This window comes from Hylobates moloch, unplaced genomic scaffold, assembly GCF_009828535.3.
Source record: "Hylobates moloch isolate HMO894 unplaced genomic scaffold, HMol_V3 SCAFFOLD_16, whole genome shotgun sequence".
In the NCBI taxonomy this organism is placed as follows: Eukaryota; Metazoa; Chordata; class Mammalia; order Primates; family Hylobatidae; genus Hylobates; species Hylobates moloch.
The window spans coordinates 628,083-767,322 of NW_026652291.1; the positions used below are offsets into that span (position 1 = coordinate 628,083).

General features: G+C 53.2%; 5 protein-coding genes across 8 annotated transcripts in view; 2 read left to right on the forward strand and 3 right to left on the reverse strand.

Annotated features, from left to right (window-relative positions):
- The first annotated feature begins 28,867 nt into the window (after positions 1 to 28,867).
- Positions 28,868 to 39,756, forward strand: CDCA4 (cell division cycle associated 4). The gene is made up of 2 exons (XM_058429805.1): positions 28,868 to 29,183; positions 37,576 to 39,756. Exons 1-2 carry the CDS (start codon positions 28,872 to 28,874, stop codon positions 38,302 to 38,304), a joined length of 1,041 nt encoding a protein of 346 aa, XP_058285788.1. The 5' UTR covers positions 28,868 to 28,871; the 3' UTR covers positions 38,305 to 39,756.
- A 9,510-nt stretch (positions 39,757 to 49,266) lies between these two features.
- On the reverse strand, positions 49,267 to 63,841 carry CLBA1 (clathrin binding box of aftiphilin containing 1). 2 transcript variants are annotated; one of them, XM_058429773.1, is made up of 6 exons: positions 62,743 to 63,841; positions 60,989 to 61,134; positions 58,156 to 58,285; positions 56,571 to 56,687; positions 55,628 to 55,761; positions 54,577 to 54,724 (listed from the first exon to the last, which is right to left on the reverse strand). In XM_058429773.1, exons 1-6 carry the CDS (start codon positions 63,163 to 63,165, stop codon positions 54,688 to 54,690), a joined length of 987 nt encoding a protein of 328 aa, XP_058285756.1. In that variant the 5' UTR covers positions 63,166 to 63,841; the 3' UTR covers positions 54,577 to 54,687. The 2 variants fall into 2 exon arrangements, with proteins under 2 accessions (XP_032036146.1, XP_058285756.1); XM_032180255.2 differs by lacking the exon at positions 55,628 to 55,761 and having other exon boundaries at positions 49,267 to 54,724.
- A 7,333-nt stretch (positions 63,842 to 71,174) lies between these two features.
- Positions 71,175 to 98,442, forward strand: AHNAK2 (AHNAK nucleoprotein 2). Its single transcript, XM_032179662.2, has 7 exons — positions 71,175 to 71,390; positions 88,423 to 88,481; positions 88,587 to 88,685; positions 89,385 to 89,486; positions 90,442 to 90,592; positions 90,933 to 91,117; positions 91,275 to 98,442. The coding sequence occupies exons 1-7, from the start codon at positions 71,336 to 71,338 to the stop codon at positions 97,632 to 97,634; spliced, it is 7,011 nt and encodes a 2,336-aa protein (XP_032035553.1). The 5' UTR covers positions 71,175 to 71,335; the 3' UTR covers positions 97,635 to 98,442.
- Positions 98,443 to 102,162: 3,720 nt separating this feature from the next.
- On the reverse strand, positions 102,163 to 110,483 carry PLD4 (phospholipase D family member 4). 3 transcript variants are annotated; one of them, XM_032179664.2, is made up of 11 exons: positions 110,372 to 110,483; positions 108,190 to 108,279; positions 107,557 to 107,750; positions 106,490 to 106,673; positions 105,991 to 106,111; positions 105,313 to 105,440; positions 104,476 to 104,676; positions 103,534 to 103,673; positions 103,244 to 103,409; positions 103,066 to 103,162; positions 102,163 to 102,656 (listed from the first exon to the last, which is right to left on the reverse strand). In XM_032179664.2, exons 1-11 carry the CDS (start codon positions 110,396 to 110,398, stop codon positions 102,457 to 102,459), a joined length of 1,548 nt encoding a protein of 515 aa, XP_032035555.1. In that variant the 5' UTR covers positions 110,399 to 110,483; the 3' UTR covers positions 102,163 to 102,456. The 3 variants fall into 3 exon arrangements, with proteins under 3 accessions (XP_032035555.1, XP_032035557.1, XP_032035556.1); XM_032179666.2 differs by having other exon boundaries at positions 103,534 to 103,646; positions 110,372 to 110,481; XM_032179665.2 differs by lacking the exon at positions 110,372 to 110,483 and adding an exon at positions 108,425 to 108,586.
- Positions 110,484 to 135,141: 24,658 nt separating this feature from the next.
- The window catches only part of CEP170B (centrosomal protein 170B), a 63,998-nt gene continuing 59,899 nt past the window's right edge, over positions 135,142 to 139,240 (reverse strand). Inside the window, exons 15-20 of the mRNA XM_058429527.1 lie at positions 138,749 to 138,908; positions 138,218 to 138,361; positions 138,034 to 138,122; positions 137,495 to 137,588; positions 137,285 to 137,336; positions 135,142 to 137,162 (exon numbers count right to left, since the gene is read on the reverse strand). Of these exons, the coding sequence (XP_058285510.1) occupies positions 136,915 to 137,162; positions 137,285 to 137,336; positions 137,495 to 137,588; positions 138,034 to 138,122; positions 138,218 to 138,361; positions 138,749 to 138,908 (787 nt within the window). The 3' untranslated portion in view covers positions 135,142 to 136,914. The remainder of the gene's footprint in view (positions 137,163 to 137,284; positions 137,337 to 137,494; positions 137,589 to 138,033; positions 138,123 to 138,217; positions 138,362 to 138,748; positions 138,909 to 139,240) is intronic.

The window sequence follows — 139,240 nt, forward strand, 5'->3', positions numbered from 1 at the left end:
GCTCCTGGGGCACCCCAGGTAGTGAGGAGGCCACAGTGAAGGCCACTGTGACCCACGCAGGGAGGCGGGAATGAGGAGGGGAGCCCCGAGGGCCACCCCTGCTTGCAGCACCATGCCCCGCCCTCCAGGCTCTGGCCACAGTTGCCGCTTCAGGCAGGGTCCAGGAGGGGCAGCACTGCGCTGCTCACTGCCCTGTCATTACCCGAATAACGGTGACACCGAGAGAGGACCACACACCTCCTCGCCAGCTGGAGAGAAGCCCCCGGACCTATGGAACTGTTCTCCCAGGTCCTACTGTGATGAAGACACCTGCACGCCAGGGGAAGGAGCGGTTCAGAAGCAGCACCTCAGGCTCTCCGGAAGGCCCTGTGTCCCGTCCACGCCCGCTCCCCTCCGACCATCCCCACTCTGCCTGGCATGGCAGGGGCTGTGGACGCCTCACAGCGATAGCCCAGGGAGAGGCCGCATAGGCCAGGGAGGCAGGGAGAGTTTTGTTGGGAATTCTGGGATCCTACTGCCTGGAGTTGGGGCAGGGGAGCACAGCCCAAGGAGGTCACATCCTGGTGGCCCTGCAGCCTCCTGGCCTGTGGGAGGGACATGCCTGGAAGGGACAGCATGAGGGGGGACCACATATGGAGGACTCTTTTTTTTTCTTTTGAGACAGAGTCTTGCTTTGTCACCCAGGCTGAAGTGCCGTGGCATGATCTCAGCTCATGGCAGCCTCCACCTCCTCGTCCCCTGAATAGCTGGGACCACAGGCGTGCACTACCACACCCAGCTGTTTTTGTTTGTTTGTTTGTTTGTTTTGTAGAGACACAGTTTCACCACATTGCCCAGGCTGGTCTTGAACTTCTGGACTCAAGCAATCTGCCTGCCTCAGCCTCCCAAAGTGCTGGAAGGGATTACAGGCATAGGCCACCACATCCATCTTTTTTTTTTTTTTTTTTGAGACAAGGTCTTGCTCTGTCACCCAGGCTGGAGTTGAGTGCAGTGGTGCAATCTCAGCTCACTGCAGCCTCTGCCTCCTGGGTTCAAGCAATCCTCACACCTCAGCCTCCTGAGTAGCTGGCATCACAGGCATGTGCCACCATGTCCAGCTGCCCAGCTAATTTTTAAATTTTTTGTAGGGACAGGGTCTCACTAGGTTGCTCAGATTGGTCTTGAACTCCTGGCCTCAAGCAATCCGCCCGCCTTGGCCTCCCAAGGTGCTGGGATCACAGGAGTGAGCCAGCCCCCAGTCCTAGCAGTGCTCTTGGGTAATGAACGTGTGAATGAGAGCATACTGAATGGTCGCGTGGGGCGGCCACCCTCCTCAGGGACAGCTCACTATGGACAGGTGATTCCACCACTTGGTGCCTCCTTTCTTCATCCATAATTTGGGAATGGTGACAGTGAGTGTCCCACAGGCCTGGTGGGGTATTAATTCAGATAATACACGTCCCACACCTAAGATGAGCCTGGCACAAAGCAGCGCTCAAAAACACAGATCTTCATTTAACTTCCTCCTTGGCTCCCCCAGTGGAGAATCTTGCAGGGAAAGACTATCCTTGACGAAAGGTCCGCCTGTTCCCAAGAACGGCCCTAGAGGGCGCCAGGCAGCGGGGCTTGAATGGACAGGGCGGGTTTTGCTTTCTCGCTAGTAGCCGCCCGCGGCCGCCAGGGGGCAGCAGCTGCAAAGGGCGCCCGTGGACAGCCGGGCCGCGCCTGTGGACACGCAGTGCAGAGGCGGCCCCATCAGAGCACTCGGCGGGCGGGAGCGGAGCCCGAGCAGTGTCCCCGCCACCGCGGAGCCTTCACAAGCGGAACATTTTGCACATCCTTCCAGACCTTTCCTAAATCCTTACCTGCCTGTACAGGCACTCGTGGAAAATACTTGATACTGTCTTGTGTGTATGCATTTATCCAGCTTTTTATTTTGAAATAATTCCCAATTTGGGGGCCGGGCGCGGTGGCTCACGCCTGTAATCCCAGCACTTTGGGAGACCGAGGCGGGCGGATCACGAGGTGAGGAGATCAAGACCATCCTGGCCAACATGGTGAAACACAGTCTCTACTAAAAATACAAAAAAATTAGCTGGGCATGGCGGCGTGTGCCTGTAATCCCAGCTACTCGGGAGGCTGAGGCAGGAGAATCGCTTGAACCAGGAAGTCGGAGGTTGCAGTGAGACTCCGTCTCAAAAAAAAAAAAAAAAAATCCCAATTTACAGAAGGTGGCAAACACCGTGCAAAGAGACCTGGATATTCCTGTCCTACAGATTCTCCAGGTGTGAACATTGCCCCGCTATTCTTTCTCCTGCTTATGTGGCATTTGAGAATAAGCTGCAGACTCCAGGCTTGCTCCCCTAAACAGCTCAGAGAGTATTTTGGAAATAAATGAACTCTCTCCCAAGTAATTGCAGTAAACCTTGAAAAATCAGGACGCCACCACTGATCCAATGTCCCCATCGACTCTGCAGAGCCCCTGCCAATTTCTCCGCCGTCTCAATGAGTCTTCGTGGGTCTTATGGGTCTCTGTGGGATGGCCCTTGCTCTAGCCTTGTCTGTTTCCTGTGGCCTCTTCATTTCCAGGAGGAACCCCTCAGAAGTGAGACTGTCCTCTTACAGCATCCTGCCGGAGGCCCACGGGGCCAATCTGGCCATCACTGGTGATGATAACCCTTGTCACTTGGGTACGATGGTGTCTGCCGCCATTCCCCACTGAAAAGTTAATTAGTAAGCATTTTGCATTCATTAATGAATAAGCAATTATTACACCATTTCTGGGGAGAGAATTTGAGGTTTCCACTATGAGGTCAGGCTTACCCTTCTCTCTCATGTATGTATGTGCGGGTCTCTGTCCATTTTGTCTTGCTATAAAAGATTACTTGATATTGCATAATTTATAAGAAAAAAATAGGTTTACTTAGCTCATAGTTCTACAAGCTGAGAAGTTCAAGGGCATGGCCCTGGTGAGGACTTTCATTCTGTGTCACAAAATGGTAGAGAAAGCAGGGCACAGTTGTTCACACCTGTAATAGCACTTTGGGAGGCCGAGGCAGGTGGATCACCTGAGGTCGGGAGTTCAAGACCAGCCCGGCCAACATGGTGAAACCCCGTCTTTACTAATAATACAAAAATTAGCTGGGCATGGTTGCACGTGCCTGTAGTCCCAGCTACTTAGGAGGCTGAGGCAAGAGAATCGCTTGAACCCAGAAGGCAGAAGTTACAGTGAGCCGAGATCGTGCCATTGTACTCCAGCCTGGGTGACAAGAGCAAAACTCCATCTCAAAAATAGTAATAATAATAATCCAAGATCTGGGCACTAGGGGTGCTCACTGTTTCCAGAGCTGTAGAAAATATGTATGCCTATACACACACACATAGATACACACACACATAGATACACACACACATAACACACACATAGATATACACACACATACACACATAGATACACACACATAGGTATACACACACATAGATATATACACACATAGACATACACACACACATAGATACACACACATACATAGATACACACACATAGATATACACACACCTATAGATATACACACAATAGATACACACACATAGATATACACACACCTATAGATATACACACATACATAGATATACACACACACATAGATATACATCTGTATTTCCAGGTATCCTTATTGGAACTGGATTTGTACTGATATCTCCAATTTCAATCCACCCAGCCAGAAGTTGGTCCAGCCTGACCACTTTCCTAATTTGCAACTCCCTTCTCCGAAACGAGAGTCCTCAAATTCTTCATCCTCGATGCTTTTACTTATTTGTGCAATCCCCAGCCCTCTCCACGTCTCTTTCTTGGCTCCCTCAGCAGGTTAAAAGCCGGCCCTCAAGGAGGAGGGAAAGGGGAAGTCGGAAAAAGGAAGAAATGAAGGGTCTGAGAGTTCACTCTGTCTGCAAGTGAACAGTGAGCCTGCCAGTGTTCTGAACATGGGCAAGACATGAGACACCTGGGTCTGAGACAAAGACTTCGTTACTCACAGCACAGCAGGCAGCACGAGCTTCCTATTCCCCCCAGCCCCATGGACAATGAGGAGTGGCCCCGGTGGATGCTATACACACAGCTAAGGAACCCTGGGCTAGGAAACACCAGTCATCGAAAGGGCTGCTAGCAAACCTGCCCAGTTTCTGCCCAGAGGGAGAAGCTATCTTTATTATCTTGGACAGCAAGCACATTTGCCCTCTGCCTGGAGAGAGACACATGCGTGATGCTGAGGATTCACGTGTGGACATTGGGACTCCAGGGCCTGAGCTGAGACCCCAGCACTGCCCTTTACTCTCTGGGACCTTGGACAAGTCACCCAACCTCTCCGTGCCTCGCTGTCCTCATCTGGAAAATGGAGACAATAACCGTATCCAGGTCGCTGCTTTCTTAGGAAGATGAGCAAGACCAGTATGCAGTGTGCCAGGGTCATCTATGCTGGGAAGGGCTGAGTGGGCTGCAGACAGGGCCATGCATGGCCTCGCTGAGCAGGTGCTTTTGAGCCCAGACCAGTGGAAGTGGGGAGCAACCTTGCAGCTGGTCTGGGTCAGGCGCAGGGCAAAAGCCCAGGGCAGGGAGCACTTCAGGTGCTCGAGAAGTGGTGAGAATCCACGGGGAGCAAGAGTCCGGGAAGCCAGGCATCGACAACGGAGTTCCCTCCGAGCACCTGAGACGGATGTGCCGGGGACTCCTGACCAGAGGCCCATGCAGCCAACTTTCATTTCAGGGCCCCCTGGCTGGCGTGGAAGTGCCTGGATACTCAGGAAGAGCTACCAGCGTCTGGAGGCGGCCCCAGGGTGCAGGTGAGCCTCCGAACCAGGCAGCGGCGCGGGCGGTTGCAGGTGGGCAGATCCCGATCTGTGTGAGGGTGGAGCCCAGGACGCTGGCGGGCAGATGGGAGGTGGAGGCGAAAGAAAGAGGCTGCAGGAGGAACCCAACGCTTCGGAGGAGCCTCAGGTAGCTGGTGGCCTTCCTTTCCTGTGACCACAGATTTCGTGGTTTCAAGCAGCCCCCGCTTTCTTAGCTTGCAGTCTGTGGGTCTGGGCTTAGGCTGGAGTCAGGCGGCAGCCGGCCACGCTCTGGTCTGGAGCTCAGGGTCCCCTTCCAAGCTCGCTCCTGTCGCTGGGAAGCCGGGTGTGGGACTGAGGTCCCCGCCTCCTTGTGGTGTCACTGATGGCTGCTCCCTGCTTCTGGGGGTGCTCATATTCCTTCTCACGCCCCCCGCCCCGTCTTCAAACCAGCATCGGCACCTTGAAGCCTTCCCACGCTTGGACCTCCCTGACTCCCCCTCCTGTCACCAGCCACAGAAAACTGTCCTCTTTTCAAGGCTCCCGGGACTAGGTCAGGCCCACTTGGGAATTAGTGTTAAGCTCCACTCTGCCGTGTAAACCGGCCCGACCTTGGGAGTGGAACCTCTGCATAGGCACCAGTTCCAGGGGCTGGCGCAGGGAAATCTGGGAGGGCACATGTTCTTAGAATTCGGCCTAAACTGGGGTGCTTAAAATAAGGGCACGGCTGACACGCAGTGGCCTCCTGGTTCTTTTGGTGCAGGGTGGATGGCGTTTAATCCAGGACTGGAGAGGCACCTGGGGAGTAGGCGGTGACCGAGGGGCAGTGTGAGGGCTGGGCTCCTGGGCCCTGCAACACTGGGAGGCGGCGGAGAGGAGGGATGCACAGAGGCTCACGAGGGGCTGGTGGGAGGGGCAAGTGCAAGGGTTGGGCAGGGCAGGGCAGGGCAGGGCCCACAGAGTTTGGCCCAAAGCCCCCAGTGGCTTGGTGAGGAGAGGAGGGTGGAGGATGGGCTGGCAAGCCCATAGGTACATAAAAGCCTCAGGAGGCCAGCACGGTGACTCATGACTGTAATCCCAGCACTTTGGGAAGCTGCACTGAAAAGATCGCTTGAGTCCAGAAGTTCAAGACTAGCCTGGGCAACATAGGAAAATCCTGCCTCTACCAAAAATACAAAAATCAGCTGGGCATGGTGGTGTGTGCTTGTTGTCCCAGCTGCTTGGGAGGCTGAGGTGGGAGGATGGATTGAGCCCGGGAGGCTGAGGCTGCAGTGAGCCATGATCACGCCACTGGTGGAGAAAGAGTGCACCCCAGGAGTTTGAGACCAAGAACAGCAAAGGAACTGTGGCCACGCAGGTGTGGGAAGGTTTTGGGGTATTTGCTAATGTGAAAGGAAACTATGGGGACCCCAAAATCACTAAGCCAAAGTGAAAAGTCAAACTGGGAACTGCTGGCAGGCAGACCTCCCTCCAATCCTATTCCTAAACAAGACAGCTACAAAGATTAAAAAGCTACATACCTCCCACACAAATTGCCCACAAGGAAATTCCTTGTGGTCTGTTACTGGTGGAAGGTGCTCCCCACTCCCTGCTTCGAGTTCTCCCACCTTTTTGGGCTGAACTAATGTGTTTCTTTTCTTTTTTTTTTTTGAGACAGAGTCTCACTCTATTGCCCAGGCTGGAGCGCAGTGGTGCAATCTCAGATCACCGTAACCTCTGCCTCCCGGGTTCAAGCGATTCTCCTGCCTCAGCCTCCCAAGTGCTGGGATTACAGGCGCCTGCCATCATGCCCAGCTAATTTTTGTATTTTTGTAGAGACAGGGTTTTACCATGTTGGCCAGGCTGGTCTTGAACTCCTGACCTCAGGTGATCCACCCACCTCGGCCTCCCAAAGTGCTGGGATTACAGGTGTGAGCCACCGTGCCCAGCCTTATGTATTTCTTTCTTTTTTTTTTTTTTTTTGAGATGGAGTCTCGCTCTGTTGCCCAGGCTGGAGTGCAGTGGCACGATCTTGGCTCACGGCAAGCTCCGCCTCCCGGGTTCATGCCATTCTCCTGCCTCAGCCTCCCAGTAGATGGGACTACAGGAGCCCACCACCACGCCCGGCTAATTTTTGTATTTTTAGTAGAGACCGGGTTTCACTGTGTTAGCCAGGTTGGTCTCGATCTCCTGACCTCATGATCCGCCCACCTCGGCCTCCCAAAGTGCTGGGATTACAGGCGTGAGCCACCGCGCCCAGCCGGCCTTATGTATTTCTTAAATGTGTTTGATTGATGTCTGTGTCTCCCTAAATTGTATAAAACCAAGCTGCACCCCAGCCACCTGGGGCACATGTTCTTAGGACCTCCTGAGGGCTGTGTCATGGGCCATGGTCACTCATATTTGGCTCAAAATAAATCTCTTCAAATGTTTTACAGAGTTTGATTCTTTCCGTTGACATGTTACTGGTGAAAGGTATCTGAGTTACTGGCAGCGAATCCTTACAGGTCTGCGACAACCTCAAGTCTTGCCTCCTCAGAAGAATTTGACCAAGGGACATAAGCACAAGGAGAAACTGAGGTAAGCTTCAGAGCAGGGATGAATGTTTATTAAAGAGCTTCAGAACAGGAATGAAGGGAAAGAAAGCACACGTGGAAGAGGGCCAGGTGGGCAACTTGAGAAACCAAGTGCACGACAATCTATACAATTTTTCTTTTCTTTTTTTGAGATGGAGTCTCGCTCTGTCACCCAGGCTGGAGTGCAGTGGTGGGATCTCGGCTCACTGCAACCTCTCCCTCCTAGGCTCAAGCGATTCTCCTGCCTCAGCCTCCTAAGTAGCTGGGATTACAGGTGCACACCACCATGCCCAGCTAATTTTTTTGCATTTTTAGTAGAGATGGGGTTTCATCATGTTGGCCAGGATGGTCTTGAACTCCTGACCTCAAGTGATCTGCCCACCTTGGCCCTCCCAAAGTGCTGGGATTACAGGCATGAGCCACTGCACCTAGCCCAATCTATACAATTTTAATCATGTTGACCATAAAATATAATTTCCATAAGCCTTTTATAACCTTTTATTAAGGACTGGGTTAATACTCCAAGAAAATCTTGTTAATTCGACACAGAGGCCCATGTGCTGGTCTTGCATCCGTGTGCCTTCAACATTAATGGTTAACTTATCTCTCAAAATCACCCCTTACAATCTCACACACCCACCTCTTCCGCGATAGTCCCTGGGCCTTCAGGAACTGAACCCTTTTAACTGGTTTTGGTTTGATTTCTGGCCTGTGTCTCAGGAATGCAGTTTATTTTGATTGGCGTCTTCTATCGGGTCTGAGGCTGAGGCTTTAACTGCTGTCAGTGTTTAAGATTTCGCAGGACTTTGGCTAGTGAGGGTGGCTCATGCCTGTAATCCCAACACCTTGGGAGGCCGAGGTGGGTGGTTGGGAACTCCTGAGGTCAGGAGTTTGAGACCAGCCTGGCCAACATGGTGAAACCCTGTCTCTACTAAAAATACAAAATAGCCGGGCATGGTGGTGCGAACCTGTAGTCCCAGCTACTCGGGAAGCTGAGGCAGGAGAATCACTTGAACCCAGGAGGCACAGGTTGCAGTGAGCAGAGATCGCACCACTGCACTCCAGCCTGGGTGACAGAGTGAGACTCTGTCTCAAAAAAAAAAAAAAAAAAAAAAAAAAAAAAAAATTTAGCAGGACTGGGTGTCCTTTTTAGACCCAGGAGTCAAAGCCCTGTAACTTAATGGCATAAGGACTTTAAAAGCACATACAGAAAATTACACAGATGTAATAACTTTAATTTAAAAACATTTTAATCTCAGTTTTTCTAAGCAAATCACAACTTAGGAATTATTTCAATAAAGTGTAAAAAGCCAGTTACCCAAAGGCAAAAGAAAAGACCTTCTGCAATATGAGTGCTGTTCCCTATGGGGAGTCCACTTAGATCACCTGCAAGGCAGAACTCGTGACAAGGTACTTGAATTAGTTACACATAGCGTAGCAGGACGAGTGGCAGACAAAACTCCTCAGACACCGGATTAAAGAAGGAAGAGGTTTTTATTCAGCTGGGAGCGTCGGCAGACTCGCATCTTAAGAGCCGAGCTCCCGGAAAAAGAAATTCCGAGCCCTTTTAAGGGCTTACAACTCTAAGGGGTCCACATGAAAAGGTCATGATAGATCAAGTAAGCGTGAGGAACGTGACTGGGGGCTACATACATCAGCTCACAGAACAAAAAGTTTTACAGTGCCTTCTCATACAATGTCTGGAATTTACAGATAACACCAGTAGTTTTGGTCAGGGGTTATTATTATTATTATTATTATTATTATTATTTTAACCACCAGGGCCAGGTGGTGGCGCCAAGGTCGTCTAGCTATTTATCTTACTTCTGTTTCTTTCCAACTTTTTGCTTTCTCCCTTTTCTCCTGTCTTACAAACTAGGGAAAACGGGAGGTGGGGGAGAAGCTGAGAAGGACAACAGGAGAAGTGGTGGTCTCATTCCATAATAGGAAGAGTGTTTCCCGGGTCATAAGGGAAAACTTTTGGATCCATATAACAATTTAAAGCAAGCACACAGAATATTATGTTGGAAGGAAACATGTCGTTTAGAGCTCTAAGACAAAACATTTTCTAGCATCAGGCCACAATAAACAGAACCTGAAGAATAAAAAACTTACAAGGGTTAAACACTAGTTGAAGGACAGAGTTATTCTTTCAGGCCTATTAAAAGGGGAGAGAAAGCTGAAAACAGAGAGGTGCAATGAAGTTGAACTTTGCATACAAAAATAATAATGTCATGTAACTTTATTAAGAGTAAAGCAATACCTTAGGAAAATTTCATTGTTCAAACCAACTTTTTAGGAAGTTTTTAAATATCAAAACCTAATCTCTAGATAGACCATTATAAACAATTTCCCTTTAATTATGACAACTATAAAAGTTTTTTCCATAAATCCTCTTCTATGATTTACACAGACCATTCATGACATGTTTGGACTTTCTGGTTTGTCCTGAACATCCCTCTTTCATGAACAACCAGTCATTCTATTCTAGGACAAAAATTCACCAAGCAAGATTCTTTCTCACATAAAATTATTTTTCTCTAAGCTTTTTTTTTTTTTTTTTTTTGAGACAGAGTCTTGCTGTGTCACACAGGCTGGAGTGCAGGGGCATGATCTCGACTCACTGCAACCTCCGCTTCCGGGGTTCAAGCAATTCTTCTGCCTCAGCCTCCTGAGTAGCTGGGATTACAGGCATGTGCCATCGTACCTGGCTAATTTTTATATTTTTGTAGAGATGGCATTTCACCATGTTAGCCAGGCTGGTCTCGAACTCTTGACCTCAGGTGACCCAGCTGCCTCGGCCTCCCAAAGTGCTGAAAAGGATTACAGGCATAAGCCACTGCACTGAGCCAACTTTTTTTTTATACTAAAAATGCCTCTTTATTTTTATAACTTTTTTTTTTTGAGACGTAATTTTGCTCCTTGTTGCCTAGGCTGGAGTGCAATGGTGCGATCTCAGCTCACTGCAACCTGTCTCCCAGGTTCAAGCAATCCTCCTGCCTCAGCATCCCAAGTAGCTAGGATTATAGACATGTGCCACCACGCCTGGCTAATTTTGTATTTTTAGTAGAAACAGGGTTTCACCATGTTGGTCAGGCTGGTCTTGAACTCCTGACCTCAGGTGATAACGCCCACCTCAGTCTCTCAAAGTGCTGGATTACAGGCATGAGCCACTGTGCCCAGCCGTTTTTTTTGTTTTTTTTTGTTTTTTTTGAGACGGAGTCTCACTCTATTGCCCAAGCTGGAGGGCGGTGGCACGATCTCGGCTCACCACAACCTCTGCCTCCTGGGTTCAAGCAATTCTCCTGCCTCAGCCTCCCGAGTAGCTGGGATTACAGGCACCTGCCATCAAGCCTAGCTAATTTTTGTATTTTTGTAGAGACAGGGTTTCACCATGTTGGCCAGGCTGGTCTTGAACTCCTGACCTCAGGTGATCTGCCCACCTCAGCCTCCCAAAGTGCCGGGATAACAGGTATAAGCCACCACTCCTGGCCATGGCCTTTTATAACTTTCTTTACATCTCTCTTATTTCCTGGTTCCCTTTACCTTGTTTTATACATAACCTTTAAATAAGCTTTAAATTACACAAAAATTGGCTGGGTGCGGTGACTCACGCCTGTAATCCCAGCACTTTGGGAGGCTGAGGTGGGCAGATCACCTGAGGTCAGGAGTTCGAGACCAGCCTGGCCAAAATGGTGAAACCCCGTCTCTACTAAAAATACAAAAATTAGCTAGGCTTGATGGCCGGTGCCTGTAATCCCAGCTACTCAGGAGGCTGAGGCAGGAGAATTGCTTGAACCCAAGAGGGGGAGGTTGCAGTGAGCCAAGATCACACCACTGCACTCTAGCATGGGCAACAGAGTAACACTCTGTCTCAAAAAAAAAAAAAAGGCAGGAGAATCACTTGAACCCGGGAAGTGGAAGTTGCAGTGAGCTGAGATCGTGCCACCCACTGCACTCCACCTGGGCAATAGAGTGAGACTCAGTCTAAAAAAATATATATAATCATAAAAATTACAATAAATAAATTAGACAAAAATTATTCATCTTTCAACAAGAACACACATTTTTTTAGAAAGAATGTTCTCTTAGTATATTTTTTAATTGAAAAATACCTATTTAATGAAATATCTACTATTTAACTTAATATTAAACTTTAAGTTCTAAATTATGGCATTTGTCTACAAGTGTGTATCCCATTACATATACCTAATTATTTTATATTAATAGTTTACCTGCATTATTTATGAAAACTATGACAGTCATCATTTAAAGTTATTTCCCTATGAACCATTTTATAGCCTGTGAATTTCAGGTATTTAGGTAAGTAGAAACCTTAAGATTAAATATATGGTTATTTTACTAAATAATTCAAGATTTAACTGTTTTCATTAAAACAATATTAACGTCTTATTTATCAAAAATTACACAAGCAGGAAAACTTACCCAAGCCGAGATCATTCTGTTTTGGGCTGGGTTTATAGTTTAATGAGCTTTATGCCAAATGTTGGCACCGTTTATTATTTGGCAGGGATAAGAATGAAATCTCATGATCAATAAATGCAAATAGAAACACATATGCTGGCTGGGCACAGTGACTCACACCTGTAATCCCAGCACTTTGGGAGGTCAAGGCAGGCAGATCACCTGAGGTTGGGAGTTTGAGACCCAGCCTGACCAACATGGAGAAACTCTGTCTCTACTAAAAATACAAAATTAGCTGGACGTGGTGCTGCATGCCTGTAATCCCAGCTACTTGGGAGGCTGAGGCAGGAGAATCGGGTGAACCTGGGAGGTGGAGGTTGCGGTGAGCCAAGATTGCACCATTGCACTCCAGCCTGGGCAACAAGAGCGAAACTCCATCTCGGAAAAAAAAAAAAAGTATGCCCACAATTGATAAGACTGTTCTAATATCACCTTACCAAAATTTTAAGACTAGCTTATTAAAGATTTTGCTTAAGTCACATGAACTTGAAAAGGGTTTCGGTTATTATTAATTTATGAGTACTCTATAACTTTAAGCCAATTTCGTACCTGTGGCCAAAAACACATAACAAAATACATGTATGTACACATAAACACACACATACACACTCATACAAAGCTCCTATAGCTTTTACTTTAGAACCGTAGCCATGCGATATGAATACAAACTCACTGGTTTGCGGGAACAATAACAAAAAGAAATGGTTGGATGCAAACAGTGGATTTTATCTCAGTAGAAAAGTAACAGCAGACTTAAAGCAGAGAAAACATAGCAGAGAGATAGAGAACTTACGAACTTTGGCTGGGTGTGGTGGCTCACGCCTGTAATCCCAGCACTTTGGGAGGCCGAGGCAGGCAGATGACCTGAAGTCAGGAGTTCAAGACCAGCTTTGCCAACATGGTGAAACTCTGTCTCTACTAAAAAATACAAAAATTAGCCTGAGCATGGTGGCGGGTGCCTGTAATCCCAGCTACTCGGGAGGCTAAGGTAGGAGAATCGCTTGAAACTGAGAGATGGAGGTTGTGGTGAGCTGAGATGGTGCCATAGCACTCCAGCCTGGGTGACAGAGCGAGACTCTGTCTCAAAACAAAAGAAAAACCAAAAAAAAAACCCACTTAGGAACTTGACAGTTGCAGGCCGACCCTCAGGCTCTGCATTTTCCTTGATGTAATTGTGCACAGAAAGACCATAATATGTCCATTTTGTACAAACAAGATCGTGTCAGGGAGCGAGCACAGAAACCAAGATTGTGACGGGGAGCAAAGAGGGAAACCAAGAGCGTGACGGGGGAGCAAACACGGAAACCAAGAGCGTGACAGGGAGCAAACAGGGAAACCAAGATTGTGACAGGGAGCGAACACGGAAACCAAGAGCGTGACGGGGGAGCAAACAGGGAAACCGAGAGCATGGTTTTGTTTTGTTTTTCTCTTTTGCATCTGTGAAGAATTTTAGGTAATTCAGAAAGTCCTTGTTCCCCATAATTTGGAATTCTCATTAGGATTTGACCAAGGCAGGTAGAGTGGGTCAAATCTAAATGGGAGAAAGACCGGAAAACATTTTTTTAAAACAGATCCCAACAATATCATTACTGAGACTCTAATGGTAAAGAGAAATTGAGACCAGCTGGTTGTGAATCGTAACTTGAGCCAAGATGAAAACCCAATTAAGCTACTTACCTAGGAATGGGTCTCAGGCCGGAGACCGCCATCTTCCATTCTAGAAGCAGGGGAAAACTCAGATTTGCCTTCTCTGTTGAAAGCGAGCTCAAACTCCGGAAAGGAGTTACCTGCCTTCCATCGTCATGGAAGCAGGAAAACGTGCCTTCCTTGTTGGAAGTAAGTAAAACTCCAAAAAAAGGAGTTGTGTTACAAGAAAGCGGTCCCGATCAAGACCCCAAGAGAGAGTTCTTAGATCTCGCACAAGAAAGAATCAGGGCGAGAACATAAAGGGAAATAAATGTTGTTAGGAAAGTAAAGGAATAAAAGAATGGTTACTCCGTAGACAGAGCAGGCCTGAGGGCTACTGATGGCCCATTTTTATGGTTACTTTTTGATGATATGCTAAACAAGAGTGTATTATTCATGCCTCCCCTTTTTAGACCATATAGGATAACTTCCTGACGTTACCATGGCATTTGTAAACTCTCATGGTGCTGGTGGGAGTGTAGCAGTGAGGACGACCAGAGGTCACTCTTGTGGTCGTCTTGGTTTTGGTGGGTTTTAGCTGGCTTCTTTACTGCAACTTGTTTTTAATCAGCAAGGTCTTTATGACCTGTATCTTGTGCCAACTTCTAGTCTCATTCCGTGACTTAGAATGGCTTAACCGTCTGGGAATGCAGCCCAGTAGGTTTCAGCCTCATTTTACCCAGCCCCTATTCAAGGTGGAGTTGCTGTGGGTCACACACCTCTGACAGTTGTACAGAAAAATAAACTGCAGATCTCAACCAAATTTTGGGAGATCTGGGATTCTCTGGAGGGAGGGAAGCTCCCAGTCTTCAGCAAATGGTCCTATTGGTTTGAGCTGTGAAGAGAGCTCAAGCTGGTACCAAGCACTGATAGATCTGTTGGAGGTCAGGTCACCTCCACTCAGAGTCCTTTCTTTTTTTTTTTTTGAGACAGAGTCTCGCTCTGTCGCCCAGGCTGGAGTGCAGTGGTGCAATCTTGGCTCACTGCAAGCGCCACCTCCCAGGTTCACGCCATTCTCCTGCCTCAGCCTCCCGAGTAGCTGGGACTACAGGCGCCCGCCACCACGCCCGGCTAATTTTTTTGTATTTTTAATAGAGACAGGGTTTCACCGTGTTAGCCAGGATGGTCTCGATCCCCTGACCTCGTGATCCGCCCGTCTCGGCCTCCCAAAGTGCTGGGATTACAGGTGTGAGCCACCGCGCCCGGCCTCAGAGTCCTTTCTGTTGGTTACCAAATTGGTAAACCAAAACGTATCTGAGGCTGGGTGCATGGCTCATACCTGTAATCCCAACACTTTGGGAGGCCGAGGCAGGTGGATCACCTGAGGTCAGGAGTTCCAGACCAGCCTGGCCAACATGGTGAAACCCCGTCTCTACTGAAAATACAAAAATTAGCCGAACATGGTGGTGGGTGCCTGTAGTCCCGGCTACTCAGAAGACTGAGGCAGGAGAATTGTTTCAATGGTCTGGAAAGATGGGACAATTCAAATCGGGAAGGGGGCTTCTAGGTGATAGGTAAATAAGAGACAAATGTTTGCATTCTTTTGAGTTTCTGATTAGCCTTTAATTGAATACACAATTTATAGGAGTAGTCACTTATGCCTTAGTCTGGCTTAGTGGAACAATAGGGCAAAGGAACCATCAGCTGTGCGTTTGTCTCGCCGGAGCAGAGGGAGGACTCTTGAGTTCTGCCTGTCTTTTGTCCACAAGGAATTTTCTTGTGGACAAATTTTGAGGGAAGGACATAGCTTTTTTATGTTTGTAGCTATTTTATTTAGGAATAGGATGGGAGGCAGGTTTGCTGATGGAGTTCCCAGCTTGACTTTTCCCATTGGCTTAGTGATTTTGGGGTCCTGAGATTTATTTTCCTTTCAGTTTCTGTTATTGCAGCCATCCGTTGGCTCTGTTATCCAGGCTGGAGTGCAGTGGCACCATCTCAGCTTAATTGCAGACTCGACCTCCTGGGCTCAAGCGATCCTCCCACTTCAGCCTCTTGAGTAGCTGGAACCACAGGCAGGTGACACCACGTGATGTGCTTAGGCTTTGTGTCCCCGCCCAAATCTCATATTGAATTGTACTCCCCACAATCCCACGTGTCAAGGGAGAGACCAAGTGGAGGTAACTGAGTCATGGGGGTGCAGTGCCCCCATGCTGCTCTCACGTAGTGAATTTGTTCTCAAGAGATCTGATGGTTTGCAAAGGGCTCTTCCCCCTTCGCTCGGCACTTCTTTCTGCCACCTTTTGAAGGTGTCTTGCTTCCCCTTTGACGGCCACCATGATTATAAGTTTCCTGAGGCCTCCCCAGCCGTGTTGAACTGTGAGTCAATTAAATCTCTTTCCTTTATAAATTACCCAGTCTCAGGCAGTACTTTATAGCAGTGTGAAAACAAACCAATACACCACGCCTAGCTAACTCCTTGATTTTTTTGTAGATGGGGTCTCACTATGTTACCCAGGCTGGTCTCAAACTCCTGAACTCAAGTGATCCTCCCACCTTGGCCTCCCAAAATTCGAGGATTACAGGCATGAGCCACCATGCCCAGCCCCAAAAGGGGTACTTTCTACCATTTAAATAGTGACAGCTCTGCCAGTGATCATGGCTCTTTGTGACAAAAATATTAAACAACATAAAGGAAAAGAAAAAGGTGGCTGGGAGTCACAGGCTGAGGGCCTGCCTTAACAGGCGTGTCCTCAGCATCTCCTCACTGTGTCTCTGAGGACTTCCTGGTACATATGGACCTGAGGTCTCCACCCTACCACAGCCCCAACAGCCCACAGCCCCAGGGTTGGCCCCACGAGTCAGGATGAGTGATGAGGGGGTGGGTAGGGCCATAGCAGTGTCCTGCCTGGAATCTCAGCTGTGCACAAATGCACCCAGGCTGCTCCCAAGTGAAGGGGCTCAGCTGCGAGGCAGAAAAGCTGAATGCATTTTTTGTTTTTAATTAAAGAGAAGCTTTTCTTCCTTGACTAGGTAATACATATGTATGGGAGGTAATTCCAAAGGAAAAAAAGATGGACATGGAGTCTTCTAGCCTGGCCTGAGCCCCAGCCACCAGGGCACCACCCAGAAGATAGCCCCTGGGGATCCAGCCATAGATACACTGTACGATACATAGCACTTAATGTCTTTTTTTTTTTTTTTTTTTTTTTTGAGATGGAGTGTTGGTCTGTCGCCAGGCTGGAGTGCAGTGGCTGGCGCTATCTCAGCTCACTGCAGCCTCTGCCTCCCAGGTTCAAGCGATTCTCCTGCCTCAGCCTCCCAAGTAGCTGGGATTACAGACATGTGCCACCACGCCTGGGTCATTTTTGTATTTTTGGTACAGACAGGGTTTCACCATTTTGGCCATGATGGTCTCGATCTCTTGACCTCGTGATCCACCCACCTCGGCCTCCTGAAGTGCTGGGATTACAGGTGTGAGCCACCCTGCCTGGCTTAATGTACTTATTTATTGAAGTCAAAACATAGAATGCCCTGAAAGGGAGCACACAAAACAGATTCAACACCACCATTCAGATCAAGACAGTGATGGTCTGGGAGACTGCCGTGCTGCCCGATGGCCATTCTCTGGCATGGTGCCCCTCTGCCTAATCTGAGCTTTCCATCTGTGGAAGCAGTCGTTACTCCTGTTTGGCTTCTCTCCCAAAACGTTATGCTTGTGGGACCCATCCATTTGTTTGTGTGCAGCAATGTTTGCTCATCTCATCTCACAACAGTGTGCCACTGTTGAATATACCCACCTCCAGTGTCCATTCTCCTAGGGACAGACATTTGGGTTGTTTTCAGGTTGGAGTTTTCACTGGGTGCAGTGGCTTGCACCTGTAATCCCAGCACTTTGGGAGGCTCAGGTGGGTGGATCACAAGGTCAGGAGTTCAAGACCAGCCTGGCCAACATGGTGAAACCCCGTCCCTACTAAAAATACAAAAAATCAGCTGGGCATGGTGTTGGGCACTTGTAATCCCAGCTACTTGGGAGGCTGAGGCAGGAGAATCGCTTAAACCCAGGAGGCGGAGGTTGCAGTGAGCCAAGATCATGCCATTGCACTCTAGCCCAGGTGACAGTGTGAGACTCCATCTCAAAAAAAAAAAAAAAAAAAAGCCAGAAACCATTATAAAATACTTTTTTAGTGATGCCATTTGCAAACCACTAAAAACATCAGCACCTAGGGATAAATCTAACATTGAATATGCAAGACCTCTACACAGAAAACTACACAACATTGCTGAGAGAAATCTAAGTAAATGGAGGAATAAACCACGCATCTGGCTTACTCCTGTAAAGATATCAGAGGTCTCGGAGTTTATCTTCAGATTCAAAGCAATCTCAGTCAAAATACCAACCTTTTATGGGAATACAAAGTGCCAAAAAGAGCCAAAACAACCTAGAAGAACAAGAAAGTGGTGAGCTGGACAATCACTTTGGAGATGTATGTAGCAGGATCTACTAGACCTGGGCACACACCGTTTTCAGCCTGGACAACATGGTGAAACCCCATCTCTACTAAAAATACAAAAAATTAACTGGGTGTGGTCGCGCATGCCTGTAACCCCAGCTACTCAGGAGGCTGAGGCAGGAGAATTGCTTGAACCCGGGAGGTGGAGGTTGCAGTGAGCCGAGATCGCACCATTGCGCTCCACCATGGGCGACATAGCGAGACTCTGTGCCCCAAAAAATAAAAGTTTTAAAAAAAACAGAGAGTTGAATCTCTTAAGTTTAAATAAAAGGTTGTATTTGGGTGTAAGAAGTAGGACTGCAATCTGGGACATACATACAGACCATGGTGGTCTCTGGTATGTCCAGAGAATGAAGGGAAAAGGTTAGGGTTTTATTAGGGAAAGTGTAGGCTACACAAGTTATTTTGAAAGAAAGCATATTGGAGCTGGAAGTGTCTTATAAGAGCTGGTGAGTTTTTATTTTTCATAGTTTTAAATTCTTTTTTATAGAGACAGGGTCTCACTATGTTGCCCTGGCTGGTCTTGAACTCCTGGTCTTAAGTGATCCTCCCACTTCAACCTCTCAGAATGCTGGGATTACTGGCATGAGCCACTGTGCCTGGCCCTGAGCTGGCGAGTTCTGACTGGCAAGTGTTGCTAGTTGCTAGGTAGGACTTGTAATATGGGAGTTAGCTAGGCTCTTGCAGTTTTGGATTGGGCTTGTGAGGCCACGTGTCAGGCAAGTGCTCTTGTATAAACAGCTAGCTGTCCTTGTGTGACTCGTGTAGTGACCTGTGGTTTGGAAACATCTCGTGATAGTTCTTGTAAATCAGGCAAATGGTACATGGGAGACCTCCCTTCATGCCCTTCCCCAGCTCCATTTAGCCAGGGGATTGTCACAAGCGATTCCATTTTGAATCTGACAACTTTCACAAGGCTACTATGAACAACCCTGCTATAAATTTTATTGTATAAATCTTTTTGCGAACATATGCATGCCTTTCTACTGCGCACATCCTGACAGGCAATGCTAAGTCATAGGCTCGGTGTGTGCCCAGGTCTAGTAGATCCTGCTACATACATCTCCAAAGTGATTGTCCAGCTCACCACTTTCTTGTTCTTCTAGGTTGTTTTGGCTCTTTTTGGCACTTTGTATTCCCATAAAAGGTTGGTATTTTGACTGAGATTGCTTTGAATCTGAAGATAAACTCCGAGACCTCTGATATCTTTACAGGAGTAAGCCAGATGCGTGGTTTATTCCTCCATTTACTTAGATTTCTCTCAGCAATGTTGTGTAGTTTTCTGTGTAGAGGTCTTGCATATTCAATGTTAGATTTATCCCTAGGTGCTGATGTTTTTAGTGGTTTGCAAATGGCATCACTAAAAAAGTATTTTATAATGGTTTCTGGCTTTTTTTTTTTTTTTTTTGAGATGGAGTCTCACACTGTCACCTGGGCTAGAGTGCAATGGCATGATCTTGGCTCACTGCAACCTCCGCCTCCTGGGTTTAAGCGATTCTCCTGCCTCAGCCTCCCAAGTAGCTGGGATTACAAGTGCCCAACACCATGCCCAGCTGATTTTTTGTATTTTTAGTAGGGACGGGGTTTCACCATGTTGGCCAGGCTGGTCTTGAACTCCTGACCTCATGATCTGCCTGACTCAGACCCCCAAAGTGCTAGGATTACAGGCGTGAGCCACCACACCTGGCCAATGGTTTCTTATACATACAAATAGAATTGATTTTCCTGTATTGGCTGTACTAAAAAATAAAAATCCAAGACAAGTTAAATGTAACTGAGTTTAATTAAGCAGAGAAAACATTCGTGTACCTGGGAAACAGTCCAGACTGAAAATGGTTTAGAATGCATCACCCAGCAATTTCTGCAGGCTATATTTATAGCCAGAGAAGAGGAAATGACATACAGAAATAACCTGATTGGTTGCATTTGGTGTTTGCCTTATTTGGTCATGTTTTGGCAGCCTTCAGCCTCTGACTGGCTGAACATTCAGCTGCTGTGATTGGCTGAGACTCAGCTGCTTATTACAAACCCATCCATCCTCTTAGGTTAGTATACAGTTTGTTTACACATTAACTTTTTATTAATTTGAACAATTTATCTGGGGATTCCCTCTCTTCTTTTCTTCCTCCCTCCTTTTCTCCTTCCTGCCTCCATCCCTCCCACCTCCCTTCCTCCTTCCTCCCTCCCCCCCCCCCCCCCTCCCTCCCCCTCCCTTCCTCCCTCCCTTCCTCCTTCCTCCCTCCCTTCCTCCTTCCCTTCTTCCCTCCTCCCTCCCTCCTCCTTTCCTCCTTCCTCCCTCCCTTCCTCCTTCCTCCCTCCCTCCCCCCTCCCTCCCCCCTCCCTTCCTCCCTCCCTTCCTCCCTCCTCCCTCCCTCCTCCTTTCCTCCTTCCTCCCTCCCTCCTCCCTCCCCCCTCCCTTCCTCCTTCCTCCCTCCCTTCCTTTCTCTCTTCCAAGACTTTTTCTTGACAGAGTCTTGACAGTGGTACAATCATGACTCACTACAGTCTCAACCTCCCAGGCTTAAGCAATCTTCTTGCTTCAGCCTCCTGAGTAACTGGGACTACAGGTGTGCATCACTACACCTGACTAATTTTATTATTTTATTTTATTTTTCTTTTTTTGAGACGGAGTCTTGCTCTGTCACCTAGGCTAGAGTGCAGTGGCACAATCTCCGCTCACTGCAACCTCCACCTCCCTAGTTCAAGCGATTCTTCTGCCTCAGCCTCCGAAGTAGCTGGGACTACAGTTGCGTGCCACCACACCTGGCTAATTTTTGTATTTTTAGTAGAGACAGGGTTTCACCATATTGGCCAGGCTGGTCTTGAATTCCTGCCCTCATGATCCACTTGCCTTGGCCTCCCAAAGTACTGGGATAACAGTTGTGAGCCACTGCGCCCGGCCCATGTGGCTAATTTTTAAAATTTTTTTGTAGAGACAAGGTCTCACTATGTTGCCTGGTCTGGTGTCAAACTCCTGGCCTCAAGTGAGCCTCCTGCCTTGGTCTCTCAAAGTGCTGGGATTATAGGTGTGAGCCACTGCGCCCAGCATCCTTGGGATTTCCTACATTCAAATTCCAACTTTCTGAAATTAATGGTAATTTTAGTTCATTTTCAAATCTTCATACCTTTTCTTTTTCTTGCCTTCTTACAATAACTAGGTCCTAGAGTACAACGTTGGGTAGAAATGAGTCAGAGCGGAGATGAGTCAGGAGATGAGGAATCTTTGTCTCTTTACCGGTAATAGGAGAAAGCTTTATCATTTTCACCATTTCACTATTCATTTTAGTATTTCCTGTGGATTCTTTTTTTTTTTTTTGAGACGGAGTCTCGCTCTGTCACCCAGGCTGGAGTGCAGTGGCGCGATCTCGGCTCACTGCAAGCTCTGCCTCCTGGGTTCACGCCATTCTCCTGCCTCAGCCTCTCCGAGTAGCTGGGATTACAGGCGTGAGCCACCACGCCCGGCTAATTTTTTGTATTTTTAGTAGAGACGGGGTTTCACCGTGGTCTCGATCTCCTGACCTCGTGATCCGCCCGCCTCGGCCTCCCAAAGTGCTGGGATTACAAGCGTGAGCCACCGCGCCCGGCCTCCTGTGGATTCTTGTAGATACAGATGGTCTCTGACTTATGATTGTTTGACTTACGATTTTTTGACTTTACAATGGTGCAAAAGCAATATGCATTCAGTAGGAAGCATACTTCCAAATACCCATCCGGCCATTCTGTTTTTCACTTTCAATGATGGTGAAAAAATTGAAAGTATTCAATGAATTACATGAGATAGTCAATATTTTATTATAAAATAGGCTTTGCATTGGATGGTTTTACTCAACTGTAGGTTAAGCTAACTGTTTTGAGATGTGTAAGATGGGCTAGGCTTGAGGCATGTTTCGTAGATGTATTAAATGCATTCTCAACTTATTTTTGATATTTTCAAATTACAACGGGGTTTTTGAGACATAATTTCATCCTAAGTGGAGGAGCATCTGTATATGTTTAATTTTACTACAGTATACACCAATATCTGTCATTACTAAGTATATATTTAAGTTTACCTACAGTATGTTCAAGTATGTGGTAAGATGTAGTACACTACGGTAGCGTTTGGTTAGGTGTGGTGGTGTGTGCCGGTGGCCCAGGCTACTTGGGAGGCTGAGGCGAGAGAATCACTTCAGCTGGGGGAGGTCAAGGCTGCAGTGAGCACCACTGCACTTCAGCCTGGGCCACAGAGCAAGACCTTGTCTCAAAATAATAATGATAATAGGCTGGGTGCAGTGGCTCACACCTGTAATCCCAGCACTTTGGCAGGCTAAGGCGGGCGGATAACTTGAGGTCAGCAGTTCGAGACCAGCCTGGCCAACATGGCGAAACCCTGTCTCTACTAAAAATACAAAAATTAGCCAGGTATGGTGGCGGGTGCCTGTAATCCCAGCTACTCACAAGGCTGAGGCAGGAGAATCGCTTGAACTCAGGAGGCGATGTAAGGACCAGCCCCACAGGGTCAGTGGGTCTCTCCCTGTGTGCGGCGACGAGAGAGTGCAGAAATAAAGACACAAGGCAAAGAGATAAAAGAAAAGGCAGCTGGGCCCGGGGGACCACTACCACCAATGCGTGGAGACCGGTAGTGGCCCCGAATGTCTGGCTGCACTGTTATTTATTGTATACAAAGCAAAAGGGGCAGGGTAAAGAATGTGAGTCTTCTCCAATGATAGGTAAGGTCACGTGGGCCACGTGTCCACTGGACAAGGGGCTCTTCCCTGCCTGGCAGCCGAGGCAGAGAGAGAGAGAAGACAAAGAGAAAGACAGCTTACGCCATTATTTCTACATATCAGAGACTTTTAGTACTTTCAGTAATTTACTACTGCTATCTAGAAGGCAGAGCCAGGTGTACAGGATGGAACATGAAGGTGGACTAGGAGCGTGACCACTGAAGCACAGCATCACAGGGAGACGGTTAGGCCTCCGGATAACTGCGGGAAAGCCTGACTGGTGTCAGGCCCTCTACAAGAGGTGGAGGAGCAGAGTCTTCTCTAAACTCCCTCGGGGACAAGGTGACTCCCTTTCCCGGTCTGCCAAGTAGCGGGTGTTGTTCCTTGACACGTTTTGCTACCGCTAGACCACGGTCCGCCTGGCGACGGGCATCTTCCCAGATGCTGGCATCACCGCTAGACCAAGGAGCCCTCTGGTGGCCCTGTCCGGGCATAACAGAAGGCTCGCACTCCTGTCTTCTGGTCACACCTCACTATGTCCCCTCAGCTCCTATCTCTGTATGGCCTGGTTTTTCCTAGGTTATGATTATAGAGCAGGGATTATTATAATATTGGGATAAAGAGTAATTACTACCAACTAATGATTAATGATATTCATATATAATCATATCTAAGATGTATATCTGGTATGACTATTCTTGTTTTATATTTTATTATACTGGAACAGCTCGTGTCCTCGATCTCTTGCCTCGGTGCCTGGGTGGCTTGCCGCCCACAAGGCGGAGGTTGCAGTGAGTTGAGAGCATCACACCATTGCACTCCAGCCTGGGTGACAGAGTGAGATTCTGTCTCAAAATAATAATAATAATGTCCTCCAGGGAATTGTCTTCTCTTGTCCACACTGGCCCTAGGCTTGGCCAGATGTGTCTTGGCCGCCTGGACATTGGCACATGTGAGCAGAGCAGAGGAAAGTATAAAAAGAGCCCCTGTATTGGTGCCGCCGGAAGGTCTCCTGCCTGGGCTGGCCTTCCGGAGGATGACAGAGCAGAGATGAGTCAGTCATCCCTGCCAAGACCCAAACGCTTGAGTGAGCTCAGCTGATGCCTCATGAGACACAGCATGCTGACCCCAGCCGAAACGCCAACTGCAGAAATGCCAGCAAGTAAAAGGCTGCCTTTTGAATCTGCTAAGTTTGGGAAAGTGTGTCACACAGCAAAAGGTCACTGATATAGAGGTGGGTCTCCTCCTTGATACTTTTCTTTTTTCTTACTTTATCTATAGGCTAGCCTTCCACATGTATTCCTCTAGATTTTTATATGTTTATTTACTTATTTTTTGAGACAGAGTCTCACTCTGTCACCCAGGCTGGAATGCAGTGGCGCAAGCTCAGCTCACTGCAACCTCTGCCTCCTGTGTTCAAGCAATTCTCCTGCCTCAGCCTCCCGAGTAGCGGGATTACAGGCACATGCCACCACGCCTGGCTAATTTTTGTATTTTTAGTAGAGACGGGGTTTCGCCATGTTGGCCAGGCTGGTCTCGAACTCCTGACCTCAGGTAATCCGCCCACCTCAGCCTCCCAAAGTGCTGGGATTACAGGCATGAGCCACCGTGCCCGGCCATTTCTCTAGATTTTTAATAGCATTTTGTGAGGTTTCAAAAATATCCTGGGATTTTGACTGGCAATAGAATAAATGTATATATTCATTTGGAAAGTAAATGAACTCTGGACTCAGGCCCAGTGACACATTTTCACCAGCAATACCACTATCTATGACTCCACTAAGAGAACAACTGGAGTCTCTGCATGGCTTCTCCTGGCCCCTGCCCCATGCACCTCTTCCCTTGGTTAATTTTAATGAGCCTTTCCATGGTAATAAACCATAACCACGAGTACAATAGCTTCCAGGGAATTCTCTGGGTCCTTCTAATGAATTTCAAACTTGAGGGTGGTCTTGAGGCTGTCCCTAACTTTGTACTTGTATATTTAGTTCGCTAAAGATTATACCATGAAGGGGTGTTGAATTTTACTAGATGCTTCTACACTGAGATTTTCATACTTTTTTTCTCCTTCATTCTATTATCATGAATCATGTTGACCTTGCAATGTGAAATCAACTGTACTGCAGTTCCTGGAGTACACCCAACTTGGTTGTGATGAGTTACCTTTTTTACATTATCATTGGATCTGATTTGCTAATATGTGGTTTGGAATTTTAAACAATGTTCATGAGAGAGAATAGCCTGTGTGTTTTCTCCCATCATGTCCCTTTCGAGTTTTAGTATCAAATTTGTTAGCCCTGTAGAACAAATTGGTAAGAGTTCCCCTTTATCATTTGGAAGACCGTGTAAGACTGATGCTATTTCTTCAATTTGAGTCTTTTTTTTAATGGATTCTAGTTCTCCTTGTCATCAGTTTTCCTGAATACATCAGTTGTCACTGAAAAATATGACTCCAATCCTGGTGTAACCATAGACCTCTTCTATGTTTTTTCTGGTCCTATGTCCTAGCAAGCCTGTTAATATTTTATGAATACAGTTAACAGTAACTTACTGCATATTTTCTAATAGGTAGAGGAGAGGATTTTGAATGTTCCCAACACAAAAGAAATGCTGTTTGAGGTGATGGATATGCTAATTACCTTGATGGATCATTATACTTTGTATATATATGTCAAAATATCACACCAAATCTCATCTTGAATTGTAGCTCCTATAATTCCCATGTCGTGGGAGGGACCCGGCGGGAGGTAACTGAATCATGGGGCAGGTCTTTCCTGTTCTGTTCTCTGGATAGTGAATCCATTTCCTGAGATCTGATGGTTTTATAAAGGGGAGCTCCCTGCACATGCTCTCTTGCCTGCTGCCGTGCAAGATGTCCCTTCGCTTTTCCTTTGCCTTCTGCCATGATTGTGAGTCCATTAAACCTCTTTTTCTTTATAAATTACCCAGTCTCAGGTATGTCTTTATTAGCAGCATGAGAATAGACTAATACACTCTGGAAGATATTATCTTACTCCAGACATTGTTTTAGATCTTTGCCAATTTGACCTGTGGCAAACAGCACTCCAGCATAGCTTTAATTTCCACTGCTCTTGTTCTGATTGGGGCTGAGCATCTATTCGCCTGTTTAGGAGCATTTGTATTTTCTTTGCTCTGAACTGTGTTTATATTCTACGCCCACTTTTCTTTTTTTCAGAGATGGGGTCTCACTCTGCTGCCCAGGCTGGAGTGCAGTGGTGCAATCATAGTTCACTGCAGCCTCCAACTCCTGGGCTCAAAGGATTCTCTCACCCCAGCCTCCTGAGTAGCTGGGATTACAGGTGGGTGCCACTATTTCCAAACCACTTTTCTTTGGTGATCCAGATTTCATTTGCTGTGGGGAAAAGAAGGAGAGATCAGCCTGTTACTGTGTCTATATAGAAGGAAGTAGACATAAGAGACTCCATTTAGTTCTGTATTTGAGATGCTGTTAATCTGTGACCCTACCCCCAACCTTGTCCTTGCAAGAGACATGTGCTGTGGTGACTTAAGGTTAAAAGGACTTTGGGCGGTGCAGATGTGCTTTGTTAAACAAGTACCTAAAGGCTGCTTATGGTTAAAGGTCATCACCATTCTCTTAAATCTAGAAAAAAAGAAGAACATTCGTCTCCTGCCCGTCCCTGGGCGATGGATGGAGCAATACTGTCAGAAGGTTTATGGAGATGTTCGCATATGCATCTCAAAGGCACAGCATTTTCTTTTGAACTTATTGATGTTGCAAGGCCTATTGCCCAGTCACTCCCTTATCTTTTTGATGGTAAAGATAATTATCAATAAATACTAAGGGAACTCAGAGGCCGGTGCCGGTGTGGGTCCTCTGTAAGCACAGCACCGGTCCCCTGGGCCCCGCTTTTCTTTCTCTACACTTTGTCTCTGTGTCTTATTCCTTTTCTCAAGTCTTTCGTCCCACCTAACGAGAAGCACCCACAGGTGTGGAGGGGCAGGCCACCCCTTCAATTTGCATTTGCAGAATATCTGTATATTAAGGAATTTAACCTTTATGTGGGATACAGCCAGGAAAAACTTCTTTCCCCATTAGTCTTTTCACTTTGACATGCATAAACTTTAAATTCCCAGGTTGTCACCTTTATCAAGTCCCATTTTCTTTTACCTGGGCAGTAACTTAATGGGATTTTCTACTTCCAGCCTTCCTGCCACCTCCTCCAAATCTATTACCAACAGTGATTCTTGGTGGTTGTGGTGACTCATGCCTGTAATCCCAGAACTTTGGGAGGCCAAGGTAGGAGGATCACTTAAGGCCAGGAGTTGGAGACTAGCCTGTGTAACAAGGCAATACCCTGTCTCTACAAAATTACCAAAAAAAAAGTTAGCTTGGTGTGGTGGCACACTTCTGTAGTCCCAGCTACTTGGGAGGCTGAGGCGTGAGAATCACTTGAGCACAAGAGTTCGAGGATACAGTGAGCCATAATGACGCCACTGTTCTCCAGCCTGGGCGAAAGAGACCCTGTTTTTTTTTGTTGTTTTTTTGTTTTTTAAATAAGAACAATGATTCTTTTCAAGCACAATTCAGATCCCAGTTCCTTCTCTGCTGACCATGCCGGCAGTCTCCACCCTACTCCCAGAATAGCCCAAAAGTCCCTCCACCCCTCACACTTAAAACTTTCCCAAGAGATCACAGGGTTCTTTCTCACTGCACTGAGACGTGCTCCTGCCTCCTGCCCCTGCCTTGGGCTTCGTCCCAGCCACTCCTCTCCTGGAATTCTCTTCCACTCTATCTTTTGGTGCTTTAAGACGCCCCTTATCCTAGAGACCTATGTGAGCAGCGCCCCCACGTCACTCCCAGCTTTTCCCGACAGCATTTCAGCATTTACCACTGACCTTGGCGCATCCGCACCTGCGGATTCATCCGAGGATTCCCCCACCACTACCAGCACTTGGTTCTCAGCTGCAACCACGCCTGCTGCAGGCGCTCAGAGTCAATGATTGCAGGTTCTTGTATCCTATTTAAAACCTTTTCCACTAAGACATTTAAAACACGTGTCGCCTGCTTTCTACTTTCACGTTACGTTTCTTACGTGTAAACCTAGGAAGCCTTTGGAGATAACCCCGGTTTCTAGAGAGGCTTGGATAGACCTCGGAGCCCAGGCCGCCCGGGAACTGCCGTGCCCGGCTCCTCCCGACCCCGGCACGGACGCCTCGGCAGGAAAGTTGAGCCAGGCAGAAGCGAGAGAGGACCAACACCTACCAGGCTGCCCCGCCACGCCCGCCCGAGGGCCCCACGTGGTCCCCAGGCGCAGGCGCGTTCAGTTCAGGGCCAGACGCGCAGAGACCTGGGAGCTGATGGGGCGGGGCCGGACTGGGCGCGGGGAGACCTGGGAGCGGGGGGGCGTGGGCGTGGCGGGGCCGGGCGCGGGGGCAGGGGCGGGGCAACCAAGGGCGCGCCCGAGCCCCAACGGCCGTCGCCGCAGCGCGGGAACACGCGCCACAGTTGCCCCGCCCGCGTGGGTTTGAACAAGAGGCCCCGCCCCCGGCCCGCGAGTGGCCAATCAGCGGGCGCAGCGCGCGGAGAGCGCAGCGTCGACCCTTTGTGGACGCCGAGTGGCGGTCGCACGCCCCGCCCCGCGCCGGCGGGCGCTCCTCCCTCAGCGGCGGGAAGCTGGCGGCAGCGGCGGTGGCGGCGGCTGAGCAGAGGACCCGGCGGGCGGTCTCGCGGGTCAGGTGAGCGGGCCCGGCGGACCGCGAGGGCGTCTACGGCGGCGCGCAGTTTTGTGCTGCAGGGCGCGGAGGAGCTTGGGGGCGGTGCGGGGATGTCTGTGGCTCCTGGCTCTGGGTCCGGGGCGGAGGCGGCGCCCGGGACTACCGCTGGGGCTGCCGCGGCGCCCTCGCTGCCCTCCTGGGCGCTGGTTCCCCCGCGGGGTGGCCGCTGCTGAGGGGGCCCGGGGAGCAGAGGGGCCCGGGCCGTCTGCGTTCCTTGCGGAGCGCGGAACTGGGGCTTTGCCGAGGCCTCCGGGCGGCCCCACGCGGGAGCCGTTTCACGAGGGCCCGGCTGGGGTACGCAGCGGCGTTTCCCGTACCTCGGCTCTAGTTGCAGCGGAAGGAACGCCAGGCGCGCCCCGCGACGGCCGCCCCCGCCCTGCCCCGGGCCAACCCGGCTAACCGGGCCAGGGCGCGCCGCAGCCCCCTCAATGGGAACCCGGCCGCCGAGAGGGCCGAGGATGTGGGAGGAGGCCCAGACCCCGGGCGGGTCGGCTAGCGCCGTCTTCCCTGGGCTCCTCCGGCGGTCCGAGGTGGGACTAGGGGAAGTCCCCGAGACACTTGGAGAAGTCAGAGGCAACTTCTCCCCGCGTTTTCCAAATGCTTCTCGTCCCGCAAACAGGATCGTCCTGACAAAGGCTCCGACAGCTTGCTGGAATAGAGGGTCTCCGCTGCCGCGCCTCTCCTGTGGCCTTCGTGTGGGACGCACGAGACGGCAGGACCCAGATAACCGTTCTCTCAAAGTGAGCCACAGAAAAACATTGCCTGTTCACAAAACTTAGGTTTTATAAACTTTGTACGTACAACCACTCTATTTCCAAGTGTCACCATGTTTTATGATTAGGATGGAATTCCAGAATACAAAGTGAGTTACACCCTTTTTCTAGGAAGAGTGGTAGGCTTTATCTTGGAAAAGGGGCTAGGAAGTTTCCCTCAACTTGCCACTGGAACGTTTTCAGGGAAAAGAAGGGGTGTGTATCGTTCCAAGTAACAAAAGTACCTGCAATTGGCTGGGCGCGGTAGCTCACACCTCCCAGCACTTTGAGAGGAGGCCTAGGCGGGTGGATCACCTGAGGTCCCGAGTTCGAGACCAGCTGGCCAACATGGTGAAACCCCGCTCTACTAAAAATACAAAAATTAGCTGGGCCTGATGGCGCATGCCTGTAATCGTAATCCTAGCTACACGGGAGGCTGAGGCAGGGGAATCGCTTGAACCCGAAAGGCAGAGGTCGCAGTGAGCCGAGATCGTGCCATTGCACTCCAGCCTGGGCGACAGAGCGAGACTCCGTCTCAAAAAAAAAAAAAAAAAAAAAAAAACACCTGAAATTAACATAGTAATTGTTCATGAACAGCCTCCAGCAGACTGTAGTGGAAGGTGGAGCTCCCACTCAGGACTCAAGACTGCAGACCTTGCTCCTCTTCTTCCTGTTTTTCCGATAAAGTATTTCAACGCTTATCTGATGTGTGAGAAATGGAAATTGTTGATGATTTGCTTAAAAACCCGAAACTTCGAAGTGGCTGCAAGTCCAGCTGTGAAGGTGACAGGTTAGGTCAGAGTTGAGTCTGTCCCCAACCGTCCCAGCCCTACTGATCAGAATCTGGGAATCTGCGTTTTCAGCCAGCCTCCTGGTATTGCTCAGCCACGAAGGTGTGGCCACTGCTGCTGTAGTGAAGGACCCGTCCCCGAGCTGTACTCTGCTTGCCTGAGCAGCACTGCGGGGCTGCTGCCTGCTGGCCTCTGCCTCGGTGGGCTTAGGTTGCTGTCTCCCTAGTGGCCTGTTGGCTGTTCCACCTGCCATGTCGGACCTGTCCTCAGTCTGTCTGGCCCTCTTCGTTTTTCTCTGTCTGGTCGGTGCTTGGTTTAGAAGCCTGAGGGCAGTGCTGGGAGTTGACTGAGGGCTTGGCTGTCCCGGTGACACCCTGTGGAGTTGGTGGGATTTTAGGCATTTAACTAGATGTGTAGAAAGAGCTTCAGAACTGAGCAAGGGGCCAGGCATGGTGGCTCAGCCTGTAATCCAGCACTTTGGGAGGCCAAGATGGGCAGATTGCCTGAGGTCAGGAGTTCGAGATCAGCCTGGCCAACATGGTGAAACCCCGTCTCTACAAAAAATACAAAAATTAGCCGGGTGTGGTGGTGCGTGCCTGTAGTCCCAGCTACTCAAGAGGCTGAGGCAGGAGAATCGCTTGAACCTGGGAGGTGGAGGTTGCAGTGAACTGAGATTGCATCACTGCACTCCAGCCTGGGGGACAGAGTGAGACTCTGTCTTAAAAAAAAAAAAAAAAAATTGAGCAGGGAGCTAGGCTCCACAGCCCCACCGGTATGGTGTAGGGCCCTTCCTCATTCCATATTAGAAGGAGTTAAGCAGCCTCAGGCCAGAGTCACACAAGAGGCCCTCAGGGAGCCGGGCCCAGCCCAGTCATCCCTCAGGGCTGGTTAAGACCATGCTCTTGCTGACTTTGTCCCAAACACAGATATAACCCAATTCAGGGGTGATCCTCACAGGCCAACTTCTCCAGGCCCAACCTTATCCCTTTCACTCCTGAACACATGTTCTAGGTGACAGCTCTTTGGGGTCACGCGACTGTAAAAAGCACTTGTGAGCTTTACTCTTTTTTGTATTAATAGTAATAAACTTGTCAGCATTTTAAAATGTTGGGTACAATACAGAATTAACAGCTGCTGGAGATTTGGAACATTGGACAGGAATGATTTGAAGTGACTGAACAGGGATATTCTCATGGTACCAGAATGGGATCTGTGCCTGGGATGAGATGCAGTGGAGGATGATGGGGATTCTCTCTCGTCCCTTGTAGGACTCGTGTAACCCAGGCACATCTACGCAGGTCCCTGGGTTGCACAAGTCCTACAAGGGGCGAGAGAGAATCTTCATCATCCTGGAGGATTCTTTCTGGCCCCTTGTAGCATTTCCCACCGCGATGGTGGCTACCCTTCTGTGTTTTCACAACTTAGATTAGCTTTGCCTGTCCTGAAGGTTCATTCAGATCAATAGAATCCTACAGTAAATACTTTTGTGTGTGTCTTGCTGCTTTTATTCAGCATAATGTTTTGAAATTGATCCATGTTGCATAAATCATTGAGGTATGTTGCTGAGTTGCATTCCTTTGTCAGAATACACCAGATCGTATACATTCAACTTGTTTTAAGTGTTTTTTTTGTTTGTTTTTCGAGAGGGAGTCTTGCTGTGTCGCTCAGGCTACCGTGCAGTGGCGCAATCTCTGCTCACTGCAACCTCCGCCTTCCGGGTTCAAGCAATTTTTCTGCCTCAGCCTCCCGAGTAGCTGGGACTACAGGCATGTGCCACCACACCTGGCTAATTTTTTGTATTTTTAGTAGAGACGGGGTTTCATTGTGTTGGCCAGGATGGTCTCAATCTCCTGACTGGGTGATCCACCCGCCTCAGCCTCCCAAAGTGCTGGGATTACAGGCATGAGCCACTGTGCCTGGGCTGTTTAAGTCCTAAAAGAATGCTTGTGGCTGGGTGTGGTGGCTCACTCCTGTAATCCCAGCACTTTGGGAGGCTGAGGTGGGCGAATCACTTGAGGTCAGGAGTTCGAGACCAGCCTGGCCAACATGGTGAAATTCCGTCTCTATTAAAAATACAAAAAATTAGCTGGGCGTGGTCGTGCACGCCTATAATCCCAGCTACTTGGGAAGTTGAGGAAGATGAGGCAGGAGAATCGCTTGAACCTGGGAGGTGGAGGTTGCAGTGAGCCGAGATTGCACCACTGCACTCCAGCCTGGGCGACAGAGCGAGACTTCATCTAAAAAAAGAAAAAAGAATGCTTACAACTGAGAGTGATGAAACTAGGCCAAGGACCGCCCCCCCCCTCCCCCACCCAGGAGCCTCTCTGGAGGCTCACACCTGCTGGTCCTGTCCTTGAATAGACAGAAAAAAGGTTTCCCCTGTTCTCTGAATTTCCTTTCAGTGTGATAGATCTCATTGCCTGTGCATTTAACACTCCTCAATTTTATATTTCTTCGGCATGTATCCAAGAGAAATGAAAAACCAGTGTTCATGCAAAAACATGTTCTAGAACGTCCATAGCAGCTTTACGTGTAGTAACTCCAAACTGGAAACCAGGAAAAAGCCCCCTTCAACTGGGGTGTGGTGACACTCTGCTCCATCTGTGCCTCCAAGTCCTACCCTGTTGTGAACTATTGACACACAAGAGTTTGCAAGGATCTCAAGAGAATTATGCTGAGGGAGAAAAGCCAACCTCAGAAGGGTGCTTGCTGTGGGATCCCATTTATGCCACATTGTTGGGCTGACCCAGAGCTGAAGGTTGGCATGGCCAGAAAAGGGCCTACACAGGGAGGCCAGGGTGTCTGGTCCTGGCAGAAGAGCAGCTGTGGAACAGGATAGGAACACAGACGTGGAGCTCCGTGGAGGAGGGAAGGGATGCTTAGCTGTGGGACCCAGAGACTTGCCAAAGCAAGAGGAAGCTTTACCAGCAAGTGTGCAGAAATTAGTGCAGGAGAAAGTTGCTGGAGAGTTCCACCTTCTTAGGATGCAGTTTGATAATGTTTATCAAGCCTCTTAAAAATGTACCCGCGCATCACCCTAGTAAGTAAAGAGTCGAGGCTAAGGAAGCCAAATGCTAGAAATACCAAAGCACCTAAAGTTAGAAACTGGTATCATTTGTGATTGGGAAAATTGTCAGTAGTGTGAAACTTCCCTCCCTTGTGCAGACAGGAAAGTGCTGGGAGAAACGACTGGAAAGGAGGAACCCAGGTGGTGACTGTGTTTTTCTGAATCGATGGGATCCTGGGAGAAAATCTGTTTTGTGGTTTTTGATGCTCTTCCAGATTGTCTACGGTGAGCTGTGGAAATAAGCAACCAGGTGAGAACAGGCAGAGGCTGTTCATCCAGAGCTTCCCCTAGCAGGGGTGTGGCCCTCCTCCCTCGTGATTGGCAGAAACTCATAGGCAGGCGAGGGAACAGGAGAGCTTTATGGTGGAAACCAGGGAAGCTCAGGAATGGCTGATGGAGGCTGCTGACTTGGGGGACTGGGGTGGCCAGTTAGAAGTGGGGCTCCTGGCCTGGCACGGTGGATCACACCTGTAATCCCAGCACTTTGGCAGGCCAAGGTGAGTGGATCACCCGAAGTCAGGAGTTTGAGACCAGCCTGGCCAACATGGTAAAACCCCGTCTCTACTGAAAATACAAAAATTAGCCCGGCCTGGTGGTACACACTTGTAATCCCAGCTACTCAGGAGGCTGAGGCAGGAGAGTCCCTTCAACTTGGGAGGCGGAGGTTGCAGTGAGCTGAGATCACGCCACTGCACTCCAGCCTGGGTGACACAACAACAACAAAAAAGAAGTGGGGCTCTTGTGAGATGGCTTACAACACGTTTGGCTTTCTCCAGTTGGTCCTAAATTGGAAGCAGGAACAAAAACTGGAGAGGTTGTCAGTTACTAATCATGTCCTGGCCATTTTGGGCTGCTTGCTATGGAAATGATTGTTTAGCTTCCTGGATTGTTCCTAGAGAAAGCAGCCAGGCTTCCTGCAGGTCTGACTAGGGCAACCTGGCTTCCTGGCCGGTTACTGTAGGCAAAGGGCTAGTTTCGGACTGATTGCCGCAGATTATGGCTGAGAGTTCTGTTTTTATGTGTAGTTCCTGGCCGGTTACTGTAGGTAGAGGGCTGGTTTCGGACTGATTGCCGCGGATAATGGCTGAGAGTTCTGTTTCTGTACGTGGTTCCGCAATTGTTTGTTGGTATATTCCCTCGCTCAGAGCAGATGTTATTAGGCTGATTTCCGACGGTCACATATTGCTAGTGCTGCCCTTAGGACTGCTGACAGCACCAGGCCAAGCACTGAATTCATCCTCTTAAGATCCCCAGTGGGAGGCTTCTAGTATCCATATCTGACTTTCAGAAAAGGGTGGGAGGGTCTGTCGTTGGGTTTGGACTCATGACCTGGCATTTCTAAGGACTCTCAGAGGAAAGGAAAGTGGGACCCGGAGGGTCCTAGGAGCTTGGGACAGCTTCTTGAGCTGGTTCCCAGTGTGGTTGTGGGTCTTCTTGGCCTGTCCCATTGGTATTCTCGTTCCTTCTGTGAGTTGCCCTGATTGCCCTGGTCAGTCATGCTGACATCCTGTAGGCCCCACATTATGGGGGTTGTGCTGCTGGGTTTCCAGAGTCAGGGGAGGCAGCCAGGGGTTCTTCTGTCTGTAAACTTGGGCTTAATGCATGCTGTTGAAGAGGGTTTGGTTTGGGTCCTAAATTAATCCATTGTTATGCAGGCTTGGGATTGAGATAGGGTTGAAAGAGAAACTAAAAACCTAAAAGGTATAGTGACTTCCCACAGAGGAGCCCGTGGGACTTAATCTTTTCCCCAGTGCAGGGTGTCCTTTGTAGTTTGACATAGCCTTATGTTAATTCTCTATATACTTAGCAATTTTAAGCCAGTGATTTAAACAATGGATTGGGATGAAAACCTCTGAAAAGGTAAATTTGTGGCTGACACAGAGAACTTGAATATTTACCAGAATTAATAGAAATGTTTAAATGTGTTTTGGTGGTAAAGTGTCCTTCATTTAGAATTAGTTGAGAAGCTGCTGTGTGCCCGTGAGTGGCGGTGCACAGCCTGAGGGTTGTGCCTGTGGTGACACTTGCATGCTGCTCTGGGGAAATGGTTGCTGTAGAGGAGATAAGCTAGGGTTATGTAAGTTTTCTTTTAATTTTAATTTTGAAATAATTGTAGAACCAGGGGAGGTTGCAGAGCAGTGTTCAGGAGGTCCCATGTGCCCTTCCTCTGCTCCCAGGGTTGGCATCCTTGTAGGAGGCACAGCCAGGCCCCAGGTCCATGTGATCACACGGCTGCTGCAGGCGCATGTGTGCGTGTCCGGTGCTGTGCAGTCAGAGTAGAAGCACCCCCACAGCCCAGGAGCAGAAGGGCCTCTCACCCCCAACATCTCCCTGCGCAGGTTCCTTTCTAGCCGTGCCACCCCTCAGCTCTGGGTCAGCCCAACAATGTGGCATAAATGGGATCCCGCACCAAGCACCCTTCTGAGGTTGGCTTTTCTCCCTCAGCCTAATTCCCCTGTAGAAGGATCCGTCCTGTGTATCAACAGTTCATTCCTTTCTATTGCAGAGTAGGATTTGGTGGCATGAATGGAGCAGAGTGTGTGTCACCATGCCCAGGGAAGGGGTACGTTTTCCTTGTTTTCGATTTGGAGTTATTACAAATAAAGCTGCTGTGGACATTCTGGAACACGTTTTTTGCGTGGACATTGGTTTTTTCTCTGGGATAAATGCCCAGGAGGTCACTTAGTTCTATAAAATTTACGTGTGTTAAATGCACAGGGCATGAGATCTATGACACTGAAAGGAAGTTCAGAGAACAGGGGGATCCTTTCTTCTGTTAATTCAAGGGTAGGACCAGCAGGTGGGAGCCTCCAGAGGGGCTCCTGGGAAGGGCTGTGGTTGGCAGCCGGTTCTCCCGCCTGCAAAACTTCTCATCCTTGGTCTCCAGACCCGGAGCAGAGACAGCATGTGCCTCTTATACCCCAGCTTTCCAAAAGCACCTGGTATACCCTGGTCACAGGGAGCCATCAGATTGACTAAGAGAAAAAGAAGTTCCAAAGTTTGCATATTCAAAAGATTGTAACCCTATTTATGCATAACTTGAATTATTTGAAATAATATTTCACTACATTACAAGCATGAGAAGAGAGAAACTTAATCATGTGTGAGATGCTTGTCCTGTCAGACTCTGCCAGCCAGTGTGGCCCTGAGCCAGCTCTCATCCTCCCAGCTCCCCACAGGTGGCACTGGCTCAGAATGGCACCTGTCAAAAGCCAGAGCCCACCCTCTTCTCCGCTCTGCCTTTAATGCCCCAGAGATGTCCAATTTAGAATCAGTTAAAAAAAAAACAAAAAAAAAAACCAGTTTGCACAGACTTGTACTTCTAAGAGCAGACATGGCCAGTGTCCGTCTAGTGCATCTGTGCTGTGCGTCTTAGTGGAACCTGCCCAGCGAGGCTGAGCCTCAGGTGCCAGCCCGGAGTTGCCCGGGTCTGGGGTAAGATCCAGGAATCTGCATCTTCAACCAGCAGCGCCACTGCTGAGGCACACGCTGAGAAACGCTGCCTTGCCCAGCTCTGGGCTGCCACAACACACTGGTGGGGAACCCACCCCCCCTGCCCCGGACACACACACACCCTGCCATGTTTTGGTTCCTTTGAAGAGAAAGGAATTGAGATGAGAGGGGAGGTGGCCCCTGAGGCCATGGTTGTGCGAGCTCCTCAGAGCTCTCAGTGGAGGGCATTGACCTGAGAGATGTCAAGTAGAAAGCAGCCAGGCAGAGCCTCTGCACCTTGGGAGAAATGAACTGGCGGGGGCGGGGAGCCAAGGAATGGGTGTGATCCCTAAGGCAGGCAGCATGGGCAGGTGTGGGAGCAAGGGGCTGCCCAGGGCCACATGGGCTCGGCCAGGGGACCCTATGTGCCTTGGAGAATTGTGCACGAAACACAGCCCACTCGCTGCATGGGACGAGCATACAGCCCCGCGGTCCTTCCCCTGTGCGTTCCTGGTGGCACAGCTTTCCAGCACGGCTGTCTGCGACATACAGAGGCTTTTAGTGAAAGTATCCAGGGAGGAAGGCACTAACTCTTAACGCAGAAGTGACTTTGTCCAAGGCAGGGTCCTGAGGGAAGTCAGAATGGTAGGTGTGTGTGCCCAGCCCTGCGCCCTCTGCAGGCTGGCACGGTTCACATTGATCTCATGTTACCCCAGGGTCTCTTCTTTTGTACACACCACAATTAGATTTTTTGAAACAGATTTTCAGCCAAGCTCCCGAACACTTACATTTCTCTTATATATTTCTCCTATTTTTAGTTCATTTATCTTTTTTGCTGGGGAACACTGTTGTGGTACAGTTTAGAGCTTTGTCGCTTCTAACAACGTGACGGTGCCTGGATTAGGCAGGATGGCAGCTGATCTGGGGGTGGGGGTCTCCCACAGGGCTCCACGTCTCAGCTCTGACTTCCCTGCCAGTTGCGGAGTCGCTGCTCCTTGTGTACAGTCAGGGCGGTCAGACGGAATCCAAGGGGCGTTGTCCGCTGGAGAGTCTGCCGTGTGCTAAGTGGTGTCTTCCTTGGTTTCTGCAGGACACGATGTTTGCACGAGGACTGAAGAGGAAATGTGTTGGCCACGAGGAAGACGTGGAGGGAGCCCTGGCCGGCCTGAAGACCGTGTCCTCGTACAGCCTGCAGCGGCAGTCTCTCCTGGACATGTCTCTGGTGAAGCTGCAGCTTTGCCACATGCTTGTGGAGCCCAACCTGTGCCGCTCAGTCCTCATCGCCAACACGGTCCGGCAGATCCAAGAGGAGATGACGCAGGATGGGACGTGGCGCGCACTGGCACCCCAGGCTGCAGCGCGGGCGCCGCTCGACCGCTTGGTCTCCACGGAGATCCTGTGCCGTGCGGCGTGGGAGCAGGAGGGGGCACATCCTGCCCCTGGCTTGGGAGACGGCCACACACAGGGCCCGGTTTCTGACCTTTGCCCAGTCACAGCACAGGCACCAAGGCACCCGCAAAGCAGTGCCTGGGAGATGGATGGCCCTCGAGAAAACAGAGAAAGCTTTCACAAGTCACTTGATCAGATATTTGAAACGCTGGAGACTAAAAACCCCAGCTGCATGGAGGAGCTGTTCTCAGACGTGGACAGCCCCTACTACGACCTGGACACAGTACTGACAGGCATGATGGGTGGTGCCAGGCCAGGCCCCTGTGAAGGGCTCGAGGGCTTGGCTCCGGCCACCCCGGGCCCCAGCTCCAGCTGCAAGTCTGACCTGGGTGAGCTGGACCACGTGGTGGAGATCCTGGTGGAGACCTGAGCCGGAGCCCTGAGTGCTCGCAGCCGCCTCTGACGCATTGACACGTGAGCGCTGGTTCCCACGGAGGGTGCGCCTGCCGCCAGCGGCCCAGCCTTGCTGCCCTGTCTGCTGATTTTGAGAAATCCCTGAACAGCCCATTACCAGTGGGGTCTGCAGCCGCAGGCCCGTCCCACTCACTTCCCCCCTGTGGAGGGCCAGGCAGAGGCTGTTCTCCTGGAAGGCTTCTCGTCTCTGGGCCAGTTCTGACGTCCCCACAGCCCTGGGCCCCTCGTGTCTCTTTGTGTCCCCCACTGTAGAGGACGGCGAGCCACAGCTGCATCAACCTCCTTTACATTTAGATAGGTGAATTTTTACAATTCAGTTTTATATGTTTTGGGCAGTATTTTGTCTTAAGATATATTTTTTAAACTTTTTATATCTTATCTCTTTAGATTTTTTCAGCTATTTTCTTAAAAGTATATTTTTTCTATAAACATCCTTTGCTGCTACATTAGAACTTTTATAGCCTAAACAATTGTAGTTGGTGTGTTTCATTTTTTTTAAGGTTTAAATAAGGGGTTTTTTTTGTTGTTTTTTTTTTTGCAGTGAGCATCACTACAGTCTGAGTCAACAGTGTGAATGTATCATGTTTTACTTTAAATGTGTGTTTGATACTTCTTATGTTCTGTGTTAGTGAGACCTGGGTGAAAATCAAGGACCACACACAGCTACACTTTTTTTGTCATTAGAAAATCTGTGGGAGCCACATCTTCCTAGACTTAAGCGTAAATTATGGAGGATTTTATTTATGTCTATTTATATGTAAATGTCATTGAAGACAAAGGTCAAGTATTTGTCTGTTTGGAGATCACGGGCACCAGTTGGTCTTCAGGGACCTCAGAGCCCCTCGGTGGTGCCTTGTCAAGGCAGTGTTCTTGGAGGCTGCCGTCAGGGTCAGCCCAGGCACCTGCCCTGGGTGAGAAAATAGCATTGCTGCTGGATGAGAAACGCCTGCGCTGCTGTTAGACTGGTGCCGAAACAAAAGGTTACGGCTAGGTGGAAGTCTAGAATGAAAGAAATCTGAATCCATGTCATTTATAGCCCCTTGATCTGTAGGGTCATGGGTGCTGCCGCAGGCAGGAAGTGAGCTGGGGGTGCCTGCAGCCTTCCACTCCTGCCCCGCCTCACCCCACCTGCTCCCTGTTTCTCATGCTTTCTCTAACTTCCTCACCCCTTAACCAAAAAGGTGTGTTTTTCTTTTGTGCATATAGCCATTCTTAAATATCAGTGATGTAAACCTCACTTTATTAAAAAATTATCCAGCAAACAAAATGGGAATGTGGCGTTAGTTATGACCACGGCCTGACCCTCCAGCAGGTTTCTGCAGGATCAGTTCTGCTGTATTATCTAATGGTGCTTTGTAAGGTGGGGAAAGGAATTTCACTGCATTAAATGGACGCTGGGTTACTTCTATTTTTCCCCACACAGGGTTGTAGAGCAAATTCTTTTTACCTCGTTCAGCACCCGGCTGGGGCTGGGGGTGTCCATGACCTCTGACAGCCCCCGATGTCGAAAGTTAATCCTCATGGACCCTAGTTTAAAGGGTATGTGTTTTACAGCAATCAATCTAAAGCACTATTTTGTTTCTGTATAGCATTTTTGTCTTTTAAAAACATCATTTGTTCAGCATTAGTAGTAGTTGTAGTGCCTGTTTTGGTAGCCTTCAAAATTATAAACTGCTCAGAGAATGTAACTTTTGAGAGCTTTAGGGTGCTTGGTCAGAAAACAGACTGGGTCTGTGGAAGGACCACAGAGACAGGAGAGAACAGCTGCTATGACTTAGAAGTGTAGCCAGAGCCTCATTCCCTGGACTGTCACCGTGTCCACCTGTGACACTATATACCAAAGCCTGTTTCCGCCGTGGTGCCCAGTGGCTGAGTAATCAGCTGTTTTCCAAGCATTTCTCTGCAAGTTTAGTCCCTGTGTGAGGCTTTTTTTTTTTTTTTTTTGATGGAGTCTCACTGTCTCCCAGGCTGGAGTGCAGTGGCGCAATCTTGGCTCACCGCAACCTCTGCCTCCCAGGTTCAAGCGATTCTCCTGCTTCAGCCTCCCGAGTAGCCAGGATTACAGGCGCCCACCACTACACCCAGCTAATTTGTTGTATTTTTAGTAGAGACGGGGTTTCACCATGTTGGCCAGGATGGTCTCGAACTCCTGACCTCGTGATTCACCTGCCTCAGCCTCCCAAAGTGCTAGGATTACAAGCGTGAGCCACTGTGCCTGGCATTTTTGGTCTTTTGACAGAGTTTCACTCTTGTTGCCGAGGCTGGAGTACGATGGCGTGATATTGGCTCACTGCAACCTCCGCCTCCCAGGTTCAAGCGATTCTCCTGCCTCAGCCTCCCGAGTAGCTGGGATTACAGGCATGTGCCACCACGGCTGGCTAATTTTTGTATTTTTAGTAGAGATGGCGTTTCAACATGTTGGTGAGGCTGGTCTCGAACTCCCGACCTCAGGTGATCCACCTGCTTTGGCCTCCCAAAGTGCTGGGAATATAGGCGTGAGCCACCGCACCTGGCTGTGTATGTGGTATTTTTAAGTATGTAGGTACAAAGTAACTTTAATTGGGAACAAATTTTCCAAGTGTTTAATAATTTTGTTTACAAAATGTTTATTCAGAAACAAATACAAATTCCAGTCATGTAAAATTTTAGCACTGTTCTCTGCGGTTTGCTTCTGGCCAAACTGAGGGGAGCGGGCATTTTAGTTGACAGTTTCACAGGGGCGTTTCCTGACGTGTGGTGGGTGCCCCTCACGTGCAGCGTGCCTTGCACACAGCTTCGGAGCCCCTTCTGCCTCAGAAGTTCGGTTTCTAAGGTTATAAAGTAACGCACATTTATTTGAAGACAGTGTGAAGATAGCAGACGCCTCCCAGGGAACTGATCTTCCTTTCGGGGGTGACAGCGCAGCTTGGAGAACGCTGCCTGCTCTGCCCACAGATGCCTGTGCAGGATTTCCTCGGGCACGGGGGGGTGGGGGGCGGGGGGCGGTCTCCACAGGGCTGAGCCTAGCCGTTTGGGCCTGGATCCCTGCTGGGCCACGTCCCGGCCAGGCGCCTTCTCCCAGGTTCACTCCTTAGTGAAGTGGGCATGGTAGTGATGGAAGCAGGACGCAGCAGCAAACTGCAGAACATGTGTCGACGTTGTGCTCACCCTGTGGAGTCCGCGTAGCCGGATGAGCAGGCTGGCGGGGCTGCCAGAAAGGGCCTGGCTGGGGTGGATGGGTGGGTGTCTACCTAAAGACAGAGTGGTGGGATCACATCCCTCATCATCAACTCTCACAGTTGGTTTCTGGGTTGCTAGAAGTTTCTATCTGCAACCAGCGAGCCACGTGCTTAACTGGGATTTTACTGTGACCTGAGCCAAGCTTTCCACGCGGAGTGCTGTGTGTGCTGTGAGTGCTGTGTGTGCTGTGTGTGCTGTGAGTGCTGTGTGTGCTGTGTGTGCTGGGTCGCTGCATTTGCTCACAGGAAGGCTGCTGTCCCTTCTCATGCCCTGTGTGGAGGTGGCTGTGCCCTCAGTGCCTGCTCAGGGTTTGTAGTGGAGCCAAGCAGGGAGGGGAGTTGTGATGTGTGGATGCCTGAGGGTTCGAGGGTGACCTCCCTTTCTCAGTGATGAGCCTTTGCGGTATTCTCAGGAGCGGCGATCGCCCGTCTGGGAAGATGTGACTGCCAAGTGCAGCCCTCAGTTGAGGTCACGTGTTGCTTGGTCGCTCCAGCAGACTTGCTGCAGCTGGACACAGTTGAAGCCCTTGGGGCTGCTTGCTGCCCCTTGCAGGCGTACACTTCATTGGCCCATCCCTCACTCTGCCCTGCCCCTGGGAGATGAGCCCCTGCTGCTCAGATCCGCCCCCCTTGCCTCCCACACTGGGCCTGAATGAGCCTCTGCACTGTGCAGAGGAGGCCGGCGGGCCTTGCAAGAGGAGGCTGGGAGCAGCTCCATGGACTGTTCCTGAAGCTGTCGGAACCAGCTGAATGAACTGGAGGTGCACTGAGGGCCTGCTTCTTGGGTGACAATTTGGTCAATGCCAGAACAAGAGGCTTGGAAAACCTACAGAGAGCTGGAGTGAAGGTCCAGGAAAGCCCTAAAAATGATATGCTCTGAGCAGCCTGTTGGCCACGGCCACTGTGCGGTGGTTCCCATCGGCCTGTAGACGCCAGGCTCGGGTTCACTGCCTGGCCCGGCCCTGCCACCTCTGGGGCCTTCAGGGACCCTTCAGCACCCTCATCTTTTTGTGAAAAGGCCCCAAATGTATAAAGTACCCCCATCCCTGGGTTGGCCCGAGGCCCTGTGACCTTGCTGCCCCCACGTTCCTGCAGACCATCCGACTGGGGGGTGGTTACACTCATCTGCTTGAAAGTTAGCAAGTTGTGTGGGTGGGGGGAGTGGGTGGGTGTCCACAGGCACCTGTTGGGTGGACGCCCAGAGTGGAGTCAAAAACCACCTCAGATTCAAGACAAAGCAACCTGGACGGGACTGTTACGGACACGCAGCCTCTGCCTGATGAAAGCTCCTCTGTCCTGCACTCACACATGTGCCTCCCTGCAAGTGCCTCCATCGCAAGCTGCGGAGAAATCTGGCATGCCAGGCGAACCTGCCCACCAGGCTGCCCGCTGATCCTCTTACTGGAGCTGATGCAGAGCACAGCCAGGCCCGTGGGCTGCATTTGGTTGACAGACAGGACTTTGATTACAGGTAGGTTCATTTCCTACTGGGGTCAGAGAAGGGGCGTTCCGGGACCCTACAAAGAGCTGGGCAGGCCTGGGGACAGAGGGCACTGTGGTGCTGGGCCCCAGGAAGGGCTGCCCCACCATTTACCCCCACCAGTGATGAAGCTGGGCAGCCTGCGGGGCAAGAACCAGGTGGGCTGCTTGCTGCCCACAAGCTGAAGATCTGGTCCCAGGAAGCTCTCCCAGGGGCTCTGCCGTCTTCACCCTGTTCTTCCCACCTAGGCTGGTGGCCTGGCCTGTGACAGCTCCGCTGGACCCAGGCACCCAGCAGGACCAGCCACCACTGAGGGGCAGGAGAACAAGAAGGGACACTACCCAGCTCCGAGAGCTCAGTCGGGGCGGTGCCTCTGCCTCCTGACCCTGGCCAGAGGCTGAGCCCGTCGTGGGGACTAGCTGTACCGAGTCGGCCTAAGCCCAGTCCCACAGTGAGACACAGGCAGAAAGGTGCTGCCTCCATCCTGGCTGCCTGCTGTGGGGACTGGCTGGGTGGCGTAGGAGGATGTGCACGTGTGTGCAACTACATGTATGTGCATGTGCAGCTGGAGGGGTGCTGGGGGTGAGGGCTGGCAAAGTGGTCAGACCCCAGCCCGTTCGAGGATCCTGGTTTGTGACCCTGTCCCTGTGACCATGGGACCACCACTCCTGCAGAGCTGCTCAGCCGTGGTCACACTGGGTGCGGCTGCCAGGAGCACAGGCCGTGCATTTTCCTCCTCGCCCGTGGGCCTGGCCGGCCTGGTGCTGAGGGTCACTGGGGGCTGGGAGGGTCCCCAGGAGGCCACAACCTCTACCACCACCCCAAACACTTGGCCCTCGACTGTGGCCTCATGGTTCCCCATGCTTCGCCTTCTGGATGCAAGTTGAGGCCAGGCAGAGCTCCCAGCCAGAGGTAGAGGTGCTGTCCCGAAGCAGGCAGGCCTGCCTGGAACAGTTCAAACACCTGGAGCCCAGAGCCGGGAAGCAGGACACAGAGCCCCAGGCCTGCTGCCTGGGCTGACCAGGTATTAGCATTGTTCATCCTGTTTTTTTGGTTTTGTTTTTTTAATTTGAGACAGAGTCTCTTACTCTGTCGCCTAGGCTGGAGTGTAGTGGCGCAATCTTGGCTCACTGTGACCTCTACCTCCTAGGTTCAAGCGATTCTCCTGCCTCAGCCTCCCAGTAGCTTGGGTTACAGGCGCCCACCACCACGCCCGGCTAATTATTTTTAGTAGAGACGGGATTTTGCCATGTTGGCCAGGCTGGTCTCAAACTCCTGACCTCAAGCGATCCACCCGCCTTGGCCTCCCAAAGTGCTGGAATTAGAGGCATGAACCACCGCACCCGCACCCGGCCTTTTTGAGTTTCTGAAAGAATTTTAAAACAAATCCCAGATGTTGAGACCTTTTGACCCTAAAAACACGTTAAACTTTTTTCCTTTTTTTTTTTTTTTTTTTTTTGAGATGGAGTCTCCCTCCGTCACCCAGGCTGGAGTGCAGTGGCGCGATCTTGACTCCCTGCAACCTCTGCCTCCCCAGTACGAGCAATTCTCCTGCCTCAGCCTCCCGAGTAGCTGGGACTACAGGCATGTGCCACCACGCCCAGCTAATTTTTGTATTATTAGTACAGACGGGGTTTCACCATGTTGGCCAGGCTGGTCTCGAACTCCTGACCTCGTGATCTGCCCGCCTCGGTCTCCCAAAGTGCTGGGATTACAGGTGTGAGCCACCACGCCCGGCCAGGTTAAACTTTTTTAAAAAGACTTTTATTTATTTATTTTTTGAGGCAGAGTTTCGCTCTTGTCGCCCAGGCTGGAGTGCAATGGTGCGATCTCAGCTCGCTGCAACCTGTCTCCCGGGTTCAAGCAATTCTCCTGCCTCAGCCTCCCAAGTACCTGGGATTACAGGTGCCCGCTACCATGCCTGGCTAATTTTTTGTATTTTTACTAGAGGCGGGGTTTCAACATGTTGGCTAGGCTGATCTCAAACTCCTGACCTCAGGTGATCCGCTGGCTTTGACCTCCCAAAGTGCTGGTATTACAGGTGTGAGCCAATGTGCCCAGCCAAAAAAGACATTTTCTTACACAACCACAATACCGTTGTGAAAGATACACAGTTTCAGGGCCCCCAAATTCACTATGCCAAAGGGAAAAATTAAGCTAGCGACTGACTCATTCAAGAAACCACCTTTCTTTTTGTTTCTGAGCAAACAGCTGCAGGTAGAAGGCCACAGGCCTCCACAGGCAGCTGCGCTTGTCTGCTCATCTTACGAAAGCACAATTTGCTGAGCGAGAGACGGCTGCGTGACGAACCTGGGAGGCAGAGGTTGCTGTGAGCCGAGATCGTGCCACTGCACTCCAGCCTGGGCAACAGGGCAAGACTCCGTCTCAAAAATACATGTATATATTGAAGTCCCCAAATATTGCTCTTTGGAAAAAGCACAGATCACAGGCTGTTCCTGTGGTTTTGTGTTTCTTTTTCCTGGGCGCTGGCAAAATAAACCTCTGACTTGATTGAGAGCTGCCTCAGATGCTTTTTGGTTTACACCATATTGTAACTGGAAAATTAGGGAGAATTCTTTAGTATCTAACACCTGCTTCATAGTCATTTTGAATGACTATGAAGCATTCAAAAATCATAGTGATTTTCTCCTTAAAAGGTCCTTTTTTTTTTGGAGACGGAGCCTTGCTCTGTCGCCCAGGCTGGAGTGCAGTGGCGCGATCTCCGCTCACTGCAAGCTCCGCCTCCTGGGTTCACACCATTCTCCTGCCTCAGCCTCCCACATAGCTGGGACTACAGGCGCCCGCCACCACGCCCAGCTAATTCTTTGTATTTTTAGTAGAGACGGGGTTTCACTGCGTTATCCAGGATGGTCTCGATCTCCTGATCTCGTGATCCACCTGCCTCGGCCACCCAAAGTGTTGGGATTACAGGCATAAGCCACTGCGCCCGGCCCCTTTATTTCCTTTTCAACTTTTAAAAATTGAGGTACATAGTAGAGTCCAGAACATGCCAGAATTGTCAGTGTCCGCTTGGCAACAGTTTACACGGGAAGACACCCTGTAGCTGCTATGGGTTAACGTAGGGGAGGTGTGTCCCCACCGTGCCAACAGGATTTGTGGGCCTGATCTGCTTGTGAATGGGCACCTGCAGGGCCTGGCCTTTACCTGTCGTGAGGTTTGCCCAGGTTGTGTGTGTTGCTGTTCTTTTTTAAAAAATTAATTTTTTTGGTTGGGCGCGGTGGCTCACACCTGTAATCCCAGCACTTTGGGAGGCTGAGGTGGGTGGATCATGAGGTCAGGAGTTCAAGACCAGCCTGGCCAAGATGGTGAAACCCCGTCTTTACTAAAAATACAAAAATTAGCCGGGCATGGTGGTGGGTGCCTGTAATCCCAGCTACTTGGGAAGCTGAAGCAGAGAATTACCTGAACCCGGGAGGCGGAGGCTGCAGTGAGCCGAGATTGTACCACTGCACTCCAGCCTGGGTGACAAAGCGAAACTCCATCTCAAAAAAAAATAACAATTAATTTTTAGGCCGGGCGTGGTGGCTCATGCCTGTAATCCCAGCACTTTGGGAGGCCAAGGTGGGCGGATCACGAGGCCAGGAGTTCGAGACCAGCCTGGCCAATATGGGGAAACTATGTCTTTACTAAAAATACAAAAATTAGCCAGGCATGGTGGCCTGTAGTCACAGCTACTCAGGAGGCTAAGGCAGGAGAATCGCTTGAACCTGGGAGGCGGAGGTTGCAGTGAACCAAGATGGCACCACTGCACTCCAGCCTGGGTGACAGAGTGAGACTCTGTCTCAAAAAAAAAATTAATTTTTAAGTTGACAAAAATTGTATATGTTTATCATGTACAACATGTTTTGAAATATGTGTACACTGTGAAACAGCTAAGTCGAGCTAATTAATATGCACTGCCACACATACTCGTCACTTTTTGGGGTGAGAACACTTAAATCTACTCTCCTAGTGGTTTTATTATTTTTTTTGAGACAGAGTCTTGTTCTGCCACCCAGGCTGGAGTGCAGTGGTACAATCTCTGCTCACTGCAACCTCCGCCTCCCAGGTTCAAGCGATTCTCCTGCCTCGGCCTCCTGAGTAGCTGGGACTACAGGCATGTGCCACCACGCCAGGCTAATTTTTGTATTATTAGTAGAGATGGGGTTTCATCATGTTGGCCAGGCTGGTCTTGAACTCCTGACATCGTGATCCACCCGCCTCAGCCTCCCAAAGTACTGGGATTACAGGCGTGAGCCACTGTACCCAGTCTCTCCTAGTGGTTTTCAAGAATATAATCCATTGTTACTGATTACGATCCCTGTGTACAAGAGATCCCCCGAGCTCATTCCTTCCCACTGAAGTTTTGCATCTTTTGACCACCATCTCCCCGGCCACCCCCCTCAGCCCCTGGCAACCACCACTCTATTCTGCGTCTATGAATTTCCCTTTCTGTTTTGAGACAGGGTCTTGCTCTTACCCATGCTGGAGTGCAGTGGCGCAAACATGGCTCACTGCAGCCTCAACCTCTTGGGTTTTTTTTGTTTTGTTTTGTTTTGAGACGGAGTCTTGCTCTGTCACCCAGCCTGGAGTGCAGTGATTACGATCTTGGCTCAATGCAACCTCCGCCTCCCGGGTCCAAGTGATTCTCCTGCCTCAGCCTCCCGAGTAGTTGGGATTACAGGCACACACCATCACGCCCGGCTAATTTTTGTATTTTAGTAGAGACGGGGTTTCACCATGTTGGTCAGGCTGGTCTCAAACTCCTGACCTCAAGTGATCTGCCCGGCTTGGCCTCCCAAAGTCCTGGGATTACAGCCGTGAGCTACCATGCCCAGCCTTTATTTTTATTTATTTAGAGACAGAGTCTTGCTCTGCTGCCAGGCTGGACTGCAGTGGCCCGATCTTGGCTCACTGCAACCTGTGCCTCCTGGGTTCAGGCAATTCTCCTGCCTCAGCCTCCCGAGTAGCTGGGACTACAGGCACACACCACCATGCCCAGCCAAATTTTGTTCTAATAGAGACAGTTTCACCATGTTGGCCAGGATGGTCTTGATCTATTGACTTGATCCGCCTGCCTCGGCCTCCCAAAGTGCTTGGATTACAGACGTGAGCCACCATGTCAGGCCCCGGCCTTTATTTTATATTTGTGTAGAGATGAGGTATCACTCTGTTGCCCAGGCTGGTTTCGAACTCCTGGACTCACGTGATCCTCTTGCCTTGGCCTCCGAAAGTGCTGGGATTACAGGCATGAGCCACCACGCCTGGCAAGTTTGACTTTTTGGGTTCCATGTATGAGTGAGATCGTGTGGGGTTCGTCTTTCTGTACCAGCTTATTTCGCTTAGCATAAATGCTTCGGGTTCATCTAGATAGTTGCAAATGAGAGGATTTCATTCTTTTTTTTACAGCTGAATAGTATCCCATTGTGCGTATGTACCACATTTTCTTTATCCATTCATCTGTTGTTGGACACCTAGGTTGGTTCCATAGCTTGGCTATGGTGACTAGTGCTGCAATAAACATGGGGGTGCGGGTATCTCTTCAACATACTGATTTCCTTTTATTTGGATAAATACCCAGTAGTGGGACTGCTGGATGATATGGTAGTTCTATTTTTAACTTTTTCAGGCACCTCCATACTGTTTCCCATAATGGCGGTACTACTTTACACTCCCACCAACAGTGCACACGCATCCGCATTTCTCTACACCGTCAGCGACATTTCATCTGTTTAGAATAACCATCCTAACAAACAGAATAACCATCCTAACAGAATAACCATCCTAACAGAATAACCATCCTAACAGAATAACCATCCTAAAACAGAATAACCATCCTAACAGAATAACCATCCTAAAACAGAATAACCATCCTAACAGAATAACCATCCTAACAGAATAACCATCCTAACAGGATAACCATCCTAACAGAATAACCATCCTAACAGGTGGAGGGGGCATCTATTGCAGTCTTGATTTGCATTTCCCTGATGATTACTGATATGGAGCATTGGTTTTGTATAGCTGTTGGCCATTTGTGTGTGTGTGTGTGTATAAATATATAATATATATATTATATATATATAAAATATATGTATTTTGGAAAATGTCTGCTCGGCTGGGCACAGTGGCTCACGCCTGTAATCCCAGCACTTTGGGAGGCCAAGGCGGGTGGATCACCTGAGGTCAGGAGTTCGAGACCACCCTGGCCAACATGGTGAAACCCTGTCTCTACTAAAAATATAAAAATTAGCTGGGCATGGTGGCGGGCGCCTGTAGTCCCAGCTACTCGGGAGGCTGAGGCAGGAGAATCGCTTGAACTCAGGAGGCAGAGTTTGCAGTGAGCTAACACTGCACCACTGCACCCCAGCCTGGGCGACAGAGCAAAAAAAAAGAAAAGAAAAGAAAAGAAAAATGTCTGTTCAGGTCCTTTTCCTATTTTTTCAATCAGGTTATCTGGGTTTTCTTCCTGTTAAGTTGTTTGAGTTCCTTATGTATTTTGGATATTAACCCCTTATCAGATATATGGTTTCCAAATATTTTCTCCGATTTCTGAGGCTGTCTCCTGGCTGTGTTGGGCAGAGGCTGCCTGCTTTTCCTCGCTGTGTGTTATTGCAAGTTGTCTCTACATTTGGTTTGTTTGAATTAGGAGTCAGCGAGAGCCGCACATCACGTGCTCTTACGTCTTCACTTAGGACCATCCCTTTCTCCTAGTGTTCTGCCATTTTCCATTTTGTTGATTTTGGCTCTCAGTTTTATTTCCTTCTTTCTGCTTACTTTTGGTTTAATTTGCTCTTCTTCTTGCACCTTAACATGAAATCTTAGATGGTTTTGTACTTTTCTTACTTTCTAATATAAACATTTAAAGCTATAAATTTCCTTCTAAGCACGGCTTTCACTCAGATTTTGATCAGTGCCACTTTCATTATTCAGTTTCAATTACTAAGTTTCTAGTGACCTCTGTGGACCCACTGGTTATCTGGACATGTGTTGTTCTTGTGATCTCCTGCTGTGTAGCCGCCATCACTAGCTTCACAGCATGCAGCACCTACCATCTGTTACTGCCACGATCTCATGCCAGGGCTTGGCTGGGCTCAGCTGGGTGGTTCTTGCTGGGATCTGACTCAGGCCACTGCTGTCAGGCAGTGGCTGCAGCTGGATGCACCCCACCCTGAAGCCTTCCTTCCTCCCAGGGCTGGCATGCTGGCTGGAAGGCTCCAGCAGCTGGGTCCTTGGGCATCTGTCAGCATCTCTGTGGGATTGCTCCAGACATTTCTCCAGCATGGAGGCTTCAGGGTGGCCAGGTGTTTTGCATGATGGCCAAAGCCTCTGAAGGCCATGTCCCTGGCCTCTGATGTGGCTGATGGCTCAGCATCTCATCTGCTTGGAGAGAGCTCCACGTCCACTAGAAAGAACAAGGGCTTTGCAGTGTCACTCAGGTCAGGTGACGGTCACGTTCCTTCAGGGCCTCTAGGAATCAAAGGCCAGGATAGATTTACACATTCAAGAAGTTTATTTGGAGAAATACTTATGAAAGACAAAAGGGTTAGAAAGCAGGGGCAGGCAGAGGAAAGCTGTCAGCCTCGATGCAAGCCTGGCATGTGTGGAAGAAAGGGCCTTTGCCACACCCATGGGCCCAGGACAGAGTGTCCATCTGAGGCCGAGGTGGGCAGAAACGGCTGGCTCTGCACCGGTCTATACTCAGCACTGACTGGGGACAGGTGGGAAGGGGCAGCCGCTGGCTGGGAGAGGGGGCTTCCCTCTTGGGTCTGGTCCTCTATCAGTATTATTTGGCACAGGAGCCCAGCATGGCACGATGGGCCCCAGCATGCCCCATGTTTGCACTGGCTCTGCTCCTGAGCCACTCCAGTAGGGTGCTCCTGGGGGCACCTGTCCTCCTGCCAGCTGTCCCTGCAGACCAGCTCCAGCTCAGCTCCTTTGCCTAGGCCTGTTCCCATGCAGCCACACTCACTGTGAAAGGCCTGCATCTCAGCCTGGGAGGGCAGGGGGCCTTGGCCAGGTCTTAATTCTTCACTGTACCTCACCGCCAACCCAGAGAAGCTGCTTTCCCGCACCTGCTACTTCAGGGCCTATTAAGTAAGTCTTTATTGAAAAACAAAAAACAAAAAGAGAGGCCAAGGCAGGAGGATTGCTTGAGCTCAGGAGTTCAAAACCAGCATGGGCAACGTCGCAAGACCCTGTCTCTAACCCAAGCCAAACCAAACCAAGACCCTTTTAGTAGTTAACCAACTTTTACTACTTAATTCTTTTTTTTTTTTAAGAGATAGGGTCTTACTCTGTTGCCAGGCTGGAGTACAATGGTGTGATCACAGCTCACTGCAGCCTCCAACTCCTAGGCTCAAGCAATCCTCCCACCTCAGCCTCCTGAGTAGCTGGGACTACAGGTGAGTGCCACCACATCAGGCCAATTCTTTTTTTTTTTTACTTTTTTGTAGAGATAGGGGTCTCACTATGTTGCCCAGCCTGGTCTCAAACTCCCGGCCTCAAGCAATCCTTCCACCTTGGCCTCTCAAAGTGCTGGGATTACAGGGTGAGCCCCTGTGACCAGCCTAAAGAATATTTCAATGTATGTGAACTTCTAAGTTGACCTTCCTTTTCCCTTCAGCACTGCAGATGTGGGTGCGTGCATGGCCTTCTGGTGGGAAGTGAGCCATTGTTCCTATCATTGCTTCTCCATATGAATCTCCTATTTCCACCCTAGCTGCCTTTAAGAACAGCAAATATTCTTGCTGTTCACAGAGATTCTTGGATCTGTGGATTATTTTCTTTCATGAATTTCAGAAAGTTCTTAGCGATTCGGTCTTGGAATATTTCTTCTTTATTCTCTCCTGTTCCTGCTGTGGGACTCCAGTTACACTCAGTTAGGCCATCTGACTTTGGCCCACAGATCTTGGACCCTCTGTTGTTTTCCCTCCCCTCTTTCTGTGTTTGGATCTTCTCTATTGACCAATTTTCAAGTTAACTGATCCATTCCTCTGTGGTGTCCAGTCTGCTGTTAAACCCATCTAAAGATTATTCATTTATATACTATATTTTTCATTACTAGCGTCTTCATTTTGTTCTTTACTGAAGTGTCCCTGTTTCTGCTGAACGTCTCTATCTCTTGGTGAATGTCACCTGTCACTTCCACAGGCCCTCCCCACCTCGCCAGAGTTCCTTCAAAGCCCTTGACTTTAGTTTTGCCACTGGGGCTGCCTCTGCTTCTGCTGCTCACTGTGGTTCACGTTTTCTTGCCTTTTCATGTGTCTTGTAATGTCTTATTGTAGGCTAGACAGTTCATATAAAAGAACAATAGAGGCTGAAGCAAACAATGTTTATTTCCAGAGAGGGGCACGTGCCTTCCGCTGTGAGGCTGCTAGAGTGGGAACACAGTTGTCCTTCCCTGTAGTTGAGCTAGCTCTGGACTTCTCTGCAGCTGTAGTTAGGCCTTCAGACGCCCTGAGGGTGGGGCATCAGGGCACGGCTTCGGTGGGGTCTGAGCTCTGAGCACAGTGATTCTGGACATCAGCCTGTGTGTCGCAGCCAAGCCACCGGCTTTGGGGGCTGCACGATTTCTCCGTTCTTCAGCCGGACTGCCGTCCTTTTCGGCCACTGGAGGCTTCCTTTGCTCTCCATTCCAGCCCCTCGCCTTGTGCCCAGGGCGTCTTGCAGCCCTGCTGCCTCTTCCTCAGCCTTTGGGGGCTTGCCTCCCGCCCACCGTTCCAGCTCCCCTGCTGGGCCTCCAGACTTTGGGAACAAAAATCCCAGCATGTCTGTGAGAGGGGCGTTCTCGGGGGAGTGTCCGTCAGCTCCCTGCCCCCACTCCCAGCTTTTGGCACTTTCTCCTGAGCACTCAGTGTGGACCTGAGGGAGGCCAGGGAGCTTTGGACTTGCCTGTTGCAGGGTCCTCCAGACCCTGGGGCTTGGCAGCCGCACTAGTGGGCAAGTGGTTTGCATGTACGTCGCCTGGTCCCTCCTTACCTGACTCTGTGAGGGGCCTCTTCCTCTCACTCCCCTCTGGGGACGAGAACAGCAGGGCCTCTCTTCTCTACTGGGTGCCACAGAAGTCAGGTTTGGAACCTGTTGCTTCTGAGGTTCCTGTGAGGCCACAGGGAAGTCAGAAGAAAGGTTTGGCCTTCTGAGGTCTGCGGGTCACCAACGTCCAGCCAGGTGAGGAGCAAGGGCCACCACGGGTGACACCGTGATGCCACGGCACAGTCTGAACCCGAATCTTGGAGTGGGAGGAGCAGGATGGAGTATTTTGGCTTGTTAAAGTCTAACTTTTCAAGGTGAGGAAACCAGGGCATCTCCTGGAGGGGCTCTGCTGGCAGGGCCCACAAGACAGTGCCTTTGAAGGAAGCTGCGTGTTAGAAAAACAGTCTCTAAATTCCCACTTTCGCCTGGCTGAAAATGAAAAATAAAGGCAGCTTTCCAAAACAAGTGATACCCAAAATCAAACAAACAAAAAGGAATTATCCTCATCACAGACCTAGAGCCACGTGCAACATGGTGCTGGCTGTGCAGCTGGGTGGCCGAGGCCAGGGTGTGTGCAGGGACATCGCTTCCTCCTCCTTCATGATGGAAACTCCTGCCCATCACTGCGCACATCCCACTGATACCACGGTGACATGGAGGCTACGGTCCCATGTGTGGCCTTGGCTGGAAAAGAGACAGCCAGGGTAGCTGCTTGCTTAGACTTCAGGCCTCCCCTGGGGACAGGATTTCAGGTGTCAGTCCCCCTAGCTGATGAACCAGTGAGAACAGGCTTATCTAGGCAGTTTTATTTAATAAAATTTTACAAAAGTCAGGGCTGACTTCTTGGCTCTGCCCTTCGAAGAGCACAGTTTTCCTTAGCAGATAATTAGGGGAAACCACGGGCCCACCAGAAGCTCTCGCAGGCCAGTGGTGCGACCTCCTGGGTACAACCATGAGGGAGAAAGGCCTGTCCTTGAGGCTGCTGGGCAGGGGCCCAGGCAGTGAGGCACCTGCGAGGCTTTGAGGAAACAGCACATCTGCACACCCTCATGGTGCCCTGACCACACAGCAGCCAGGGCAGAGTGTGACAGACAGAGGGTTTCTGAGCAGTCTCAACAGCTGTCTCTCTGGTGACGTTTCAGTGCCTTCCCCTTTTCCTCTGAACTCATGGATTTGACCATAAGTTATTCCCCCTGGACTAAGCAGCCCAGAAGCCATGCCCAGGGTCCATCCCTGGGCACCCCCACCAGGTGCCAGCAGCATTCACATGAGGCAGGGGGCCCATGGGTGCCACCTGGACCCCGACAGCCTGCCATGGCACCCAGAAACCTCTGTCTCCCCTTGGCTCTGCCAAGGACACATCCTCCATCTCCTGGTCAGACCCGAGACGAGCCCAGAGCACAGGACAGGTCCTGTTGGAGAGACCCCAGGAACGGGCCTGGGGTCCGGAAAACAGCTCCACAGACAGTTCTGCTTTCCACATCCACCCAGCCAGGAAGAAAATGAGAAATTCCTCATAAAGGTACAAAGTACTCCTGATCTCAGCAAACGTCGCTGTTAAACAGTGTCAGTTTGAGCTTGTGCGGAGTGAATATCTTTTTCCTTGGAATAGTGATGTGCTGGCCACCTCCGCATAAGGGGGTCTTCAGGAAGCGGCTGCATGTCATCAGCCTCCCCTGTCTGCTGCCAGGCGGCCCCGAGAGCTGAGATGAGAGGACAGCAGTCAGGTGCGCGCACCCCAGGCAATGAGAAGCGCTAGCTTGGGCGTTTGCCCCTGGCCGCCCCCTGCCTCTCGGCCCCCTAGTGTTCTCTCCTTGGTTCTCCTCTTAGAAACCTTCTCTTCATGGGATGTCACCAGAGAGGTGCACAGGGAAGACATGCTGGGGCTTCCTCATGGTTCAGTCTATGGCTCTGGCCTGCAGCCAGCCCCGAAGACAGCAGTGGGCCCACATCTTAGGCGGGGTCTCTGGCCCTTGTGGTACGTGTCTGGCACTCCTTGGTGGAGGCTGCCACTACCCTCCACACACAGCCCTGCAGTGGCCACTCTTGGACTACACCACAGGCTTCCCCCAAACAGCTGCGGCTGGACGTCTCCCCCATCGGCTGTTGTGAGTAACACAGCCACGAACATTTCTTTATGGCCTGCTGCTCTAGGACAACCCTCCTGTGCTACGGTGTTTTTCAAAAAGATGGACAGCCTGTGAAGATGGCCGATGAGGGCCCTCTCCTGTTGCCCCATGGCACCTGTCGCCTGTCACCTGTGTGCTGACCATCCAGGGCACCCACCCCACGTCAGCTGGGGGCAGTGCCACATTCATGCCAAATTCTTGCCCAGAAGCTGACCCTGGCCGCCTCCTGTGCTATGCAGCCTTCCTGCTGTCCCAGCTCAGTCTCAGGTCCTTGTCACCTCCTACCAGGCCACAGGGCAGTACTTTACCCCTGTGCCTCCCTGCATGTCACTCTTCATGCTGACGGCCGCCCTTGCGCCCCTCCCACCATCTCCTGGGTGTACACAATGAGCCCCGACTGTTCCAGGGTCCCGGGTCTCCAGGGTGAGCAGGAAACCAGGTGAGCTAGGCCTGGCCGTCTCACCCCTCCTGCAATACCTGGTCTGAGGGCGGGCTCCGGACTCCAGCCCAGAAAAGCTTTTCTTCCCCGATAAAAGAGAGAGCTGCAGGAAGAAGTCCCCTTCTCTGTCCATCCCCTCTTCCGCCTTGAGCCTGGCTGTGATGAAGTGACTCTGCGGAAAGAACCGCAGCTCATGGCCGGGCGCGGTGGCTCACGCTTGTAATCCCAGCACTTTGGGAGGCCGAGGCGGGCGGATCACGAGGTCAGGAGATCGAGACCACGGTGAAACCCCGTCTCTACTAAAAATACAAAAAAATTAGCCGGGCGTGGTGGCGGGCGCCTGTAGTCCCAGCTACTCGGAGAGGCTGAGGCAGGAGAATGGCGTGAACCCGGGAGGCGGAGCTTGCAGTGAGCCGAGATTGCGCCACTGCACTCCAGCCTGGGTGACACAGCAAGACTCCGTCTCAAAAAAAAAAAAAAAAAAAAAAAAAAAAAGAACCGCAGCTCATGAGAGAAAAGCTGTGGGCAGACCCTGTGTAAGGTAAGCGCCGTGACTGAAGCCGCCAGTCAGATCTGTTCATGACAGCTGCCCAGGCGGGGGCAACATCCCCTGGCCCAACAGTCACAGCGTGGTCCTGCCTCATCCTTCCAGCCTCGTCATCCACACCTGGCGTCTCAGCTGCCCTGCAGCTCTCTTCCCTGCCTGGCTTCTCCTGCCAGTTCTCCTGTGTGACCCACCCATATCCTGGGTCCTCTGGCCTAAGAGTCTTTCCGGATGATATTTAAATTGTTTGGCACCCTGCAGTGGTGTTAACAATTTGCCTGTCTGCCCTAAATAGCAGAAATGTTTGTTTTCTGGAAGTCCACAAGACTCAAAGGAAGAAAACAAGCAACTGACTCACATCAGAGAACGTGGAGGGCTCCCCATGTGTGGACACCGCCAGCGCGGTTCCCTGAGGCCTCTCCTTGGTGACCACTCACCTTGGTCTGGATCAGGGCTTTGCAATGCTGGAGACAGAAGCTGCTGACAGTGAGGAGTCCTTCAGGCTCTTTGAGGTCACAGTCTTCCATGATGTGGCCCTGGCCTCCAGAAAGGTCCTAAGGAAACAGACCCCATCAGACAGCCAGTGCACTCATCATTTTCTCCTGTTTCCTTTTCCCCTGAGCCCCTCTACTAACTTCATGCTACAACTGCAAAGTTCTCTCAGGCCCCTCTGAAGGTCAGCTCACCAGTTTCCTCTGTGTAGCCCTGCCACTCGCTGCCTCATCCCCGGCTCACAGGCCTCGCTCCCCTTCAGGACCTCAGCACCCCTCAACTGCTCAAAGGGAATAATGTCTTCACGGCCACTTTCAGACACACCCTTCAGGCTGCTGCCACTCGGAGCTGGCCCGCCTCTGAGGCTTCTATTCAGGCCTCCCCCCATTTCCTAGCCTCCTGGTTCTCTGTTTTCCCCTCACAATGACACAGTCAGGGCTGATCTCACTGGGAGCCTCTCTGTTCTTTTCTGCCCTTCACTTCCTTCCTGGCCAGCCCAATGTGGCCCATGGGCCAACAGGGCAACCATTTTCACACCCCTGTCTTCACCAGGGCCAATCTGCCTGCCTGGCTGGCCCTTTTTGAGTTTTCCATGTTTGAAAATTTCCATAATATTTAAGAATGAAGAAAGATCCTTGAAATCTAGATCGCTGAAAGGCGGCCCTCCCTGTGACTGGCGTTTTCTGTGACAGCCCAGGAGCTTGAGCACATGCACGGCAGTCTGTGTGTGGCAGTGGTGCACGTGGCAGTGTATGTGGTGTGTGTCGCGGCAGCAGTATGTGCACGTGGCGGTTGTGCGTGTGGCAGCAGTGGTGTGCGCGTGGCAGCAGTGGTGTGCGCGTGGCTGTGTGTGCGTGGCAGCAGTGGTGTGCGCGTGGCATGTGTGTGCGTGGCAGCAGTGGTGTGTGCGTGGCGTGTGTGCGTGGCAGCAGTGTGTGTGTGGCGGTGTGTGCGTGGCAGCAGTGGTGTGTGCGTGGCGGTGTGTGCATGGCAGCAGTGGTGTGCACGTGGCAGCAGTGGTGTGCGCGTGGCGTGTGTGTGCGTGGCAGCAGTGGTGTGCGCGTGGTGGTGTGCGTGGCAGCAGTGGTGTGTGCGTGGCGGTGTGTGTGCGTGGCAGCAGTGGTGTGTGCGTGGAGGTGTGTGTGCGTGGCAGCAGTGTGCACGCGGCAGCAGTATGTGCACGTGGTGGTGTGTGCGTGCGGCAGTGTGCGCGCGGCAGTGTGTGGCGGGGTGTGTGCATCAGTGTGTGTGCACTGCTGCACATCTCTGTGTGCGTTGTCTGCTGCAGGCTCACGCCCGTTCCTTCCAGAGCCTTTCTCTACCTCCTGCTCTAGGCTTTGCTGGCTCCTGCCTCAAGCATTCGGGATTCATCCAATGACCTTGACATGTTTATGGGGCCACCTAGTGGCTTTAACCCACCTGAACCCACACTTCCGCCTGCACCCACGCCTTGGGCACGGCCAAGGGCCACTGGCTACAGTGAAGTTCAACCATACTCCCAGGAGCCCTGTGTCAACCCAAACCACCTACCTTCTGCGCAGCATCTATTCCAAGAACAAGAAAGAAGTTCTCCTGGCAACAGGACTGGCTCCAGAGGCGCTGAGAAGCAGACGTAGTGTGTATGCTCTGAAGGGCTCTCCAGAGTTTTCTGGATTCATTACTGGAAAACAGATGCAGTTGTTAAAAGGTGACCTTGAAAGCCTTGTGAGGAGATCACCGAGGCACGGCCTGAGGCACACAACGGGGCACCTTTACCCGCAAGCCAAGATGCACACAAGCCAAGAGGCGTATAGCTGTTAAGAGCTCTAAAAACAAGGCCGGGCGCGGTGGCTCACGCTTGTAATCCCAGCACTTTGGGAGGCCGAGGCGGGCGGATCACGAGGTCAGGAGATCGAGACCACGGTGAAACCCCGTCTCTACTAAAAATACAAAAAAAAATTAGCCGGGCGTGGTGGGGGGCGCCTGTAGTCCCAGCTACTCGGAGAGGCTGAGGCAGGAGAATGGCATGAACCCGGGAGGCGGAGCTTGCAGTGAGCGGAGATCGCGCCACTGCACTCCAACCTGGGTGACAGAGCGAGACTCCGTCTCAAAAAAAAAAAAAAAAAAGCTCTAAAAACAGCGTTCCCAGGCTGGGCACGGTGGCTCACGCCTGTAATCCCAGCACTTTGGGAGGCTGAGGTGGACAGATCAGGAGGTCAGGAGTTCAAGATCTGCCTGGCCAACATAGTGAAACCCCATCTCTACTAAAAATACAAAAAATTAGCCGGGTGTGGTGATGGGCGCCTGTAATCCCAGCTACTGGGGAGGTTGAGGCAGGAGAATCGCTTGAACCTGGGAGGTGGAGGTTGCAGGGAACGGAGATTGTGCCACTACACTCCAGCCTGGGCAACAGAGTGAGACTCTGTCTCAAACAAACAAACAAACAAATAAAAACAGCGTTCCCTGCAGGAGCACTGGGCTGTCTCGTTTATTTGTTCATTTATATTTTTATTCAAACAACATGTGCCATCCTGCAACACCCCAACCCACCTCCCGTGCCCCCTCTATGCCTCACAGCACCTGCCCTGGAGTAGCTTACTCACTGCCGTTACTGACTGTCTCCTCCAACGAGTGGAAGCTCCATGAGGCCAGATATTTTGCTGGTTTTGTTCACTCAAGTGCCTAGAACTGTACTGCGTACAAAATAGATGCTCACAAACTAAGAGTACCAGTGCATGCTTAGGAGAACAAATGAACAATCCAACGGTGAATGTCTACTGTGTGCCACACGTCACTGCTACGTACTGTGAGGGACTGAGAAGGTCTGCCTGTAGGAAGTTCACGCTCTAGTAGGGAAGGGAAAATGAGTGCAAGGGCAAGTGCAGCAGCTCACACCTGTAAACCTCGCGCTTTGGGAGACTGAGGAGGGCAAATCACTTGAGCTCAGGAGTTTGAGACCAGCCTGAGCAACATAGCAAAACCCTGTCTCTACAAAAAATACAAAAATTAGCTGGGTGTAGTGGTGGGTGCCTGTAGTCCCAGTACTCAGGAGGCTGAGGCGGGATGATCGCTTAAGCCTAGGAGGCAGAGGTTGTAGTGAGCTGAGATCGTGCCACTGCACTCCAGATAAGTACAGAAGAAGAGCAGATGTGCTAAACACCAAACCATTTCCAAAAATACCCCAGTGTTTCAGAACACACAAACCATGCTCTACTCCACCCCCAAAGTACCATCCAGCCTTCTGTCCCCTGAGTGTCCAGCCCTGCCAAGTCCTGACACCCAGGACTCCCCGTGCCTCTGGGTCCGCGAGTCGTGCTGCTGGTGACAGAGATGTCAATACTGCCAGCACAGTGCACACCCCCACCGTCAGCTTGCTGGGACCACATTCTTGGCAGTTTTTCCCCAGGGATCATGCTTTGCAGAAGCACCACATACAGAGGGCACACTGGCCATCTGGGCAACGCTGGTTGCGGCCTTCTGGGCTCCAGGCCTCTGTCCTCAAGCCCCTGTAGAGGGTACCTGGGGCAGGTGCTGGGTTGGACCCCAGTAGAGGCCACAGTGGGCCAGGGCTGGAGCCCAGAATGGCCTATCTGCAGAGCTCTCTGAAAGTCCAGGCCTGCTCAGAGACACACACATCAGCAGGCTGACCTGGCTCTCCCCTGGCTGCTGGGAGACCCACTCCACAGACCACACCAGGGGACAGGGAAGCTATCTCACCCCAATCTTCACTTCCCTCCTCCCTGTGGGGCCTTGGGCCAACTTACCTCGAGCTTCTCAACCACTGCTGCCTAATCCACTAGAGCACTGTTTGTCTTTGAATGCTCAGTTGAAAGTGTGTCCCTGGAAAGTGGCCATCTGCGAGTGACTGCGGGTGCACTTTCCCCTAGGAGCCCGCGGCCCTGAAGGCAGCTCCGGGAGCACCCCTGGGGCTGGGCCTGGGGCTGACAATGGGGCTCCAGAGTGTAGAATGTTTTCTAGAACTCTGTGGCTGAGGACCATGAGGCAGTCAGTGCCCACTCAGCCAAGTCCCCCAGAAGGCCCCCGTGCCCACTGCCCAGGCTCACCAGCCACTCACACTGAATGCGAGGCCCCCACCCACTCCACCAGCACTGGCACTGAGACCCAAGAGGAGCTGGGCTCGGGTCCAGCTGCTCCAGGTGAGCTGGTTGGGGAGGGGGATGAACAGGGCTCAGAGTGGAAGGCCACAGCTGGAGCATCAATCGTGCTGCCTGCTTCTCATAGGACCCCTATGACCCACAGACGGCAGGGACCTCAGGAGAGATGCTACTCTCTATAAAGGCAAAAACAAAGCCTCACACACCTACTTTTATCAAACAGAAGTATAAATGCAGTTGCTGTAGGAAATATTTCTTAAGTTCATTACCACAATTTATGTATACATTCAAGGCCAGGTTTTTCTTCACTGCTTATTTCTAGGAAATGGCCTATGGCGGAAACGTCTTCAGCTGCCTGCTGGACTGTTATTTCTTGAAAAGCACACTTTAAAATCTTCTCATAGCTGAGAATGGGCTGAAAAGAAAAGCATACCAAAGTTAGGAGAAAGACATACATTACGTTACCTTATTCCAAAGAAATAATTGTGATAGAAATGAAATTTGTAATTGATCATACCATTAGTGTTACTATCACTTGACATATTCATTCCTAAAAATCACCAAGTTAGCAAAATCACACAAAACCAGAGGACTCATGGAAAAGGTGGGGTTAGGGCAAAACATTCAAACTTCATCAGTGACACATGAAAAAAGATGGCCACCCAATAATGTTAGTGCTGTTTTCCATATTTGGTTAAGAAATTGGCCGGGCGCGGTGGCTCACGCTTGTAATCCCAGCACTTTGGGAGGCCGAGGCGGGCGGATCACGAGGTCAGGAGATCAAGACCATGGTGAAACCCTGTCTCTACTAAAAATACAAAAAATTAGCCGGGCGTGGTGGCAGGCGCCTGTAGTCCCGGCTACTCCGAGAGGCTGAGGCAGGAGAATGGCGTGAACCTGGGAGGTGGAGCTTGCAGTGAGCCGAGATCACGCCACTGCACTCCAGCCCCTCAAAAAAAAAAAAAAAAAAAAAAAAATTATACATGGGCCGGCACGGTGGTCACACCTGTAACCACACTTTGGGAGGCCGAGGCGGGTGGATCACCTGAGGTCAGGATTCAAATCACCTGGCCAAATGGTAAAACATCTTTACTATATATATTTATATATATATATAAAACTACGGGGCATCCAGCTACTCGGGAGGCTGAGGCAGAAGAACCGCTTGAACCCAGGAGACAGAGGTTGCAGTGAGCCGACACAGTGCCACTGCACTCCAGCCTCAGCGACAGAGTGAGACTGTCTCAAAAAAAAAAAAAAAAAAAAAAAAGAGAAAAAAAGAAAACAGGCCAGCCCTGAGAACTGCAATATTCTTTATTTCCTTCCTCACTGGTTTTATTTCTTATCTCTCATGATGGTGCTTGGGATGAACCATTTGGGAAGAAGTGGCAGAGAAAGAGGAACAATGGAAGGAAGAAAACAGGAAAAGAGAAGGAGCGGAAGTGTCACCAAACGGCAAACACCTGGCAGTCTGCTCTGAAAGAGGGCAGGAGGCAGGGGGCTGAGGGCTGGGACCCTGGCTCCTAGACAGGTCGGACTGGGCATCACCCAATTCATTACAAGCTCCCGGACACGTTGGATCCGGCGTCACCCAATTCATTACAAGCAAGTTGAACTGTGATCACGTGATTTTACAATCTCTGAGACTTTTGAACTCAGCAGATTCAGAATTCAGACAAAAAGCTCCTCCTCAAATGCCCTGAGCTGGGGCCAGTGCAGCCCCCGCCAATGGGAAGTGGACAGGCTTGGGGAGGAATGGTCAGAGAGAGCGACCCAGTTCAGGTGGCCCCCACCTGGCCTTGGTGTGACCCATATCTGCAGCCTCCTCTGCCAACTCATTCCTTCCCTGGCCTCAGGATGGGACTGCCAACCACACGGCCAGGGACGAAGGCCAGGAGAGAAGCAGACGCTCTGAGGCTGTCAGCCCCCTCCCTGGCCAGCACGCCACAGCATTCGAGGGCCGCAGGCCTCTTGGTGTGTACACGTCCCACTCAACATGGTGACCACAGCACAGTAGAAATACCTCAGAAGGTGGGACGGCAGAAGTTCCTGTCACCCAAGGTCCACCCTGGCATGGTTGGTGAGAACTGCACTCTTTTGGGGCAGAAGTGGTTCTCGGTGGCTGGGATTCTGTGGGTCCCTCCAGGAGTTCAAGGGACCGTGACAATTGTCCAGACTTGGTTGAAGATTCCCGAAAGCCTTCAAACTCCCCCCAAGTGCTGCTGTGTTCCCCAGGGTCAGGACATCGGGTAGTGCAGGTGGAACCGCCCTCACGGGGCATGGAGATGCTGGCTTTCCCGTCGGACAGGAGAAGGTCGGGGCAGGTCCGTCTCCATTCCAAACTGTCATCACTCAGCCTCTCAGGTGCCACTCGGAGGGAAGCGCTGGCTGCTTCCTCCTGGAGGTCACTCAAAGGCTCTCCCCACAGCTCCCGCCGGCCTTGCATCTTGGAGCCGCCAGGCCAGCAGAGGCCCGATGGGCAGCTGCTCAGGAGACATGCACGCCGGGGTGCTGGCTGCCCAGGACTGCCCAACCTTCACCCGCCCTGGAGAGGGCCTGGGGACGCTGCAGGAGTGCCCCGGGCTGCCCAGTGGCTGACGGTGCAAAGTGCTCACGTGCTGCTGTGGAACTGACACAAACCACAGGCACGGCCCGGTCGCCCGGGAGTCCTGGCTTCCTCCCACGCGCGCGAGCGCGGAGTCCCAACACAGGTGCGCGTACCGGACCCACGGCAGGTGTGAGACGGGCGGCCCAAGGTGGGGCTCCTGCTTTGGAGAGAGCCGCGAGGGGGCCTGGGAGGCCCACGCTGGCCAGAGGAACGAGAGCCGGGCGCCCGCGGGAGGCCCAAGTGGGAAGGAGTGGGTGCGGCGCCCCGGGGCCTCCCGAGAGTCCCTCTCGCACGCGGCCCGCAGGGCAGCCCTGGACCGCCTGAGCCTGGACAGGGCCCGAGGTGGCCGGCTAAGCGCCTGGCCCACGGCTCCCGAGAGTCCCCGCGTGTCCTGGGCCCGGGCCTGGGCCCCGCACCCACCTTGGTCGCCGCCTCGGCGGGGCCGCGCGGGGCCAGGACGAGAGAAACCCGCATCCAGCCGTTGCCTCCTGCCTGCGCCGCCCCGTTGCCTGGCAACGGCGTGCGCCAGCCCCGCTTCCGGCGTCCGCCGCCGTGACGTCAGCTCGCATCCGGGGCGAGGCCAGCGCCGGCCCCCGTCCTCCAGGACCCGCCCCGGACCCGCCCTGCCGGCCCCGGGCCGCCTCCGCTGCGGGTGGGATCGGGCTTCCCCACTGGCCGAGCCCTGGGCGCGGGGCCGCTCGAGCTTTCTGTCCGCGCTCAGTTCGCCGCCCGAGTGGTTCTTTCTTTTTTTTTTCTTCTTTTTTTTTGAGACAGAGTCTCGCTCCGTCGCCCAGACTGGAGTGCAGTGGCGCGATCTCGACTCACTGCAAGCTCCGCCTCCCGGGTTCACGCCATTCTCCTGCCTCAGCCTCTCCGAGTAGCTGGGACTACAGGCGCCCGCCACCACGCCCAGCTGATTTTTTGTATTTTAATAGAGACGGGGTTTCACCGTGTTAGCCAGGATGGTCTCGATCTCCTGACCTCGTGATCCGCCCGCCTCGACCTCCCAAATGCTGGGATTACAGGCTTGAGCCACTGTGCCTGGCCCTAGAGTGGTTCTTTCTTCCTCACGACGAGCTCCCCAGGTCCGTCCCAGCGCACCCGTCACCCGCAGCCCCTTCTCCCGGCGCCCCGCAGCCTAACTTGCCGCGCCGCCGACTCCTCTGTGGGTGCAGCTGAGCGACGGCCCCTCAGGACCCCACCTCTCCCTGGCGAGAGCCAAGTCCGTCTTGCTGACTCCTGAATCCCAAAACCTCGCCCGCCCTTAACTCATCCCCATTCCTGGGGGAAGGAGCGGCGGGGAGGCTCCACCCCTCCCTCGCAGGCCCCACGGAGTGCTCCCCTCCTTTGTCACCAGCCAGAGCAGGGCTGGCGGACAGCCCCTCTCCACCCACTGGACGACCAAGGAGCTAGGCTGGCCTCTGCCAGCTCCCCTCCAGGCTTCCAGGCCTTCTGCCATCTGCCCTCACCCCCAGACTCAAGGAGTCAACCTTGACTCCATCTCCTCCGTAGCCTTCCCAGACTGGCCCCCATCACTGCCTCCTCTGGGTAAGGGGAGGGCCTGGCCCTGGTGAAGCCCTGAGCCATGCCATCTGCTGTCCACCCCCTATCTACCTCAGGCTCACATTTCTCCCACCCTGGGGCCTGAGGCCCTGCCTGGAGTCTGTCCTTGCTTGAATCACCCCTTCCCTCCCTGGTCCTTCTCAGCCAAGCTACAGAACAATTTAATTTTACAAATGACAAGATGAGATCATTCTCTGCACCTTAGACCCAGCCTCCTGTCCCCGCTCCTTCCTGAGGGGCAGAGCAGCCGGGCCATGCAGTATGGAAGCTCTTCGGTCAGACTGTCCAGGACTGGACCTTGGCTCGGCCACCCCAGCAGCGCAGTGACCCTAAGGATGGTGATCAGGAGCTGGCTGGGTTTGTAGACCAGGCCTGGGACTGTCTTGCCAGCTTAAGGGCAGTGTCCGTTCCCACTGCTGCCCCTCATCCACTGCACTGTCCTTGCCGTCCTTGAGGCCCAGGGAGCTGGGAGTGGGGCAGGAGGAGTGTTGTCCTTGTGTACAGGTGGGGAAACTGAGGCCCCGCCCCAAAGGCCTGCGTGAGAAGCAGAGCTGGGACAGGAGCTGCTCTCCTGGTTCTCTGCAATTCCCCACCCCGTCTGGGCCTCAGCTTCCACGTGAGGAGCGTGGAGAGCACAGTACCCCCAGGGTGGTTGGAGGATAAAAATGACCCGTATGGGTTGAAGAGCTGGTGTGGCAGCTGAACAGAGCCCCACAGAGATGTCCACATCCTAATCCCTGGAACCTGTGGATATGTGACCTTACAGGGTCAAAGACACTTTATAGATGGGCTTAAATTAAGGCTCTTGAGAGGAGGAGTGGAGCCTGGATGATGCGTGTAATCACAAAGGTCCTGAGAAGGAAGCAGGAAGGTCAGAGTCAGAGAGGAGACGCAAAGATGGAAGCAGAGCCGGAGCGATGAGACTGCAGATGCCTCTGGAGGCTGAAAGGACCAGGAAGCAGATCACCCCTGAAGCCTCCAGAAGGCACACCGTCCTGCCCACACCTAGAACTGGAGCTGATAAATGCGCACGTGCTGTTTTCAACCACTGTGTTGGTGGCATTTTGTTATGGCAGCAGCAGGGAACTAATACGCCTGAGTGACCCCTTATAACCCACTAAGAAGTGCTGCCTCGGGGAAGCCAAGGTGCAGAGGAAATGGCAGCGGCAACCTTGACATCAGGTGCCCGACCCTGGTTGCAGGAGGAGGTGGGGGCAGCTCAGGTGGCTGCTAGGCCGCCGCTGGCTTCTTGGGCCAGCTTCTGGGCAGACCATCCTGCTTCATGGCATAGCCTGAAGGGCATGAGCTGAGGATAAGGCTTCCAGGTTGGCGATCGGAGCAGGCGCTGCTCAAATTGAATTGGCCCAGCTGCTAGGGGAGACTGGGCCAGAGAGGGTGGGTTCCCATTAAAGCCTGGGTGTGGGGGACATTAGCATGACTCCCGAGGGGCATGGAGGGGGCAGGTGGAGTGTGGTGGGGACGAGGAGCCCATGCAGCCGTCCCAGGACCTCTCCAGCCACCTCGGTCCACCCTGAGCCCCAGCCCTGCTCAATGGGTGTGTGGGGAGCACCTTCCCTTCTGCAGAGGAGCCAAGCTCGCCTACCCTAGTCTCAGGAGGAAGGGGCCAGCCTGGGTCCTGGGGCAAGTGCCACCTGCGCACAGAGCCCCACGGTCATCTTGGGATCTCCCAGCATCACCTGATGAGCAAGGACTGGCTGGGGAGGGGTCCCCAGAAGCACCCAGGCATCCTGGTCCTCTGGGATCCTCAGCCCCAAGTCCCTAGGGCAAGTTGGGGAGTGCACCTGTCCTCACCTCTGGCAGCAGGAATGGCAGGGCTTGCAGGCGGCAGCATGGGAACCTGCTGCTGCTCAGATTCCAGGCTAACCCACATGGACTGCTGAGCCAGAGAGCCCGATGAAGACACAGGGTTTGAAAGAAACCCATCCAAGTGGAACGATGGCAGCACCCTGACATGCCCCGCCACTGCCACATTTCCTGATCCCAGCTGTGTGGGTGCAGAGGAAGTGGACCTGGGGACAAGACCCAGGCCTGAAACGGGCACCCAGCTTTGGGGGAGAGTGAGGCAGTTAGAGGTCAGGAGTCAGTGTGGTCAGGCAAGAGTGGGAGGCGGGGTGGACAAGTGTCCCCCACCTGGTCTCGGGGGTCCTCCCCTATCATCACCGTATAAAAGACTGAGCAGGGGCAGGCGGTGGCTGAGACAGTCCTAGATGCTCCCGCCTCACCTCACACCCCTCCATCTGGGCACGAGGCCGGGCTGGATGCAAGGCTGTGGCTGGGGCGGGGCAGGGACCACAGCAGAGCTATTTTTGCTTATGTTGCTGCAGCTGCCGCAGCAAGCATCAATCATTGATGCTGTGGGCATCCCCTCCTGCGGAGGGTGGAGGCAAGCAGCGCCATCAGGCCATGGGGGCAGGGCAGCGGCTCTGCTGATGGTCAGGGCCCGGGGAGCCTCGGCTCCTCACACCAGGGCTTGCACCCCAGGCCCTGGCACCCAGCCTCAGGAAGGCCATGGGCAACCAGTGGGCTGGGCAAGTGTCCCCATCTCAGTGGTCCAGGGAAGAGGTGGAGGCTGCGTGCACAGGAGAGAGCATGTGACGCCCTCTCCCCGGGGTGACACCTACAGCAGATGTGGGGCCTTGTATGTGCCAGGGGTGGCTGTGAGTTGGGCTTGTGTCCAGTGATGCTGTGGGTGGGGGCATGAATTCCTGAGCCCAGGCCCGCTTCTGTGGTCCTCCCTAGCCGGGCATCTGTCCCCAGAGGGGCACATGGGGAGGAGACTGGAGCTGGTCGTGATGACAGGAGCGCAGGCTTCAGCTGGCAGGAAGGGACTGGGATGGGGGCTGGCAGCCACTCTCATCTTCTCCCCTGCTCCCACAGCGGTGACCCTGGAGCCCTCTTTCGGCTGCTGAGGCCCTGGTGGGTGGGAGGAGGGATTCTGGCTGGCCCCTGGGGAGCCAGTCCTCAGCTGCACATAGCCGCAGCCTGCCTGTTTGTGGGGGTACACTGCCCAAGTTGCAGGCCCTCCCAGAGGCATCTGGAGTGAGATAGAGCTCTCAGGACCCCAGGTTCCCTGAGGTGGGGAAGCTCTCTGGACAGACACCCCAAGGTGTCTTAGGACACTGTCAGCTTAACCCTCAAGCTAGGAGAAGACCCCCAGAAGGAGGGTGGGAGGGGCAGTCCTCAGCTCCCCGACAGTCACAACCAGACTGCGGCCCCAGCACTCAGGGCAGTGCAGAGTCAGAGGCCACTGCAGAGAGACAGCGGCCCTCTGTCTCAGAGTGGGCAGGAGAGGGGAGGGACGGCCTCCGGGTGGAGCAGGCCCTGCCCAGACCCCATCCTGAATTCTGGGGCCACAGGGGAGCACGGTGCAGCTGCGTGTGTGTGTCTGTGCCCACCTTGGAATTGGGCAGCCCCGTGCAGGGCAGAGGCGAAGTTCCTGGACCTGGGCAGCCGTGGTTGGTTCTGGGACCATTTCTTAGCCAGGGGTGGACAGGCCCAGTGGACACAGCTAGGGGAAGATCTCAGCCACCCCAGGCTGAGGGGCAGGACCAGGGCAAAGTCCTCCCAAGTGTGGGGTCCCCACACTCCCGTGACGCCACGCTGAACTTGTGCTCTCACTCGGTGCCCACCAAGATGGCCTGGAGGGTTCTCTCATCTTGCTGAAGGAAAACAGAGGCAGGGGCAGCAGGTAGTAGCCCAGGGACAGGGACATGTCGGAGGCAACCCCAGCTTCCCCACCAGGGCTCCATCCTCACCCATCCCGCAAAGCCGAGGGGAGTCCCTATAACCCTGTGCAGATCGTGCCAGACAATCAGGAGAGGGACCAGCTCATTTGGATGGGGACCCAGGAGGCCAAATGACTTTGTCAAGGCACACACCTAACGGGGCTGAGGACACAAAGGTGGGCGAGTGCCCTGAGCTGCCCCTTGTTCCCAGGCCCTGCAGCCAGACTCAGACACAGAGGACTGGCAGGCCAAGCCCCTGGCAGACCAGGCAGAGGCATAGACGCAGCCAGGGACACACAGAGGTGTAGGCACCCGGGCACCCTAGTGGCTCTCTCCCAGTGCCCAGGGAGTGACTGACTCCAGGCGAGCAGAGCAGGATGGGCTCCTGGGGTGGGAGGTAAGTGCAGGGCCTCTGGACCCCAGGCAACACTGCTCAGCCCTGAAAGAAGGACACTGCGAGGGGGTGGGGTAAGACCCGCGCCAGGTCACCGCATGAGAGAGAAGGTTGTGCCCATCATGCCTGGGCTCATGGGCAGGAGGCTGCCAGGGCCTCTTCCCGGCAGTGGCTCTGGCGTCTGTCTGATCTGCTGCTGGATGGCTGCCCGGTGGCTGCAGCGCAGCTAACGGGAACTGTCGAGTGAGTCATCGTGCCCCGGTGGCTCACCTGGGCCCGCTAGCTGTGCGTGGTCTCCAAATGAGCCCAGGAATGTGTGTGCCCCTGTGTGTATGTGCACACGTGCATGGGTCTGTATCCTGGTATGGGTGTTCATGCATGCAGGCCTGAGTGTGTGTGTGCCTGTCTCTGAGTGTATCAAATATCCCAGGTGGCCTGTGTCTGTGTCTTGGTGAGTTTGTGATCTTGTCTATGAGTGTGTGTGTCTGCCTGGCCCTTCCGGTACAGCCTGGCCTCTTCCCACCCCAGGAAAAGGTGTCTGTGTGTGTGTGTGTGTGTGTGTGTGTGTATGACAGAGCATGTGTGTTTGTATGTGTCTCTATGTGTATGTGTCTGTGTGTCTCTGTGTGTGTGTCTGTGTGTGTGTGTGCCTCTGTGTGTACCTGTGTATGTATCAGTGTGTCTGTCTCTGTCCGTGTCTGTGTGTTTCTGTGCCTTTATCTCTGTATGTATGTATGTGTGTGTGTATCTGTATGTGTGTCCGTGTGTGTGTGTGTCCGTGTATGTGTGTGTGTGTGTGTGTCCCCGCATCTGACCCACACCCCTGGACATTGCCAGGCAGCTCCTCATGGAGGTGGCAGTCCTCTTCTGGCTCTCTTCCAGCCCTGCCTCTCCCCACAATCCCTGCAGAACTCCACTCCTTCTGGGGTGTGCCCGGCTCGGGTCTACACCAGGCTAGGCGTCACCAAACTCTTGGAACTCCCTTGGGCCCCTGCCCTCCCTGTCCACACCCCCAGGTGTGCTGCCTTTGTGTGGTGCCCAAGCTAGATCCCAGGGAGGCTCCCACCCTCTGCACTCTGACCCTCACCAAGTCCCCTCTGCCTGAATATCCTTTCACTCCCTCCCATACCATGGCCCTGGTTCCACTGCTCCTGTTTCCAACTGTGCCCCATGCCAACACCCCTAGCCACCTGCACAGTCTTTCCTCAGCTCTCACCATGCTCAGAGACCCTGCTTGGAGCCTTAGGTGGCACCTCCTACCGACAGGAGCCCCCTCAGCCGCCTTGCTGCCCTGCCCCCGCACACTGGACCTGACTTTCAACCCCAGCCCTTTTGCCCCCATTCTCTGCACACACGCTACTCTGTCCCCTCTCTCTAGAACACCCTACACTGCTTGGCACATGCCTCACCCCTAAGGTCCCAGCTTACACTGCCAGGAGCCTTCCAGGACCCCCGTTCCCCCGCCCCCAGGGCAGTGCCGCCCTGCAGAACGCCTCGTCCTTACAGGCTTGCTTGTGTCTACACCAGACCTGGAGCCCCTGGGGCAGGGCCAGTGGGGTGCTGGTTGCCGCTGTGTCCTAGGCCCCAGGCTCTTGACAAGAATCAGCAGAAAGGATGACTCTGGGCGGGGTTCTGGCTCCAGGACGGCCCCCAGCGCTGGGCGCTCCCGCACGCAGCACCCACCCCGCAGCCCTGCCCGGGGCGCCCTGTTCCCGCTGCACTCTCTCAGCCGCGTCCTCGTATCTGCCACCCACCAGCCCCTGCAGAATTCTATCTTGTCCTTATGTTGCCAGATCACCTCCTGCGGTGCCCGCGACCGCTGTTGTCCCCGCAGGCTGCCCCCAACCCCAGCTTGTGACTAAAGTGTCTGTCTCGCCCGGAATGGGAGGTGAAGACAGCGGCAAGCCCAGGAGCCTCGGTGCGGGGATCCAGAGGTCGCTCCCTGGCGGGAGTCCAAAGTTAATTCTGCGGACGCGACAGGCGGGCAGGGGGCGCGGGGTGGGGCGGGGCCCGGCCGGGAGGGGCGAGGCTGCGGCGGCGGCAGCCAATGGGCTGAATGAGGCCGGCGGCACCGCCCGCGAGCGCGCTCCGCAGTGGCCCGGCAGGGCTGGGCGGAGCAGGGCGGGGTCCTCGCTGAGCGGCTGGGTAGCCTGGCGCGCGGTGTCCGCAGTCCGAGGTCGGCCGCCCGCGGCAGCCCAGGGCAGCGGGGCAGAGCGCGGCTCCCGCCCGCCCGCCCGGTGCGCCGGAGCCGGGACCAGAGACTGGACGCGACGGGCCGCCAGGCCCGCACCGCCTGGCCGCCGCGATGTGCGACTGCTTCCACATGGTGCTGCCCACCTGGCCCGGAACCCCCGGCAGCGGTGCGCCCCTCCCCGCCTGCAGCCCGCTCCCCTGGGGCGGGTGGGCTACGCGCGAGAGCGCGCGCCGAGGCGTGTCCAGGGGCGCGCAGTGCGGGCCTTGGGGGCGGGGGACTCGGGGACGCCTGCGGGACTCGCGCGTGGTTCTGGGCCTTCCGGGCCGCTGGAGTCTCTTCTCCCGTGCCTCGCGTTCTACCTGTCCGCGGCTGTCGGTCCCTGCTCCTCTCCTGGCCTCTGAGGCTGTCTCTGCCCTCACTCCCTCCGTCACTCGCGGTCCCTGTCTGTCTCTCCTTCTCGCTCCTGCCCCGCTCCTGGGACGCTGTCTGGTCGCGAGGCGGCCTCCTGGGAGGTGCTACCGCGCTCTGGAGCAGGGCTGGTGTCTGCAGGGGCGTGAAAGCCCGGGCCGCCGGGACCCGGGGCACCTGCACCAGGCTTGCCCTCTCACCTGCTTTGGGGGAGAGCAGCCAGGCTAGTCCAGGAGTCTGGGCTCTCCACTTTGGTCCAGGGCTTCCAGGCAGGGCTGGGCTGCGTCTACTGTGTGGCTGTGTGGTGGGGTCGCTGGCTAGGTGGAGGCTGTGGCAGGGCTAGGCCTGAGGTCTGGGGCCTGGTGAGGGGCCTGAATGGGGTCAAAGTCAGGCCACAGGGTCCCGCAGTGCTGGGCAAGGGAAAGTGGGTGCTACCTACTGGCATGCCCCCAGGGATGTTCAGTAGTAGCCTCTCTCTGAGCCGCAGCCTACGGAATGTGTGCCTGCTGCTCTTTGTGTGTCTGTCCCTGCACTGGGCCTGGTTCCAGGGCCTGGGTGTCTCAGCATCTTGGAGGGCAGGCCTGGGGGGGCCAGTCCCTTGGGCACTGGGTCTATGCTGCTGCAGCTGACCACACCCAGGGCTTTGGCGCCACCGGCCGGGGGGTTGGGCTGGCCGGCACTGGTGCAGGCTGGACCCCACTCCTTGGGGAAAACAGGTCAATGCTAATGGTGCCCACAACGCCGCAGGTGCAGAGGGGTGCCCTTGGCCTGGGCATGCCCCCCAGCTGCAGCAGGCACTACCAAGGCCCCTCCTGTGGCCTGTCTGTCTGGTGCGCACTTAGGGTGGGAGGCTTGTCTGAGGGGCTCCAGAGCAGGGAGGCCCCTACAGCACCTGCCTCACGGTGTTGCAGATGGGAGCCCAAGGTGTTTGGGTACAGCAGCGGGAGGATGATGGCTCCGGTGGGCTGGAGGCCCCCGGCCCCCTCCTCTTTCACTCTGACTGGCCCTGCCCACATGGCTGCAGGTCGACCTCCTCAGAGGGAGAAGGGCAGGGCCCCCAGGCATGGGACCACTACCCTGCCCCCGGCTTCCCTGCACAGCCCTTCTGCTCTGCTTCCTCCTCACTCACGGGCACCCAGAGACTCCCAAGCTGCAGGGTCCAGGACCATCTCACCCACCCCCTGCCTCCACAGAGGCTTGTGCTGGCTTCGTGGTTCCCAGCATGTGTCCAGCCTGAACCATCTGTTTAATAATGGGTCAGTGGTCTCGTGAGTTTGGAGGGATTGAAGTCAGACCTTGGATTGTCACCCAGGCTGGAGTGCAGTGGCCCGATCTCGGCTCACTGCAAGCTCCGCCTCCCGGGTTCACGCCATTCTCCTGCCTCAGCCTCTCCGAGTAGCTGGGACTACAGGCGCCCGCCACCACGCCCGGCTAATTTTTTTGTATTTCTAGTAGAGACGGGGTTTCACCATGGTCTCGATCTCCTGACCTCGTGATCCGCCCGCCTCGGCCTCCCAAAGTGCTGGGATTACAAGCGTGAGCCACCGCGCCCGGCCGGAATGTGCATTCCTGACAAGCACCCTGCCACCTACTGCCTTTCCCAGCCTGGATTTGGTCCAGGCCTTTTCCACCTGCAGTCGCCTCTCAGCAGGCTGGAGATGGGTGGACTCTCCCCTGCTCTCGTCTTCCTGTCCAGTCCAAACCTGCCCTCTGCCAGCCGCACCAGGCACCAGCCCAGCAGGGAGCCATCTCCTGGGCGGCTTTTGTGCCGAGGCTGCCCCCTGGTGGCCGTGCTGGGACCACCCCACGCAGCGCTGCCGACTGTTAACACCAGCCAGTTCACTCCCAGTGGGCTCTGGGTGTCACACCCTTGCCTACTCCAGGGGCAGGTTGCCTCTTTCCCGTGGCAGAGCTGGGCCCCTGATAAATGGGGAGACAGGGAACCCCTCCCCGGCCCTGGCCCCGGCCCTGCACCTGCTGCCCTGGCGTGGCCTGAGCACCTCCCACCACCCCCCAAGAAAGCACCACCGTGTTGGGAAGGCCCCAGGTGGTGACACCATGTGAAGATGTGTGGGTGGTCTCTTCTCTGGGGTGGGGGTCATGAGATGGCTGGGCCCTTTCCCAAGAAGGGTGCAAAGCAGAGCAGCTGTGGAGGTGGCCTCGCTGTTCTGTGCCTCGCTGTCGCTGGTGCCCTCTACAGGGCCTCGGGCTGCAAATGTGGGTCAGGACCTCAAATTCGGGGACAGGAGTGATTGCAGCTGCCTGTGCTGCTAGCTCCATGCAGCCAGGGATGCCGAGTGACAGTGCGGGCGGGCCTGTCGCCACCCTGGTGCCTCCCTGACTGGGTCGTCCACACTGGGGGAGGGCTGTATTCCCATTCCGCAGACAAGGACACTGAGGCTGGGGACAGTGAGGCAGTGACTCCCTGGGCTCTTAGGGGCCAGAGCAGAATGTCGCACGCTTTGGTCAGTGACATGCTGTTCTGACAGGTGATGGCTCTGCCCTGCCCCACCAGGCAGGGTGACTGCAGGCAAAGGAGCCCCTCTGTAGCCGCTAGTGGCAGGAATGGGCCTTGAGGAGGAGGCAGCAGAGGGCATCCTGGAGTGCCCTCCAGTGAGGTGGCCTTTCAGAAGCCACCGACAGCGATGCTGTGTGTTCCTAACAACAACTCCAGCTCTTTCCCTAGTGGGGAAACGGAAGCTGGGCCACCAGGGAGGGAGGCTGGGCTGCCTGCCGGCCTCTCGCTCCTGCCCCAAGCCTCAGGCAGTGCCCACCTCATGCAGCTCAGGGAAGGGAGTGGGGCTCAGAAGTGGACAGGAGGGTCAAGCCGGCAGAGCCTCCAGTTCCAATGCCCCAGGAGCCCGCTCCCTCCCGGCCTTCTCCATGCCCAGGAAGCGGAGTGCCCACTCCCATCTGGGCTCATCGTGGCTGGGCCTGCAGCAGGAATGCCCTCATTGCCTTCTCTCCATTTGGCCAAGCTCTTCTGTCCTGGGCTGGGCTAAGAGCTGCCTCTTCTGGGAAGCCCCCTGGGTTGCTGGGCTCATTCCCAGCTCTCCCCTGGACTCTGGCCCGCTCTGTGTCCTTCCTCTTGTGACACCTATGCAGAAGGCCTCTGTTTCAGGCCCAGCTAGGGGCTGGCTTGGCCAGGTGTGGAGAAGTGTAGGTGCTGGGGAGGAAAGGCCGCCAAGCCCCAGCAAGTGGGAGGCGCTGGCCATCCGGGGGTCCCTGCCACCCACTGCAGGAGTAAAATGCCACACTCTCCCAGCTTGGTCTTCCGGCTGGCAGAGGCAGACCCTGCGCTCAGGGATGGTGTGAGCTGCGGGGGTGCTTCCCTGTCTGTCTGGCTGCCTGTTCACCCATCCTTCTGGGTCTCAAAGCCACCCCGGGAATCCTGGGACCTGGGAGGTCATAGCTCAGCAGAGCAAGGGTCCACCCATTATTCCGTCAACAAATGTGAATCCCATTTTTGTGGCCAGTGCAGCCTTAGGGGGCACAGAAGGGCCAGAGAGGGCTCCCTGGAGGGAAACTGGCCCAGTGGAGACCGGGACTGGTCATGAAAAAGAAGCGGAGGCAGAGCAGGAGGAGCTTGCAGAGGCTGAGGGCGAAGTCAGGGACCTGCAAGGTGTTCAACCCAGTGCGTCTGGGACAGGGTGGGGTGAGGATGGAGAGGTGGCGGCGCCAGCTGCTGGAGGGAGGGCTTTGTCCTGAGGGCACTGGGGAGCCCCATAGGTCTTAGGGAAGTTTTGGCGGGAAGGAAGCTGCTCTGTGGGGGATGTAGGGGCCAGGTTAGCCAAGGGAGCTTAGCGGAGTCCTAACTGGACACACAAGGAGGACGGGGCATGCTCTCTGCTCCCCTCCACCCCCTCTAAGGGTGACGGGATCCCCAGCCACACTGTGAGCTTGAGGGTGTCTCCACCAGGCCCCACCTGCACTTAGCCTGGGCCTCCAGATTTCCCTTTATTTTTCTTTTTTTGGAAGTCATAGGCTGGCCGGGAGTCAAGGCCTTCCTTGCTCGGATAAATATTTAATAGTCAGAAGCACTTTCTAAAATGGAAACATGGAGCTGGGCCCAGGAGGCAGGGGGTGGGGAGGGGCTGGGGCGGGAGGCGGTGCTCCCCCATCCCCGCACCCCACAGAGGCCCGCAGAGGTTTTTGCAGCCACCGCCCTCCCCTCCGGCTGCCGGTCCCTGCTCTGCCAGCTCTGCTGTGCAGACTCGGACTTGCTGACCCAGTGTGTGCTTGCGAGGGTGGGAGTGGCGTTGGGGCCTCCTCTCTGCAGAGCTCTTGGGAGAGCCTCGTTCCTGTGGTAGGAGGCTAGGCAATTGCACAGGCTGTTCCGGGCAGGAGTCCGGAAAGGGATCTCAAGCCACACCCCTGCCTGGACACTGCTGAGGGTATAGCCAAGCAGGGGCAGCTGGGTGGTGCCCGGGACGCGGCAGGGGCGGGACACTTGGGGGAGCCTCACTGGGCTATGTCCGTGTGAGCCCTGCCAGCTGGAGGGGCTGTCGGGTGATGGCGCCTGGGTGGGCAGGAGGCCCCATGACTCAGCCCCACCGGGTGGAGTTAGGGCCCCTTTGTTTAGGGCTCCAGCCTTCGGTCCTCGGCCTGCTCCTGCTGCCTGGCAGGCCTGGCTCCTGGGTGAGCCGGCACCAAGGGCTCCTTGGTGACACATGCCCTGAGAATGCCGAGCTTCACGCCTTGGCCTCCTCCCGGCTGATTCACCATCCGCTGCCCTCAGCGCTGCCTGGCCTCCGCCAGCAGCCGAGTTTCCATGGCGACTCCTAGCTGGTCCTGGGTCCTAGCAGCTCTAAGCCAGGACTAGCTGTGCAGTGCGCATCACAGGGCATGCCGGATGGCCTAGGTCTCAAGGCCTGTGATGTGGTGGCTTAGCAGATGCCCTGCTTGCCGTCCCTCCAGCTGATCAGACACCTGCCTGACCACTGAGGCCCACCACATGGTGCCAGGGGTCCGGTAGGTGGGGCCCCCAGGAACTGAGGCAGGTGAGCAAGGCCCTGCCCAGCACCCGCCTGCTGGTGGTCAAGTGTGCCTCTCTTGGGACTGGGTAGCAACAGGGGCAGGGTATGAAGCGTGGCTCTCCAGCTCTTACCCTTCCCAGTAAGTGGCCCTGAGCCAGAGTCCAGGGCCTCCAGCCTGACCCCATCCCTTGCTGTGTGTCTGCACCATGCTGTGGGCACCCACCGCCAGAGGCTCTGGAGCTGAGGGCTCGGTGCTGACTGCCTGGCGGGGGAGCAAGTCCAGGATCTGAGCTGGGAGGGTGCCCCAGGCAGAACCAGTGGCACGTGCTTAGAGTCTGGAGAGGGCCTGGGGCAGGGTGTGGTGAGTTCCCATGGCAGTCCGTGTTGGGGAGGGTGCACCAGGAGGAGATCTCAGTCATGTGTTGCAGGGCTTGGCGGACCACACTCGCCACACTGCAGTGAGGGTCTGGGAAGGGCTTGCGTGGCCGGCGCTGTGGCCAGCTCTGCAGGGCACCTCCCTCTGGCTGCTGTGAGGTGGGCCTAGCTGGGGTGGGGGCCCCAGCAAAGGCTCTTGCGGGGTCAGTGCTGTGTCTGGCGTGATGGCCCCCCTCTGTGCCAGCGTCTCCTTCCTGTCCCACTCCAGCCGGGCTGGGCCTGTGGGTACGGTGCTGACTCAGCCAGCCCTGCCCTGCCTGGCTGATTGTGGGTGTCAGGTGGTAAACAGGTAAACAGCGTTCCCAGGTGAGAGCTGTCTGGGAGTGTCCCTGGAGCAGACGTGGCCAGCTTTCCTGCCTCTGTGTAAATAGAGTCGTTTTCTATCTTTGTGGCCATTAGGTTTTTGTGTCAGCCTTTTTAGGGCATTGCAATGGGGGGAGGCCAGGAAGGGGCCTGGGATCAGGTCCCTGAGGAGCCCCTGGGGCCTCTCCCACCCCATTTGCCGGCCAGTGTCCCTGCTCTGGGGCTGGGACAGAGCCTTCCCTGCCTTCGAAGTCCTCTGGCCTACTCGGGGACCCCTTCTCTCTGTGCCCACCTCAGGCCACCCTGGCATCCTGTGGCGGGGGCAGCCCTCTCAGCCACACCTTCCCACCTCTTCCCATGCAGCTGGGGCCTGGTGCAGGTACAAGCCGTTCCATCGCTGACCTCCCAGGCCGGGTCTGACCCCTCGCTGCCTGAGGCCTGGGCTAGGCCTCGGCTGTGTGGGCCTGCTCCAGACTGCCTGTTGGAGGCAGGTCCACACCCAGGCTATGGGCACAGGGCTGGCACCCTGGGATCCCAGGGGGGCTACACGTAGCACAGCTGGTTGAGTCCTGCTGGAGCCTCCTGGCTGCCCAGAGCAAAGAGGAGTGGGGGCTGAGGGCCCGGGGTGCAGCAGGGTGAGGTGACCAGGAGGTGGGCCAAGCAGCTGGAGCTCTGGGTAGTGGGGGACTTGGGGTCATGGGACTCGGGTGTTTCTCAGCCACCACTTGTATTGAAATGACTGGGAAGGATGGGAGGCTTGTTAAAAAAAAAGCTAGTCCAGTGCAGAGGCTCACACCTGTGATCCCAGCAGTTTGAGAGGCTGAGGCAGAAGGATCACTTGAGCCCAGGAGTTTGAGACTAGCCTGGGCAATACAGGGAGACCTTGTCTCTACAAAAAATTTAAAGATTAGCCAGGCGTGCTGGTGTGTGCCTGCAGCCCCAGCCACTTGGGAGGCCAAGGCGGGAGGATCACCGGAGCCTATGCGTATGAGATTAGCCTGGACAGTATAGTAGGGTCCCGTCTCTACAAAACATTTTTAAAATTAGCCAGGTATGCTGGCGTCACCTGGAGCCCCAGCCACTTGAGAGGCTGACACGGGAGGATGGTTTGAGTCCAGGAGTTTGAGGCTGCAGTGAGCCACAATCGCACCCCTGCACTCCAGCCTGGGTGAGACAGAGAGACCCTGTTTCAAAAAATGCCAGTTCCTGAGCCCCACCACACCCCGCTTCCCAGATACCCTGGTGCTTCGAGGTGTGGCGGCCGCTGTGAGTTTGGGCTGAGCTGGCTGAAGGGAGGCCAGGGTCGGCTGCCCTGGGGGCTCAGGCAGGTGGCAGATGACCAGGCCCCAAGGTCTCAGCCCTGCCCTTAGGCTATGCCTCTCCTCCCTTCTGGGCCAGCCTCTGTCCTGGCCCCCATAGGGAAACTGAGACACAGGGCTTGTGCAGAGCCTGCCTGGAGGGACCTGCCTCAGGCCTGTGTCTGTCCCCACAGCAGGACCTGGCGCACACTAAGGCACTCACCAGACTGGGCTGGCTGTGTGACTCAGAGCGGTCTGTTCCTCTGCGGTCAGCTGCTCAGGCTGGGGGGGCCCTCAGGGTGGGGTCCCCAGCTCCAAGAAGCTGAGTGAGTGTTGGGGTCTGGCCAGGATCCTGGCCCATCAGGGGACCCGCCTACTCCCTCTGGTGGGACATGGGGGTCCTGGCAGGGTCCAGAGCCAGCCCTAGGAGCAGGCGGAGTCGGGACAATGGGGGGAGGAGCTGTGGAGGGAGGAACCGGGCATGGCAGGGGGAGGTGGCCAGTTGAGATCTTCACTTCTGGGCCAGTTGGGAGAGCGTCTGTAGCTTCCTTGGTAAGTGGCTCCTGTGCCCATGCCCGGACACCTGCTTGCTTCACTCTTCCGCGGGTCTGTGGGGGCCAGCAGGCCACCAGCAAGGGGGGCTGGAGGAACAGAGCTGGGCTGGGCATCCCCCTGACCTGCAGATGATGGACGGGCAGGGGTGTTAGTTCACCGTGGCTCCAGCCAGGGCCAGCGGGCTGGGCAGGGATGTCAGGGAGAAAGCCCCGGAGCCCCTTCTCCTGGCTCCCGGTCCCTGGGGTGCCGGCGGAGCCCAGGCCATACAAGGTGTGTGGCAGGACGCCGAGCTGTGGGTCCTGGGCAGGTAGGGGACAGTGGCTCTTGTTTCCAAGGAGCCTGGGTGTGGGGGGAAGTGAATGCCAAGGGCACCTGCACTCAGGGCAGCCGCAGGTCTGCAAGTCCCCAAGGTGGGCGTGGGGCCTGGGAAAGGGTCCTCAGATGACCCTGTGCTTGCTTGGTGCACAGCGGCCCTGGGTGGCTGTGGAGTGTGGTTGCTTCCAAAGGCCAGGTTTACTCTCCTGGGGGTACCCGAGGTGGGCTGTGGGGGCCTGGGGTGAGGGGTAGCCCCATCACAGGGTCACACTGCCCTGGACGTCTGTGGGGCCGGCCTTTCAGCCCAGGGAAACTGGCTCAGGCTAGCCTGCCTGGGATGGATGGGAGCGTGGGGCTGTTCCTTTTGGCTGCCAGATCCCTCAGAGAGGTGGCTCGTGTGCTACCCTGTGCCTCAGTTTCTCCAGGAGCAGAAGGCGATGAACTGGGCCCACCTGCTGCCCTCCCATCCCCATCAACTGGCTCCCACCCTCAGGCTTAACCAGCCTTTTCCAGGAGATCTGACAAGCTCCCTCCTTTTTGCCATGCACTGCCTGCACTAGCATTTATTGTGCACCTACTGTGTGCCAGGCTCTGAGGGCTTGGTGAGCAAAGTGTTCTGGGGACCAGGGAGCAGGCAGTGTCCAGAAGCCATGGCAGGGTGGCCAAGCTCAGTCTGTGAATTTGCCCAGCAGACAAGACAGCCTGGGAAAGCCCAGAGAGAGAGCCCGTGGCCCAGGCAGGCACAGTGAGGGCTGGAGAGGCTGCAGATGTCAGCTAGGGCTCGAGCAGGCACGGAGAGGCTTCCAGGCCAGTCTGACTGATGGACGGCACCAGGGAGCTACGGAAGGTTGTTTCGGGAGAGGGCGATGTGAATAGCCTCACGGGTGCAGCTGGGCTGCAGTGGGGAATGGCTGCTGATGGGCGAGGAGCCCAGCTCCCAGGTCTAGGGGACTGAGTCTGGCTCCCCGGCCCTCCTGCAGCCTTGGAGGCAGACACAGAGGCAGGAGCAAGAGCCTGAGCTCATCCCGAGAGAGTTATCTCGAGAAGCATCGGGGAGGGGCGGGGGATGTTGCTCGGGAAGTCTGAAGGTCTCATGACAGTCAGCCCGCTTGGCACTTTCTTCATGAAGTTCCACAACTGGGTGAGGCCCAAGTGCGGCCGGCTGTGTGCGCCTGTGTCTGGGTGGGCACCGGGCTTCCAGCCCGAGGGCAGTGACTCCCACAGGGCTCCCGCCTCCATGGCCTCACTCTGGGCTGCCCATGGGTGTTCAGAGGGAGGAGCCCAGGCCAGACACACAAGTGCACACACTCCCTAGCACCTGAGCACGTACATCCCGTGAGCACACATGTGTGCACACACATCTGCAAACCTGGAGTGGGCCATTCATTCCTCCCACCCAGGATGGACTTTTCTGGCCACTGGAGAGCCAGTCTCCTCCCTGCTAGCCCCCAGGGCCCTGGTGACTTGCAAATGCACCCAACCATGCCCTCCCACCTGGAGGCCAGAGATGGGGCCCTGGGGCTGCCAGTTTAGATGCAAACTTGGATTTTGTTTAAGCAAAATCCACCTCCTCCCCCCACGGACCTGTCCTGGACCCTCCAGGAACTCTCACTGAGCTGCTGGCTGGTGAGTCCTCAATTTGGACCCAGCTGAGGAGCAGGGGTGTTGGTGAGCCTCTGCCGCACTCCCCAGCCTGTGTTCCTTCTCCCCTCCCGCTCCGCGCCTCCCCACCCCCGCACCCCGCCTCCAGGCCGGGATCTGCTCCTCCCCCAAACACACTTCCTGAGGCCCCGCCTGCTCAGGCCCTGCCCCAGAATAGTCCAGTTCTCGGGGAGGCAGCTTTTCTGGGCCAGGGTGGGTGTCCTCTGTGGCTTTCACTGTGGTACCACCCCCACCTGCCCTGGCATGCAAGGGACTGACCTGGGTCCTGGGGTCCCTCCCCAAGGTTCAAGTTTTCACCCGCAGGAATGTTAATGGTAGCGTTGAGGCCAGGGCGCTGGGGGGCCCGGGCAGTGGGGGAAGGGCATTGGGGAAGGAGCCAGGTGCCAACAGCCTGACCAGCTGGGCCTGGCTCAGGCAAGCCACCTCCACATTCTCCTCTGTGAAGTGGGGCTTTGGTGACCGTCAACAAGCAGTGTCATGATTCAGGTGATGGGGCCACTTGCAGAGCCTGTCTGGGAGAATCGGAGGCGGGGCGGAGGCGGGGCTTGCTCCGGACCTCGGGTCTGGGAGGCGGTGCTCTTGGTGGGGGACTGGGATACTGGGGTCTTCTCTCTCTCCCCACTGGCGCGGGTCCGAGGCCGGTAGCCTGGCTGGGCAGCCTTATCCCGAGGCGGGCAGGATTTCCCCCTTCCTGTTTGTGTTCCTGGGCCAGGCTCCTGCCAGCCCAGTGACTCGAGGGGTCCCCACTCCGCAGCTCTGTGGCCAGAGGCGGGTCTGCTGCTCGCTGAGCCTCTGCGCTCCATCCCCACCCCAGGCAGTGTAGGAACGGCCGCTCCCAGTGCGGTGGCTGAGGGTGGGGCTGGGGACTGTCCCGCGTGGGCCAGTGGCAGGACCAGGCATGAGGGCCAGCAGGAGCAGGGCTGGTCACGTCTCCTCCTCCTTCCCCCACGCAGGTTCCCAGCACAGGGTGTGCCCAGGGCTTGCTGTCAACACCCTCCCTCACCGGCCCCAACACCCACAAGACTACCCTGGAGAGATTTGGGAGTGCAGCCGGCTGTGCCTAGCTCAGGGGCCCTTGACCGTGGTGCCCACCCCCAGCCCAACAGACCTGTGTTTCCCTGCCTGGCGAGTCCCTTCTCCGAGGAATTGCCCTCCTGACCCTTTCTTGGGCCTCACGGCAGCTGCCCCCCACCCCCAACCCATCCAGGCTCCTGCCTGCTGGGTGGGGCTTTTTGGCTGGGGAGGCTGCGGAGGGAGGGGGAGGCGGCTGGGTTTCTGGGCAGCCTCAGAACACCTGCCCCACCCTGAGTGCTGGGCAGGGCCTGGGACACCTGGTCTTGGAGGCAGTGGAGCCTCTCCCCACTCATGACCCCAGCTCCACCTGCCGGCAGGGGAGCAGCTGTGGGCCAAGTGACCCAGGGACCCTCCTCTGCCCCCAGCCCTGCTAGGTAGTTGCCCCAGCTCCACACCTACTGGCTGGGTCCCCTTGGGTAAGTGGCTCCCCTCCCCCAGCCTCAGTTTTCATGTGTTACCCACCTTGGGGATTGAGGGGCAGGGTCTGGGCAGAGCAGGAAGGGAAACTGAGGCCAGAGAGTGGCTTACCTGCCATTGCCCTTGGCTTAGCGGTGGGCAGGCTCTGGCCAGATTCCTGTCCCTTTCCTTGGCACCGCCCCGTCCCATGAATTTGCTGTGGGTCTGCTGTGGCTGGAGCTCCAGGCAGCTCCAGAGGGACCGGGGTGGCCCCAGCTGGCGGTCCCTCAGGGTTGCGGGGTGCACTGGGGAGCCCTGGCAGGGCCACGTGGAGGGAGTGGGGCCCTGTCAGGTGGTGGGGCAGTGTCTGAATGCCAAGGTGAGTGAGATGGGCCCAGGTGGCCAGGACAGAGTTGTGCAGAAGGGACACAGGGCCTTGCCCCTTCACTGCCTGGCTAGGGAGAAGGGGTCTGTGGAAGAGATCGCGTCGTGAGGTTGCCAGGGGTACAATTCTTGGGCTGACGCTTTGCGCAAGGCTGGTTTGGCAGGTGGGGGAAACGGAGGTTGTGGCTCTGCTGGGGGGTCATGGAGGCCAGGGGTCTGGGCCTGGCCACCTGAGCAGTAGGAAGGTGGCGGGGGCGGGATGATGTGGGGGTGAGTGTTGATGCCTCCTGGCACTGACCCAGGCCTGCCTGCCCTCACCTCCTGCCCTTCTCTTCCTTCGCTTGAGAGAACCTCCTCCAGGAGACACCATCCCCCAGCTCTGCCAGGCCTGAGACCAGAGCCAGAGGGGACCTGGGCTGTGAGCCATCTTGCAGAAGGGCAAGGAAAGGCCCATGAAGCAGCGAGGGAGCGGCAGGGGCCTGTGCAGGCAGAGGTGCTGTTGGGATGCGCAGGCATGGCCCTGGGGGTGCCTCTGCGGGAGCAGTGTCTGTAGCCCAGCAACCTACAGTCAGGGCCAGCAGAGTGGTCCACGTATCCATGAGGGAATGAAAGCTCAGAGAGGGGATGAGCTTGCTCAGGGCCACACAGCACATTGGCCAGAGCAGCAGCCAGACCTAGACTACTGCCGGGACTGGGCCTCCCCATCTCTCTTCATGGGACAGTCCCCGAGGCCAGCACACCACCCCAGAGGATAGGGACATGCTCCTTCCCAATCAGTGTCCTACCAGCAATTGGGTCTGGGGCAGGGATGGGGGCCTTAGGTCTGAGACCCTCCTCGTCACTGCAGGAGGGAGGCCCTGGAGCCCAGGCCAGGGCGCCAGAGTGGGTGTAAGTTTGGTACTGTTTCTTCTTGGAATATTTAGAGTATAATTTGGAGGGGGGTTGAGCCTGGAGTTCTTTTTGTGGGACGGTTTTAAATAAGGGATTTGATTTTTTCTTTTTCTTTTTTTTTTTTTTTTTTTTTGAGACAGAGTTTTGCTTTTGTTGCCCAGGCTGGAGTGCAATGGCGTGATCTCGGCTCACTGCAACCTCTGCCTCCTGGGTTCAAGCGATTCTCCTGCCTAAGCCTTCCGAGTAGGTGGGACTACAGGCACCCGCCACCATGCCCAGCTAATTTTTGTATTTTTAGTAGAGACGGGGTTTCACCATGTTGATTTTTAAATCGTTACAAAACTACTTGGATTATCCATCGGGGCGTCCTATCTTTTGGCCTCCCTGGGCCACATTGGAAGAAGAAGAATTGTCTTGGGTCACACATAAAATACACTAATGATAGCTGATGAGCTAAAAGAAATAATTGCAAAAGAATATAATAAAGTTTTAGGAAGTTTATGAATTTGTGTTAAGCCGTATTCAAAGCTGTCCTGGGCCACATGTGGCCTGTGGGCCGTGGGTTGGACAAGTTTCGTTCTTCTTGTGGGTTTTCTAGGAATATATCCAATTAATCTAAATTTTCAGATTTATTAGTGTAAAGTTTATAATTGTGTTTGATTTTATATAGAATTCTAAAATTTTTTATGGAGAAAGGGTACAAACCATGGCACACCCAAGTAATCAGTCCTCTCCAGTAGACCCTGTCTGCCCGCTCCCCCTGGCGACTTCAGCCCTAGGTGGCCTGAGCCTGACTGTGAGCTGGATGTGATGGGCTCCCCCGGTACGAGTGCTTTTTATATCTAGTTTCTTTATCTCAACCTTGCGTTTGTGAACTTCATCCATGTTGCACGTAGGCATAGTTTATACCATATACTGTTCCATTGGACAAATACCTCACATTTTTTTTTATTCTACTGTTGATGGACATTTGAATCTCTGGTTTCTGGGTGCTGCAAATTATACTGAGATGGACGTTCCCGCACCCATCTTCTGAGGGGCATATGTGCGCATATTTCTTGGCTCTGCCCCTGGCTATGAGTTGCTGGGCCACAGGGTAAGGCGTGTCAGGCTTTGATAGACTCTACCAGGCTGTTTCCACGTGGTCGTGCCAGCTCACCCCCAACCCACACCAGGATGGAGTTCCGGCTGCCCCAGACCTTGTCTCCAGGTGGTCCACCTCGACTTTTCCATTTCAGCCATTCTCCTGGGAGCATATGGCACCTCGTGGTTTTGTTGGCATTGCCCAGATGACTAGAAATGCTGGCCATCTTTCCATATACTAATCGGCTGGTTGAACATCCTCTTCTATGAGCTGCCTTTCCAGTGTTTTCTTGCCATGTTTCTATCGGGTTGTTTGTCTTTTGGTTTGCAAGAGTTCTTTGTGCATTCCGGGTTGGAGGCCTTTGCTTGGTAACTGTATTGCAAGTATCTTCGCCCAATCTGTGTTTTGGGCAAAGATAGCTGCAATTTATCGATTTCATTTCCTTTGGATATATACCCAGTAGTGGGATTGCTGGACCAAATGGTAGTTCTATTTTTAATTTTTTGAGGAACCATCCATATTGTTTCCTATCATGGCTATACTAATTTACATTTCATGCCCCTAGTGGTGTTTTTTGATGAACGGAAGCTCTTAATTCTTTTTTTTTTGAGATGGAGTCTCGCTGTGTTGCCCAGGCTGGAGTTCAGTGGCGCAATCTTGGCTCACTGCAAGTTCCGCTTCCCGGGTTCACACCATTCTCCTGCCTCAGCTTCCTGAGTAGCTGGGACTACAGGCGCCCGCCACCAATCCCGGCTAATTTTTTGTATTTTTAGTAGAGACGGGGTTTCACTGTGTTAGCCAGGATGGTCTTGATCTCCTGACCTCGTGATCCGCCCGCCTCGGCCTCCCAAAGTGTTGAGATTACAGGTGTGAGCCACTGCGCCTGGCCAGAGGCTCTTAATTTTAATATAGACCAATATCTGTCATTTTTTGTGTGTTCTGTTTAATAATTTTTCCCCTACTCCAAAAGAAATTTCTATTTATTTTCTAGAAATTTTATTGTTAAGCCTTTAATTTTGGATCTATAATCCACATGAAATTAATTTTCTGTGGCTGAGGTGGGGCGAAGATTAATGTTTTTCCATATGGATATCCAATGGATCCCAGGCCATTTATTGAACAGATCATCACAGCTTTGTGTATGTGTGTCTGTTCCTGGGATCTCTGTTCTGTTCCATTGGTCTTGACTTGCATTTTCCTGATGACTGAAGATGTTGACAACAACAAGAAGTGTATGAACACTCGTACATCTTCTTTTGTGAAATGTCTGTTCAAATCTTCTGCCCATTTTTAGTTGAGCTTTTTGTCTTCTGTTGAGTTGTACAAGGGCTCCATGCAAGTCCTTTGCCAGATACATTCACTGCTTTTTCATTTTCTGAGGAAAATGAAACCTCTTAAGGCCAGTGTTTTAAATTATGAGAACTTAAATTTATCAGTTTTCGTGCTATGATCCTTACCTTCTGTATCCTAAGAAAACTTTGCTGCCCTCAAGGTAGTAAAGAAGTTCTCCCGTATTTTCTTCTAGAAGTTTTATAGTTTTTGGTTTTACATTTCCCTCTATGATTCATTTCAAATTCATTTTCATGAGTGATGGGATGGAAGGGTCCAGGTTTATTGGTTTCCCAGTAAATACCCAGCTGTTCCAGGACCATTCAGTGAAAAGACTTTGCTTTCTATTGGAATAGCTGGGCTGCTTTGACAAGAATTTGGCCGGGCATGGTGGCTCACGCCTGTACTTTGGGAGGCCAAGGCAGGTGGATCACTTGAGGCCAGGAGTTCAAGACCAGCCTGGGCAACATGGTGAAACCCCATCTCTACTAAAAGTACCAAAAAAAAAAAAAAAATTAGTGAGGCCTGATGGCGCATGCCTGTAATCCCAGCTACTTGGGAGGGTGAGGCACGAGAAACGCTTGAACCCAGGAGGCAGAAGTTGCTATGAGCTGAGATTTGCCACTGCATTCCAGCCTGAGCGACAGAGTGAGACCCTGTCTCAAAACAAAACAAACGAACAAACAAGAATTAATTGGCCATGTAAGTGTGGGGCTATTTTGCCTTTATTTTTGAAGGATAGGTTGCTTGATATCAAATTCTTCATTGACAACAGTTTCTTTCAGCCCTTTGAATATACTGTTCCATGTTCTTGTAGCTTCTATGGTTTTGATGTGATTCAGGTGTTAGTTGTATTTTTGTGCCCTTATTATGTGATGGGGCCCTTTCTCTTAAGCATTTTGACTATGGCGTGTCTAGGTGTGGATCTCTGTGCTTCTCCTGCTTAGGTTTGGTCACGCTTCTTGGATTCTGCAGATTGTTTTCAGCTATCACTTCTTCAACTCCCTCTTCTGCCTCTTTATCTTATGGTTAATGCTCTGAGACTCTGTTTTTCTTCAATCTTCCCCCTGACCCCCGTTCTTCAAATTGGTTAATTTATATTAATCTACAAGTTGATAATTCTTCTGGTATCTCAAATCTGTTGGTGAACCCCAGTAGTAAACTTTCAACTCCAGAATTTTTGCTTGCCTTTTAAAAAATAAGTTTTATTTCTTTATGAGATTCTCTCTTCACTGAGCCATTGTTAACATATTTTCCATTAATTTTTTAAACATGATTTGTTTTTGTGTTTTGAACAAACTTTTTTTTTTCTTTTTGAGATGGAGTTTCACTCTTGTTGCCCAGGCTGGAGTACAATGGCGCAATCTCGGCTCACCACAACCTCCGCCTCCCGGGTTCAAGCGATTCTCCTCCCTCAGCCTCCTGAGTAGCTGGGATTACAGGCATGTGCCACCAAGCCTGGCTAATTTTGTATTTTTAGTAGAGATGGGGTTTCTCCATGTTGGTCAGGCTGGTCTCGAACTCCCGACCTCACGTGATCCACCGCCTTAGCCTCCCACAGTCCTGGGATTACAGGCGTGAGCCACTGTGCCCGGCCTGAACAAACTTGTAATAGTTTCTTTGAAGTCTGTATTAAACCCAGCATTAGTGGACATTTAGAGACACTTTCCATTCACTGCTGTTTCTCAGTATAGACCATACATTCTTGTTTCTTTGTGTAACTTGTAATTTTTTGGTGGCTGCTGGACATTTTAGACAATATATTCTAGCAACTCTGGATTCTGATCCTCCCAGGGTGTGGTTATACAATAACAAACACCTTGTGTTTGTTGAGTAACTTTCTTGGACTAAATCTGTTCCAACTTGGAATAAGTCCAGTCTCAATTCACTGCTACCTGACCTGATGCCACAGCCTCTCAGCTCAGTGGCTATAGATCTTCCCCCAGCCCCTGAATTTGCTCTCAGATCCAGTGTCCAGGAAAGGACTATGACACCTCCACAGTGTACATACACTCCTGGCTCCCTCCCCCGGGCCCCGATCTGCTCCCCCAGCCTGCTTGTCTCCACTGACAGCCACTCTCTCTGCAGTGTCCGGCCGACAGCTGCAGCCCGGGGAGCCAGATGCGGAAACTGAAGATGACCACTCTGTAAGTGAGAGCAGGAGGAAGTGTGTCCTCCTCATATCCTGCCCCCATTCTTCCTGGGCCCCGGGAGAACCGAGTGGCAAAAGTAACTGGATTCTCTCCCGTCAGGTGACTGAAGGGCCTGCGGATGAGGTCATTCGACCACGGCCACAGGGGTCTTCACCTGTCTACGAATACACGACTGAGGCTGCTGACTTTGGACTCCAGGTGAGCCTGCTGGGCAGAGCCCCACAGGCACCCAGGTCTCCTCCTGCATCGCCCTGTGTGGGCAACTCACACATGACTGTGCAGCCTTGCTGCCCTGCCCTGCTGTCCACTGGGCAGTGCCCACTCAGATGTCCTCTCAGACTCCTCTGTGCCCTTGGGTCCCTCCCTGCGGCTGGCCAGGGCACAGTGGGATGGAGGCGCCCTGCAGCTCTTGTGAGCATGCGCATGGGCTGATGGGGACAGGCCTCGTGTTGCTGTGTTTGTGTTTCAGGGGCACAGGGTGTGTGCATCCCTGCACCTGTGTAACACACTCATGCTGTCTTTGGGGACAGGGCCCCATGGCTACCTCTGGAGACAAGGACTCGGGGAAGGGATCAGAAGAGCCATGTCTATGAAAGGATTCATTTTTGTACAATTTGAATTTCTTATCTCCCTCCATACAAAACTCCAGTTGCTGTGGGGCTTCCCTGTGGGCGCTGCGGGCTGTAGGCTGGGCCCTGTCGGGAAGCAGGAAGGCCGAAAGTTGCCTTTTCTCTGTGGATGTGCCTGGAGGAACTCGGCTCCCTCTGCACACAGCTGCATGTTGGAAGTTCTGGGCCCCTCTGAAGGGAGGGCTTCTGGTCTGGCACCAGCCTACCTGTGCCCCTCCCTGTCCCTGAGCTGGGGCATGTGCCTAACTCCCAACACTTGTGGCTGCAGGAAGACGCCCCCGGCAGGCAAGGTTCTGCTGGGAGACGGAGATCCTGGTGGAAGCGAGATTCAGGGGACTCACGGACATTTTTCAAGATGAGTCGTCCAGAGGTGGGTACAGCAGGAGCTGAGGGTCATGGAGGTGTGTCCGTCCTCAAGGGATCCAGCCAGAGAGTGCAAGGTCAGAGCAGGCAGGGGAGGAGCAAAGAGGCTGGCAGTGTGCCCCGTGCCCTGGGGAGGAGGGGTGTTCTTGTCCCCCTTGTCAGGCCTGGGGAAGGGCAGGGGCTCCAGAAGGCTAAATCTGGTCCTGACCATCTCCACCCCTCCCTGGTGTGGAGTTTGATGCATAGCCAAGCTCCTGGCCAGGTAGACCTGGCTGTACAGACCTCAATTTTCTCCTCTGTGCAATGGGGCAGTGCTGGTGTCTGTTGCATGTTCAAGCCGTGGGGCTGAAAGGGCCAGTCAGCACCCAGGCCATGTAACTGTGGAAGGTGCTAGACTCTGCTAGCACCCAATGATGAGGGCACTCTGCCTCTTAAGCAACTGGTTTTTTCCCTTGGAGGCCCCAGCAGTCCAAGAGCTCTGCAGGACACAGGCCTCATCCTGTCCCAGGTCTGGCAGGCTGCACCCAATGTCCCGTATTTTCCTTGGCATTGCTGTTCTTCCTTGTCTTGAGCATCAGGTGCCTTGCACACAACTGGCGCTTCACGTTTTTGCGAAGAATGCATGAAGGAGCTGAAAAAGGGAAACTTTGGCCACAGGGAAAGCAGAATCCATTCTGCACTGCTCCTGGTGCCCTGCTGGGCCTGGTGGCATGGACAGGCTGTGCCTAAGTCCTGGCAGGTTGGGGTGGGGACAAGAGTTCTGGCAGGTTCCAGCTGGCTTCCTCCAGAGCTCAGACACAGCTACCTGAGCCCACCTGGTGGGTACCCTACCCTGCTGTGTGTTGTCTGGGCTGATGGGAAGGATGGTGGGGTGCCCATCCTCTGGAGACACAGGCCCAGCAGGGATGCTTATGGTGGGACTGGCACATGCTCACCACGGCCCTGATGTGCTTCTGCTCCAGGCCGTCCAGGAGGCAACAGAGGTGACGCTGAAGACAGAGGTGGAGGCAGGAGCCAGTGGCTACAGTGTCACAGGTGGTGGGGACCAGGGGATCTTCGTCAAGCAAGTGCTGAAGGACTCCTCAGCCGCCAGGCTTTTCAACTTGAGAGAAGGTGCCATGCGGTTCCATCCCTGGGGTCACCATTCTCCCCACCAGGATGGGAGGGACCTGGAGGGGTTACTGAGGGGGTAGAAGCCACACCTGGCGCTTAGGATGACATCCTCACGTCTCTGCTCAGCTGCTTGAGGCTGGGATCACCCACTGCATCTAGTAAAATGGGGGACCCCATCCACCTTCCCTGTGCCTGAGGCACTCAGTGGGGGACTGGTGGGGCAGACTCAGTGGGATTCCCCCTATTCATGCCCCTGGGGCCCTCCTCGCCAGCCAAGGCAAGACGGCAGACCCCATCTCATTCACACACCCGGCCCTGGGGCTGCTCTTTCTTGGTCTAGGGGATCAGCTGCTCAGTGCAACCGTGTTCTTTGACAACATACAATATGAAGATGCTCTCAAAATCCTTCAATACTCAGAGCCGTACAAGGTTCAGTTCAAAATCAGACGGCAGCTCCCTGCCCCACAGGATGAAGAGTGGGCTTCCAGCGATGCCCAGCATGGCCCACAGGGCAAGGAGAAGGAGGTGAGACCACTAGGCTCGTGAGGCAGGGCCCCAGCCGGCTTCCCTACCCTGCTGGCTGAGCCCGGGAGGGGATAGCACGCCCACTCCATCTGTCCCTGGGCCAGGACCTCAGGCTTCTTGGACTGGCACCAACAGATTCCCTCTCCCTATGTTTCAGGACACGGATGTTGCTGATGGGTGCAGAGAGACCCCCACGAAAACTCTGGAAGGAGATGGGGACCAAGAGAGACTCATCTCCAAACCCAGGGTGGGGAGAGGCAGGCAGACCCAGAGGGAGAGGCTCTCTTGGCCAAAATTTCAATCCATAAAGAGCAAGCGGGGGCCGGGACCCCAGAGGTCACACAGCTCGTCAGAGGCCTACGAGCCCAGGGATGCACATGACGTGTCCCCTACAAGCACAGACACAGAGGCCCAGCTCGCGGTGGAGCGCCAAGAGCAGAAGGCAGGGCCGGGCAGCCAGAGGAGGCGGAAGTTCCTCAACCTGAGATTCAGGACAGGCTCGGGACAGGGCCCTTCATCGACAGGACAGCCAGGCAGGGGGTCCCAGAGTGGGGTGGGCCGTGCTGGGGTCCTGGAAGAGTTGGGGCCCTGGGGTGATAGCCTCAAGGACACTGGGGCTGCCACAGGCAGCAGGAGAGAGGAGAGGGCAGAACAGGATCGAGAAGTGATGCCTGCTCAGAGCATGCAGTTGCCCACAGAGCTCGGTGACCCTAGATTTTGCGAGGGAATCCCTCAGGAAGGGGAACTCAGGGCAGCCAGGCTCCATGGAAAGACCCTGGAGGGGCAGGCAGAGGAGACAGCAGTGGCCCAGAGGAAGCCCAGGGCCCAGCCAACTCCTGGAATGAGCCGGGAGGGTGAAGGCGAGGGACTGCAGAGCCTGGAAATCGGGATCGCCAGGCTGTCCTTGAGAGACACAACCGAAGGAGGCACACAGATCGGCCCACCAGAAATTAGGGTGCGAATACACGATTTAAAGACACCAAAATTTGCATTTTCCACAGAAAAAGAGCCAGAAAGAGAAAGGCGCCTTAGTACCCCACAGCGAGGGAAGAGACAGGATGCGTCCTCAAAAGTGGGTACTGGCCTGAAGGGTGAGGAGGTGGAAGGAGCAGGGTGGGTGCCAGGCAGGGAACCAGCCACACATGCAGAGGCACAGGAGGGTGAAGGAGATGGACAGGAAGGACTACAGAGGACAAGGATCACTGAGGAACAGGACAAGGACGGGGAAGACACAGAAGGACAGATGAGAATACCCAAGTTCAAGATACCCTCCTTAGGATGGTCGCCAAGCAAGCACACAAAGACAGGGAGAGAAAAAGCCACACAAGACACACAGCAGGGAAGGGAAGGAGAGGCCATAGCAACAGCCGATAGAAGAGAACAGAGAGGCACAGAGGAAGGATTAAAAGACAAAGAAGACAGTGACTCAATGACAAACGCAACAAAAATACAACTAACACACGACGAAAAACGCTTAAAAAAGCAACAAATTCTGAAAGAAAAGGACATGGCCGCCAAAGACAGCAAGTTCAAAATGCCCAAGTTCAAGATGCCGTCATTCGGGGTGTCTGTCCCAGGCAAGTCCATCGAGGCCTCAGTGGATGTGTCTGAGCTGAAGGTGGAGGCGGACGTGAGCCTCCCCTCCATGCAGGAGGACCTCAAGACCACTGACCTCAGCATTCAGCCCCCTTCCGCTGACCTGGAGGTCCAGGCTGGCCAAGTGGACGTGAAACTCCCAGAGGGCCCCCTACCCGAGGGAGCCGGCCTCAAAGGGCACCTGCCCAAGGTGCAGATGCCAAGTTTGAAGATGCCCAAAGTAGACCTCAAGGGCCCCCAGGTGGACGTCAAGGGCCCCAAGCTGGACCTGAAAGGCCCCAAGTTGGAAATGACGGCCCCCGATGTCGACGTGTCTCTGCCCAGTGTGGAGGTGGATGTCCAGGCCCCAAAGGCCAAGCTGGATGGTGTGCAGCTGGAGGGAGACCTGTCCCTGGCCGACAAGGACGTGACTGCCAAAGACAGCAAGTTCAAAATGCCCAAGTTCAAGATGCCGTCGTTCGGGGTGTCGGCCCCAGGCAAGTCCATCGAGGCCTCGGTGGATGTGTCTGCACCCAAGGTGGAGGCAGACGTGAGCCTCCCCTCCATGCAGGGGGACCTGAAGACCACTGACCTCAGCATTCAGCCCCCTTCCGCTGACCTGAAGGTCCAGGCTGGCCAGGTGGATGTGAAGCTCCCAGAGGGCCACGTGCCCGAGGAGGCCGACCTCAAAGGGCACCTGCCCAAAGTGGAGACGCCCAGTTTAAAGATGCTCAAAGTGGACCTCAAGGGCCCCCAGGTGGACATCAAGGGCCCCAAGCTGGACCTGAAAGGCCCCAAGGTGGAAGTGACAGCCCCCGATGTCGACGTGTCTCTGCCCAGCGTGGAGGTGGATGTCCAGGCCCCAAAGGTCAAGCTGGATAGTGCGCAGCTGGAGGGAGACCTGTCCCTGGCTGACAAGGACGTGACTGCCAAAGACAGCAAGTTCAAAATGCCCAAGTTCAAGATGCCATCCTTCGGCGTGACCGCCCCAGGCAAGTCCATCAAGGCCTCGGGGGACGTGTCTGCGCTGAAGTTGGAGGCCGACGTGAGCCTCCCCTCCATGCAGGGGGACCTCAAGACCACTGACCTCAGCATTCAGCCCCCTTCCGCTGACCTGGAGGTCCAGGCTGGCCAAGTGGACATGAAGCTCCCGGAGGGCCCCCTGCCCGAGGGAGCCGGCGTCAAAGGGCACCTGCCCAAGGTGCAGATGCCAAGTTTGAAGATGCCCAAAGTAGACCTCAAGGGCCCCCAGGTGGACATCAAGGGCCCCAAGCTGGACCTGAAAGGCCCCAAGACAGAGATGACGGCTCCCCATGTGGAAGTGTCTCTGCCCAGCGTGGAGGTGGACGTCCAGGCCCCGGGAGCCAAGCTGGACGACGTGCGGCTGGAGGGGGAGCTGTCCCTGGCCCATCAGGATGTAGCTGTGAAAGACAGTAAGTTTCAAGGGCCAGAACTGAGCACGTCTGGTTTTGAATGGTCGTCAAAGAAAGTTTCCATGTCTTCCTCTGAAATGGAAGGAAATGTTACATTCCATGAGAAGACTTCCGCATTTCCCATTGTGGAATCTGTTGTTTGTGAAGGTGATCATGATCCATCTCGCGATCGTAACTTGGAGCTTGCTGTTGGAGAAGTTGGAGTGGATTCGAAGTTTAAGAAACTGCATTTTAAAGTGCCCAAAGTTTCATTTTCTTCTGCCAAAACTCCTAAAGATAGTTTAGTCCCAGGTGCAAAGTCTAGCATAGGTCTTTCCGCGATTCCCTTATCATCTTCAGAATCCTCAAGTTTTGAATTACAACAGGTTTCGGCTGGTTCAGAGCCATCCATGCAGATGCCTAAGGTTGGTTTGGCTGGGTTTCCATCATCTCGGCTTGATCTCACTGGTCCTCACTTTGAATCTTCTATTCTCTCTCCCTGTGAGGATGTTACACTTACAAAATACCAGGTGACTGTTCCCAGAGCTGCCTTGGCCCCTGAGCTTGCTCTGGAAATTCCTTCTGAGTCTCAGGCTGATATTCCTCTTCCCCAGACAGAGTGCTCCGCTGACCTGCAGCCTCCAGAGGGAGTTCCAACATCTCAAACTGAGAGTCACTCTGGCCCACTGAATTCCATGATTCCTGTTTCTCTTGGTCAGGTGTCTTTTCCTAAATTCTATAAACCAAAGTTTGTGTTTTCAGTCCCCCAAATGGCAGTTCCTGAGGGAGACCTACATGCAGCAGCGGGTGCCCCAGTCATGTCTCCTCTTAGCCCTGGAGAAGGAGTGCAGTGCCCCTTGCCAAGCACCCAGCTGCCATCCCCAGGCACCTCTGTGTCCCAGGGCCCGGAAGAGCTTGTGGCCTCCTTGCAGACATCAGTAGTGGCCCCTGGAGAAGCCCCTTCTGAAGATGCTGACCACGAAGGGAAAGGGAGTCCCTTGAAAATGCCTAAGATTAAGCTTCCATCATTTAGGTGGTCCCCGAAGAAGGAAGCAGGGCCAAAGGTGGACCCAGAATGTAGCGTGGAGGACTCAAAACTCAGCCTGGTTTTAGACAAGGATGAAGTGGCCCTGCAGTCTGCCATCCACATGGATCTGCCTCCTGAGAGGGATGGAGAGAAGGGGAGGAGCACAAAGCCTGGCTTGGCCATGCCAAAACTTGCACTTCCCAAAATGAAGGCTTCTAAGAGTGGGGTCAGCCTGCCACAGAGAGACATGGATCCTTCTCTTTCTAGTGCCACAGCAGGGGGTAGCTTTGAAGACACAGAAAAGGCCAGCAGTGACGGTGGTAGGGGAGGACTTGGTGCAACAGCAAGTGCCACAGGAGGTGAGGGTGTGAACCTCCACCGGCCACAGGTCCGCATTCCCAGTTTGGGCTTTGCCAAACCTGATCTCAGATCCTCCAAGGCCACGGTGGAGGTGAGCCAGCCTGAAGCTGACCTGCCTCTTCCCAAACATGATCTATCTACTGAAGGTGACAGCAGAGGATGTGGGCTCGGGGATGTCCCAGCAAGCCAGCCTTGTGGGGAGGGGATAGCCCCCACACCTGAAGACCCCCTCCAGCCATCCTGTAGAAAACCAGATGCTGAAGTCCCCACAGTGGAAAACCCAGAGGAGGAAGCCACGACCAGGTACTCGCAGGAAAGCTGGTTTAAAATGCCCAAGTTCCGCATGCCCAGCCTTAGGCGCTCTTCCAGGGACAGAGGTGGGGCTGGAAAGCTGGAAGTGGCTCAGACACAGGCACTGGCAGCAACAGGGGGTGAAGCAGCAGCTAAAGTCAAAGAGTTCCTTGTTTCTGGGTCAAACGTGGAGGCAAGTATGTCCCTACAGCTCCCAGAGGCAGATGCAGAAGTGACAGCTTCTGAGAGCAAATCATCCACAGATATTCTAAGGTGTGATCTTGACAGCACAGGCTTGAAGCTGCACCTCTCCACTGCTGGGATGACTGGGGATGAGCTTTCCACTTCTGAGGTCAGGATCCATCCATCCAAAGGACCTCTCCCTTTTCAGATGCCTGGCATGAGGCTTCCAGAAACCCAGGTTCTTCCAGGAGAAACAGATGAGACTCCTCTTTCCAAGCCAGGACATGACCTTACCAGCATGGAGGATAAAACAGAGAAATGGTCTTCCCAGCCTGAAGGTCCACTTAAATTGAAAGCTTCAAGTACTGATATGCCATCCCAGATTTCTGTGGTTAATGTGGATCAACTGTGGGAAGATTCTGTCCTAACTGTCAAATTCCCCAAATTAATGGTACCAAGGTTCTCCTTCCCTGCCCCCAGCTCAGAGGATGATGTGTTCATCCCCACTGTGAGGGAAGTGCAGTGTCCAGAGGCCAATATTGATATAGCCCTTTGTAAGGGAAGTCCGGGGCTCTGGGGAGCCAGCATCCTGAAGGCAGGTGCTGGGGTCCCCGGGGAGCAGCCTGTGGACCTTAACCTGCCTTTGGAAGCTCCCCCAATTTCAAAGGTCAGAGTGCATATTCAGGGTGCTCAGGTTGAAAGTCAAGAGGTCACTATACACAGCATAGTGACACCAGAATTTGTAGATCTCTCAGCACCCAGGACGACTTCTACTCAGATTGTGCGAGAATCAGAGATCCCCACATCAGAGATTCAAACACCTTCGTATGGATTTTCCTTATTAAAAGTGAAAATCCCAGAGCCCCACACGCAGGCTAAAGTGTACACAACAATGACTCAACACGCTAGGACTCAGGAGGGCGCAGAAGAGGCTCCCATACAAGCCGCCCCAGGAGTAGACTCCATTTCTGGAGATCTCCAGCCTGACACTGGAGAACCATTTGAGATGATCTCTTCCAGCGTCAACGCACTGGGACAGCAAACACTCACATTTGAAGTTCCTTCTGGCCACCAGCTTGCAGACAGCTGTTCAGATGAGGAGCCAGTAGAAATTCTTGAGTTTCCCCCTGATGATAGCCAAGAGGCAACCACACCACTAGCAGATGAAGGCAGGGCTCCAAAGGACAAACCAGAAAGTAAAAAATCTGGTCTGCTCTGGTTTTGGCTTCCAAACATTGGGTTTTCCTCTTCTGTTGATGAGACAGGTGTTGATTCCAAAAATGACGTCCAGAGATCTGCTCCCATTCAAACACAGCCTGAGGCACGACCAGAGGCAGAACTGCCTAAAAAACAGGAGAAGGCAGGCTGGTTCCGATTTCCCAAATTAGGGTTCTCCTCATCTCCTACCAAGAAAAGCAAAAGCACCGAAGATGAGGCAGAGCTGGAAGAACAAAAGCTTCGAGAAGAAACAGTCACCTTTTTTGATGCCCAAGAAAGTTTCTCCCCTGAAGAGAAGGAAGAGGGTGAACTGGTCGGGCCTGTGGGCACTGGGCTGGACTCCAGAGTGATGATGACATCCACGGCAAGAACAGAGTTAATCCTGCTAGAGCAGGACGGAAAAGCTGATGATGAAGGCAAAGGCTCAGACCTGGGACCAAATGAAGGCTGAGAGGTATGGCTCGTCAGTACAAGAGAGATGCAAAATCTAAGTTGGAAAGTCAAGGCTACACACACATGTGGAGCACCCCATCCCACAGCACATTACATCCACCTCACTTCACAGAACTGAGAACAGAGCAAAAATGACCAGAACACCTTTGTCACCATCACACAGCCCTCCTAAAATGGAACCAAAACTTCCCAGCTCCCTCAAAGCTTTGGATGCAAAGAAGGCACCCTGACTTCCACAAGACACCAGAATTCACACGGTACTCTGAGGCACTGCTGGGGAAGTTTGTTGGTCTTTATTAGATAAATTTCCAGAGACCTGTCCATAATACCCTACAGAACATGACTGTTTCTTTGAGGAAAGGGTTATAATGTCTGTGGTGTACAAGTAGTTTTTGGTATAACTTCTTTCCTGCTGCTGCTGCTGCTTCCCGGCAAACATAGTTTTCCTATTTCAGGCAGAGTGCGGTATATTCCAGGAAACACTGTTTCCTACTCACTTAGCTTACTTATTTGTTGAATGCCTCACTAACGGCAAGCTTCAAGATGTTTTGGGTGACAGTGCACACATGCTGGGCAAAAGGGTGATAGCCAGTGGCTGGCAGCCGGGCCAGCAGAAGCTAGGACATCTGTGAGTTGTCATTCTCATCTATCCATGTCCACTGGCCTGCCAGCATCCGCCAGTGCCTTGCCAGCGTGCACGGTCCCACACTGTGGCCCCTGAGTCCCCTAATGTACACGCTGCAGCCAGAATGCAGATAGAGCTGGCTTGGCTGTTCCCTGGATGGGCAATAAAGTGCTGCATCCCATGGTGAAGGCTGCTGAGGTCTCTGTCTCAGGGTCGAAGTTTACCAGTGCTTTCCTCCCACACACTCCCGGTCTCTACTAAGTAGCTCTAGAGAACAGCCAATGAGGAACATTAGAGTGGTTGCCTATGTATCAGCCATTTGTCCAGGTCCTCCTCTGAGCCAGAGGCTTTGAGGAAGACAAGGAAGATAGGGCTGAGTTCACAGTGTGGCAGGGACACAGACTCACAACGCTCCCTCCCTCCATCCCGCTGGAGGCAGTGTGGGATGGGAGATGGAGTTCAGAGTGGGGAAAGCACAGAAAGGTGTCCTTGGCCATCTTTAGTGGCCCATCCTCAGAAGCCTCCTTCACCACAGAGGCTCTCTTGGGCAGCCCACAGGAAGCAAATCCATGTGGGGTAGCAGAGTGAGGTTCAAGGGGTTCCCTACAGTCTTTCAGTGGTCAAATCTCTTCCCAGCTGCCCTCAGATGCCCCTGCCAGGTTCACGGGTATGCAGTGTTCAAGGGGGCAGTTGGAACTTGCCCCCAGCTCCCTCCTGGCCTAGGTGGACTCCTGGTGAGAAGCGCTGATGGCCCCCTGGGGAGGTGGCTGCTCTCATGGCTGTGGGTATGGGAGCAAGAGCTGGGCTGTGAGCCAATCTGGAGGACCGCAGTGCCTGGAGGGTGAAGGCCACGCTGAGGCTACCATTCGTGCTGCCCTGAGAGGTTCCAGAGGGGTGACAGCTATGGGGTGCAGGAGCCTGGGCAGGGGAGAGGCTGGGTTCTTTCCCCATGCCACCATGGGCATATGTTCCCTGTGCTGAGTTGGGGAGGCCCGTGGGTGTCATCCAAGTTAGGGGACATAGAAGCCTCTAGAAAGTGAACTGACACAGGTCCCCTGGGGGCTCATGAGCAGGGGAAGGGGGAAGGGAAATTTGGTGGACACTCATCCCAGTTAAGCAAGGCTGTCACCCTCTCCCTTCTCAGGGCTTCCTGCCTCCTCTACTCCAACTTGTGTGCGCCAGACAAGCTAGATGGGTGCAGTCCAGGGGGAGAAGTCTGCTTGGCTCCATGGGGCTTTTGTCCCTCTCTGATCCAAGAATCAAGGCCTGGGATAGTGGGGACCTTGGTGCTAGAGGGCAGAGAGACAGCTGTCCCAGCATGTGAGGAGTGGCTGAGCAGCAGGGGCCCCCCTCGCGTGGCCCTGGTTCTCTGTGTATGAGTTATCTATGCTGCATAAGAACATCACTACAAATTAGCAACATAAAACAACACACATTTATGATCTCCCAGTTTCTGTGGATCAGGAACCCAAGTGTGGCTTTGTTGGGTTCTCTGCTCAAGGTCCCATTAGGTGACAAGATGTCAGCTGGGGCTGTGGTCTCCCCTTCAGGTATGACCAGGAAAGGAGCCACTTCTGAAGCTCAAGTTGTTGCTAGCCACACTCAACTCCTTGTGAATGGGATGATTGAGGGCCCCAGTTTCTTGCTAGTTGGGGGCTGGAGGCAACCCCAGTACCCTGCTACATGGGCCTCTTCATAGGACAGCTCATAGCCTAGCAGCTCACTTTTTAAAGCTAGCAAGGGATACACTGCTATTCCTTGATAATGTTATAATCTTATGTCACATGATCACAGGGTGTCACAGGAGTGACATCCCATTACCTCTGTATTATGTTGGTTACAACAAGGCACAGGTCCTGCACACACTCAAGGTGAGATCACACAAGGGCATGCATACCAGGAGGTGGGGGTCAAGGGAGCCATTCTAGAGTCTGTCTGCTATAACCCAGAAGGGGCCACATTGTGGTACCCTCCTGGGGGCTCCCAAGCCTTGTCAAGCTGGATTTCCTTTGGAATAGGCGTCTGCCTTGAAGCAGGCCTCTGACAGTCCCACTGAGGTGTGACTGCCAGTCCCCAGGTGTGCGGAAAGAGGCCTTTCACTGGCTGAGGGCCACCAGCCAGTTGTCCAAATCACAGCCTGGAGCACAGAGCCCTCCTAGAACATAGCTGGCAGGCCAAAAGAGCAGGCCAAGTGCTCTGAGACACATTCAGGTATAAGGCCAAGAACCAGGGAGCAAACCCACACGTGCAACCCTGGAGGGCAGAGCTTAGTCTGGGATGATATCAGCCTCCGAGCCAGGTATTGCCACGCAGCTTTTTGGCAGATGGTTGCTGAGGAGATATGGAGCACGAATGAGGGATAGGAAGCCACAGGGAGCAGCCACTGCAACTGCCAGAGCTTGGCTTGGCCAAGTGCAGCTTACATACAAAGCAGCCCCCAGAGGCTCCTGAAGGCCTTGCAGGGCTTTGTGGATCCCCATCCCCCTGCAGCATCTGCAGCAAGCTTTTCACAAGCTTGGGCAGGGAGGCAGGATGGGTGTAGGAGACTTTCTGCACTGACAGAATGCTGAAGTCTAAGGTGTCCTTTAGATGGGGGAAATATGAGGTCACCAATCGAACAGAAAAGTAACTTGTACTGTACCTGAGATGAACTTTGCTAGCTGTCCCCAAAGCAAAGAGGGAAGAGGAAGATACGGCTGAGTTCACAGTGTGGCAGGGACACAAATGTAGGAAAGAAAAAAGTAGAGAAGGGTTGGAAAAGAAGAGAAGTAGAGAAGGGTAGGAAAGTGGTGCCTGAAGACCGGGAGAGCATTCGGGGCACCCTGTGTCTATTCAGCATCCAGGGCTCCTTCATATGGCTGAGGCATCCCTGAACTCCAGCCTAGCGTGGCCCCATGGACCTCCACCAGGGGAGGGTACCCTGTGATCTTGGTCAGGAACCATCAGGTGAGATAAGCCAGGGTGCTTTGAGAAGCCTCCTGACCCAGCATTCATAGCAGAAGAGTGGGAACTGAGTTGCCAAACCTGGGTTCAAATCCTGCATCTGCAGGACAGGTGCCCAGGTGGCTCCCAGGATAGGGTGAGTTCCAGTGGAGCTGCATCCAAGTCCTGGTCTCAGACTGGAGCCACCTTCCTGCCCTCCAGCTCAAATGCTGGTCCTCTCAGCCCCATCCACCAATCCTGGGCACTGCATCCCCAGGACAACCCTGCCCCCAGATTCTTGGACCCGCCCTGCACAACAGCCCACAAACCACACAGCCTTGTGCACCCCTACCCTCGGTCCACCTGTGTCCCCAGCCCACAGGCAGGACCTGTCCCCTCGGCCCTGGGTCCCCTCCCTCTCACCCTCCCCATCAGGGGGGACCCTCCCTGCCACTCTCCTGACCCCCTCAGCCGCGGGTCCCCTCCCGCCCTCCCCGTCCCCTCAGCCCCGGGCCCGCTCCCGCCCTCCCCGTCCCCTCAGCCCCGGGTCCCCTCCCGCCCTCCTCTTCCCTCAGCCCCGGGTCCCCTCCCGCCCTCCCCGTCCCCTCAGCCCAGCTCCTCGCCCGCGCCGCACCTGTCCGGCGCCGTAGGAGCCGCCCCCTGGCGGTGGGTGCGCGGCGCTGCGCCTTGGTCTGCGTTCCCTCCGCGGGAGTCCCAGGCGTGGGCTCCGCGCCTCTCGCTTCCCCCGGCAGCCGCGGGGCGGGAATTTGGGTTCCGGAGCGCGGCAGCCCGGCGCCAGGTGGGAGGTGGAGGGTTCGCTCCGCCTGGGGGGCCCGTCTGGTCCCCGCCCCGCCCCGGGTTCTCGCGGACCCCGGACTAGCTGAGGCGCTGCCACGGCGGTCGCGCGGCGCAGTTTCGCAGGGGCGGGCGCGTAGAGGCGGGCCCTTGGCAAGAGGATGAAGCGCCGCCCGCGCTGGACTCACACAGAGGCAGCAGGAAGCCACGAGTGTTTTTTAGGCCTGGCCTGTGGGCCAGGAGTCAGGGAAGGGGCCTCCTGGAGGGCTCCCTGGAGGAGGTGGGGCTTAGGGGGGCTGGACTCGGAAATCAGAGAGCAGGCGGGCGGTTTGTGGCGCCCGGGCGGTCGCAGGCGGCTCCTGGCGCAGTGCGGACCCGAGCTACTTGCGGCGGGAAGCGGCTGAAGCCCAGGCCGGGGTCAGAGGGGAGGGCGGGTGCGGGGCGGGGCGGGGTCGCCGAGAGAAAAAGGGGGCCCCCCTCAGCCCTGCCAAACGCAGTCCTGGCCCGGAGCCTGTCCGTCCAGGCCGACGGCGTAGCGCGAACTCCAGTCCCGCTCAAAGAGCTGCCGCAGCTGCTCCTGCACCGTGGCCCCCGCGGGCTGCGCGCCAGGGCTCTGGGTGACCACCAGGCCCACCCCCGCCGTGCTGCTGAAGTAATCCTCCGACCAGTTGGAGGTGCCTGCGGGGAGGACGGAGGAGACACTGGGGCGCCGGCTCTCACAGGCCCCTCTGCAGCCCGCTCAGCGCCAGGCCCGGCTACGGGTTTGGGGACGGTTGGCAGCTGGCCCCTCCACTGTCATCAGACTCCAGGCGGGGAAGCCCCTCACTTAGGTGCGGGAGGGACAGCTGGTCGCGGTGGAACTCCACCCTCATCACTCGGGGACAGGCGTCCTGACTCAGTGTTCTGGGGCCCTGTGGGGCCAGGTGACAGGCGGGTGGCCTGGTCCCCGGAACTCCATGGAGACCCCGTCCCTCTTCAGCAGCAGCCCCGCTGTCCTGAGGTGTCCACGCCGGTCACAAAGCCAGTGCCTCCCTCGCCCGTGCCTGGCCACCCTGGGGCCCGCCCGCCGTGATCTATTCCCGCTCACCTATGTAGGCTGCCTTCTCCGTGACCATGAACTTGCTGTGGTTCACCCTGCTGAATGGGATGTTGGAATGATTCCCCACCGGCACGATGAAGACTTTCTTAGGGGAGAAGAGGCAGCGCGTCAGGAAGGGCGGGGGGAGGGCCGCCTTCCCCACGCCCGGCCGGGAACGCGCCCTCACCACGTCCACAGAGACGTTGGCCGCGGGGTTGCTGAGCGCCTGCAGGGACCGCAGGTAGGGGAACATGGTGGGGTCCGTGTTGAGTCCGCAGCCGACCAGCAGGCGCACGCGCACGCCCTTGCTGAAGGCTGCAGCCCGCAGCGCGTTGTCCAGCACCGGCCAGTACCTTGGGGTGGGGAGGGACGGGGCTCTGCCTACAAGCCGGGCCGGGCAGAGGTCCCAGCAGGAGGGGACGTGCCCAGGAGCTGCCCGTCAGCAGAGCAGGCCGCCCGCCTCCCACTCAGACATACCTGGGGGGGTGGCTGAAGCGCGTGGTAGGGAAATACTCCATCACGGAGGCATAGATGAACTCCTGGGCGCTCCCCATCACTGCCAGCAGCGCCTCCAGGTCCCGGGTGCGGCCCTGGGGACAGAGTGCTGGTGGCGACGCCTGTGATGGGAGAGGGATTCCTGAAGGCTCTACCAGTCCAGCCCATTCTGGACTTGTGACCCCACCATGCACCACCCAAGAGGCCCCATTTGGTGGTGGAGGGAGGGGGCCCAGGTGCCTGGAAATGTGAGGAAAGAAGGGGTCGGCTCAACAGGGCTCCTGGGGACTGGCTCTGAGGCCTGGCAGAGAGAGTGGGGAAGCAGCTGGACCGCCCTGGGCTCCAGGCTGGATTAATCTCCCAGAAACAGTTCCTGGCCACAGGGAAGCTTCTCCACTCCCTTCAGGGTGCCACCCCCACCCCCATCTAGGGAGGCTCCCCTTGTTCTGATACAGCCTCTACTACAGACCAGTCCCTCGGCTGGCTGGAGGGCTGTCCGCCCCCACCCCCGTGGGCTGATAAAGGAGGATCTGCCCACTCCTCACTCTTCCCTTCCTTCCCCGAAGAGCAAGTGGGGTTCCCCTCCCTCTCCAGTGCACAGCTAAGCCCCTTGGCCTCGCCCAGCAGTCTGGAGACTCCCAGGGCCCCAGGTCCTCCCACCACCTCCCAGGCGGCCTGTTTCCCAGGGATGGTGCTGACCAGCTGTCCTCCTGGAGCTAAGCCTGCCTCCAGGCACAGCCCAGAGCCTGCTGATGCCAGCCTGCTGCCCACCCCAGGGCCACGGCCCCACCCATGGTGCTGGCTGCCTGAGGACCCAGCTGATGCTGCTGGTGTCTGCAGGGCCAGCCCAGAGGGCTCCCTGTGGGTCTGGCCAGCCAGGGTAGAACAGGGGCCTCTGATGGGCTCCTTCTCAACCCGCCTTACTGAGAAGTAGGCAGTGGTGGGCACCCCGTCAAAGAGGCCGTGGAAGGGCTGGAAACGGTTGATGTGAGATGAGAAGTTCTGAGGCCAGGTTTTGGGGAGGACAGCCTTGGGCACCCCCAGCACCCAGTAGGTCTGGAAGGTCTTCTCCAGGTCTTGGGCCAGGTGGCTGCAGTTATAGATGATAGCGCCAAGCTCCTTCACCTGCAGGGACCAAAGTCAGGCGCTGTGGGAGAAAAACCCCTCTGCGGGGCCTCTACCCCACTCCGCCCAGGCCAGGGATGCTGGGGCAGGTGCAGCCTCTGCCCAACTGGTCCCCACTTGTGGGAAGCATTGCCTGTAGGAATCTGTAATAGAGTGTGCTGGTGGGAGGAGTGCCCAGCGGGTGCCTGTGTTTTTGAACGTTGTATTCCAATGATCAAAGCAATACATGTTTATTACAAAAACAACAGAAAATGCATCAAGGCATTAAGAATGGGATCATTCTTAATCCCACTGTCAAGCGATAACCATGGTTGCCTTTGCCATGACCATTCTGACACATTTTTCATGCATTGCTTTTCCTAAAAAGGCTTGTGTTTTGTAATCTGCATGCTTCCCTGGGTAATGGGACTTGAACATCTTTCCATGTCATTCAGTGTGATTCCACAGCATGAGTTCAGTGGCTGTGTAGAATTCCATCATTTATTAGACCAGTCTCCGATTGTTTCTACCATGGTGAATTGTAAACAGGACTACACGACTTTCTCCAGACACACTGAGATGTCAGGCCAAGTCCCCAGGAGTGCAGGAGGGGAAAAGTTTCAGGCAGGCCTCCTGTGTTAGGGCCCTGGCACTCACCTGCGTCAGAGACCGCCAGTCCATGTTGGCACTGCCCATGTATATGTGCCGTCCATCCACAACCCAGAATTTGGAGTGCAAAACGCCCCTGGTGAGCCGCCCCATGGGCACCTGTCGTACATGGGCACCTGGTGGAGAGTTCAGGCAATGGGATGAACTAGGTCTTGCTAAGTGCCAGCTTCATGGTGAGCCTGACCCCAAGCTCTTGACAGTGGGGTTGACTCAGATGTCCTCACAACAGTCCTACTAAGCTGCTGCTATCCTCATCCCCATTTTATAGGTGAGGACACTGAGGGATAGACTGGCCCAGGATCCCTCTGGGCAGCTCAGCTCCAGAGCCTGCTTTTGTGGTGACTGCCCATGGCCTCTCGCTCCCCAGCCAGAGGTCCCAGCCTGAGCCTCCACCCACAGGTCAGCTGCTGGGCTCAGCAGGGCTCCAAGGCCACCCATGCTCTGCCCTGTGGAAAATGGCACTTTTGGTTCCTTGGAACCAGCCCTGTGCCTAGGTGAAGCTGACTCAAAGGACCTCAGAGCCCTGGGTGCTGCCCTCCTGGGGTGTCCTAGGGAAGTCCAGGACACCTTTCCCACCCCCACTTCTTTTCCTTGTCCCATGGTGCCAGCCAGACAGCCCATGCCTGACGCTAGGGCAGTGGGGCCCAGCATGGTGCAGGTACCCACCTCGGGCAGCCAGGACCTGCAGGTCGGTGGAGTTCCTGGCCAGTGTTGGGCTGCTGGTGGCCACAGCCAGGGAAATGTTCCTGCCCAGCAGCTGCTGCAGCTTCTGCAGAAGGGCCTCTCCCTGCAAGGCCAGGCCAGCCATGAGAGCTGACCTCAGGCGTCCCTCTCCTCCGCACCCCCACTGGGACCCATGCCCTCCTCAGGAGGCCCACCTATGACTGACTGCCCACGGCACAAGGTCAGGTCAAGTATCTGGATGACCCTTGGTGACAGCCAAACTGCACCAGGCACAGTCTGAGTGTTTAATCACCCAGAGGCCCAGCTCCTTGACACCTCTGCCCTTAGAGCCCCCAAAGGAGCGGCCTAATCCCTGTTCCATGCTAGACCCTACCACCGAGCTGAGCCCCCGGGCCTGGTGCCCGAGACGCCTGCATAGATGGGCAGCCTGACTTGCTGTGTTTCCAGCACCAGGATGCGGTGGGGCCAGGGCGGGGCGCACCATCTGGGAAGATGAGTCGTTGACCCCGATGTCGGGCCCTGTGAGGGACCAGTAGTATGAAGCCACATGGACGCTCTCCTGGGCAGTGTCCAGCAGCTGCAGCCAGGCCTGGCCCAGAGGCTGGGCGGAGGGGCTGCCGGCTGCAGATGGCAGGTCTTGGGGGATGCTTTCCACAAGGACGAGCCTGTGGAGAGGGCCACACTGGGCTCAGTATGGGTGCGGGAGCCCCCAGCCTGCCTCACATCACCTGCCCCATCCCGCTGCCAAGCCAGAGCAACTGTTGCTCAGGTGGCCCCTGGGATGAGCCCAGGCCAAGTGTGCAGGGTAAGGGTTTAAGGTATAGGCAACAAAACAGACTGGGCAGGGTGGGCCTGAGCCCAGCATGCTGCTGGGGTGGGGACACCCAGGAGCAAGTTGGGAAGGAGCCTGAGAGGGGCTGCCTGGTCCAGAGCAGGCTAGACTGGGGGGTCCTGGCCCCACCCAGCCCTGAGGCATTGCCTACAGGGAGCAGCTGCTCCTGAAGCCAGGCAGAGTAGAGCAGAGCTGTGGAGTCTGGAGTCTGGGGTGGCCTCCTGGTGTGGAAGCCCTTGGTGGTGGCCAGAGCTGGCCTGGAAGGGAAAGGTTGGGCCAGGGGCAGGTGAGCTCCCGTTTCCAGGGGATGTGTGCAGGATGGCCCAACAGGTTCCTCCAGGGCAGTCCTGGGATTCCAGTACCCCAACCACAGGGAAAGAAGGGTGGGAGGGAAGGCTGAGGGGCGGGAGGAGACAGTGACATTACCCCCCAGGGGTGGAAGGACTGAGGGGGTGAGCCTCAGCACAAGCAGTGTTCTCCAGCCTGTCAGAGCCCCCAGGTGGCAGCCTCTGCTTGCTGCAAAAAGCACCACACGCCTGCCCCGTCCCCAGCCCCCACTCCAGCTCATATGGTTGTGGCCCTCCCTGGTGACCTGCACCTTCCTAGAGCAGCTGGTAGAGGGCCGCCCTTATCTCATGGGCAGATCCAAGGGCAGAAACACAGGCAGCAGCCCCAAACTGAGACCTGCCCCCGCAGGCCTCCATGGGCTCACTTACTGGCAGGAGTCCCTCTGCTGTCTGGCCTCCGCTTCCAGGGGCTCCCAAGCTGGGCTGGAACCATGCCCCCAGGACCTGGGCACGTCCTTGGGCTGCACCTGGCCCCAGGTGGGAGGACGGGGCACTTGCCACAGGAGGTAGATAAGAGCCATGGAGCCCAGACACAGCACAGCCAGCGCTCCCAGGACCTGCAACTGGATGGGGCAGCACCCGCAGGGTAACCAGACAAGTAGGGGCTTGACTTCTGGCTGGGCCAAGATGGCCCCTCCAGTGCTGAGACAGACCGTCTTGACCTCCCGGACCTGGGCTGCCGCTGGGGGGGACTAGGGTGGACAAGGGAGAGGGGAGGGTGATACAGAGAAGACCCCCAGCCCAGGGTGGTGGTGGGGGTCAGGGGGCCTGCAGCCCACTCTGCAATGCTGTGGCTCGTGGTAACTGGCTGTCCCCAGCACCTCCAGCAGGGGGATAAAGGGAAGGTCTGGAGCAGCCCAGGGAGGCTTCCCTTGCCCACCAGTCAGGGCACCTCTGCTTGGAGGCCCCCTCAAGGCTGCTTGTGTCCTCTCCACTCTGGCTCAGAGCTCTTGAAAGGCCGTTGATCCCAGCCGCCTCCTCCCTGGGGCCCCCCAGTCCTACCGTGCCAGCCTCTCTGTCCCACGGGCGGCGGGGCGTCATGGAGCATGGCCACGTGGGGGCCACTGCTGCTCTCTGAAGAGGCTTCAGCATCTGCACAGGGCAACCTGGCATCACCAGCAGCTCCAGCTCTGCCCACAACTGCCCCTCAGTGCCTGGGCAGCTGGGCACTGGGGACACCGTGCACAGACACCCACATAAGCCCCCAAAAGCCCCCCACTCATGCCCGAGGTCACACCCTGGATGTTGGGGGTGTGCTTTCCACAAGGACAAGCCGTGTGGGTGTTGGAGCCCGCAGCCGGCCACATGTCACCTGCCCTGTCCCCCTGGCCAAGCCGGAGGGACTGCTGCTAAGGCGGTCCCCAGGGCTGAGCCTGGGCCAAGCATGAGGGGCGGGGTGGGCGTCTGTGCCTGACCACATGCCCCGGCTTTCTGTGTCTCCCCTTTCAGGGTCTCCTACTCAGTGAGTATCTAGGTTTTTGCATCTCAGTTCCCTGTTTCAACCACAACTGAAACTGCGTCTGAAAGTGCCATTTCTGCTTTTGTTGCTTGGTCCTCTTATTGCTGGCCTATAAATAACTGCTTCCCTCCTGGGCTGGGCTCCCGTCTTGGCCCCACGGCAGCCCCTCCTGAGAGCCACAGGTCAGAGGGGGCAGGTGGGCAGCACCCTGGCTGAAGAGGCTAGGCGTGGAGAGGGCAGAGATGGCGGCGGAGTGGGACCCCTGCACTGCTGGGGGAGGGGGTTGTCCTCTGCTGCAGGGAGTCGCCTTGTCTCCTCAGAGTGGTCACCCCACAAGGAGCTGGGAGCCAGGCCATCTGGGCCCCGTGGGATGTGGGCTCTCACCCCCACTCCTACCCCCAAAGCTAGCAGTCAGGCTGCCCCAGGTGCCACCATGGGGGAAGGGTGCCTCACAAGTACAGAGGCACCCTCCCTGGGTGCAGGGAGGGGTCTGTGCCCAGCATGGTCACCTGGCTGGCCAGCCTCTGACTGAGACATCCACCAAGGCAGGAGCTGGCTGGCTCCTGGCTGGGATGGGGAGGTCTCTGAGGTTTGGGGCCTGGGCCTGGGCAGTGCTGAGTGCCAGTGTCTGCAGCCAGGCTGGGCGCTGGGACCCAGGGGCTCTGTGGGTCATCTATCCACCCAGGAGCAGCCAGCTCAGCCTCCAGGCCTCTGGGGTTCGTCTGGGCTATCCTCCCATGGGTCAGGGCTGAGGGCTTTGAGAACCTGGCCTGCCTCAGCATGGGGTGGAAACGCCAGGGCTGTGTCTGTCCTGGAGACCAAGCGTTATGGGGGATTGGGGGTAGGAGCATAAACCAAGTGTGGGGACAGGGGACTCAGGCCAAGTCACTGCGGCCCAACTCCCCCCACACTGGGGGGTCTGCAGAGGTGGGTCGGGTGCCGCCCCCACCCCAGAGCTGAACTCTGGGGGATGCTCCCCCGACCCCACAGAGGAGACCTCAGGGTGCCCACCGTGTCCCCACTGTCCCTGGGGATTCAGGGCCCAGCATTGGGCCTTTGCCCTCCCCCACTAACTCTCAGGAGAGAAAACATGGAATCCTGGGCTGTGGCTGGGCAACAAGGTGCCAGGGCTGTTCTTGGACAGCTGCTCCGCACCCTCCCTGCCCTCACCAGAGAGAGCCCTTGCTCCCTTAAATGCTCCATGCAGACGGGCAGCTCAGAGCACAGAGGCCCTGCCTCTTGCAGGCCACGTCTCAGACTTGGAGCCTGTCCAAGGCCCCTCCCAGGACTATAGACCCCAGAGCGCCTCGCCCCCTCCTCCTGCAATGGAACCTGGGAGGCCCTCTAGCCAGGTTGGCTCAAGCTGAGAGACCCCTGCAGAGTAGGGCTGTAGCCCCCTGGTCTCATGGTAGATAGTGTAAGACCCTGCAGACATCAGAGGTCATGGCTGAAGGTGCCACATTTCCTGCCCTGCAGGGCATTAGGCACGGCTGCCAGTCCCAGGCTGAGGCAGAGGGCCCAGCTGTCACCTGGCTGGAGAGCCAGGGCCCTGGTTATCCCAGCTGCACGGGCTGGGGAAGGAGCGAGTCATCTACAGGACTAGCTGGAGGCTGCGTGACTCTCTGGACCTGGGGTTGCTGGGAGGTTGAGGCCACAGGGAGGCAGACAGCAGCCCCTTCCCCAGGCCTGGCTTTTCTCAGCTGCCCTGGCCTCATTGGCACATACCTCTGGGGGTCCTGCCTTGGTGTCCATCCTGATTCCAGCCGCAGACTGCAGGCCCTCAGCTCACAGGGCAGGCTTGGTGCTGCCTGTGCTCCACGCCAACCTCCTCTTCTCTGCAGCTCACCTCCTCCTCCCTGCAGCTCACCTCCTCCTCCCTGCAGCTCACCTCCTCCTCCCTGCAGCTCACCTCCTCCTCCCTGCAGCTGGCTCCTTCCCCTTCCAGCTACTTCCTCTTTGTCCTGAGAGGCCGCCTCTCATCCGAGACAGAAACAGACGGCTGGAGCTGGGTGGGCGGGCTAGAGGGTAGGGCTGAAAACCTTCACCTCCAGGCAAAATCTACACCCCACTCCCTCGAGGTAGAGACCCTCCAGTTATGGGCCTACAAATCAGAGTCAAGCTCAGCTACAGGCCACAGAGACCTAAGGAACAGTGGCGTCAGCAAGGCCGTTCATTACTCTCGAACACTAAGCAGGTCCAGGGGCTGGCAGGCTAGAGATGGCCTTGCTAGAGATAATGGCATTGCTCCACTGCCATTGGGAGCCAGGCTCTCAGATCCCAGTCCCTAGGATCCCTGCCTTCAAGGCCCCACAGTGGCTGCTGGAGCTCAGCCATTGCCTCTGTGTTCTTAGCAGAGAATAAGGGACATCCCAGAGGAGACTTCCTGGAAGTCCCACAGGGCACTTCCACTTATCTGTGATCTGGAACTTGATCTAAAACTTAGTCACATGGCTACACTTAGCTGCAAGGGAGGCTGAGCAGTGGAGGTAACTAGGGTCTTTATCCTGGAGAACAAACCTGGGGCCGCTCAGTGGCATATCTGAAAAGGTAGCCCTGGCTAGAAGCTCCCAGCAAGGGGCTCTGCCTCCCACTCCCCACCCCTGACTGGGGTCCCTGAGTAAGGTCTGGGACCTTGAGAACACCCCTGCTTTCAATGAGGTCTGGGTGTCCACCCTGGCTCCTCCTTGTAAGGCCTATGTAGGGCAGGGGTCCAAGGTGCTGGCCTCAGGGTGACTGCAGGACACCAGTCAGGAGGGTGCAGTTCCCGAGGGTGGGGCCTGTAAACTGCACCCCTGGGGCCAGTCTGGGTGGGCCAGGAAGTGAATGAGGAAGAGATCCAGCCTCTCCCTAGCCCTTCCCAGGTCTCCCTTCACCTTCTTGCTGCTCCGATTTGGCCTTGGGGTCAGCCCTTACCTCCCGGCCGTGGTTGGGGAGCCCCTGCCCTCTGGCTGGGTTGCTGGATGCCTGAATGCAGCTGTGCCCCAGGCATGCCCCCGAGGGTTGGGTCCTCCAGGGACTCTGGGTGAGGGTTACTCTGGGTATGGGGAGGGGCAGCTAGGTGGATCCTGCTGTGATATTTGCAGGGCTGGGGCATGAGTATGAAGGGAGGGTGCCTTCCCTGCACTCAAGCTAAAGGCAGTTAGACAGAACAGGTTCTCTTCTGTCTTTTTTTTTCTTTTTCCTTTGAGAGAAGTCTCACTCTTGTACCCCAGGTTTGAGTGCAATGGCTTTATCTCAGCTCACTGCAACCTCTGTCTCCTGGGTTCAAATGATTCTTCTGCCTCTGCCTCCCAAGTAGCTGGGATTAAGGCGCCTGCCACCACGCCTGGCTAATTTTTGTATTTTTTATTAGAGCCGGGGTTTCACCACGTTGGCCAGGCTGGTCTCGAACTCCTGACCTCAGATGATCCACCCGCCTCGCCCTCCCAAAGTGCTGGGATTACAGGCGTGAACCACAGCGCCCAGTCTCTTCTGTCTTGACAACAATGGTGTGTGAGGGCCTGGAAGTCCAGGGGCAAGTGGAGGGCCCCAGGGCTCCTTGGAGCACTCTCAGAAGTCCTTGCCAGCCCCAGCCAGCCCCCTCTCCGATTTCCCCACATTGTGAGGGGCCTCAGTGAGCCCACGTGCTACACCCAGCCCGTGGGTCCAAGCTCATCTGCAGCCCCAGAAAACCACCACGTCGCCTCCACTGGCTGCCCCTCAGGCCAGCAGGACTGGGTGCAGCTCCGGCAGCTCTACCTCGGGAGGACAGATCCAGGTTTGGGGACGTTTAAGCAGGGAGTCCTGGGCCTTGGGCTCAGGGCTCGGTGGACTGTCCTCTTGGCCCCTCAGGCTGCTTACCCTGGAAGAAAGATTGAGGCTGGAAGGGGCCTCTAGACTCGGGGCCCAGGGCAAGCCCCTCAGTGGCTCCGAGGCTGGCTGTGTGGCCAGGACCCACCTGAGGGCAGCTTCTTGCCAGCTCTCCTCCCTGCGCTGCAGGCCCCACCCTGAGGTCTAGGGCCCTTGGGTCCCATGGGGTGTGGGGAGGGACTTTGGGGATTTCCCATGAAGCAAAACATTTTTTTTTTTTTTTTTTTGAGATGGAGTCTCGCTCTGTCGCCCAGGCTGGAGTGCAGTGGTGGCATCTCGGCTCACTGCAAGCTCTGCCTCCCAGGTTCACGCCATTCTCCTGCCTCAGCCTCCCGAGTAGCTGGGACTACAGGTGCCCGCCACTGTGCCCAGCTAATTTTTTGTATTTTTAGTAGAGACGGGGTTTCACGTGTTAGCCAGGATGGTCTTGATCTCCTGACCTCATGATCTGCCCGCCTCGGCCTCCCAAAGTGCTGGGATTACAGGCGTGAGCCACCGCGCCCGGCCAAAACATTTTTTCTTTAATTTCCTTTGTTATTTCAAAAATTATCTTTGTGGGAAAATATGACTTATTATTTGTCAACAGAGCTAAGGTGTTTTTTTTTTTTTTACCCCAAAGCAGTACAGACTGTCAGAGCAGGCTTGTGGGAGCACTTCAACCCCACCGTAAGCACATCAGACACGCCTCACCTCATGGTGGAGCTATGTCCTGATAAGCCCATTGTAAATGGAAGCTGAAAATATTCTAAGTTGATAATGAAGAAAAAAAGAGAGACAACCCAATAACCAAAACCAGAAACAAAAAAAAGACATTACAACTGATATCACAGAAATACAAAAGATCACCAGAGACTACATGAGAAATTATACACTCACAAACTGGAAACCTGGAGGAAATGGAGACATCCCTGGACACACGTGGCTGCCGAGATTGAATCAGGAAGAAACAAAATACCCGAACAGATCAATAAGGAGTGATGAGATTGGAACAGTAATAAAAATCTCCCAACAACAACACAAAACGCCTATAGACCAGATGGCTTTACTAGTAAATTCTACCAAACTTACAAAAAAGAACTAATACCATTTCTCCTTAAACTGTTCCAAAAAACTGAAGAGGAGGGAATTCTCTCTAACCCATTCTATGAGGCCAGCATTACCCTGATACTCAAACCAGGCAGGGACACAACAACAAAAAAGAAAACTACAGGTCAATATTCCTGACGAATAGATACACAAAAATCCTCAACAACATACTAGCAAATTGAATCTAATAGCACATTGAAAGATAATACATTATGACTAAGTGGGATTTATCCTGGGGATGCAAGGATGGTTCAACATATACAAATCAATACATGCAATATGTCAAATCACAGATTAAAGGACAAAAACTGTATGATCATCTCAATAGATGCAGAGAAGGCATGTGATAAAATTCGACACCCCTTCTTCATGATAAAAACTCCCAGCAGGCTGGGCAAGGTGACTCATGCCTGCAATCCCAGAGTTTTGGGAGGCCAAGGTGAGAGAATCACTCCAGACCAGGAGTTTGAGACCAGCCTGCACAATACAGTGAGACCCTGTTGCTAAAAAAAAATTTTTTAAATGTGACCAGGTGCAGTAGCTCATAATCCCAGCATTTTGGAAGGCCGAGGTGGGCAGATCACTTGGGTCTAGGAGTTTGAGACTAGCCTGGCCAACTTGATGAAACCCCATCTCTACTAAAAATACAAAATTAGCTAGGCATGGTGGCACATGCCTGTAGTCCCAGCTACTTGGGAGACTGATGCAGAAGAATCACTTGAACCTGGGAGGCAGAGGTTGCAGTGAGCCAATATGATGCCACTGCACTCCAGTCTGGGTGACAGAGCAAGACACTGTTTAAAAAATAAATAGGCCAGGCACAGTGGCTCACGCCTGTAATCCCAGCACTTTGGGAGGCCAAGGCAGGCAGATCACTTGAGGTCAGGAGTTTGAGAACAGCCTGGCCAACATGGCGAAACCCCGTCTCTACTAAAAATACAAAAAATTAATCGGGCGTGGTGGCAGGCGCCTGTAATCCCAGCTACTGGGGAGGCTGAGGCAGGAGAATCGCTTGAACCCGGGAGGCTGAGGTTGTAGTGAGCCGAGATCGTGCCATTGCACTCCAGCTTGGGCAACAAGAGCGAAACTCAGTCTTGAAAAAACAAATCAGGCAAAAGATCTGAATAGACATTTCTCAAGAGACATACAAATGGCCAACAGGCATATGAGAAAAATCTCAGTAGCACTGGTCATCAGGGAAATGCAGATCAAAACCACAATGAGATATCATCTCGCCCCAGTTAGAACTGGTGTTATCAAGAAGACAAAAAATAAATGCTGGCAAGGGTGCCGAGAAAAGGGAACTCTTATGCTCCGTTGGTGGGAATGTAAATTAGTGAAGCCATTGTGGAGAACTGTATGGAAGTTTCTCAAAAAACTAAAAATAGAACTACCATACGATCCAGCAATCCCACTACTGAGTATTTATCCAAAGGAAAGGAAATCAGCACGTGAAAGGGATTCCTGTACTCCCACGCTTACTGCAGCACTACCCACGGTAGCCAAGATATGGAATCAACCTATCAATGGATGAATGGATAAAGAAAATATGATATATATATACACACACAAAAAAAAATGGAATACTGTTTGGTCATAAAAAGAATGAAATCCTGTCATTGACAGCAACATGGATGGAACTGGAGGTCATTATGTTAAGAGAAATAGGCCAGGCACACAAAGACAAACATCGCATGTTCTCACTCACATGTGGGAGCGAAAAAAGTTGACCTCTGGAGGTAGAGAATAGAACGATAGATCCCAGAGTCTAGGAAGGGTGCGTGGGTGTGTGAGAAACAAACTCACCCATCCAAACCCAAAGAATGGACCTAGAGACCCGGAGAACAGCCAAAGTGAGACTTTTAATGACAGTCTTGCAAGATCGGGTGTCTGGTGGGCAAGCACACCCAGCACAGTTTCAACAAGCAATTTATCCCCTCGTGTGCAGGTCCCTCCCCCGGTTCCTCATAGGCAGAGTACAATGGGGTCACAACCTTCCTGGACATCACCTATTGGTTGTTGGGTAGGGACTTCAGGTGTTTTCTTTAGAGTTGCCTTGCTGCATTTTGTTGCAGCCCACAATGCATTGCAATCCTAGTTAACTCAGGGGCTCTTCAAGTATTTGACTTATGACCTAAGTAGCTGGGCAGGCTGATACAAACAGACAAAGCGAGCTATTTTACAGGCTAGTAAACTTTTATCTTAGACCAAACTTCTTTGGTTTGGGTGAGGGCAACTTAAGTAGGTGGTGGGGGGGTGGGCGACAAGCAGGCATTGGCTATCCAACCAGGGGCCTAGTACATCCTGTTTCTTCTGTAGTTTGCTGACCTAAGCCGATTTAAGGCACTTTGTCTTGAAAATGGACCAACTATGTACATTATTTCCTTCCGGTGGAGGGAGAGGACAAAAGAGGATGCTTAATGAGTACAAATACACGGTGAGATGGAAGGAATAAGTCTAATGTTTGATAGCAGAGTAGGGTAGCTACAGTTGACAACAATGTATTGTTTATTTCAAAATAGCTGGAAGAGAGGACTTGGAATATTCCCAACACATAGAAATGACAAATACTTGAAGTGATGGACACCCTAAATACTGAGTTAATCATTACACATCCTATGCATGCAATAAAATCTTACATGTACCCCGTGAATATGTACAAAAATTATGTATCAATTAAGAATATGTCATGTCAAAAATGCAGGCTGGGTGAGGTGGCTCACGCCTGTAATCCCAACAGTTTGGGGGGCTGAAGTGGGCAGATCACTTGAGCCCAGGAGTTCAAGACCAGCCTGGGCAATATGGCAAAACCCTGTGTCTACAAAAAATACAAAACTTAGCTGGGCACGTTGACGTGTGCCTGTGGTCCCAGCTACTCCGTAGGCTGAGGCATGAGAATCCCTTGAATCCGGGAGGCAGAGGTTGCAGTGAGCCAAGATTGCATCACTGAACTCCAGCCTGGGCAACAGAAAAAGACTCTGTCTCAAAAGAAACTGCATTGTGCATTTAATACCCCTAACTTGCTGAACATCATAGCATAGCCTGACCTTAAACGTGATCAGAACACTTGCAGACATTTCTTTTTGTTGTCGTTGTTGTTGTTGAGACGGAGTCTTGCTCTGTTGCCCAGGGTGGAGCTTGGTGATGCAATCTTGGCTCACTGCAACCTCTGCCTCCCAGATTCAAGGGATTATCATGCCTCAGCCTACAGAGTAGCTGGGACCACAGACACGCGCCACCATGCTGGGCTGAGTTTTGTATTTTTAGTAGAGATGGGGTTTCACCGTGTTTGTCAAGCTGGTCTTGAACTCTGACATTGTGATCTGCCCTCCTCGGCCTCCCAAAGTGCTGGGATTACAGGAGTGAGCCACGGCACCTGGCCAACTTACAGACATTTCTGAAAAGAAGATATACAAAGGCCGGGCTTGGTAGCTCAGGCCTGTAATCCCAGCACTTTGGGAGGCCGAGGCAGATGGATCACCTGAGGTCAGGAGTTTGAGACCAGCCTGACCAATATGGTGTACGCCTGTCTCTACTAAAAATACAAAAATTAGCCAGGCATGGTAGCAGGTGCCTCTAGTCCCAGCTATTCAAGAGGCTGAGGCAGGAGAATCGCTTGAACCCGGGAGGCGGAGGTTGCGTGAGCTGAGATGGCACCACTGCACTCCAGCCTGGGCAACAGAGCAAGACTCCGTCTCAAAAAACAAAAAACAAAAAACATGGCCAACAGGCATATGATTTCACCCTAGAGTTGGGCAAAATCACCTAACACAAAGCCCACTTTATAATAAAGTGTTAATACCTTGTGTAACGTATTGAATACCACACTGAAAGTGAAAACAGAAGGGTTGTGTGGGTGCTCAAAGCATGGTTTCCACTGAAGGCGTATCATTGTGCACCATCATAAAGTTAAAAGATCAGTAAGTCGAATTGTCCTTAGATGGAACCATCTGTACTTGAATCGTGGGGAGTGCAGCTTTCACGAAAGGAAGAGTCCACTGATGCAGCAAACTTCATTGTTGTCTTATTTAAGAAGCTGCCACAGCCACCCCAGCCTTCCACAAACACCACCCTGTCAGTCAGCAGCCGTCAACACTGAGGCGAGAGCCTCGCCGGCAAAAGGATTACAACTCCCCGAAGGCTCGGATGATTCTTAGCATTTTTTAGCAATAAGATCTTTTAAAATTAAGGTACAGGCCGGGCGCGGTGGCTCAAGCCTGTAATCCCAGCACTTTGGGAGGCCGAGGCGGGTGGATCACGAGGTCAGGAGATCGAGACCATCCTGGATAACACAGTGAAACCCCGTCTCTACCAAAACTACAAAAAATTAGCCGGGCGTGGTGGCGGGCGCCTGTAGCCCCAGCTACTCGGGAGGCTGAGGCAGGAGAATGGTGTGAACCCGGGAGGCGGAGCTTGCAGTGAGCCGAGATTGCGCCACTGCACTCCAGCCTGGGAGACAGAACAAGACTCTGTCTCAAAAAAAAAAAAAAAAAAAAAAAATTAAGGTACGTACAGTTTTTTTTCAACTTAATGGTATTGTACACTTACTAGACTACGGTAAAGTGTAAAGATAACTTTTGTACGCACTGGAAAACTAAAACGTTTATGTGACATTGCAGCGGCCTGGAATTGAGTTGGCAATACTTGCAACATATGTGTAGTTCTTGCTGGCGAGGCAGGAGAAAAGCTTGAATCTTTCTCTCTAATTACCAATTTTCAGGGTAAGGGGTTTGTGCAGTGGGCTGTCTCTGATGGTGGCAGATGAGTTTTTGTTTGCTTTTTGCTTTAGCTTTCTTTCTTTGACTTCTTGATGTATCATTGTGGACTCATGGATTATTATGTATTTAATGTGTTTTGATCCACTTCAGTCATCATTCTCTGGTCAGTGGGAGCTCTTTCATCATTTTTGCTGGAAAATTTAAAAGTAATGGGCAGAGATAAATGATATTTTACCTCTAAATACTTGAGTATGCATTTCTAAATAAAGAAGGAAATCTTCCTGCATAATCACAGCTTCATTACCCCACTAACAAAATCCATCATTCTGGCCACTATATTCTTTTTTCATGATTCCAATAATCTATGCATCTTAATTCAGCTGCTTTCTGCCACAACAAGATGTTCCAGCCTTATCTTATTACACATTTCTCGCACCAGACCTGGACTCAGCTACTTACTGAGGAGTCCATGGATCTTTAAAGTGGGGAATTGGCATTTAGAAACCCAGGTTAAATCATGAGTTCCTGTTGATAGTTCCAATTCAAATTTAACATTACAAGTTTTCCTTAGGCTGGGAACAGTGGCTCACACCTGTAATCCCAGCACTTTGGGAGGCCAAGGTTGGTAGATCACTTGAGCTCAGGAGTTTGAGAGCAGCCTGGGAACCATAGGAAAACCTCATTTCTATAAAAAATACAAAAAATTAGCCGAGTGTGGTGGTGCACGCCTGTAGTCCCACCTATGTGGGAGTTTGAGGTAGAAGGATTGCTTGAGCCCAGGAGGTCTAGGCTGCAGTGAGTCGAGATGGCACCACTGCACTCCAGCCTTGGTGGCAGAGCAGAGACCCTGTCTCAAAAAAAAAAAAAAAAAAAAAAAAAGAAAGAGTTTTTCTTAATTTCTTTGGTTTTGTACTTGTATTTCATTTCTCTTATATGGAAAATTTTGGCTCCTAACAACTTTAATGCAATTACTAGCTTTAGCTTACCCTATATTTAACATGTTTTCAAAATAACAATTCCAATATCTCTACAGCCAATAATACTAGTAAGAGAAATTTAAGATTTCTTTGCAAGTATTTTTTTTTCTTTTGCCATTATCTAAGGGTGTAAAGTCAAATACTCTGCTCTAAAGGCCCCCCTTTTTTTTCACACTGAGGTGTTGCCTACACCTGGAACTGATTGTTCTGGAAGGCTGGAGGCAGGGTTCCATTTCACTTCTCTTCCTCGTGGGTATTTAGGACTATTCCATCTTCCTCCAACGGATGTGTCAGGCCAGCTCTGACGAACTCAAGTCGTCACGTGTGCGGGTCTTTGTCCCAGTTCTCTTTCCCATTCCACTGATCCGTTCATCTCTGTGCTGTGTTGTTCTATATTCATTATCACAGCTTTGTTCTGAGGTGCACAGTCTGATAAGCAAGTCTCTCCCTTCTTTAGAAGCACCATGTGTTTTTGGGGCAACTATTGAGATGACAATGTGGTTTTTCTCCTTCAATATGTGAATGGAGTGACTTAGAAATTTTCTAAAATTAAATTAACCTTGGATTCCTGGAATAATCCCAACTGAACCAAAATATCATACACAGTTTGATCCTTGGACAACACAGGTTTGACTTGCATAGGTCCACTTTCATGCAAACTTTCTTCTGCCTCTGCCATTCCTAACATAGCAAGACCAAGCCCTCCTCTTCCTCCTCCTCCTCAGCCTACTCATTGTGAACACAACGAGAATGGAGAACTTTAGGATGATCCACTTCCACTTAATGAAGTGCAAATATATTTTCTCTTTCTTACGATTTTCTTAATAATATTTTCTTTCTTCTAGCTTACTTTATTGTAAGAATATAGCATATAATACAGATAACATATAAAATATGCGTTAATCAACTGTTTGTGTTATCTGTAAGGCTTCTGGTCAACAGTAGGCTATTAGTCATCAAGTTTGGGGGGAGTCAAAAGTTATACATAGATTTTTGACTGTGTGTTGGGGGTGCAGTGGTCAACGGTACTTTTTATACATTTTGAGATTGGATAGGGCAATAATTATATAGGATTTTTCATCTGTGCCCAAGATGTGCTTTTTCTTTTGTGGTACACACTTGTCCCGTCTTTGTATTGAGATTATGATAGAGTCCTACAGTGAACTAGGTCATGTGCCCACTTTTCCCTACATTCTGAAGTTTGTAAAATGGGATAAAATATTCTTTTTAATTTTGGCAGAACATGTAAAACTGTCTTAGATTTTTGACATCTTTGTGGGAAGATTTTAACTTCTTAATTTCTTCTAGGATTATAGGATTCTTCGGGCTTTCTGTTTCTCTATGAATCAAACTTGGCAAATAATATTTTTCTAGAAATGGTCCATTTTGTGTAATTTTCTAAGTTGTCTTGCTGTGAGATCGCTCATGTTGCCCTCTGCTGCATTGTAGAGCAGCCCTCCTCTCGTTTCTCAGTAGGGTTTTGTGCCTCTTGCCGGTCTTTCCCTTCAGAGATCTTGTGGCCATTTTATTAATTTTTTCAAGAAATCAAATTTATATATGTTAGTTCTGTTTTTATTTCTAATTTAGTTTGATATTTTTAGTTCTAGTTTTGTTTTGTTTTTCATTTATTTATGTTTTACCTTTATCTTCATCCTTCTACTTTCTTAGTATATTCCTATTGTCATTTTTAGATTTCCTTCAGTTGGATGCTTAGCATTTTTGTTTGCTTGTTTGTTTTTGAGACAGAGTCTCACTGTGTGGCCCAGGCTGGAGTGAAGTGGCATAACTCAGCTCATTGTAATCTCTGCCTCCTGGGCTCAAGCAATTCTCATGCCTCAGCCTCGTGAGTAGCTGGGACTACAGGTGCACACCACCACGCCTAACTAATTTTTTTGTATTTCAGTAGGGGTGGGGCTTCACCATGTTGCCCAGGGTGGTCTCGAATTCCTGAGCTGAGGCGATCCACCCACCTTGGCCTCTGAAAGTGCTGGGATTACAGGTGTGAGCCACCGTGCCCGGCCACTTTTAGCAATTGCTTTATTCACTATTCCTTCTTTGATTTCAGCCTCTCCCTCTGTGATCACTGTCCTTCTTCCTGAAATATATCCTTTAAAATCTACTTGAATAGTAGTTTAGCTGGGTATAAAAATTTGGGTTGTCAGTTGTTTTCCTTGAGTCGAGGTGTGTTGGTAAACTCTTAGTTGTTACGTAACATAAAAGTATTTCTAATTTTCCTTTATTATTGAAAGATCATTTTTCTGGGTATAGAATTACAGATTGACAATTATTTTCTCTGGAAACTTTGAGGTCTTTAGGGTCCCATTGTTGTTAAGAAATCCACCACCATTCTTTTTTGTTTTGGAGACAGAGTCTCTCTCTGTCGCCCAGGCTGGAGTGCAAATGGCATGATCTTGGCTCATCGCAACCTCCACCTCCCAGGTTCAAGTGATTCTTCCACCTCAGCCTCCCAAATAGCTGGGTTTACAGGTGCACACTACTACACCCAGCTAATTTTTGTATTTTTACTAGAGACAGGGTTTTGCCATGTTGGCCAGGCTGGTCTCAAACTCCTGACCTCAGGTGATCCACCCACCTCTGCCTCCCAAAGTGCTGGGATTACAGGTGTGAGCCACCATGCCTTGCCACCACCATTCTTTTGTAGAGAATCTTTCTTTACTATTGTGGCTGTTTTAAACAAATTTTATTAGCTACAGTATTCCTCAATGTTACTGTGATGTAACTGTGTAGTTTTACTTTCATTTATTCTGTTTGGCATAACTTATGTTTTTGTATCTTCTGTGGATACATGTTGTATTCATTTCTAGGGTTGCTGTAGTGAAGTTCACAAACTGAGTAGTTTATGCAACAGAAATGTATTGTCTCACAGTTCCAGAGGCTGGAAGTCCAAACTCAAGGTGTCGGCAAGGTTAATTCCTTCTGAGGCTGTGAGGGAGGATCCTGTGGCTCTCTCATCATTTCTGGTAGCCCCAGGTGTTCTTTAGCTTATAGATGAAATTCTCCCTGTGTCTTCATGCCTTCCCTCTGTACATGTTTGTCTCTGTGTCCAAATTTCCCCTACCATAAGGCATCAGTCACACTGGATTAGGGTTGTCAATAAAAAGAGTCAAATTCTGTAAAATATTTGAAGAGATTTATTCTGAGCCAAATATGAGTGCCTAATGGCCTGTGACACAGCCCCTGCAGATCCTGAGACATGTTTCCAAGGTGGTCGGGCCACAGCTTGGTTTTATACATTTTAGGGAGGCATAAGACATCAATCAATACATGTAAGATGTACATCGGTTTGGTGTGGAAAGGTGAGACAACTTGAAGTGGGGGCTTCGAGGTCAGAGATGGATTCAAGGACTTTCTGGTTGCCAGTTGGTTGAAAGAGTTATATAGGCCAGGCATGGTGGCTCGCACCTGTAATCCCAGCACTTTTGGAGGCCAAGGTTGGAGAATCACCTGAGGTTAGGAGTTCAAGACCAGCCTGGCCAACATGACGAAACCCCGTTTCTACTAAAAATACAAAAATTAGCCAGGCATGGTGGCACATGCCTGTAATCCCAGCTACTCCAGAGGCTGAGGTGGGAGAATTGCTGGAACCTGGGAGGTGGAGGTTGCAGTGGGCCGAGATTGCACCACTGCATTCCAGGCTGAGCAACAGAGCAAGACTCCGTCTCAAAAAAAAAAGAAAAAGAAAGAGTTATCTAAAGACCTGGAATCAATAGAAGGGGGTGTCTAGGTTAAGATAATGGGTTGTAGAGACCAAGGTTCTTACTATGCAGATGAAGCCTTCCAGGTAGCAGACTTCAGAGAGAATGGATTGCAGATGTTTCTTATCAGACTTCAAGAGTCTGTTCTATCAGTCTTAATTTTAATCTTTCTGTTTAAATGTTAATGCTGGTCAGCTGTGCCAGAATTCCAAAGGGAAGAGGGTATAATGAAGCATCTGACCCCTAATTCCCATCATGGCCTGAGCTAGTCTTTTAGGTTAACTTCGGAATGCCCTTTGCTGAGGGGAGGATCCATCAGTCCATTGGGAGCTTAGATTTTTATTTTTGGTTTACAGGATCTACCCCAATTACTTCATCTTACCTTGATCATCTGTAAAGGCCCTATTTCCAAAAGGCACTGGGCCTCAGGACTTTAACATCTTTTGAGAGACAATTTCACCCATGGCATGTGTCTTTCCCAGTTCTGGAAAATTCTGGCCTGATCTCTTTGAATATTTCCTCTATCTCATCCTTTCTACTCCCTCATTCAGAATCTCCAGATAGATGTATGTTATATGTTGTCACGCAGTCTGCTATGCCTATTAACATGTCTTTCACAATTTTTATTCCCACCATGTTCCTGTGTACTGCATTTTGGGTAATTTCTTCTCACCTTTCTTACAGTTGGCTAATTCCTGTTTTAACTGTGTCTAATCTGCTGTTTTAACTCTTTCATTGAGGTTTTGAAAGATCTTTATTTTCAATCATTATAGTTTTCCATGTGATGCTTTTCTGACTCTGGCTGTATTCCATGCTCTTCTGCTCCTTTCGCATCTTCCAGTACTATGTCCATCTGTCATTTTTTGCTGGTGTTGCTTCTTGATAACTTTTGGGCCAGGCGTGGTGGCTCATGCCTGTAATCCCAGCACTTTGGGAGGCCGAGGCGGGCAGATCACGAGGTCAGGAGATCGAGACCATCCTGGCTAACACGGTGAAACCCTGTCTCTACTAAAAATACAAAAAATTAGCTGGGCGTGGTGGCAGGTGCCTGTAGTCCCAGCTACTCGGGAGGCTGAGGCAGGAAAATGGCGTGAACCTGGGAGGCAGAGCTTGCAGTGAGCCAAGATCGTGCCACTGCACTCCAGCCTGCGTGACACAGCAAGACTCTGTCTCAAAAAAGCAAAAAACAAAAAAAACAACTTTTGATGGAGCTCATATTTGCCAGGCTTTGCTGCATGGGAGCATTGAGGGCCCTGGATAGGAGATGTTTGCCTTTCTGCTTCTGCAGGGGTCACCATCAACCCAAAAAACTTTGAATGAATTTCTCTAATTCTTTACTTAGAGATTCTAAATTTTTTTTTTTGAGACAGGGTCTCACTCTGTCACCCAGACTGGAGTGCAATGGTATGATCACGACTCACTGCAGCCTCAACCTCCCAGGCTCAAGTGATCCTCCTGCCTCAGCCTCCTGTGTCACTGGGGCCGCAGGTGTGTGCCACCACAGCCAGGTAATTTTTATATTTTTTGGTAGAGGCAGGGTTTTGTCATGTCACCCAGGCTGGTCTCAAACTCCTGGGCTCAAGCAATCTGCCTGCTTCAGTCTCCCAAAGTGCTGGTATGACAGGTGTGAGCCACTGCACCCGGCCTACTTAGAGATTCTTTAATGGTCAGCCGTAACATAAATGTCAACCGTGAGACCACGTGAAACAAGGGGAGGCTGAAGAGAGACACACCCAGGTGGGCTGAGGTCTCACTTTCATCTCTGCCTGTAGCTTGGTAAGATGCTGGTTCAACAGTTCCAAATGAGGCTAATAAGAGAACAAGTTGATATTAAGTCCTGAGATCCAGAAGCTCCCCTTGATAATGAGGCCACTGCCTGGCCAGGCAGCACCTGCCGTTCCGGGGTCACCCAGACGTTCGCTTCTCCCTCCCCTCTGAGAGTGCAGAACTTTCAGGGCTGTGGTGCTTCTCCCTGCTTTAGTCATGTCACCTTAGGGAGGCATGGTAGGACCAGGTGCAGATGAGGAGACAGAACAGGAAAGCTTAAAGGTTTTATCATACTTGCTGGTTCCTGGGAACCTACCATACAGCTGACAGAAAAAAACCCATTATCTTCCTATGCTGTTAGTGGCTACGTTTATATTTGTAACATGATACTTGACTTTCAGAAGTCTAGACTTCATCTCTCCACCCTTTTGAACAGCAAAAAGGGCTCAGAATGTTTTGCTCCAACTGCTTCCTGAGGGATTCCGGCTTTTATTCCTTAGTATTTTAGTTTTACCTTTTGGTATAAACTTTCATAGCCATTATAACTTTTTAACATTCAATGATTATTTAGATTTACCACATATTTACCAATTTCTTTACTCACTATTTCTTCTTGCATGCCCCAACTTCCTTCTGAATTCTGAATTAAAGGGTTTTTTCTTCCTAAAGTTTATTATCCTTAAGTGATTCTTTCATCATGGCTCTAACAGTGGTAAATCGTCAGGTTTTATTGTCTGAAAATAGCTATTCCTCCTTCACTTTACTTTTTTTAGGAAACAAGGTCTTACTCTGTTGCCCAAGCTGTAGTACAGTGGTGTGGTCCTGGTTCAGCACAGCTTTGACCTCCAGGCTCAAGCCATCCTTCCACCTCAGCCTCCTGAGTGGCTGGGACTACAGACACACACCACTGTGTTCAGCTAATTTTTTTTATTCTTTGTAGAGACAAGGTCTCACTACGTTGCCCAGGCTGGTTTGGAACTCCTGGGCTCAAGTGATCCTCCCGTCTTGGCCTCCCAAAGTGCTGGGATTATAGGCATGTGTCACTGTGCCCTGCTCCCTCTTTCACTCTTGAATAATACTTAAGTTGGGTATTGGTTGTTATATTTTTATAATTTGAAGATACTGACTTCCGAACCATAATGTGGCTGTGGAGAAATATGCACCAACCTAATTGTTGCTCCTTTGAAAACAGTTTCTCTTATCTCTGTTTGCTTTTAAGGTTTTCTCTTTGTCTTTGGAGTTCTGCAGTTTCAACATGATGTGTCCAGGTTAGATTTATTCTTATGCATTCTGCTTGGGACTTGTGCAGCTTAAACTTAGGGATTTATGCTTTTGGTTATTTCTGTAAGGATCTCAGCCATTGTCTCTTTGAATATCGACTCGTCCTATTTCTTTATCCTCATGCTGTAAAACTCATTAAATATATTTTCATTCTATCCTCCATGCCTCATAATCTCCTTTGACACTTTACATGTCTTCATCCCATTCCTGCATCTGCCTAATTTCTGATGATCAACCTTCCCATTTGCAAGTTGTTTCTTCAGCTCTGTTAATTAGTTGGTCAACTTTCCCTGAGGTTTCAATTTCTCACTGTGGAATTTTCCTTCTCACCCACAGTCAGGGGATAGACAAGTTTCCTTGCCTGTTCACTGGAGCCACAAGTCAAGCTTATCTGGCCCCTTTCCCTGCCCTTTGAACACTCATCTCTGAGCAGGATTCTCAATTTCATCTCTCCCATCTCCTAGCATAAGGCCTCATCCCCTGACTGGGTGGCTGAAACATCTTGGGTGCTTAGCCAATAGGGCTATTTCTGGGCCCATAAACGTCCAAGAGATACTGTAGTGTCAGCTCCCTGTCCCTCCTGGTTTGCAGTTCTCACCTGCAGTGTCAGCTCCCTGCCCATCCTGGCTCGCAGTTCCCACCTGCAGCGTCAGCTCCCTCCCTGCCCACCCTTGCTGGCAGTTCCCACCTGCAGTGTCAGCTCCCTGCCCGTCCTGGCTCATGGTTTCCACCCGCAGCGTCAGCTCCCTGCCCCTCCTGGCTCACGGTTCCCACCTGCAGCGTCAGCTCCCTGCCCGTCCTGGCTCACGGTTCCCACCTGCAGCGTCAGCTCCCTGCCCGTCCTGGCTCGCGGTTCCCACTCCATTTCTGGCATATGAGGATTTCCCTTTCTTGCCTATAACGATATCTAACTTTGATTGTACTGTTAGCTAACAATTCTAGCTGTTTCAAGGGGTAGAGATTAAGCAGTGAGGGTGAGGGGCTGAGAAGTTGGGCAGAGGATGGTTGCTAAGAGGCAGAAAAGACATGCATGATAGATTCTGGCAAACTCACAAGTCTCAGGAGATAGACATTGGCTCTCAGGCCTGCCAGGACCACCAGGTTTGGGGTGGAAATTATTCAGAGAATAGAGGATCTGAGAACAGAGCCGGACTTCCTGTGTTGGTTTTCCTCTTGAGGCAGTGGCTAATTCTTACCTGACAGGACAGTCACGTTCAGCTCAGCTAAGAGGCTGAGCATTGAGTGGCTGAAGAGTTCAGTGAAACTTCACTCTATTATGGCTCGGGGGAAGCAAAACTGAGCCCAGGACTTCCTTCAAAGGAGGAGGGAGGAGGAGCGTGCTGCTAAACTCTCCTGGCTTGCAGTTGAGACCCCAGAGGGGTGTGCCCTAGAAGCACGACAAAGAGGTAAATCAGAGGGCAAACAAGAGGTGGAACCAGTCTTACCATGTCTACAGCCTGTCCTAGACAGCTCAGTCCTGACTTGACTGGTGATCTGTCCCTGCTCTGTGGCAGAGGACAGGGCGGGTCCTCTCTGATGGCCACAATATCATCCAGAGATTGTACTTTTTTTACCTAGTCACAGTGTCTGTCGTTTTAAGTCAAGAGTCACCAGACACATTAAAAAAATATAGACCCAAGTGTAAAAGCAGGGGATGAAACTGTTGGAGCTTTGAAATGACTCTGATGACTGTGCTCTGAGAAATAAGTGACAAGATGGAAATTTTCACTAGAGAAATGAAATCTTGAAAAAAATCAAATAGAAACTCTAGAACTAAGAAAAAATAACCAAGGTAAAGAGTGTGACAGATGGGTTAACAGACTATTAGTGGACAGAACTGAAGAGAGGATTAACGAGCACCGATTGAGGTCAGCAGCCGACAGAAGACTGAAGCACGCAGAGAAAAATGCATGGAACATAGCATCAGAGACACACAGGATGCAGTCAACAGGCCTACCACATCTGTCACTCAAATCCAAGAAGGGAGATCGCAAATGGGGCAGAACAATATCTGAAGAGAAAATGAGTGCAACTTTTCCAAAACCAATGAAAGACACACCAATTGCATATGCAAGAAGTGCTACAAATTTCAAGATAGAGAAGTACAAAGATTCTCCTAAGCACATGGTAGGAAAACCACGGAAAACCCACTAACTAGGAGAAAATCAGCTACAGGAGGCGGGGCACAGCGGCTCACGCCTGTAATCCCAACGCTTTGGGAGGCCGAGGCAGGTGGATCCTGTCTCCACAAAAATAAAAATAAATTAAACAAATAACAGCCAGGAAAAAACAAGATGCAACCTTCAAAGAGGCGACAATGAGGCTCTTGACTTCTCCACGTAAGCACTGAAAGCCAGAGGACAATGGAACAACATTCTCTAAGTACCAAGAGAAAATAACTGCCAACTTGGGATGCTATTTCAAGTGAAAGGGAAAGGCAAAACAAAAACATTTTAAGACACCCTCCCCAGTGCGTTGAGAGAATTCCTCACAGCAAACATACACTAACAAACAGGACAAATCACAATGGAGGCCTTTGGAAAATGGTCCTGGATGAAAACGTGGAAACGCAGGAGGCCAAGAACGAAAGAGCAGCAGAGAAGAAACACGCTGGTGCGTTTCAGTGCACACCGGCTGTAGAAAATGTAAGATGATTTCTTGTGTGGTTTAACATATGTGCAGAATTGAAATGCCTGAGAATGACAGCACAAAAAGTGGGAGAGAGGCCGATGGATTTAAAGCATTAGAAGGGCAGAGCGTGGTGGCTCACACTTGTAATCCCAGCACTTTGGGAGGCCAAGGCGGGTGGATCGTTTGAGGTCAGGAGTTCAAGACTAGCCTGACCAACATGGTGAGATCCCGTCTTTACTAAAAATAAAAAAAAATTAGCTGGGTGTGGTGACACATGCCTGTAGCCCCAGCTCCTCTGGAGGCTGAGGCAGGAGAATCGCTTGAACCCAGGAGGCAGAGGTTGCAGTGAGCCAAGTTCGCACCACTGCACTCCAGCCTGGGTGACAGAGCGAGACTCTGTCTCAAAAAATAAATAAATAAATAAATAAATAAATAAATAAATAAATAAATAAAGCGTTAGAAGGTCTTTACATTGTCCAGGAAGTGATAAAAGTACACATTTATAAACATTAGGCCTTGGTAAGTGAAGAATGAATTTTATAATTACATTTTATAATTATAAATGATTTTATAATTATAATTGTATAATTGCCAGAAGGTGGTAAAAAGAACAATTTACATTAGACCATAATTAGTGAAGGATTAATTTTATAATTGTTTGGGTAATTGCTACTAGTGCAATAAAAGTATGACTAACAAGCAAATCGGAGGATGTAAAATAAAATATTTTAATTAATCCTAAAAAAGGAAAAAAAGGGAGAAAAAAGAACAAATAGCAGATGTAACATGGCAGATTTAAACCTAAGTACATTGATAAATATAATAGATGTATACTAAAAATGCTCCAATTAAAAGAAATATTGTCAGACTGAATATTTTAAAACAAGCCCCACAAAAATTTCGTTAAAAGGATAGAAATTCTTTGAAGTGAGTTGCTTTAAATAAATAAATAAAAGGATGGAAAAAACAAATCATGATAACGTTAACTACAAAAAAAGCTGGCATAACTATAATAATATGAGACAAAAACGACTTCAGATAAAAAAATAACTAGAGATAAAGAAGACTTCGTAATGATAAGAGGGGCTCATCGACCGGGAAGTTAATAATTCTAAATTGTATGCACCTAATAGCATAGCTTCGAAATACATAAAGAAAAACTTATAGGCCGGGCGCAGTGGCTCACATCTGTAATCCCAGCACTTTGGGAGGCCAAGGCAGGAGATCACTTGTGGTCAGGAGTTCGAGACCAGCCTGACCAACATGGTGAAACCCCGTCTCTATTAAAAAAGACAAAAATTAGCCAGGCATGGTGGTGGGAGTCTGTAATCCCAGCTACTCGGGAGGCTGAGGCAGGAAAATGGTTTGAACCCAGGAGGCGGAGGTTGCAGTGAGCCGAGATCACACCACTGCACTCCAGCCTGGGCAACAGAGTGCGGCTCCGCCTCAAAAAATAAAATAAAATAAAACAAAATAAAAACTTACAGAACTGAAAAGAGAAATAGAGAGATCTGCTATCATGGTGGCGACTTTAATACAGTCCTTTCAGTTACTAGTAGAATAAGCGGATGGAAGAAAATTCATATGGATATAGATTATTTGAACATAAATTATGAAGTTGGTCAAATTGATAAAAAATAACACCTCTCCAAAAAAATTGGAAGTTTACATATTCTCTTCAAGGGCATATGTAATAATTATCAAAAGTGTCCATATACTGGGCCGTAAGGCATTCTCTATACATTTCAAGTGACTGAAATAATTTTAAGCATATATTCTGACCATAGTGAAAAGAGGCTACAAATCAATAACAAAAGAATAACCAGAAAATTCTCAAATGTTTGGTAATTTAACAATACACATCTAAATAACCGACAGGCCAAAAAAGAAATCACAAAATGCTAGAAATTGTTTTACCTAAATAGTGATGAAAATATATCAAACCTTATGGGATCAGCTAAAATTATGTTTAGAAGGAAATGTATAGCTGTAAATCTGTATATTAGAAAAGAAGATTCGCAGAAAAATCAGTGACTGTCCGTGTCATGAAGGAAAGAAAGAAGAAAGAAACTCCAGATAGGGAAGAAAAGAAAAAAGCTAACAAACAAAAATAAATTAAAACCAACAGCAGAAATCCATGAAAGAGAAAACAATAAACAGGTAACAGAAAATATGTAAAACCAAAAAGTTGGTTTTATGAAAAGAGTATTGAAACTGGCAAACCACAGCACGACTGAAACAAGAGAGAGAAAACGCACAAATCACCAACATCAGGAGTGAAAACTCCTGGGTCAGCGGCTCCTACAGAGGCGAGAAAGACAAGAGAATATTAGGAACAATTTGATGCTATTAGATATTTTCTATTCTTATTTTTTTCAAATTTGTATTGCAGTATGACATACATATGTAGAGTGACCAAATTTATTTATTTTATTTTAGGAGACAGAGTCTCGCTCTCTCGCTCAGGCTGGAGTGCAGTGGCGCAATCTCGGCTCACTGCAACCTCTGCCTCCCAGGTTCAAGCGATTCTTGTGCCTCCGCCCTCAGCGTAGCTGGGACTGCAGGCGCACACCACCGCGCCCAGCTATTTTTTTGTATTTTTAGTAGAGGTGGGGTTTCACCAGTTCAGGCTGGTCTCCAACTCCTGACCTCAGGTGATCCCACCTGCCTCGGCCTCCCAAAGTGCTGGGATTACAGACGTGAGCCACTGCTCCCGGCCTGATTCCAGGTCTTTAGATAACTCTTTCAATCAACTGGCAACCAGAAAATCCCTGAATCCATCTATTACCTGGAAGCCTGGGACCACAGGTGTGAGCCACCATGCCTGGCCTTTTTTTTTGGAGACCGGTGGAGAACAGTTCCTTGAACATCTTAGTTAATACCTGCCCCCCAAGAGGTAACCAGTGTTGTGACTTCTGCTGTCATGGATCACTTTTACCTGCTTTTGAAATCCTACGGCGTGCAGACTTTGGTGTCTGGCTTCTTGTGCTCATTGCGACGTCTGGAGAGTCATCCATGTTTTATGAAATGTAGTCATCTTTTTTTGCCTTGCAATGTCCTAGCCCAGGGCTCGAACATACCAGATGTTATTCACCCATTCTGTTGTCAAGGGCCGTGAGGTTGCTTTCCATGTGGAGATTTTACCAATACAGCTGCTATGAGCAGTCTTGGACACGCCTTTGAAGGGCTGAATGCACTTGTTTCTCTTGGGTATAAAGCTGGGAGTAGAACTGCTGGGTCCTAGGTAGGCATATGTATAGAGTTGGTAAATTCTGCCACTTTTTCCAAAACAGTTGAACCACTATACCCTCACCTGCCAAGCCAAGGATTCTAGTTTTAGCTACCTTGGTGGGTATGGTTGTATCTCATTATGGTTTTAATTTGCACTTCTCTTTTTTAGACAAATGATATTGTGCATGTTTTCATAAAGGTGTTTGGTCACTTGGACACCCTCCTGCTATGCACCTGCTCACTTTCCCTGCTCTTTACTGGGTTGCCCATCTTTTTTCTCTGACTTATAATAGTTACTATACATTTTGAGTCCAAATTATTTGTCCTTTTCACTCTCTTCAAGGTGTCTTTGGATGAATAGAGGTTCCTAGTTTTCAGGTAGCCTAATTTACTAAGAAATTCCCAGCCAGGCGCGGTGGCTCACGCCTGTAATCCCAGCACTTTGGAAGGCTGAGGCAGGCAGATTGCCTGAGGTCAGGAGTTCGAGACCAGCCTGGCCAACATGGCAAAACCCCCGTCTCTACTAAAAATACAAGAATTAGCCAGGTGTGGTGGCACAAGCCTGTAATCCCAGCTACTCAGGAGGCTGAGGCAGGAGAATTGCTTGAACCCGGGAGAAGGTTGCAGTGAGGCAAGATCACACCACTGCACTCAGCGGGACTCCATCTCCAAAAAAAAAAGAAACAAACAAAGAAAGAAATTCCCTTATAATTGATAGCTTAAGGAAGAACTTAAAATTATGCCACAGGCTGCTTCTGGCCATGAGCGACAGGAGTACAGGATGGGTTTGCCTTCTCACCTCGAACAGTGAGAAAACCGGACCCAAGCTTTGCAGCAGGAGGGGAGGCAGGGCTGTGGCTGATGGTGCCCTACTCATCGGCAGTTCCCTTCTGAGGACCATCCAGTGTCCTGTGCACCACGAGCCTTTCTCCCCCAGCCAGTGGGGGTGCAAGCATTTCCAGGCCTGTATCACATCCAAGGCATGTTCGGCGCCAGCGTTCCGAACGCTGGCGGTTTTCCTGCCTCCCCTGGCTTCCTCGCATGTGTCCAGGGGGTCCCCTTCCGGCGCTGGGGCTCTGTGTGTGGTGCTCTCCTCACCGCTGCTTCACTCTGCGAATTCCAGTTGCCTTGGCCTCCCTAAACTCTGATCTGGGCCTCAACTCGGCAACATCACCAAACTCCGTGGGAGCCGCTCGGCGCTTTGGCCTGCAAGCTGTGCCATGAGCAAGGCAGGCGTCGGGCTCACCTCATTTCTTTCCTTTCTGGACATCACAATCCTGTGCTGCCTGCTGTCCAGTGTCTGAAAACTGCCGTTTCACATATTTTGTCATTTTCTCACTGTTCAAGGTGAGAAGGCAAATCCATCCTGTGCCTGTTACTTGCGGCCAAAAGGAGAAAAGGCCAGTGGCATGATTTTAAGTTCTTCTTCAAGCTAAATCATGACAGCCTTTTCAGTAAAATTTTATTATATTTGAGAGTAAAAACAGTTTACTGTCTTTTTTTGTCATAATTTGAATGTTTGGCCATCATTTCTTTGAATTTTTCTGAAAAATTTCTCTGAAAAAGCCATTAATTTTTGCATGGAAAAGGTGTGGGCTTCATTCTCTCTAATGGTTTCTTCTTATATTTGTCACTAGCAAGATTAATTGGACACAAACAACATGTGTGCTTCACTCACTCCTGCAAATGACCCAAGACCCAAAGCAGACCCTGAGCCACTGACCTCCCCTCTGTCCCGCAGGGATCTCTCTCCTCAGCTCCACCTTCCTGACTGCATCCCCAACTGTCACTTGAGCATCTCACCCACTGTCCCCACATCTGGGCCACTTGGGCCAGGAGCTGGGCATGTCCTTGGTCCTCTCTGCCCCTCTGCCGGGGACCCGGCCCCTTCAGGCTCTGGCCTCTCCACACGGCCCATCTGCCCTCCACCACCTCCTCCTGCAGCCCCTGTGCCCTCACTCCCAAAGCCCTCCTCGCTCTGACTAGACAAGGAACAAGAGAAGCTCGCACTCCTTAGGGGAGGTCCTGGAATGTTGAGCCCACCAAACCAAATCACCGCCCACTGGCCCCTTGGGCCCAGCCCCACCCTAGGGCCGGCGCACCCCCTGCACCTTCCACAGCCATGGGCCCTGGGACGTCTGTTGCGGCTGACTTTCCAGCAGGCTCTGGGTCTCCAGGAAGTCTCGTTGAGGGGCCCCGCTCAGAAGGCCCTCAGGAGTCTGCTGCCCAGACTAAGGTCTCACTACCTGGCCTCACCCACAGTCCTCCCTGTGACCTCCCGTTAAGGGGGCCGGGCCAGCGGTGACCACCTCAAGTGTGGCCCCGGGAGTGGCATTCAGATGGTTCAGATGGCAAGGCAAGGCGTGGAGGCCCCGAGTGGCTGCATGAGGCCTGTGGAGCCCTGTCCTCAAGTTCTCGGTGGGCCGCTCAGCTCAACCACCGCCTTGCAAACTCAAATGCGTCCCCAAGGGCAGCCCAACAGCACATCAATGCCGTGGGGCCCGCCCTGTGGCTGGAGATGGACAGTGACCTCTGACACCGCCAACAACCCGGGCGTGATGGGTGCCAGTGATGTGATGTAACAGCGGGCAGTGGGTATCCTCCAAAGCCCTAGCAGGGAGAAGGAACTGGGGCGGGAGGTGGCGCTCACCGCACGGCGACTGTGTGCCTGCTCACTGCCTATTTTTATGCAGGATGAGCGGAGTTTTAAACAGTGCTCTCGGCCAGGCGCGGTGGCTCACGCCTGTAATCCCAACACTTTGGGAGGCCGAGGCGGGCGGATCACGAGGTCAGGAGATCGAGACCATCTTGGCTAACACGGTGAAACCCCGTCTCTACTAAAAATACAAAAAATTAGCCGGGCGTGGTGGCGGGCGCCTGTAGTCCCAGCTACTCGGGAGGCTGAGGCAGGAGAATGGCGTGAACCCGGGAGGCGGAGCTTGCAGTGAGCCGAGATGGCGCCACTGCACTCCAGCCTGGGAGACCGAGTGAGACTCCATCTAAAAAACAAACAAACAAACACAGTGCTCTAGGATGCTGTCTCGCTGAATAGTTTTCATAAATTAACTTCTGTTTTTTAGGAGTAAACATCTGGAAATGCTGCTTTCTAGCCCAGGCCGCCCCCTGGTGGCAGCATCTCCGAATTGCAGCCTCCCCTGCTCTGTCCTACGTGCGGGGCCCCACCCACCCCAAACACCAAGGACAGAGAAACAAGGCCAAGGGGACAGGCTCCAGCGTGCTGCCATGTGATAGAAGAATGATTTATTAGAACAAATTCCATGACAAATCATATAAAATAACCATTTTCCGAAAGACAGCCACAAGACCACCTGAGAACGAATGTACAGTGAACCCTCCGAGAAGCCCGGCAAACAAGGACCAGTTCCCAGGCAAAGGCTGGAGGGGGAGGAACAAAGGAGCCCAGCGTGGGGAGGAGCAGGAACTTGTGAATTTAAAACATTGCACAGCCACTGCCGAGGGGTGGGAAGGGGCCGTGGATGAAGCGTGACCACTTCATGTCCGGGGGCAGGCGGGGTGGGCAACTGGGGCATGCAGGGGTGGGCAGCAGCCCGGTGGGCCGGACTAGCACCTCCTCCATACAGACAGCAGGCTCTCGGGGCGGGGACCAGGGGGGGACACCTGCCACCCCCGCCCCCCCTCACACACACACGTAAACATCAGGTGGGCCGCAGGGCTCAGGGGAACAGAACCCGAACACCCAACCCCAGATCAGCTAAAAGTAAACAGGGGACACACACCACCCGCTTCCAGCCTCCAGTCCCCAGCGCCGCTCCCCCAGCAGCTGGCCCTGTCCAGGTCCGACTCTCATACCAATGCCAGGCGGGGTGTGGAGCTCACCCACGCCAGTCTGATCCAGGTGGGACACCCCCACATCCACCCCCACCAACCACAGCCAACGGGCTCTTTGGCTTAGAGGCTCCGGCAACACAGGCTGCCCCAGCAGGGGCCACGGCAGAGGGACCAAGCTCTGCTCACCTGCCATGTTCCCAGCTGAAAGGATCCTGAGAAAACAACAGTTCCTGGGCCCGTCCCTGCCCCCATGCCCACTTGAGGCCTGATGGCGTGAAGCCAAAAGGAGAGGGCGTGTGGTGCAGGCCAAGCTGCGAGCTTCCGGAAACCCAGCTTCCAGTCACTTTGGTCATGCACTCACACCCGCCAGAAGGGCTGCCATGCACCCAGCTGCGCCCAGGCCCTTGGAAGCCCAAGTACAGAGGCCCATAGCCCCGTTCCCTGCCGTCCTCACGGTGCAGCATGGAGGTGCCTGGACTAGCCATGTGCGTGGGAGTGGGGGGTGTCTGCACCTGTGTGCATGGCTCAGCTCTCAACAAGCCCCCGGTCCGTACCCGGGAGGGCTCCACGGGGCAGCCCCAAGCTCAGTGGGTTTGGCAACTGTGTTGGCACCAAAGGCTGGAAGCAGTGGGGCTCCTGCCTATAAAAGGCCTGGGGTCAGGCGGGAGCCACCAGGGCAAGGGCCCTGCCTTCTTAGTCCCAGGAACAGGTAAGCCTGCCCAGCTCCATGTTTGGCACCAAATGACCCCACAGCCGACCTCTCTTCCTCTGCCTGGCTGCAGGCCACCACAAAGGGATATGGCAGGTTAGTGCCTGGCAGAGCCAGTCAGGCCTGGAGGGGGCACCTGCAATGGCACCAACAACTCTTTCCTTTAAAGCTAAAGACAAAAATAACAGTGATGAAGAGGAGGCGGGGTAATGCCCTTGAGGGCTTGACCTTGGCAGCAGCCTGGCCAGGAACTGGGCCCAGAGGCCTGTAGGGGGCGAGGCGGGGGTGGGGGTGGCCACAGGGCTGGACAGGGTGAGTAGGGTGCTGGCTGGGAGCTGACGAGGGGGCGAGGGATGGGAGGCACCCGCCCACGGGGATATGGCACATGTGGGGTCTTCAGGGAGAGCCACCTGCGGCCAGGCAGGCGGGCGCGCGGCGGACGGAAGGCAGAGACGCACACGCACGGGGAGGCCGGCCTGGCCAGGTCTGGGGCCTAGATCAGGAACCTCTCTGCATCAGGGAGGAAGGTGGGGTCCGGGAGGCTGGGAGGCCCACAGCTGGCCCGCTGTGGGAAACTCCTCAGGGGCAGGGCTGGCAGCAGGGCCTCGGCTGAGGCGGGCGAGGGTGGGCTCTGGGCAGCCACACGGCCCTTCCCCAGCCCCGGCTGTGCAGAGCTGGCCGAGCTCCTGTTTCCTGTGAGCAGGTCCAGGCTCCCACTGGGGTCCACGATGGCGTTCATAACTGGAGGTGGGGAGGGAGGGTCAGGCTGCGGATTCAGTTCACCTGCACCCACCCTGTGAGTCAGGGTTCCCCACAAGGCCCTGCCAGCCTCCCTTGCTGCCCCAGGCTTGGGCCACACTCACCTTCCAGCTGCTTCTGCACCCGCCTCAGTTCCTTCAGGATGGAGCTGATTTCCTGGAAACGTGGCAGGAAGGGAGGTGGAGTCAACTTCTGAGGGGCTGCAGCCCTGCCCCGGGGCTCTGTGTGCAGGAGCTGGGACAAGGTTTGGGGCCAGCCGGGCAAAGCCAGGCTGGCTGGGGGCGGGCCAAGGGGCACGGGGCCCCGGCGCTCACCTTGTTAGATGTCTTCAGGATGGGCACCTCGTTCTCGGCGTTGATCCTGGCTTCCAGGTCCTCCCAGGCTCTCCCTGTGTTCTGAAAGAGGATCCTGTCGGGGGTAGGGGGAGGCAGAAATGGGGGGACAAGGACAGGGATGACAGAGCTGAGGCACAATTCTCCCAGATCTCCCCTGCCATGAAGGTCATCCCACCCCACCTGGGCCTAAGGGGGAAACAGGCCTGATGCATGACCTGGGCTGACAGGCACCAAAGTCCCATCTGTGCCTGACACTGGGCGGTAGCCAGGGGTGCTGGGCCCGGGATGAGGGTTAGGGGAGAAGGGGAGGAAGGGCCGCCCTGGAGGGGCTGGCTCCTCTGAGTTCAGGGTCTGCCTGCTGGGAGCCACATACACGTGCACACGGGAGGGCTGGCTCCACAGGTGCACACGAGTACCCGTGAAACCGCTGCCCTTGAGGGACTCAGCCAGGCCTGAGTCTCAGCTCACGCAGCTGTGCTGGTGTCTGGGTGTCCACCTCAGCCAGGAAGCCGACTCACTTCATCTTCTCGGCAAGGTGCTCTGTGTTCTCACGGATGGCCTGCGACAGCTGGGACACCGGGTTCAGCATCAGGTTATCGAAGATCACCTGCAAGAGCCCGGCATCAGCATGGCCCCGCCCTCGAGGAGCCCCGCCCCTGCTCCCCCCGACACCCAGCTCCGTGGCGGTAGTGGGCACCGTGCCTCCTCTCGGTTCCGAGGCCGCGTCTTGTTGGCCAGCGCGTCCTCACAGCTGTTGTTCATGTTCTGGTCAAAGTCCCGAGAGTTCAGCGAGCCGGGCGGCACCTTCTGAAAGTTGAGGCTGGCCTCGGGGATGCGCTGCACCAGCTGCAAGAGGGAGGGCAGGCACCGTGGGCCCCGGGCAGAGGCTCCTGCCAGGCTGTGGCCAGCTGCACCTCCCTGCTCTGGCCCAGCAGGTGGACAGGGCACACCCACCTTCTGTCTGTACAGGGTCCCTCCTGTGCCCCTGCCCCACCGGGGAGGCAGCTGGGCCGGGGATGACGGCACAGTCAGGCCTGACTCAGGTGCCGCGAGCTCCCCAGACCTCGAGCTCTCTGGTGGCCGTTTGGGGCGCTGACCCATGGGGACATGTGCTCGCCAAGTGGGGATGCACAGCAGAGCCTCAGCTGAGGTGTGCAAAGGGCTGTGGGGACCTGGCCTGACCCTCCTCGAGGGTGGCTCTGGCACAGGGGCCTCAGAAAGCTTGGGGCTCACCTCCTCCCGGGCAGAGATGGTCGAGGCGGGGGTGCTGGGCATGGTGCTGAGGGAGGCGCTGTGGGCAGGCTCCGAGGAGCCCAGTGTGTCACCATCCCCAGCCACATCGTGGATCTCCCGGGCTAGGATGGCCACGTCCTTCACCAGCGTCTGGCTCAGCCTGTAGCCGGCAGGAAAGACGGCAGGTTCTGCACAGAGGAAGCCGGGGCAGCAGGGGCCAGACAGGCCTTAAAGCCCCTCCCAGCTCCCAGGCAGCTGCTGGCCAGAGGTGGGGCCTGGGGGAGGTACTCCCCAGCCTGGCCCCAAACACTGGCCTAGCCACTGGTTACACAGGCACTGGCCACGGCCCCACAAGGAGGCCCAACTCCCCACAGCCACAAGGAGGGATGGTGGGGGGCTGGGACGAAGCCTGAAAAGAAGGGTGCACAGAGGCCCTTGCTGGCTCCGGGGCAGGCCATACCTCCTCCCTCTCCGGCCCCCCAGGGCCAGCAT

Coding starts and splice junctions, on each gene's coding strand:
- CDCA4 (XM_058429805.1), top strand. CDS start 28,872: ATGGGAACCCGGCCGCCGAGAGGGCCGAGGATGTGGGAGGAGGCCCAG. Junction 29,184..37,575: donor CAGATAACCGTTCTCTCAAA/GTGAGCCACAGA, acceptor TGGTTTCTGCAG/GACACGATGTTTGCACGAGG.
- CLBA1 (XM_058429773.1), bottom strand. CDS start 63,165: ATGCAAGGCCGGCGGGAGCTGTGGGGAGAGCCTTTGAGTGACCTCCAG. Junction 58,286..60,988: donor GAATGTATACATAAATTGTG/GTAATGAACTTA, acceptor TCTGTTTTCCAG/TAATGAATCCAGAAAACTCT. Junction 55,762..56,570: donor AAGCCCTGATCCAGACCAAG/GTGAGTGGTCAC, acceptor TTCTTTCCGCAG/AGTCACTTCATCACAGCCAG.
- AHNAK2 (XM_032179662.2), top strand. CDS start 71,336: ATGTGCGACTGCTTCCACATGGTGCTGCCCACCTGGCCCGGAACCCCC. Junction 71,391..88,422: donor GCCCGGAACCCCCGGCAGCG/GTGCGCCCCTCC, acceptor CTCTCTCTGCAG/TGTCCGGCCGACAGCTGCAG. Junction 88,686..89,384: donor CTGCTGACTTTGGACTCCAG/GTGAGCCTGCTG, acceptor TTGTGGCTGCAG/GAAGACGCCCCCGGCAGGCA.
- PLD4 (XM_032179664.2), bottom strand. CDS start 110,398: ATGGACACCAAGGCAGGACCCCCAGAG. Junction 105,441..105,990: donor GCAGGTCCTGGCTGCCCGAG/GTGGGTACCTGC, acceptor ACTCTCCACCAG/GTGCCCATGTACGACAGGTG. Junction 103,163..103,243: donor CCAACGTCTCTGTGGACGTG/GTGAGGGCGCGT, acceptor TTCTCCCCTAAG/AAAGTCTTCATCGTGCCGGT.